The sequence below is a fragment of the Lucilia sericata genome, unplaced genomic scaffold, assembly GCF_015586225.1.
Source record: "Lucilia sericata isolate MDLA Ls3-8-SP2 unplaced genomic scaffold, ASM1558622v1 Contig000405F_arrow, whole genome shotgun sequence".
In the NCBI taxonomy this organism is placed as follows: Eukaryota; Metazoa; Arthropoda; class Insecta; order Diptera; family Calliphoridae; genus Lucilia; species Lucilia sericata.
In genome coordinates this window covers 262-144,440 of record NW_023994423.1, presented here as the reverse complement: position 1 = coordinate 144,440, position 144,179 = coordinate 262, and the positions used below count along the sequence as shown (strand labels likewise).

The 144,179-nt window shown below is 31.3% G+C and overlaps 5 protein-coding genes across 5 annotated transcripts; 3 read left to right on the top strand and 2 right to left on the bottom strand.

The window, feature by feature from the left end:
- Positions 1-55,023: 55,023 nt before the first annotated feature.
- On the top strand, positions 55,024-61,320 carry LOC119604571. Its single transcript, XM_037957267.1, has 6 exons — positions 55,024-55,196; positions 60,276-60,486; positions 60,546-60,734; positions 60,798-60,998; positions 61,053-61,115; positions 61,186-61,320. The coding sequence occupies exons 1-6, from the start codon at positions 55,024-55,026 to the stop codon at positions 61,318-61,320; spliced, it is 972 nt and encodes a 323-aa protein (XP_037813195.1).
- Positions 61,321-76,942: 15,622 nt separating this feature from the next.
- On the bottom strand, positions 76,943-92,404 carry LOC119604574 (proline-, glutamic acid- and leucine-rich protein 1). Its single transcript, XM_037957269.1, has 8 exons — positions 92,191-92,404; positions 91,913-92,123; positions 91,326-91,851; positions 91,070-91,252; positions 90,906-91,013; positions 89,241-89,385; positions 88,108-88,329; positions 76,943-77,960 (listed from the first exon to the last, which is right to left on the bottom strand). Exons 1-8 carry the CDS (start codon positions 92,293-92,295, stop codon positions 77,025-77,027), a joined length of 2,436 nt encoding a protein of 811 aa, XP_037813197.1. The 5' UTR covers positions 92,296-92,404; the 3' UTR covers positions 76,943-77,024.
- A 21,845-nt stretch (positions 92,405-114,249) lies between these two features.
- LOC119604576 (V-type proton ATPase subunit F 1) lies at positions 114,250-115,167 on the top strand. The gene is made up of 4 exons (XM_037957272.1): positions 114,250-114,491; positions 114,544-114,625; positions 114,687-114,892; positions 114,955-115,167. The coding sequence occupies exons 1-4, from the start codon at positions 114,438-114,440 to the stop codon at positions 114,985-114,987; spliced, it is 375 nt and encodes a 124-aa protein (XP_037813200.1). The 5' UTR covers positions 114,250-114,437; the 3' UTR covers positions 114,988-115,167.
- A 9,930-nt stretch (positions 115,168-125,097) lies between these two features.
- LOC119604570 (putative nuclease HARBI1) lies at positions 125,098-126,206 on the top strand. Its single transcript, XM_037957266.1, has 2 exons — positions 125,098-125,309; positions 125,360-126,206. Exons 1-2 carry the CDS (start codon positions 125,098-125,100, stop codon positions 126,204-126,206), a joined length of 1,059 nt encoding a protein of 352 aa, XP_037813194.1.
- Positions 126,207-126,331: 125 nt separating this feature from the next.
- LOC119604569 lies at positions 126,332-133,447 on the bottom strand. The gene is made up of 3 exons (XM_037957265.1): positions 133,273-133,447; positions 126,705-126,802; positions 126,332-126,652 (listed from the first exon to the last, which is right to left on the bottom strand). Exons 1-3 carry the CDS (start codon positions 133,445-133,447, stop codon positions 126,332-126,334), a joined length of 594 nt encoding a protein of 197 aa, XP_037813193.1.
- Between the last annotated feature and the right edge of the window lie 10,732 nt (positions 133,448-144,179).

The window sequence follows — 144,179 nt, the reverse complement described above, 5'->3', positions numbered from 1 at the left end:
AGATCCTACTTCTTTTCAAAATAGCAGAAAGTTAACTATGTATGTATATCCTACAGCAATATAGTGGTTTAGCTATGTCCGTCCTACTGTCCGTCCATGTAAACCTTGTAATCAAACTACAAGTCGCAATTTTCCAGATAATTTGATGAAAATAGGGTCAAATATTTCATTTTACCAAAGGACGAAGTTGTTTGAAAATGGATTAAATCGGAGCTCTTAATTGTGGCTTGTCGTTATTTCCCTCTTAAACATTACCATTATGATGAAATTCTGCATATTTAATCCTATATGAACACGAATCCCTCCACCAAATTTTGTTAGTATCGGTCTGTAATTGATCCTAGGCTCTTTCCGAAAATCAGTTTTTCATCAATAAATTGCTGAAAAAGTAATGGACAAATTTCAATATAAATACTTTACTTATTATAAAAGAAATCACACTTTAGATATACTCATAACTGGTATCATATAGTAGCATATAGGCGAAAGAGATTGTCAAAGACCTAAGTCCCCTGTCGAAGACCTAACTGGTGAGAATGTATTAGTAGAAGCACAAAATAAACACAGTTGTTCAAAAGGTACTAAATAACAAATGTATTTCTGATACGTTATTTTTTGTATGTTATTACTGGGATTTTATATACTAGTGAATGAAAATAATAGTTAATTAATTTTTTCAGAAGATATTTCATCTTAAAACATATTATAAACACGTCTTTTTGTTATTTTTTTCTGCACTAATGGAAAAAGAAAAAAAGTATGTGAAATACTTTTTTCATTTTCAATACGAAAATTTACAACTTTACTTTTTTCAGTTTTAAATAAAATGAAATGTCAAAGAATAAAAATAATTTTTTTTTTGTTTGTAAAATATAAATTATTTTCGGGTTTTTAAATACATTAAAAGTGTGATAAGAAAAACTATTAAGTGCTAATATCCTCGCAATTTCGCGAAGAGTGTGTTTAGTTCTCTCAAGTGTGTTTTATTCTCTCAGAACTCGTCCGTGTGAAGAGAATAACAAATTTTGTTTGACAACCCCTTCAGTTTCGCCTATATCCCTACTATATGACAGGTATCATATGGTCGGCCATTCCTGACTAATATTTTTTATTAGTTTTTATTTCAAGAACTTCTTTAAAAATATATAACTATTTAAGAAAAGTTAATCTATCATTAAATAAATTTATTACATTTTATAAAAATTAGTATAAACATTTTTGAAAATTGTTAAAAAAAAAACCAAGAAACATGCAAGTAATTGTATGGTAAAAACATGAAATATTTTTATAAAGCATAACGCTTGTATTTATAAACAAGTAAGAAAGTATAGTCGGGCGTGGCCGACCATATGATACCCTACACCAGTTATGAATATTAAATGTGATTTATTTTTCATAATAAAGCATTTATCTTCAATATTCCCTTGTTCCGATACATTTAAGCAATTTATGGATGAAAAACTAATTTTCTGAAAGAGGCTTTATATGGGGGCTAGGGGCAAATATGGACCAAGCCCGATAAAATTTTGTGAATATATTTATTTTTACATAATATTTTATTGTGCTGAATTTTATCGCGATATTTGTGTTTATAAGTTAATTTGGGACATTCAAGTAATTTTCTGAAGGGGACTTTGTATGGGAGCTAGGGTCAAATGGGGCCCGATCTTTATGAAATTTGGCAGGGTCATCAAGACTTCTATAAAACTTAGTTGTGCCGTATTTTATCGATATATCTGTATATTTAACATAATTATGAGCTCAGAAGCCCTTTTCGGGGGGTTCTGTTCTATGGGGGCTAGGTGAAATAATGGACCGATTTTAACCATTTTCAATAGGCTTCGTCCTTGGGTCAAATAAAACGTGCGTGCCAAATTTCATCCAATTATCTTGAAAATTGCGACCTGTACCTTGCGCACAAGGTTTACATGGACAGCCAGCCAGCCAGCCGGCCAGACGGACGGACGGACATAGCTTAATCGACTCAGAAAACGATTCTAAGCCGGTATACTTTAAGGTGGGTCTAGGACGAATATTTTTGTATGTTACAAACATCAGCACAAATCCAATATACCCTCCCCACTAAAGTGGTGTAGGGTATAAAAAATCTTATTTTGCTTTTAATGCACTCAATAGTTAAAGCACACTTTAGCCTTAAAAACCATTAATAAAATTGTGATATTCATAAACAAATAATAAACGTATATTAACTATTGTGCTGATTTATGTTTAAGTTGGCAGCACTGTACAATATGGCTGTCATTTTATGTGTTAGTGTTGCGTACAATTAGGATAGAATATTCGTTGATTAGGTTTTCTTAATTTCATATTTTTGTTTATAATAGATTTTTGACAATAAAAACAAACTTTTAAGAAAAATAAATATATATATATGGCTTTAATAAATGTCTATATAGTTCAGATGTATAAATATAACATATAATTTCTAATTATTAATAATACAAAATATACATCACTATGACACATTTTCTTATTTTTACTTATTTTCCTTGTAATTTTTGATAAATTTTTGCAAATATTGATAAATTTCTTTGATGCGAATATATTTTGCATTAGTATAACACTAATCAATATAATTTACATGGTTAATTACTTTATGGCATTATATTTAACCAACAAACTTTGAAAAAGCCAAATCAAATGATTTTGTCCATCATTTGGTTGACAGACGGGCATTTCCAAATTGCCTAAAAATAGTGCTGGACAATTGGAATATTGTCAAATATTACTGCATTAATCCAATAATGCCTAGATTTGAGTTTTTTCCTCAAAATATAATCGTTTAAAAATTTTCTGGGATTTTATTTACAAATTTGTAAACGTTAAAATTAGAATTTTTAGATTTTATTTTATTTACCGGAAAAATCTTTATCTGAGAAAAAAATTGTTAAAAATCAACTTATTGTTGGCTTAAAGAAGGGTCGAGCCTACAATAAAATTCTTCTAATTGTCAATAGTTTATTGAAGGTGTTTTAAGCTATTTCACGTTTATAAATACGATTTTCCTGAATTTTGCCTAAAATTGTTTAATAAACCTAAAATAAGTTTTTATAAATACAGCCGTATATCTTTAATTTTGTATAGATTTTTATAAAATAAAATGTTTAGTTTTTATGTACCTACGTGATTTTGTTATTAATTAATAAAATAAAATGCTGAATAAAATTATATTTCTTGTGTTAAGATAAGAGCAGAATGAAATTTGTGTATTGTAAATTAATTTGAAAAAATAGTTTTCGACCATATCCCTAGCAAATTAATTGTTTGTAGTTAGAACTATACAGGTATTTTTAAATACCTGTAAAATAGTTGTTTATGCATAAAAGTGAGCATTTGAAAAGCTAAAAGCTCATATAATTAAATATACTCTATTCCAGTATAGCCACAATTTTAGATTTTGGGGAAGGATCCGAGATATCAGAAGTCGCGCATAGAATATGCCGTCGAATTAAAAAATTGTCTAGGAGTGAAATATAGCTACAGTTAAGCCATAAATATTGATATATTATATGTTACGATCGGACTTAAAATTGCGACGTTATATATAAAAAACAAAAAGGGCGGTATTTCTAGACATGGTAAAAAAATATTTTTTACATTTTTGATAATATTATTAACATATCTTTAAACGTAGGTGGTGACTTAACTTTTTTTTTCGAGCCACCCTAGTGTACATACAAACATACTCATTATCACAACGGTCCTAACTAACCCAAAATTCAAAATCGATTTTATTGTTGATTCTAATGTGTTGCATCAAAACAAATGTTCACACCAAAAATTGGACTCCTCAGGCCATAATTATCGATTTTATTGCCAAAAAAACAAAAGGCCCTATCTACATAAACATTTAAATATAAAGGCAAAAAGTCCAATTTATCCATTTTTATATAAGCCATTGTCAACTATCATAAAAAATGATAGGTTTCACTATTAAACAATTTGTTTATTTACTACAAATAAATCGCAATGATATTTTCGTAAATTTTCAACCTATGCAATCTTTAGAGGAAATACTATCAAGATTAACTGCCGTAGATGGATTTTCTATCCACGCGATAACTGAAAGCTGCTTCATAAGACATTCACTTAAACAATTGGGCCCAGATTTGCCAAAAAATCCCACTACAGTCAAGAACTTAATACTAAATTTTATGGAAAAAGTTAAAAAGCAAATTATTTTAGATATAGAATCTATTGTGAAAAAAATGGTAGATTTTCTGTTGTTTTTGATGAGTGGTCTAGTATTAAGCAAAGACGGTATCTAAATGTGTGTTTGTATAGTTCCAATGGCGAAATGTTCAACTTGGGTTTAGTATAGGGTAGAAGGGGGACCATATGCCACTTTTTTTTTGAGGCGGCCTCAAATTAAAACCTCAATACATATTCTTAATTTTTTCTTGGTTCGGATACTTAGATATGTTGGCTTTAGTTTTATTCCTTTCAATCTTTCCTAAGACATCCCCATGTACATATTTTTTTAACTTTTCCGCACTGACCAAAAACGGCGATACCGCCCCATCCATAGGGTAAATACGCCAAGGGGATGGGGCAGATTTGTCATTAGTGAAATAAAAGAAAAAATTACAAAAATAAAAACTTATTTTGCTGTTTTATACTTTAATTCATTAAACAAAGTATAATAAACCAGATATTTATTGGTTATTTCACAAAACTTAACAAACAAATTAAAACAAATTATTACTGATTTTTTCTATATTTTAACCAAATTTTGTTCTACATCACAAGCATTACATATATTTGGCGTAAGTGCCCCACGGGCAGTTCTTGGGTTTAGTTTCAATTTTTTTCGGGCTTCAAATTATATTATCGAAAATATTATTATTTCTTATTGTTCACTATTATTGACGTTCTAATACTGACCAATATATTTTTTCTTTCACAAAAACTAAAAAAGTTAGCACAAAAAGTTCACACAGTGAAATATTTTCACAGCCCTTTGAAAAACTATTAATCATGTCTGCCTCCCATCATATGTAAAGTTAATGTTTTAAATTTTCAGGGATGATAGATAAACGAAAACAAAATTTGATAATGCCCCTATGGCGTATGATCCCCCTTCTACCCTACATTCCAGGCAGATGAGGCGCTATCGAAATAAAAAATATAATTGAAAACCATTTAATGACATTCAATATAGACTTTAAAAAACATATTGTATGTACAATATCATGAAATCATTCCTTAAAATCAGCCCCGTTCCCGGTATTTTCTGTCTTAATCATTCGATCAATCTAGCTGTAATAGACGTACTCTACAAAAAAATTAAAATGAACTATCGGAAGAATCAGATAATTCGGACTATGACGAAGAAGTTGAAGTTCCTTCTTATATTATTGTGCCTAAATATTCTGAAGTGCTAAGAAATGTAAGAAAAATTATAAAAGTTTTTAAAATGAGCCTACTAAAACAGCTTCCTTACAACAATATGCTACATCAGAAATAGGAAAAGAAGTTCATTTGGGCTGCGATATAAGAACGCGTTGGAATTCAATTGTATCTATGGTTGAGAATTTCTTAAAGGCCAAAAATTGTATAAAGAAGTGCTTGATAGATTTCAATTTAATTAACATGTGGAAAGATGAATACATACCGATTTTAAACGACTTATACGAAGTTTTATACCCTATATGACAAATTCAACATTAAATCCAAAGAAAAAAAAGAAGCCTAATAATGTCCTAAAAAAAGAATTTGGTATATTTGAAATAACAGGAAATCGGACGACGAATTTAAAATATTTGTATGATGCACTGCTATCTGTGAGACCAACATCAATAGAGAGTGAACGATTATTTTCTGTAGCAGGCAACATAGCAACAAAAACAAGAAATAGAACATCTGATGAACTTTTGAATGCTTTAATAATATTAAAATTTCATTTTTTGAAAGGAAAATAATTATTATATGTCCTTAAATTTTACTGATCTCATTACTGCCATTTTTTGTTATTATATTTAAAAATATAGGAATTTATTTTTTTATTTTATGTTTGTTATTTTTTCTTTATTTATGTTATTTGTTTTAAAATTGAATAAAATTGTTTATTTTTGTTTAAATGTGGATCTATTTATTAAAAGAAGTGTTTAAATTTTAGTTAATGTTTATTTTTTCAAATTAAAGTGAAATTCCCGGGAATTAGAATTTTAATTTTTCGTTTCCCGGGGAGGCGAAAAAGTCCGGGAAATTAGAAACTCTACCTGTGATTCCTTCGAAAACTTCGGATAGACGGACGTTACACGTTATTAAGATTTAAAAATATCATTGCGATAAAAAAAATAATGCACTATAGCACGAGAACAACTTATGATAAGCAAAAATATATTTCAACTAAAATGTAGGAAATGAAATTCTCTGCAGAAATTATAATAGCATCAAAACACGTGAGCCGCATAAGTGTGGTATTCGTAAAAATCAGATTTTTGTGACCTTTGACTGCCAATAGCTCGCGGTAATGAGATGCTATGTGCCAATTTTCATTTAACTATTTAAAATTCCGCAGCAAAACTCTTATTTTTTATTTTATTAAAAAATAAAATTAATTTTTTTTTAATTTCTAAAAATAAATTTAAATTTTTTTAAAAAAATTAAAAAATAAAGTACTAATAGTTTCTGGGTACTTAAAACTAACTTGTGCGAAATTTCATTACATTTACTGTCAATTAACATTTTCAGGACGATAGATATATCTATCAAAAAATTATTTTTTTACTCAAGACAGTAAATTGGTTAATGCGCGTATATTGGAAATTCTTGGAAGCCAGAATGCTGAACTGGTAGTGGATAAATGGGAGTCTTTCACAGGAAAGAAGAACCTGAGGGAACTTTATTTGTAATGGGTATCGACTAGAACTACATGGCTAGTCTTGTCAAGAACAAAGGTTGGGCTTATTTCGTTTTTAAAGCTGTCATATTTTAAAACGAAATAAAAAACGAAATATGCCGACTGGAAGGGATGTCACAACTGTCCCCGACAAGGACACAAAAATACCTGAGACGGTGCCCACAGCATCATAAGCCGGTTTTGGTAACGATGAGGAATCAAATCCTAAAAGTGAGGTGGAAATCACTCAGTCGCCAGAAGACAGAACAGCGGTGATTTCCAAAATTGGGATGGTGCCAATTATAAAGATTGCTATTCCTAGGCCTGATAAGGTCAAAAACTGCATCAATAGCCACTTCAGGCTTCCCGGTGGAGTCAAATCCAAAGAGCGAGGAGGTGATCACCAAATCTCCTGAAGATAGTTTAATGGATGACCATGATTGAGGTTATCCAAATAAGCCTCCGTCAGAGCGATGGCTAAAATAAACAAAGGTATGTTAATCCAGAATCCTTGAACGAGGTTTATGGATTAAATCACGTTAATTTCCAACTTTTTAATGCTGATACAGGGTCTCGCCCGAGAACAAGTATCTTATGTCACAAGAACTTATGTTTTCTCCTCTCAACAGGATTATCCAGATCGGATGCAACGGTACTGAAGCAAGGTCGTGGCAACATATACCTTGCATATGTTTACCTGCCCTTAGATTCTCTGACAGTACCACAAACGTCGGATCTGATGAAACTGGTTGAGTTGTGATGGAAATTCCTACCATGTAGCTTGGGGTAGTCAGTACAAACACCAATCACAGGGGACATTGAAATTAGGTAATAAAGCTACATTCGTCAATAGAATCAGAGAAGAAGTATTAGATATAACTATAAGTTCAGAAGAGCTTATAAACGAAATTCAGGATTGGAGAGTTTTAGACGAGCACTTAGGCTTGCCAGACGTACTGTTTTCAGCAGTACGCGTACTTCTTTTAGTAATTGTACTTTTAACTGCATAACCCCTAAAGAAATACGCGGATGTACTTATTTTTAGTATTTGTACTTCTTTTTGTACTTTTTTTTTTGAATTATACCATAATTTTATACGATAACGATAGTTTGAATGTGAATTTACAAAGCTCAAAAAGGCAAATTCGACCATAAGAGCTTTCGATGCCTTTGTCATGCATAAAATAGTGCGTTTATTCAAAATGCTTTAATGTTATTCAATTTTGATTAAGATATCACTGTAATGAAAGTTTTAAATGAATTTTCGGCATTAAAAAATGTGAAGGACATGTTTGAGTGTTTAAATGGTCCGTAATGCTCCGTCATTTAGGTACTTATTCGATAGCTTCATCCATACCCTCTGAGGAACGATTTTAAAAAAACTAAACTGCCATTCTTATTTTACGTAGTAGGCTGGTTAATTTTTCGAAAATGTAGTATCTGAGGATGTTGGAAGAATGACAAATTTGAACAGAGTAAAAGTTGTAACGTTTTTGTAACAGCTAGAGATAGAGAACTTTTTTATTTTACGGGATATTACAAAAATTTGGGGAATTTTACGTTTTTTAAAGAAAATATATAAATTAATAACACACTAATATTAAAAAATGATTTGTAATTGGATTAATTTTATTTGTCATAAATTAGTTTTTTATAAGTTTTTTGTTAAAAATCATAACAACCAATGTCAATCTAGCGTTTTTAGAACAATTTAATTTTTTTTTTTAAACACAATTGTTCTTTTTTTTTAATTCAATTGTACTGCTTTTTTAACTACGATTTACGTTTTTCGTTGATTTCTAATCTGGCAAGCCTACGAGCACTCCTTTTCAGACCATCGCACTATAGTTTAAACTACCAGTCCTCCTGTGCGAAATTCAAATTTTGGAACAGTGAATATAATTTATTTTTTGATATCATCTTATTACCAATACACCAATATATTCAAATTCGCAATAAATTTCTGCGAAATGCTAAACACTGTTCTACTGCACGCAGTCAAAGTCATCATTTCAAAATATTTAAAAAATTCTTTTGTAGAGTCTATATTTTATCATTATTTTTAAACGTTAATTCTGGAAAGTGTGTAAATAATTTTCAATAACTGTCAAATGGATAGCACTAAGAGGTGTCAGTAGTTTATATATATTCTTGTAAATGGTTAGAAATAATATTCCTTCACTTCAAAAAGACAATATTTAAGATAGCCTCGAAAAAATTGAATTTGATTTTAAAATTTTAACTTCATGAAAGCTTTTAAGAAAATGTTAACGTTTGTTAAACCTGAAATAAGAAGAAATGAATAATCTGAAATGTTGTGAATTAGTTTCACTTTATCCGAAATTGCTCATTTCTGCGCGTTTTGAGTAATTTAATATTTTCTAGGGTGCTACCTTATAAGCACGGAAACCAAAATATGCAAATGCATGTTTTTTGTGGTGGTTCGTATGGACTCATGGATAAGATATTTACACGTTTCAGACCAATTTAAGAATTTTGGCATCGATTTGTTAGAGCATATTTAAGGCATATTTTCGAGTTTTTAGAGCATATTTTACTCTTTTATTGCATATTTTGAAGTTTTTCGCTTTTTTTCATTTTTGTACATTTTTAATTTTCTTTTCAAAACTTTATTTTAAAAAATTAAATTTAATTTAAAATTTTTTTTTTTTTTTAATTTTTTAGCCTATTTTACAGTTTTGAAAAAAATTATTTTCTTTGTAGAACTTGAAAACTGCAAAAAATACATTAGTCTCATGAAAACCAATGTTATATTTTTTATTCAATAAAGCATTAAATTTTAAATCGGACATAAAACCGATTACTTTGGATTTCTGACACCAATCCATTTTTATCGTTTAAAAAACTAGTATTAATAACACTGTAAGTATGTCAAAAAGACACAGAAAAACGCCGAGACATCTAAACTTAATTTTGGGTCGTAGAATCTAGTGGCTTACTCCGTTTTGAAAATTTAGGTCAAAATCGGGAGATATTGTGTTTTAAAGTATGAACTGTTTATGAGGTGCTTTTTTAAATTTTTGAAAAAAGTTTTCACGCATAGACATACGAACTAATTATAAAAAGCTAAATATATCGAGGGACTATATTCAATAGTCCCTATCTAAAATAATACAAGTTTTCAGGAGAGCAAAAAAACTGTTTATTTCGCTAGTTAGTGAAGATTTTTAAATTTTTTCTTCTACAATATATTTCTACGACCATATACTAAACCCTTATATAAAAAGAATTTTAAATTTTGCATTATTTGCAAAATTATTCACAAATTTATACCAGATAGAGCTTATTTTTCTACGAAAATATTCATTCAACCAACAGATAGAGAGTTTTTCATGGAAATATAAAATTTTTATTTGAATTAAAATCAATAAATATTATATTTTATACAATTTAATGGAGGAAAATAAACCAAATTGTTGAAAAAGCAACAGATTATAATCTTTTGGTCCAAAATCAAAGTTATATGGTTAAACACGACAATAAAATTGATTTAATTAGATCATAATGAGCGATATCTCAAAAACTATTAGACCGATTTTAAATATTTTGACGGATTTGTGTTCAGCATGTCCAAATTATTAAGAATTATTTTGCAATAGAAAATCATCCAAAGGGATAGAGTTTGAAGCAATTTTTGGATAAGATAGAGAGTTTTGCATTCAGAATTTTTCTTTTTTTAAGATAGAGAAATTTAAAAAAAGCTATAAAATTGCCAAAAAATATTTTTTTTCTTTGAAATTTATATCACTGATGCGGGATAGTTTGCTGAATATTTTGCCATCAAAATCTCATTTTCATGAAAATGACAGATAGCGATTATTGAATATAGTCCCTCGATATGTATATGCATAATTAATTCATAATTTTCTATGCGTGAAAGTTTTTTTAATTTGAATAATCAAAAAACACCTCAGAAACAGTGTTAACTTTAAAATTCAATATCTCCCGATTTTGACCTAACTTCTCAAAACGGAGTATGCCACTAGATTCTACGACCGAAAATTAAGTTCCCGTGTTTCGGCGTTTGTCTGTGTCTTTTTGAAAGTTGAAATTTTACTTACAGTGTTATTATTGGATTTTATGACAACACCGATTAAAATGTCAGTTTCGAAGCTATGAATACAATTGGAAGAAATGTGTCAAACTTTGTCGTTTGAAATTGGTTTTTTTGGGCTCCAAATGGTTTCATGTTATTTATTAGTTATCTGAACGTAAAACGGAATTCTATTAAACTAGTTCTTCAAACTATCAGATGAATAAATTATAAAAAATCTAGTAGGATGAAATATGACATTAATATTTATTATTTCATTACAATTTCAGTCTTTTTAAGCTTTTCAATGTTAAAATATAATTTAAAATAATTATTTTTGGAGCATATTTTTTAAATTTTAAGAGCATATTTTGAGTTTTTTACGGCATATTTAAAGCGCTTAAAACACTTTTTTTAGAACATGTTTTCGGTTTCCCTGCTTATAAGCATTTTCAAAATTCATTAATGTCCTTATCAGACATGTGTTTTTGTCATCCTGTCTGTTATCCATGGCGTTTGGAAGGAATTACTGTATTTAAAGGTCCGAATTTTCGTAATTTCTTAGCAACAAAATGGAAAATTGCAGTAGGAAGGAAGAAAACAATTTTGTATTAAAACTGATTTATTATTTCGGGCAGTAGCAACCGCCGCTTGAAAGCAAAGACCTTAACGCTGGAAATTAGTACTAAGTCCGACAAGTCCTTCTAAAATAAAAAAGTTGTGTTTTTATATATCTTAATGGTAGATAATGGGTTAATAACCACCAAAAATTAATTTTTGCTTAAATTTGTTCTAATATACCTATGCATATGCTCCATCTTAGACTATAAAGAGTTTCATTATTTTGTCGATCTTAATTTCGCACTGAAAAAATGATGATTTGAACCAATGTACATCGGTACATAAGATTGAAAATACTTCGGCCACCACCAAAGCCGATAAAGTTTCGGAATAAATCTAAAACTAATTGGGCAATGTTCTGGACCCTACTAAAGAACTGTTTAGGACACTTTTCAATGTCGATATAAAGAGGATATAGACGCCAAAGTAGAAACGTTCGCAAATGCCCTGTTTGAATCGTTCGAGGACAGTAACCACAAAGCTCTTAAAGGAAATGGTCTATGCCAGATAGTATTATATAGGCGAAACTGAAGTGGTTATATTTCAATTAAAAGATGAAACAGAACACGACTGTAACTTCAACCAAAAACGTTGTCAAACGACAAGGCCCATAATTAAAGCTACGGCAGTAAATACAAATCAGTGTACCTTAGTAAGGTAGCCTCATCGCTACAACAATACAAAAACTACAGGCGATTTGTTATTGTGAAATAATCCCATCTGTCAAAATAAACTGCATGCGGAGAATAAAAACGCAACAAATAAACACAATAAAAATATGAGTTTTTAGCAAATAATTTAAATTATAATTATTAATATATTAAATAAAACGTGTAATGCCTGAAAATCTTAACTACGTGCTTTTTGTGAAAAATAATTGGTCGTGCTAAAAATTGTTGAATCTGATTTGGAACGTATGCCAGAGCAAAAGATTTTCCTATTTTATCAAGGGAGGAGGACAACAAAGACATTCAATCACAATTGACTCAGAAAACTTATTTAAAAACATAATTTTCTTCACTTTTTAAAATTTTTTGCGATTTTTTCTTAATGTAAACAAACAGGAAGTTTGACAGATAAAATTGTAAAAGCTGATGATAGCTGTGTGGTCGAGGGTACCTTGTTAATTGAATCATGTTACAAATTATCTCATATTTCTATTTATTTTCTTTTGTTTTTATTTTTGTTGCCTATTTGTTTATAAAATGTAAGTCCTGATTTAGATTGTGACTTTTCAGGCATGTCTCTTTTTAAACATTTTTAGATCTTTTTGTAGTAATTTATTTTTTATTTAAGAAATTATTTAATTTTAATAAAGTAACATTTGAAAAAATCAATTACTTTCGAATTAAATAAAATATAAAAAAATTAATTTATTGGAAGTGGCAACACTTAACATGTATGAAAGTAATCGCACACGATCTTTATGCTGTGAGAGCAGAATAGAAATAAAGCAACTACCAAAATTACGAAAGTGTGACAAAAGCAATGTCGAAAAACCCCTTCAAATTACATTTCGTGTCTGTTTTGCAACACTCTTTTCTTCTTTCTCCCTTTGCCAACAAGCTCGTAAGGCATGACTGGTGTCCCTGACTCAAAAGGCATATTCTGAAACAGGTCTATGAAAATGGTTGTTGAGAAAATGAGTACCTAAAAATGTGAGCATAAAAATAAACACTCTCAAAATAAAATAAAATCTATTTTTACAAGCGCATTCTACGACTTCATAAAATGCCAATTTGTATAGAAAAAAAGCGCTATGGCCCAGTTCAGTCTCATCATTAAAACTGAAAAAAGAAACGTTGAAAATTTTCGTATTGTAAACGAAAAAGGTGTTTCACATACTTTTTTTATTAGTGCAGACAGTGTTTGTATTGCTTGCTTAAAATTAGCAAAAGCACCAAAATATCTGCTTTGCTTAAAGTTTTTCAGCAATTGTATCCAAAGCAAAAGCAAAGCTAAAAAAACGAAAACAAACTCATTAGCTGCAGTGGTGCAGTAAATGTTAATTTCAACCAATCACTACTGCTTGCAGCATTTCAGCACTAAGAAAAACAGAAGGGCTGAAATTAGGGTTGCCAGATTCCGATTCGCAACAAGCTGGACAAAACAAAAAAAGCTGGACATAAAAAAAATACCGAGAAAATGTTAATTTTGGTTTTGTGTAAATAATTTCACAGTGATACACCAAAAAAATGCAGTGGTTCTGATATACCAATTCCGTTTTGTTATAGTCCATATAGTACGAATATACTTTTAGTTTTCCCCGATCACTTCGTTAACTTAGTTTTTAAGAGCAAAAGATGTGAAAAAGCTCCATTTTTGAAGTTTTAAATTTTAAAAATCATAAGTACGTAAGCTGTACGTAAAGAAATTGACTATCGCTCGCAATAATGTCTTTTCGCGTACTTTCCTGTAAGAAATATCCAGTAACTTTATGATAGAGAGCCAATTTTTTTAAAAAATGTGCAAGTTTTTGTTTATAAACAAAGATAAGTAATGCCCTTTTGCTGAAATCTGAAAAAAAACAAATAATTGAAACTTTGATTTTTCTTATAAATAAATGGATATTTAAAGTTAACAAAATATGTAGTATCATTAAAAATATATTATTGTTTTAAAACTTTATGATACAAACATATTATTAAAATAAAAATTTACACAAAATCGCTAAGAGAAAGACAAACTAAATTGTTTTAAAAACGCTAGATTGACAATATTTGTTATGATTTTTCACAACAAATAAAGAAAATATCTAGTAAAATCAAAAAATTCTCTATCAACGAACTGTAATTTTTATCGCTCGAACGCGAACGGAATCCAGTAACAATTGTTGCAAATTGTTACAAATTATCGAGTACGCGAACAGACCTAATATTTATTACGACATCAGCTGTTCAAGTGTTGAGACATGATGATAGAAGAGGGAAATCATAACTTAGTTGTATAATAAATGTACAATCAGTGTTGGTTAACATGATTTGACAAAGATAACATAAAAATTATTGCAGTGTGCTAAAAAAATTCTATTTAGCTGGACATATTAAATTTTAGCTTGAAACTGGACAAGCATCAAAAAAGCTGGACAATCCAGCCAAGTCCAGCCAGGCTGGCAACCCTAGCTGAAATGCTGCAAGCAGTAGTGATTGTTTTCAATTAATCGTTGTGACTACCAGCGTAAGCAGAAAACATTTCACTGCACCACTACAGCAAACCAGTTTATTTTTGTTTTTTTTACTTTGCTTGTTTATGTTCTCATAGTACTACATAGTCTTGTATAATTGAATTTGCAAATGGTTTAGTATAATTTTACAATACACTAACAAAATATACAGAAATACACATGCTACGGTTTATAAAATATACTACTCTTAAATACGTAGTTTTTATTTACTCAACATTTTGCTATACAAACTGACAGCTCAAAAAATAAAAAATTTTATAAAAAAATTTTATAAAAATTTATATAAAAAAAAAATTATAAAAATTTATATAAAAAATAACTAGATCGTGAATTGGGCTAATATGTTTTAACGTAAAATATACCATAGAGCTGAAAATTTGGCCTACTATCCAATAGTACTAACCTTGGTGCAAATTTCATTCAAATCGATTTTTTGATTTGGGTCACATGACACGATATTGCCCATATACTTCATGGGGTTAGCGAGCGATATTTCTATGTGCTATAAACGGAATGACAAAATCAATATATCCGCATCTTTTTTGATACAAACACTGCCAATTTGTTTTATTAGTATTAAGGCTCAGTTAGTTTGAAAGTTCCGTATTGTTTCCGTTCTGTGACGTTCCGTTGACTGTGTAAAACAGAACGTAGCAGCTGTTTTTAAGAATAAGCAAAAAAGCAACTCTGGTTTGTTGTGTCAAAAAACAGAGTTGATTTTCTCTTTTTCCTTTCAAACATTTAGAAGACAAAACTGTTGCGATTGGGCGATTGTCAGACGGGAGCGCACATTTTACAAAAACAAAAGACATTGATTTCAAATTTTCGTCTTCTAGAAATATACTTTTAAATTACTTCCTGATGATATTTAGAAGAGTGCATCCATTTTGAACATGAAACATGACTGTTGATTTTTTTTCATCTGAAAGTATACGTTTTAGTGACTTCTGAATGATAGTTAGGTGAAAACACACATTTTACAATAGTAAATTACATTGTTTCCTAATTTGTATCTTCTTGGTTTGTATGTTTATGTCACTTCTTGAAGATAGTTTGAAGAGTGTTCACATTAATGATGCATTTTAATCATCTGGAAGTGTACATTGTGGTCACTTCTGGACGATTGTCAGACGAGAGCACACATTTTACAAAAACAAATTACATTGGTTTCTAGTTTTCGCCGTCAGGAAGTATACTCTTAAGTTACTTCGGGATGATAGTTAAAAGTGTGCATCCATTTTGCTTTAAAAAAACCAAGACTATTGCATTTTTTCATCTGGAAGTATACATTTTAGTGGCTTCTGAATGATACATTTTACAATAACAAAATACATTGTTTCAGAATTTTTAACTTCATGGTATGTATGTTTAAGCCACTTCTGGAATATAGTTTGAAGAGTGTGCACATTAATTTAGCATTTTTATCACCTGGAAGTATACATTGTAGTTACTTCTGAATGATTGTCAGATATAAGAATATAAATACACCATTTTTTAGCGTAAACGCGAAAAAAATAAATAATGCAGAAATTTTGCTAAGTTCAGTGATGTTTTGTTTTCAGTTTTAATTATTCATTGTAAAACTTAAATTTGTCATTGAATTTAATATTTATAGAAAAATAGTGTAATTAATATATTGTGAATCTTAAGTAGTAAAAAACAATATGACAGTATTGTGTTAAAAATCAACTGTTAATAAACATTTAAGAAGCTTTTGTTAACTGGTGAAATTTATTAAATAAATACCAAAAATTAATTATCTTCAAGGATTATATAAATAAAATAAATAAAAAGTAAGTTGCCATATTTTGCATTAAAATTCTATTTTAGAAATAAGTTAACAACCCTCAACGGCTCCCATTTCCATAATTTTTAACCCAAGTCTTGTATGTTTAATTAAATTTTTTTTTTATAAAATTTTGTCTCTCTTCTAATTGGTTTAGGAGTTATAGATATTTAAAGATTTTTTCAAGTTATATGTTTTATATACCATTTCGAAAAGCTTTTAAATGGTGTATTTTAATTCTGACTCTATTTACAAAGAAGTGATTTTTTTATAATTTCCCAAATAAACATAAGAAATTCGAATAGAAAGCAAAATTTGATGATCATTGCATTTTTAACACATTTAGATTTATTTAAGTTAAATCTTAACTTTCAATTTTTTTTAAACTATTTGCACGCTTAGGTCCTGAGGTACTATTTTATTTGTATTTTATTATCGCAACGGAAACAAATTTACATGTTTACTTAAAGTAAGTATTCACACGCTATCTGGAATCATTATATTCAAATGAATAATATACTATTAGAAGTAAATATTTTAGTGATTAAATAATATATAAAAGAGCTCTCTGCTGCTCTGCTTTGCTTTTATAAACAAGTACAATATTTATCGTATGGTTATGTGTTTTGTTTTTGTTTGTTTGCAATTTTTGTCTGAGCATGAATAAAAAATCTCAATTTTTGATGAAATTTTCAGAGGTTGTCTGGGATTTTTGCTCATATCTCCGTTATTTGTGGACAGATTTTGCTTTTTTCATTTTCAATACGAAAATTTACAACTTCTCTTTTTACAGTTTTAATTAAAATTAAATGTTAAAGAATAAAAAAATTAAAGAAAAACTATTAAGTACTAATATCCTGGCAATTGCGCGAAGAAAATTTTAAGTTTTGTGGGTGCGTTCTCTCAAGCGTGTTTTATTCTCTCAGAACAAATTTTGTTTGACAACCCCTTCAGTTTCGCCCATATACGTGCCTATTTTAGGGGTTGTGAATTCTTATTATTTGTAACTTTTTATAATTATTTTCTAAAATTCTCTTAAAAGTTTATCAATAACATAATTTTCCCCGTTGTTATGAACATTATCTCTCGAAATATTCTCACTTTTGTAATTTTTTTTACTTTTTGCAATTGTGATGTTATTTAATTTTCTATATTTTAATATTTGGTCGGATTTTTGCACATTTATTTTTACAAAAAACGCTAAAGATTTTTTGTTGCAAATTTAAGTTTTTAAACAAAATATTGAACAAAATTAAAATTTAGGTGCATATTTATATTAGGTTTCGCCCGAAAATGTACCTTTTCATTTTCGTGGGATTATTGGTAAATAATTTTGAGTTTGATGTTGATTTTTTTCCACACTTTTTAGACCACTGGCTATATCTTTTTGTTTTATAAAAAGATTGTTATTATGGTAAAAAATCACTGGTTTGTATTTAAGCTTTTCTTATTTTGCCTAGTTTTTGATTTTCTTCTGTTTTTTAGCTTCACAGACTTTAGTAAAATTCACACATTTCTTCTCATCGATTGTGAGGTTAAGATTTCTGGGCAATCTGGCTCTGGCGAAGATAATCCTTCAAACTCCAAAGGATTATAGGGATTTTAAATTTCGACTAACAAAAAAAAAAATACCGTAATTCTCACTAACATTAGTTTGTTTTGCTTAGGATTCTTGCCATATAAATCGATTCACTAGAATAAAAAACAGTATGACTGTGTTGTGTTAAAAATCAATTGTTAATAAACATTAAAGAAGGTTTTGTTAATTGTTGAAATTTATTAAATAAATACCAAAACATAATTATCTTCAAGAATTACATAAATACAATTAAAAAGTAAGTTGCCATATTTTACATATAAATACTATTTTAGGAATAAGTTAACAACCATAAACGGCTTCCATTTCCATAATTTTTAAACCAAGTCTAATATGTTCCATTAAAAAATTTTTGGTTTTAAATATTGTCTCTCTGGTTTAGGAGTTATAGACATTTAAAGATTTTTTTCAAGTTGTACGTTTGATATACCATTTCGAAAGCTTTCAAACTGTGAATATTAATTCCTATATAAACATGGCAAACAATTGTTTATTTTTTAATGTTCCTTCTTTTCTGCTCAAACGAAAGCTTATACAATTTCCTTTAAGATCTTTATTATCGCTTAATGGGATGCGAGTGGGATACTATCAAAAAAAATAATTTTTTAACTTAAATCTGGTTTGGACAAGTTTTGCTAGGACCAATAGGTGAAAAGTTACACTCATTTAAAATAAACATGTATTACCTCTAACTCCCGCGGTTCTTAACCGACAGAGCTGGCGTACTATCTAATAATACTATAACAAATTTCATCCAAATCGATTTTTTAACTTAGGTAACTTGACACAATATAAGGTATTTAATATATAAATATTTTTAAAACCACATTTTTTAAATACAATTTTATTATACCCACCATCAAAAAAGATGGGGGGTATATTGATTTTGTCATTCCGTTTGTAACACATCGAAATATTGGACATAGACCCACAAAAGTATATATGTCTGTCTGTTGAAAGCACGATAGAGTCCGAATGGAAAGAGCTAGAGGGTTGAAATTTCACATAAATATTTTTTATAGGTAAGGTTTGTTTGGTATTGAAAATGGGCAATATCGGTCCACGTTTTCGGATAGCCCCCATACAAGTGGCCCCTCTAAAAGCAGCTTTAACAGTAACATAAGTAAGTTTCTTATGATCCAAATCCAAACATAAGTAAGTTCCTTATGATCCAAAATCACTATGCAAAATTTTATGAGGATCGGTCCATAATTGACCCTACTCCCCATATAAGGTCCCCTTCAAAATACTAGTATATAGATGAAATTCAACATAAGTAAGTTTCATACGAGTCAAAATCTATCTAAAAAATTTTATGAGGATCGGTCCATGATTAACCCTACCCCCCATATAAGGTCCCCTTCAGAAAATTACTGCAACGCTCATTAATGGTTTAAAAATACGAGTGTAGCGGTGAAATACGACACAAATAAATTTAATACGAACCAAATTCTGTCTACCAAATTCCTTCTGAAAATTACTGCAACACTCATTAATGGTTTAAAAATACGAGTGTAGCGGTGAAATACGACACAAATAAATTTAATACGAACCAAATTCTGTCTACCAACCTTTATGAGGATCGACCCATAATTGACCTTCCCCCTATATAAGGTCCCCTTCAGAAAATTACTTTAACGCTTATAAATGGCCTAAATGTACGAGTATATAGATGAAATTCGACATAAGTAAGTTTCATTCGAGTCAAACGAGGTGTGATGGTGGGTATATAAGATTCGGCATAGCCGAATATAACACTCTTACTTGTTAATTTTCATATAGCTTTGGATCTAATTATTCTAATTATAGGTACTTTTTTAGTTATTAGCACCAGGTCTTTTTATGACCTATCATATGATACTAATATTCTTAAAATTGAGCATGCCGTTCCCAATATATTGACCCGTTCCCAATTTTTTGAACGTGTATAACTGCTTAATACAAAAAATAGTATTGTAGTATTAGTCTCAAAAGCAATATCCCGTTTAGGGTCGTTAAGGTGTTCCTATCGTTAGTCATTGTAAATAATTTTAAAAATAATCCATGACATAATAATTTCAGATCTTTATAGACGGTTTAATTCCAAGTTATATTAATGTTTTAAAAATGTTTCATAAAAGGAAATGTTTTTATTTATCCAAAACTATAAATAAATTAATTCATTTTTAATTATTCGATTTTTTTTTAGAAAACAGTAGCAAATATTGTACCCCCTATTAAAATACTTCAAGCCGAATTTAAATATGTATGTATAATAAAAAGGGATCTGGTAAGTTATATAAGTCTTACTTCATTACATAGGCGGTTCCATTAAAAATTTCGATTATTTGCAGAAAATGTAAAAAATGGATCTGACCGTTTAAACTTTGGTGTGAAATGTATTGGCCATAAGAGAATTCTATTTTTATTGCTCCCTAAAGTATAACAGGTAATTTCAATAAATACAAAAGTATGTAAATTCAATATTAATTATAATATTATTTTTGTTTATTTCGTTGAAGGATTAATACGTTCCAAAATATAACTCTTACAATTAGAGGATTGATCATAAATTTTATGAAGAACTACAAAATAATTCAAATTTTTTCATACATACAGTGGCGAGCAAAACTGGATACATATCAATCAAGTGTATGTTAAAAACCCAATAAAATCCAGAAAATATTAAACAAAAATTTTATATTGGTTTTAAAATAAGCAATAGAAGAATAAGAAAATAAAACAATAGAAAATTCGCGAATATTGAAACTTTATCTCAAGTTTTAGCTAATTTTATTAAAAAAGTCTATGTATCCACTTTTGCACGTTTAAATTTAATTAATCTAGCAACACAAGTAAATTTAAAAATAACAATGAATTTGAGTACTGCTACTTGATTTACCTTTGAAGAAAGCATCAAAACAAACAGTTACCATTTTTGAGTCATATTTGTAATTTTTTTGCAAATATTTTAATTTTCTAGTTTTAATTAGAAAAATATCAAGTTTATTGGGAAACCAAATGGTCGAAATGACAAAAAATAATTACTGTGCTCGTCAAATTGCCAAGAAGTTAGGAATTTGCCACCGAAGAGTGCTACAAGTGCGAAAAAGAAAAATATGAGCACACCAGAAGTTAAGAAATGTCGATCGTGTTTGCTTTCGGAGAGAGATGCCAGAACTATGGAGCGTTTATTGACATCCAAAAAGGTAAAAATACAAAAAACAGGCTATAGTCGCCATAAATAAGTTCTTAAGTGAATGGGCAGTCCGGGGAGCTCTTCGTATAATTGGCCTTATATCAGCCGTAAAGCAGAAAACACCAGCGTTATCAGAAAAAAGTGTGAAGGATCGTCTTAAATTTAGCAAGAACCACAAAAATTGGAGTGTTGATGACTGGAAAAGGGTTATATGGTCCGATGAAACGAAAACTAATCGTTTTCAGTCTGATGACAAGGAATATTACTGGCACCGCCCTTATGAAAGCTTAAAAAAGCACCAAGTAAAACAAAAGGGTGAAACAAGCGGGTGGTAGTCTGATTGTGTGGGCTTGTTTCACTTGGTAGAATCTCGCTCCTTTAGTAAAATTAGATGCTATAATGAAAAAGGAGGATTATTTGAGTATTTTCATTCCAATATTCCAGATTTTGTGGAAGAATGTGCATATCCAGAGTCAGAGGTTATACTCCAACAGGATGGGGATCCGAAGCATACGGCAAAAATCGTAAAGAATTGGCTTTCAGCGCAGAATTTTCAAACGATGCAATAGCCAACTCAATGCCCGGAAATCAATCCAATTGAAAATTTATCGGCTTTGTTAAAAAAACGTCTTGCGCAATTCGATAATGCACCAAGAAATCTTAAAGAACTTTGGTCGAGAGTACAAACGGAGTGGTCTAGTATTCCGCACCGGACCATTGAGACCTTGGTCAAAAGTACGCCTAAACGTATAAAAAGTGTCATAAAAGCAAAAGAACTTTGCACAAAATATTAAAAATCAAATTTTTTTTAAAACGTGCAAAACTGGATACTTCGACTTTATTTATAAATATGTTTTAATTTTTAGATTAATATTTAATTATCATGAATTTAATTTTGTTTTCTTTTTATATTGCTTTACTGAATATTTAAAATTGAAAACTTTATTATTTTTCCTTTATTTTATGGGTTTTATAGCATTTTTAAGTCTTATTAGCTAAACATGTATCCAGTTTTGCTCGCCACTGTATGTATGTATATTACTTTTTTTAAATTAGTTGTTAAATTATTTTTTTTTTCGATTATTTCAATAAAAACTATAAAATTTAATTTTATTTAGATTTACATATTTTTATATATTTTATGTTGGTGAGTATACAAATAGAAGACGAGAATTCTCATCTTCTAGAAGAAGAGAAAACTCATCTTCTAGAAGATAAGATAGGAACACTTCTGGAAGATGCGATAAGAACGCTTCTAGATGATACTAGGAAGTCACTCCAAGAAGTGACTTCCTAGTCCCATCTAGAAGAGTCTTTGGCAATACCTTACTTCCAAGATTCATCTCGAAGTTTTTTCTGCGGATCTTCCAGAAGTATCTTCCACGTTACGCTTAGACGTTCCCCAGCTCGGCAGCAGTACTTCCCGACTGGTGGTAAGAATTCGCAATATCGCTGGCGAGCCTTTAGCACGTTTGGAAGTTTCACACGGGTAACTTCCGCAATAGAAAATGTTTATAGGGTCCCTACAAACATTTTCTATTACGGAAGTTACCCGTGTGAAACTTACAAACGTGCTAAAAGCTCGCCAGCGATGTTGCGGAAGTATAAGAATTCTTGTCACCAGTCGGGAAGAACTGATGCCGAGCTGGGGAACGTCTAAGGGTAACGTGGAAGATACTTCTGGAAGACTCGCAGAAGAAACTTCTAGATAACTCTTGGAAGTAAGGTATTGCCAAAGACTCTTCTAGATTGAAATAATTGAAATTAAAATAGTAGAAAAAATAATTGATTTAACAACTAATCTAAAAAAAGTAATATATGTACATTAGACCGACTCACAAAAAATGGTGCTTGAGTTACCCCCCTCATAATATTCGCTGTTATGTAATATGATGTTACCCAAAATATTTTCGGTTAAGTGTTGTTCATTCGTGAGGTGGACAGTTTTAAAGAAAATATCGTATGGGAACACGATTCTTCATGTTAAATTCAATATTTTACCCAGCTTCAAAAAATCTTTGTTATGTTTTATAATGGTTCCCAAAATATTTCTAGTCTATCGATGGCCGTTCGTGAGCTGAACCGGTTACAAAAAAGTCCCTTTTTAGTTATTTTGTTTTAAATTATACAGCATTTCTTAAACAATATATATAGTATGTGGTATCATTTGAAAGGTTTTTTGAAGCCAAGTATAGTGGTGCGTAAAATTTGCAAAATTGTGCATACATTTTATTTTTCTTAGTGAAAACCTAACAATTTTAAACATTTTGGAATATGACAATTATAAGCAGACGGTTATTTATGATTAATACATCATTGGACGCGGCTTTAAAATACCTTTAAAACGATACCCCGTATTGGATATTTTGTCTCAAAACAAACAAAAATTAAAAAAAAATAATTCCAAAATACTTTTTTTAATTTGGTCCAGCTCACGAACGGTCATCCCCAGACTTAAAATATTTTGGGAATCATCATAAAACAAAGCAAGGTAAATTTTGAGAGGGGTAACAAAACACGTTTTTGCTTTCCATACAGAGTGAGTCGGTCTAATGTACATATGTATCAAAAATTTAGAATTATTAGCTTATAATAAAAAATCTGCATTAATATCCCAACTGCTGACTGGTGACCAAAAATTGTAAAACGTTGGACTCTAAAATATTTTTGTAGTTCTTCATCAATTTTATGATCAATCCATCAAATTGTAGGAGTTATATTTTGGAACGCATTAATCATTCAACGAAATAAACCAAAATAATGTTATAATTAATATTGAATATACATAAATACTTTTGTACTTATTGAAATTACCTGTTATACTTTAGGAAGCAATAAAAATAGGATTATCTTATGTCCAATACATTTACCATCAAAGTTTAAACTGTCACATCCATTTTTTACATTTTCTCCAAATAATCGACATTTTTAGTGGAACCGCGTGATGAAATAAGACATATATAACTTACCAGATCCCTTTTTTATACCCACCATCAAAAAAGATGGGGGTATATTGATTTCGTCATTTCGTTTATAACACATCGAAATATTGGTCATAGAGCCACAAAAGTATATATATTCTGGGTCCTCATTAAATTCTAAGACGATCTAGCCATGTCTGTCCGTCCGTCCGTCTGTCTGTCTGTTGAAAGCACGATAGAGTCCGGTTGAAATTTCACATAAATACTTTTTAAAGGTAAGGTTTGTTTGGTATTGAAAATGGGCAATATCGGTCCACGTTTTCGGATAGCCCCCGTACAAGTGGCCCCTCTAAAAGCAGCTTTAACAGCCATATCTTGCTTAAAAATACATATATAGCGAAGAAATTCGACATAAGTAAGTTCCTTATGATCCAAAATCACTATGCAAAATTTTATGAGGATCGGTCCATAATTGACCCTACCCCCCATATAAGGTCCCCTTCAAAATACTAGTATATAGATGAAATTCAACATAAGTAAGTTTCATACGAGTCAAAATCTATCTAAAAAATTTTGTGAGGATCGGTCCATGATTGACCCTACCCCCCATATAAGGTCCCCTTCAGAAAATTACTGCAACGCTCATTAATGGTTTAAAAATACGAGTGTAGCGGTGAAATACGACACAAATAAATTTAATACGAACCAAATTCTGTCTACCAAATTTTATGAGGATCGACCCATAATTGACCTTCCCCCTATATAAGGTCCCCTTCAGAAAATAACTTTAACACTTATAAATGGCCTAAATGTACGAGTATATAGATGAAATTCGACAGAAGTAAGTTCATTCGAGTCAAACGAGGTGTGATGGTGGGTATATAAGATTCGGCATAGCCGAATATAACACTCTTACTTGTTATATTTTAATTCGGTTAGAAGTATTTTAATAGGGGTACAATATTAGCTACTGCTTTCTAAAAAAATAATTAAAAATTAATTAATTTATTTATTTATTGTTTTGAATCAATAAAAACATTACCTTCCATGAACATTTTTTAAATAACTTGGAATTAAATCGTCTATAAAGATCTGAAATTACTAAGTCATGGATTATTTTTAAAATTATTTACAGTCACTAACGATAGAAACACCTTAACGACCCTAAACGGGATATTGCTTTTGACACTAATATTGCAATACTATTTTTTGTTTGATCTCTTCTAATTAAGGAGTTATACACGTCCAAAGACCATCTACTTAAGTTCAATATCTTGGGAACGGCATGCTCAATATTAAGAATATTAGTATCATATGATAGGTCATAGAAAGACCTGGTGTTAATAACTAAAAAAGTACCTATAATTAGAATAATTAAATCCAAAGCTATAAGAAAATTAATAAAATTGTATTTATTTAAAAAAGGTGGGTTTAAAAAATCTGATTTCAATATTAAATATCTTATATTTTGTGTCGAGTGACCCAAGTCAAAAAATAATTTATGTATAAAACAGTAGTATTAATTTCAATATAATGATTCCAGATAGCGTTTGAATACTTTAAGTAAAAATTTTAATGTATTTTGTTACGATAATGAAATACAAATAAAATTTTAGCTCAAAGTGATCATACGTAATCTAGAAACAGGACCTAAACGCGCAAATAGTTTAAAAAATATTGAAAGTTACGTTTTAACTCAAATAAATCTAAATAGGTTAAAAATGCAATGTTCATCAAATGAAAGCCGAAACGTACAACTTGAAAAAGTCTTTAAATGCTTATAACTCCTAAACCAATTAAGAGAGAGACGAAATTTAATATAAAAATATTTTTAATTAAACATATTAGACTTTGTTTAAAATTAATGGAAATGGAAGCCGTTTAGAGTGGTTAACATATTCCTAAAATAGTATTTTAATGTAAAATATGACAACTTACTTTTTAATTTTATTTATATAATCCTTGAAGATAATTTCTTTTTGATATATATTTAATAAACTTCGTCAATTAACAAAACATTCTTAAATGTTTATAAACAGTTGACTTTTAACACAACACTGTCATATTGTTTTTTATTACTTAAGATTCACAATATATTAATTACACTATTTTTCTATAAACATTAAATTCAATAACTCATTTAAGTTTTACAATGAATAATTAAAACTGAACATGACTGGACAAAACATAAAACATTACTGAACTTAGCAAAATTTCTGCATTATTTATTTTTAATTTTTTTTTCGTTCACGCTAAAAAATGGAGTATTTATATTTTTTTGTTTTTGTACTCTTTTTACTATCATCCGGAAGTAACCTAAAAGTATACTTCCAGACGGCGAAAACTAGAAATCAATGTATTTTGTTTTTGTAAAATGTGTGCTCTCGTCTGACAATCGTCCAGAAGTGACTACAATCCACACTTTCAGATGAATCAACAGTCATGGTTTTTTGTTTAAGCAAAATGGATGCACTCTTCTAACTATCATCCGGAAGTAACTTAAAAGTATATTTCTAGAAGACGAAAATTCGAGATCAATGTATTTTGTTTTTGTAAAATGTGCGTTCTCGTCTGACAATCGTCCAGAAGTGTTTCTGACGTGGCGTCGGGGGTGATGCGCAATAGTTTTGCTATCCATTTTCAGAATTGTGTTCGGTAGATTGTGTACAGGATATTTATGGATGGACGAACGGATAGATGGAAGGACGGACAAAAGGAAAGACGTACGAACAGATGGAAAGACGGACGGACAAATGAAAGATAAACGGACAAAAGGAAAGACGTACGGACAGACGGAAATACGCACAAAAGGTTGATACAATTGAAGGACAAAAATATAAGTTCATTATTGAAATTAGATGCTGGCAAAATCTATGGTACAAGCGCCCTACAATTAAGGCAGCAAATTCATCGCAAAAAAAAAGAATGTTGAAGCCCAAAATGTGAATGAAAAGAATACTAATAACACCTACAGTTCTAAGCAAACTTTGGGGAAAGCATTGATTCTGGAAAAAGAGAACAAATTCTTAATATATTGTATTAAATATATTGTACTTAAAAAAAAACAAATGGAAGAAGTAAGTAATTTTTACGGAAGTGACGATATTAGTGTCCAATGTGCAGGGCTGAAGGATACTCTTGTAGTTTATGGTGAAGTTATAAGTAATTAAATCTGACTGTGTCGGTACGTCCAAATTTTATAAATTGCGGCCAAAGCACATCCAATTGTCTACCAAAATGTCACATAACACTATGCATCAAAAATAAATACCTGGGAAGTGATACTATTTTTCTGAAAGGTGGACCCGAGTAGAACAAGAATCTGTTTCTGAAATTTCCCAAACACCTCCAAAATCTTGAGATAGGGTAAAAACCCGGTTTTTCATATCTTTAAGCACTTAAATGTCAGTAACTTAGTTGCATCTAAACCGATTTTAAGTTTCTGAACGGATTTAGGAAGCAGAAGCTGAGACCTTTATAAACATGTTTTTGATTTTAGCATTGCACCGTTTTTAAAGTTTGGAAATGTTTTTTCAAAGTGTTTTATAAAGGAACCGTACTATTTATTAATATTATAAGCCCATGTTTATTTAAGAGTAAAATGCAACTTTGTTTTTAAAAATCCGTTAGTAAATGACGACATTATTGATATTTTTCTTAATACAAAATTGTTCAAAAACTGATTTTCTAAAGGATGCTTTATATGGGGGATAGGGTTAAATAGAGTCCGATCCTGATTAAATTTGGTGGAATTTTTTATGTTTATATAAAAGTTATTTGTGCTGAATTACATCGTGATATTAACATAATTAAGATAAATACAATACAAAAATCGGCATAAATGAGTTTGATATAATCCTTAGTAATATTGTGACAAATTTATTGAACAGACTAACTGAAAATTACGTAGACTATTTTTCAAATTATATAAAATACAAAAACTACTCAGAATACAAAATACAAATGTTTACAAGTAGCAATATATGAATGCAGGAGTAAATTAATGATATTATTGAATTACATTCTTCTTCCCAACACTCTCCCTGTATGTAAATTTACTAAAGAAATATCTAAATTTTCTCATGCATTCTTACATAATAATAAAAAAAAAACAAAATATTACAATACACTTCATGAATAGAAATATTTGAACAAACAAATTAATTAAGACCAAATTTATCTCGAAAATATTCCAATTTTTGTGGAGTAACGGCTTTGGTAAAAATGTCTGCTACCATCTCATTTGTAGAAATATATTTCAATATAACTTCTCTAAATTCAGCTTCTGTTGACGACAAGGCCACCGTTTTTTGTTTTTTAGTATTCCATGATATAGCACCAGATTGATATATAAAAATGTACCCACTGGTTGATTGGCGATCATCTATATTACCAGCCCAATCAGCATCACAGTATCCTTTCATGTTATCATCAGTGTCCTTCTTGTATACGATACCTTTATTAATTGTACCTTTCAAATATCTCATTATCTTTTTAACAGCTTCCCAATGAGGTTTTCCAGGATTTGAACTAAAACGACTTAACATGTTTACAGCATAACATATGTCGGGACGTGTAAGTTGAGCAGCATACAAAAGGCATCCTATAGCTTGCAAGTATGGAACCTTAGACATTTGTTCCTTAGTTACGTCATCTGTTGGACACATACATTTTGTTAACTTTTGATTGTAATCAATCGGGGTTGATGTTGAATTGCAATCACTCATTCCAAAACGGGCTAAAACATCAGAAATGTATTTCGATTGATCAATTTTAATTGAATCTTTATATCGTGTTATTTTTATTCCCAGAATTGATGAGACATTGCCCATATCTTTCATTTTAAATTGATTGTTAAGTTTATTCTTTACTGACTTAATCAAATTTAGATTATTTGAAAATATTAAAATATCATCTACGTAAATGGCGACATATAGCATTTCCTTATCCATAACTTTATAGTAAATACATTGATCAACATCACTTCTAGACAAAGTATATTAATAAAGTAGCATCACTTGAACAACTGACTATTTTTTTTAAACTAGATAAATGAAGCAAGTTGTCAAAGTTTGTTTTGAAAATTGTTAACATTGTTTACGTCGCCATTTTTAAATTGTGTTTTGCTATTTGTTAAAATTTGTGAAGAGTTGAAAAAGTGAATTAAAAGTGGTTTTAAATTAGTTTAAAAGTGTAATAAATTGTATAATATATAATAATATAATTAAATTGTTAATATTTTTAACTTAAAAGTAATATTTTTTATTTATGTTTTGTTCACATTGTTGTTCAAGGAAATTTTATTTTGACACAATCTTAAATTATTCCAAAAACAAAATACATGTGGTTGTTGTAGATGTTGTTGTACAACAAGAGATGTCGCTACTTTATTAATATACTTTGACTTCTAGATAGTCCAATATTTATTAATTCTTTATTAAGGGTTTCATTCCAAACTCTACCAGATTGTTTTAATCCATAGAGTGATCTTTGAAGTTTGCAAACTTTATTCGTACCGTCTTCAAACATTTCTGGCTGTTGCATATAAACTATCTCTTTTAGTGAACCATTTAAATATACACATACCGCATCCATTTGATGTATATGTATGTTGTGTTTCACAGCTAATGCTAGCAAATATCGTATAGAGACATACCTGACTACTGGAGAAAATGTTTCGTTGAAATCGATACCTTCACGTTGCGTGAATCCTTTTGCAACTAGCCTAGCTTTCCAACGCAAAGGATTTCCATTTTCATCACGTTTTGTTTTAAAAACCCATTTTGATTTCACAGCCTTTTGACCAGGGGGAAGATTTGTTAGTACCCACGTATTATTTTCATTTAAAGACATCATTTCTTCTTGCATTGCTTGTTTCCAATTATTAGCATTTTTGGATGACATTGCATCTTTAACTGTTAGCGGATCATTAGAAATGTACTCCATCGCACAAAAGTTTTGAGAATATTGCTCTTTATTTGCTAAGCGTTCTGATCTCCGAACATTAATTGCCAATGGAATATTTCTACCTTGATGAGCCTTTGGTATCCAATCTTCATCCTCTATTTCGTTTGGCACTTGTATAGGCGAAGACCATTTTACCGAATCGTCGTATACACTATCATCAGATTCTTCATTATTACTTTCATTTATTGGTGAAACGTTAATTTCACATCCGGAATTTGCAGTATCATCAATATTATTAATTTCATCTGATTCTGGAATACTACCATCAACAAGAACGTCAGATGTCAATTCAATCTTACTGCTGATTCTTTAAATAATACGGACTTATTTGACCCTAGTCCCCATACAAACCTTCTTTCAGAGAATGACTTGAATTCCATAGTTATCCATTTAATATCAATATTACCATGAAATTCAGCATAAATAATTTTTATATAAACATAAATCCTCCCACCAAATTTTATCAGGATCGGCCCACATTTAGCCCTAAAAAGCATCCTTCAGAAAATCAGTTTTTGAACAATTTTGTATAAAGAAAAAGATTAATAATCTCGTCAATTGTTAACGGATTTTAAGAACAAAACTGCGTTTTTCTCATGAACAGACATAGTTTTCTAATACATTAATAAATAGTACGGTTCTTATATAAAATCCTTTGAAAAAATATCTCCAAACTTTAAAAACGGTGCAAAACTAAAATCAAAAAAAGGAAGAAATCAAGGCTTGTATAAAACTTAGTTGTGCGAACTTTCATCGAGATACATTTATATACATAATTATGGGCTCAAAAGCCCTTTTGGGGGGGTTCAGTTGTATGGGGGCTAGGTGAAATAATTGACCGATTTTAACCATTTTCAATAGGCATCGTTCTTGGGTCAAGACAAACGTGTATTCCAAATTTCGACTAAAAAGTGGTTCTGAGTCGATCGGTATACTTTAAGGTGGGTATAGTACTAATATTTTAATACGTTACAAACATCAGCACAAACACATAATACCCTTCCCACTATAGTGGTGTAAGGTATAATCATGTTTGCCTATGAAATGCACATATATTTTTGAAGGTAACTTAAACATCATATATGTCATTATAAAGGCCTCAGCTTCTGCTTTTTAAATCCGTGGAGAAAATCGGCTGAGATTCAACTAAGTTATTGACTTATAACTGCTTAAAGGTACGAAAAACCGGTTTTTTACCCGTAACTCAAGATTTTGGAGGTGTTTGGCAAATTTCTAAAATATATTCTTGTTCTACTCGGATCCACCTTTCAGAAAAATAGCCTATTTTTATCACTCGTCATACTAAAAATATTTAAACTTGTTCAGATTTAAATAACATTGCTACTAAATATTGCCGTTCTGTTTTTATGTTTAACTAAAAAAATTGCGACGTTACACTGCAATCTCTAGCAGCACGAATGAACAGTATTAATCTCTTGGTTGTTGTACAAGAAAAAAAATATATTTTTGTGCTGTAGCAGCGCACACTCAAATCTGTTAAACTAATATGGCTAGTATTGATGATATTTTTATTTGCGCTGAGTTTTTCATAGCAGCAATTAAATTTTATTTTGCAACTGCTAACTGCAAATTTATTTATTGTTTTTTTTTTTATATTTTATTTTATGAATAAACAGTTATACCACAATCTTGTTACCACAATCTTTAATTAAGGATAATTATTTTTCGCAACATAAAAAATAGTTTGTAAAATATACATAGTGACACCTCCCATATGAATTAAATACAGAAATCGCTTTTCTCGGAAACTATTAGAGTCAAAATCTTCTTATTTTGACGAAAAACTTTAACTTCATTATGAACATTGGGAAAAAATGGGCAGACTTTTATTAGGGGGCTTGGAACCTCCATATGAATTAAATAAATATGTATGTCATTGAAAATATGGCTACTCCATAAAACACAACTAAAATTAAAAGCATTCTTTAGATGTTTTTATTATTTTGTTCTAATGAATAAACATTTTTGGGCAATGTAGTTGTAAGATAATATGCTTATACTTATAACAATTTTATAACCAAATGATAGTTTTAAATATTTTTTGTTGTAGAAATTAATAAATTTATAATCACCTTGTATAAAACAGGGTGAACACACATAATTAAAATATTTTTCGTTGAATAATGAGCTTACTTTACAAATTATTCAAATCACACTGTTAAAATGTGGAAGATTATTATATAATTTTTTTTTGAAGAAGTGTAGTTAATATTATTTTGTAATACATTAAGAAAAAAAAGCAAACAAATATCAAGGTAGTATTTTCTGTATTATATCATACAGAAACTATGAGAATATTTAAACTATATTTTAATAATTAATATGTCAATCAGTACAGGATATTATAGGTCGAATATCATCGATATATGGATGATAATAAATATACATATTAATATCGACATACATACATATGTACATACATATGTACATACATACATACATACATACATACATACATACATACATACATACATACATACATACATACATACATACATACATACATACATACATACATACATACATACATACATACATACATACATACATACATACATACATACATACATACATACATACATACATACATACATACATACGTACATACATACATACATACATACATACATACATACATACATACATACATACATACATACATACATACATACATACATACATACATACATACATACATACATACATAGTACATACATACATACATACATACATACATACATACATACATACATACAAATGTGAAGTGTAATACTGAATTTAAGCTCATAAAACTGTCAGTGTACTTACATACATACATACCTACATATGTTTATTTACAAATTGCAGCATCAAAGTTAACACAATCAAGTATACATGAGCGGGAAAAATCTACACAAGGTTGTGCTGACGGTGCACACGCGCAAGCTAGTATGCAGGATCATATTTCGTCTGGAAGATTTCACAACGTGGGAATGGAATAAGTTGGATCAGCAGAATTATTTAGATTTAAGCATTTAAAAAATATTGTTAGAGTTAGTCTTACTTGGGAGGTTGACCAAAGCGGTCGTTGAATAAAATTGTAAACCAAAAATTAACGTGTTTCATTTATAGTGGACAAGTCGGTGTCCACTTAAAAATCATTTTTTTTAATTTCACATAACAAAGGAAGTTAACTGGCGCCCGAGCAGGGACGCGCCAAGAGAAAGCGGAGTCCTTATAAAATTAAATAAAAAATTAAATATATAAAATTAATAAATTAAATAAGTTTCTGCGATTCCCACGGGACCCTCCAGAAACTAAATAATAAAAACTGGAAAAGATAAAAAAGAAATAGTGAACCTTAAAATTTGTTTTGTGGAAAGAGGATCCACCTAAAGAAAGAACAGTGACAATTAAGTGAAATTTCGACCCCGAAATTGTGAAATTAAATAAGTTTTTGCGATTCCTACGGGACCCTCCAGAAACTAAATAATAAAAACTGGAAAAAATAAAAAAGAAACAGTGAAATTTTAAATTTTGTTTTGTGGAAAAGAGGATCCACCTAAAGAAAGAACAGTGACAATTAAGTGAAATTTCGATCCTGTGACTACCAGTGAATTAATTTGAAGAGAAGAGGGAGAATTATTGGAAGGCATATCCTGTAAGGGTGACTGTAAAAATATAGAGGGAAAAACCTGCAAAATATAGAGGGAAGAACCTGCAAATTCCTATGTATATGTGTATGTAAGTATGGAACATTTGCAAAGTAAGGTAACAGAGTTAACTGGCGCCCTAAACGCCATTCTCTGGAAACTCTAAAAACTCTGGATCAGAGAACGCAGAATTTGGAACGTAGGCCCAGTAATCCTCCGGTTGTTGAGGGCGAAAGTCCTCCTCCCCCCCTGCGTGCTCCAACCACAGAAACCGAATTGAACGAAATAGGAAAACTTTCCGACTGTGTAAGGGACTTGCAGTCTTTTGAGGGTGACCCCACGCAGTATGTATCCTGGATACATAGCGTGGAGAGTATCCTGAAGGACTATGAGATCGTCCGGCAGAAGCCGATATATAGGGCTATTGTTCAGGCTATACGCCGAAAATGTAGGGGAAAGGCTGATGCCGCCCTTACCTCCTACAACATATTCGATGAAGACTGGGCATCGATAAAGAACTGTCTTTCTCTGCATTATGCAGACAAAAGAGATGTTCGCACACTAGAACATCAGTTGACCCAACTAGCTCAGAAGAGTATGAGCGTAGACGAGTTCTACGCTACAGTAAATCACCAGTTCTCCTTGATCATAAACAAATTGAAGACGGAAACTTATTCTGAAGAAACGACGAACGTTTTAATAGAGACTTATAGGAATAGGACACTGGAAGTTTTCATAAGGGGTCTTAATGGCGAGCTGTCAAAGATGATAATGCTCATGAAGCCAAACACACTTCCCGAGGCATATTCGCAATGTTTGGAATTGAGAAATGCCAATTACAGGAGTCAGGTCTCCCTACATTCGGTTAATGGTCAGAATAGGGTCCAGGTTCCAATGGGATTTAATAACTTTCCGAATCACCACCCAAGTAAGACTCGAAACCAAGCTTCCTTCCAAAAATTTGTACCGAAAAACCGGTATCAACCTCAAGCGAACCCTTTTGTTAACCGACAATTTGAGCCACGGCGTGTTGCGCAACAGCCTGCTCCCCACAGACCAGAACCAATGGACATAGATCAGAGTACGCAATCTAGGGGGACCGGAAACCGACCATGGAATAACCACAAAAGGCGGGCCTTTTCGGAACAGGTTCGTCCCGGGTCGACACAACACCCGTTTAAACAACAGAGAATTTTTAACATGACACAAGAGGACAATGAGGGCGAACCGGCCGACGACGAAATAAATTTTCGGACTCGTGCCTTTCCGGCTTACCATACGTAAGCAATGAATTAAAGGATGGCTCAATAATAAAATTTTTAATAGACACAGGGGCTACAAAAAACTTTGTTGAGCCAGCCTTATGCCCCAGTTCAAAGAAATTAGATAAACCATTTTATGTTCGTACTGCCTCAGGGAGAATACAAATTAGTGAGAAGGTAAAGGGGAAATTCTTTGCCCCATTTGGTAACGATACGACAATTACATTCTATGTACTACCGGGATTCACATCTTTCAATGGTATAATCGGCGACGATACTCTACGTGAGCTTCAAGCTATAATAGACCACAAAAATAATACACTGACAATCTCGCCAGGGATCAGTATACCACTTAGAATTCAGACATTGAACGAAATTAACGTACTTCCATCATGCACTACATTGAGTGACCTTATAGCCGAGTTTAGTGACATATTTGGACCAATAAATAACGAATTGGCAGCAACATCTATTAGGGCAGAGATACGGTGTACCACTGATGAGCCAATATACTCAAAGAGTTATCCTTATCCAGCTTGTATGCGTGCTGAAGTAGACAGACAAATAGAAGAACTTCTGAATAATAATGTAATACGGCCGTCAAGAAGTCCTTATAATTCTCCCATTTGGGTGGTCCCAAAGAAACCTAAACCAAATGGAGAGAAACAATATCGGATGGTGGTGGATTTCAAAAGACTGAATGCCGTCACCATACCTGACACATATCCAATTCCCGACATAAATTCAACTTTGGCGAGCCTTGGCAAGGCGAAATATTTTACAACCCTTGACCTCACTTCGGGGTTTCATCAGATTTCAATGAATCCAAGGGATATTCCAAAGACAGCCTTTTCAACAATGAATGGGAAGTATGAGTTTTTGAGGCTACCGTTCGGCCTACGGAATGCGCCTGCTATATTTCAGCGTATGGTCGATGACGTCCTGCGAGGTTGTATAGGGAAAATATGTTATGTCTATATAGACGACATAATAGTATACGGGGGTAATATTGAGGAACACCTGGGGAACCTTAGGAAAGTATTTCAGCGTCTAAGAGACGCTCACCTTAGGGTTAATTTAGAGAAAACTGCTTTTATGAAAACCGAGGTCGAATTCCTTGGTTACGTGGTTACTAAGGATGGTATACTGCCTGATAGGAAGAAGGTGAGGGCAATCCTTGACATTGTACCACCCCAGACCCTGAAAGAGCTCAAGAGTTTTCTGGGATTAACATCCTATTATAGGAGGTTCATTAAATACTTTGCCAAAGTAGCTAAACCTTTAACCACTCTCACTCGTGGCGAGATGGCACAAGTCAAGGCTAATCAATCGAAGAAAGTTAGAATTATTCTCGGGGAGGAAGAGCTACAATCATTTAACGAGCTTAAGGAGTTGCTCACGTCGTCGGAAGTATTAGCCTTCCCGGACTTTGACAAACCATTTAATCTTACGACAGACGCTTCTAACAGTGCTTTAGGTGCAGTACTGTCTCAAGGGGAAATGGGAAAGGACAAACCAATAACCTTTATTTCTCGCTCTTTGAACAAGACAGAAGAGGCATATGCCACGAACGAGAAAGAGATGCTCGCCATAGTTTGGGCATTGGACAATCTTCGCTCCTACCTGTATGGAGCTAAGAAAATACGCATTTTTACCGATCACCAACCTCTGACGTTTGCCATGAGCAACAGGAATTATAATGCGAAATTGAAAAGGTGGAAGGCTAGGATAGAGGAATATAACTTCGAACTTGTATATAAACCAGGGAAATCCAATGTAGTAGCCGACGCCTTATCTCGCTTAAAAGCAGACTCAACCGACTCAGTGAAAGCTGAGCAGACTTCGAGAACTGCATCTACAGATTTATGTGTCCATCTTGCGGATGAGTCCTCCACTGACACTGCAAGTGAAGGTAGGGTAGGAAGTGAGGACTCAGATACCATAACAGCTAGTGAGGGTACGATAGGGAACGGAGACTCAGCTACTATAACAGCTAGCGAGGGAACCGTACACAGTGCCGAACAGGATGGCACAGATTTGATTCCACATGTCGAAGCTCCTATTAACGTTTTTCGTAATCAGATTATAATACGACAATTCCAATCAGATATGATTACACATATTAATCCTCATCCTGGCTACAACCGACACATCATATCTTTGGAGGAAATTAGCAGGGAAAATCTTACACGAATCCTGAGAGAAAAACTTAGACCTGATGTCTTAAATGGGATTAAAATTCCTGAACAGTATTTGTGGCTATTACAGGAGGTTTATTTGGAACACTTTTCACATTATAAGCTACGGATCACTCAGAGACTTGTAGAAGATGTAACTTGTCCAAATAGGGTCTGTTCCTTGATAGAAGAGGAGCACAGAAGGGCACATAGGAATAAGGACGAGAATAAACTACAGCTCTTGGAAAAATACTATTTCCCTAGGATGAACAGTCTTGTAGGAAGGTATAAGAGGAATTGTGAAATATGCAAGGCTAACAAATATGATCGGAATCCGCCGGTACCTAAGCTTCAGGCAACTCCGATTCCTTCTTATCCCTGTGAAATATTGCACATGGATATTTTTGTACTCCAAAATGAGTATTTTATTAGTGTCTTGGATAAATTTTCAAAATTTGGGAAACTTTTTCCTCTTAGGAATCGTTCAGCCTTGCAAATGAGGGAGAGAATTATAGAAATCCTTAATTACTTCTCGACACCACGTATTTTAGTGACTGACAATGAGCGAGGTTTTATCAGCCCAATAGTGATGAACGTGATTCGACAATTTGGTGTCAAGGTATATTTGACTCCAGTGAGGTGAACGGACAAGTGGAACGATTCCATTCGACCTTACTGGAAATTTATCGATGTTTAAAGGTCGAACATAGGGATTTAGGTATTAGGGAACTTATAATGCTCGCTACCGATCGATACAATAACACCATCCACTCTGTAACGAATAGGAAACCGGTTGATATTTTTTTTAATAGAGCTGAGAGAATTAATTACCAAAGGTTGCAGAACTTTAGGCGAAAGTTGAACAGGGAGGTGAAAAAATCGATAAAGAAAAAGCAAGAGGCAACCTTGGAGAGACATAATTCTAGGCATCGTGTCTTATCGAAGGATTATAAGGCGGGTGATACCGTTCATGTTAGGAATAAGCAGATCAGGGCAAAGCATCGACCGCTTTATGAGAAAGCGGTTGTTGATAGGAACAATCGGGTCACAGTGCAAACGAGCACTGGAAAAAGGATTCACAAGACCCACATTAAATCTTAAAGGATACCTATGGGGTCCTTAAATTTTAGTGGTATGCATATTTACGCAGGGGTTCAAATCCCCATAGACATGTGAATGATGAAAGGAGGGAAATGGAGATAAAGCTTCTACCTTTTTTAAGGAGAAGTGGAGGAAATGGGAAATTGGGTACAATACCCATTTTTTGAACTTAATGGTATCTCTTAATGCGATTTTCTTTTTTTGGGACAACGATTTGTGATAGTGATGTCTTCACTGTCAGAAGTCGTGGTAGATCTCCGTACCACGAGTAAGTTTCTTGCAATTAAACCATTAACGCTTGATGCTAAAAGGGATAACCCGGAATCTACGGTCCACACAAAAAATATAAGTAAATGGTCCCAAAACCTATAGTGGAAACTGCATGGGTGCCATAAGAGTAAGGAAATCGTACTACTGAGAAAACCTTGAACTGAATTGGGGCAAAAGATGAATATGAGATGAGATATTTTTTTATGGAAGCTTAACCGAAAGTATATTGAAAGTAATTAAAATAACTTGAATGAGGATCATTGCAATGGTGAAAATTTATTTTAGAGCAAGGGTGATCAATGCCAATTGCATAATGCAAAGGAAGTCCATGGCTTAAGAGATTATCATTTGCACTTCTTGCATATGGCGGATAATCACACCTAGTTCAAAAAAGAAAAAAGAGGGAATGTGGCCTTCAGTCTTAGAGATGAATACGATAAAATTTATGAAATGAAAACGGAAATGAAAGATAAAATTAGTTAAGATAAAGAGAAAACTAACTTAGAATAAGAATCTACTAACGAGAATGTGGCCTTCAGCCTTAAAGATGAATATAATAAAATTTATGAGATGGAAACGGAAATGAAAGATGAAATTAATTAAGATAAAGGGAAAACTAACATAGAATAAGAATCTATTAACGTTAAAACTTTATATAAGTGAAAATGTGAAGTAGGAATTTAATTAAATGTGAAGTAGAAATTTAATTGTACTAATCGTACTAACACTTTAACAATACAATCATACTAACACTCTAACAAACTAATCGTAGAGCTAGACAAAACGACATTTATCATTCCAGTCTCACATGGTTCACGGCCGTGAACAGTCTACAAATCTTCGAATACCACTCGCAGTTGGTTACATTCAAATACGGCAAAGGTTGGCTGGTTGATGGAAGGTTTAACCTAGTTCATGTTATCAACTTAGAGGAATACGAGCGCCTATTAGGCCAAACCGTGGCAATGCTGGAAAAAATTGCTGTGGATGAGAAAGAACGGATGGTAATTGATTTCCATGTTAATACAATTTTTTCCCAGTTAGATACGCTTAGGGGTAAATACAAGAAGCAGAAACGCTCTATCAACTGGATCGGTTCAGCTTGGAAGTGGTTGGCTGGCAATCCGGATGCAGCAGATTGGGATAATGTGTTGAGGTCTGAACAAAGCATCATTGAAAATAATAATCACCAATACGTGATCAACGATCGACTCTTTAAAGTGTCACAGGAAACAATATCTAAGGTTAATGCAATGGTGGCACGATTTCACAACGAGGTCAATGCAACGAACGTCGAAAAATTCATTAATCAAATCCTACGCCAAATAATGGTCATCAAAGAAGAGGTAAACGAGGTTATGAGAGCCGCGCAAATGGCCAAAGGTGGCATAGTCAACTCTAATGTACTCGACAGAGAAGAAATTCACCGCATAATTGACGAAATTGCAACACTCCCTTATTCTAATGAATTGGAGGCCATCGAGTACGCCGATCCAAGGGTATGCCCAAACGGTTCAATGATTCTCTATGTCCTTTCACTGCCCAAGGTAAGAGAAGTTGAGTACAACTACCTTATTGTCAAACCATCCATTCAGGAAGGAAAGGTTATAGACTTACCGTTTAACACGTTGCTGGTTAATGAGAAAGAGACATATGGCATCACCAAACCATGCATGCGAATCAACAACAATACCGTGTGCGAGGAAACGAGCTTGAGAAAACTCCCTGAAGATGATTGTGTTTCAATTCTCATCAAAGGAGTTGAAGCAAAATGTTCCTACAGATCCTGTGAAGAAGAGGTTGTCGAACTTGTTATGGAAGACACCATATTCATTACCAATTTTAGAGGTAATCTCCAGAGTGGTAACATTACTAAATTCCTTTCGGGAACCTACGCAGTGCGACTTAACAACGAAGAAGTGAAAATAAAAAACGTTACGTACACCAGCCGAAGCGAGACATCTATACAAATCCTACCCCAGATCGTCACAACCATCCTAGAAGAAAGGCGGCAGCTTGACATAGGATATCTTCACAATATGAGTTTACAAAACATAAAAAATTTAGAAAATCTAGACATAAAATACCACTACTCTATAGTAGCGGATTGCACTATTTTTTTGCTCCTATCATTCCTAGGCTACCTATGCTGGAAAGCTTTATACTCTCAAGTGCGTCTCCCTCCGCTGCAGAGCACAAGCAATGTGGCATGCAAACCCCAATCTGCGGGACGCAGATTTTTGGCAAGGGAGGAGTTAACACAATCAAGTATACATGAGCGGGAAAAATCTACACAAGGTTGTGCTGACGGTGCACACGCGCAAGCTAGTATGCAGGATCATATTTCGTCTGGAAGATTTCACAACGTGGGAATGGAATAAGTTGGATCAGCAGAATTATTTAGATTTAAGCATTTAAAAAATATTGTTAGAGTTAGTCTTACTTGGGAGGTTGACCAAAGCGGTCGTTGAATAAAATTGTAAACCAAAAATTAACGTGTTTCATTTATAGTGGACAAGTCGGTGTCCACTTAAAAATCATTTTTTTTAATTTCACATAACAAAGGAAGTTAACTTCAATATTACCAAAAAATAATAAATAAAACTACAACTGGCAGTAGCAAAACCAAAATAAAGTTACATTGCTACTAGGAAAAACTAAACGTAAACAAAAATAACATTAATACTCGCCATATTAGTTTAACAAATTTGAGTGTGCGCTGCTAAAGCACAAAAATATATTTGTGTTGGCCTGCAATTATGTCTGCCTGCTACTAGAAATTGCAAACACGAGTTGCAATTTTTATATTAATACGAATATATATGACTGCAATTTTTAGTAGCAAAGTGATACAAAAATGATAAATTTTCATATTTATTTTATAGTCATATACAAGAGAAGTGGTGCTAGTGCTGCATATTTAAACGCTGAAATAGGTATTTCGATTTTCGTTTATTTTGTCTCACTGTGTAATATGTGCGTATGTATGTATCATGCCAACTTTGGATTTCTTTTAGAAGGCTGCGAAAAATTACTATCATTTTCCAGTAATTTTCAAACATTTTTACAATCCGCCTGTTGTAATATAGAAATTTTGAACTTAAAAAAAGTCTTAGATCAGGAGACTTAGTACTACAAGTAGATTTCGCGGAGAATTATCGATTAATATACCAAAATGAAGCTTAGAGTGCGCACTTCAGCTATCGTCAAGTTACTATTTTTACATGCGTTGCCTGGTTATCTGACGGAACAAAATATTTAGTAAATTTGTCTGTGCCCTTGATCGAAAAATGGAAGCTGAATTGCCCTAATATACCGGGAATATAAAAAATACATTTCTGTTCGTGTGATGAACAATTACATATAATGAAAACTTTAACTGCATTCTCCTCTAGAATAAATATTTAATAAAAACCATTGTGTTCATTTAGTTTAGTTACGTTAAATATCAGTTTGTACGCATTATTGTTGTCTTGTGCAGGCCTTTAGTTTGTCCATATGTATATGCATAATTAAAATTAAAACCACAGAATTTTTAAAATTAAAGAAATCTAAAAATATTAAAATGTTTTTTTATTTTATTAATTAAAAAATCCGTAGAAAATTTTTGTCACATCATTTCATGTCACGTCACACAAAAAGGCCTGTACAAAAACATCCAAAAAGATATTTTCGATTCTGAAAAGCAATCTAGAATTATTATTATTAAGAATTATTCATTATTATTGTAAAAAAAGAAAAAAGGAACTTCTATTTTTGTCACATCACTTAAACTACTTGTATCTTATGACTATTTAGTTTGATTCGTTACTTTTTTTCCAAAGTATTAAGCTACTTAAGCTTTACATAAAAATATATGTAAACGATAAAAAAATATATTTTTTCGCAGTTTTTCACTTCATCAATGTGTACGAAGATCACGTTCGTCACTGAATGGAAATGCACATATGGGCATTTCCATCGTGACGAACGAGACGGTCGTACGTTTTAAAGAGATGAAAAATATATATATACATATATATTTTTTAAAAATTCTTGTATTTTTATATAGGGCTTCAATAGCAATATTATTGAAAATTAATTAGTCCATAGATTTATTTTGGACGGACATTGTTGAAAGTTTTTGGAATCGGAGAAATATTTCGACTATTTAATAACATTTTAGTTGAAAATAGCTCCCGTATAAGAATAATATAAGAATTAACATTAATTAACATAAAACTTTTAAAAATGCTTATATCACCATAAAATTCAACACAAATAATTTTGACATACACAAAAATCGTTCATCCTAATTTTTTTAAAAATTGGTCCATGATTAGGCATAGCTTCCATACAAAGCCCACATTTGATATACCCATAAACTTGGATATATAACTAAAATTTCGCCATCCTAATAATACAAACACACAAAATACTTTAAAATGTACAACTACTGACCCTTCTGATGATAATGCAATAATCGGTCATAACGCCCATATAAAGCCGATATCCGAAAATAACTTTTTTTTTCCATACATTTCTTAAAAATATCATTTGTTGAATTTCTGTGCTTTTTCTTCCACTTATCAACTAAAAAAATCATAACTATCACCTAATTGAATAAATTGCATAAATATCACATCTTTTTAAATAACAATATTTCACAATTCGAAGGTTGCACTTGAGAAAATTTATGTAATGTGACGTGACGTGACAGACTTTGAAATTCTATAAAAAATAACCCCGCTTAGAATTATTTTTTTGTTTCTTTTAAATTGAGTTCTATATACTAAACTTGATTTATATTCAAAGTTTTGAATACTTCTGAATGCCAACTAAAAAGTTATCGGGATAAATCCTGTTTCAACGTGACGAACGTGACATTTAAAAGTCTATGAAAGAAAACCGAAAATTTGCCTTTTAAGGATCTTTATCTTTTTATATTTGTATGTTTTAAGATAACTATTATTCCAACAGTGGCCTCCGGTAGGTTAGTGGTTAGTGTTCTAGACTGGTAGACCGGAGGTGGTGGGTTCGATTCCCACCTGAGGCACTGGTTAAGGAGCGCACAACAGGCCCGATAGAGGCCTAGGTGTATTTCTTCGGATTTGATGTATATACATCCTCCTTTCAAACTAACTAACTAACTATTATTCCAACAAATATTTTCCGATAAAAGTCCATTTAAATATTAGCCTTTAAAATAATAAAAACTATTAAAAGCAAATGCTGCTAAAGGTGCAAAAATATGCCTGAAATATTATTGTAACTTTTAATTCCGATTTCTCATCATAGTGGTTAAGTAAAGCTTTGGGGTCTTTAATTTAATAAAATTTGAATCTTTTTCTATAATAATAGAAGTTGAAATTTTATTTTTGATGACTTTTAGTTTTTGAGCCATGGTGTACTTTTCGGTGGAAATGCCCATATACATATGTATGTATATTATAATAAATTTGATTATATGATTTACTAATACCATCATTTGATAGAAAACACTCATAGCTTTCATTTATTTATATCATGAATTCCAGGAAAGAACACAAAAAAACTGTAAATTTTTGACCTCATGTTTTCCAATTTTCTTCATATTATCAGAAGAAAATCTGATGTAGACAAAAAAAATTTCAAAAAAAGCGATTTTTGTGGCGGTTTTAATTTGTTAGAAAATAAAAAAGGTATAAAACTTTGAAAATTCCAAAAAAACGCGAGTACGTGAAATGTTAAAAAAAAATCAAAAAGATATACAAATTTCCATATCTTTGAGAGTTTATACCGGATTTTGTTGATTTAAAACATTATAATATAAATTTTATATTAAAAAGTTTAAGATAGTGCATTTTTTATGGCAATGCACTTTTTGGATGAATTTTTGAAATCGTTCTCCCTGTTGAAAAAAGATATGAATCTTCAAAGTTTTTGATTTTTTGTACTTTTCGCGTACTTTGCAATTTTTAAGAATTTAATGTACATAGATATGTCTAATAGAGTATGTGTTTACAAAAAATTAAAGAAATCTGAAGACCATCGGTCAATTCTTAATGAGCTTTTTTTTTTTGCTCAAAAGAAAGCTTATACAATTTCCTTTAAGAACTTTATAATCGCTTAATAGGATGCGAGTTAATGGCACCAGGTCTTTCTATGACCTATCGTATGATACTAATATTCTTAAAATTGAGCATGCCGTTCCCAAGGTATTGAACTTACATAAGTATATAGTTTTTGAACGTGTATAACTCCTTAATTAGAAGAGAGCAAACAAAAAATTTTATTAATTTGTGCAAAATGTTTAAAAAGAAGTAAGAAGTCTATATTCGGCTTTGCCGAATCTTATATACCCTGCAATGAAACTAACAGACATCCAAACATACGAAAATAAATACACAAAAAAAAAAAACAAAATACACAACGCAATGAAACCAACAGCATCCACAAATACCAAACATAAATCTTTTTCTAATAAGCAGTTTATACCCTTCTCACGAATTAAAGGATTGGACGTAAGCGAATTTGGTACGTTCGTCCAATTAACAAGAATTGGTCATCAACCGTGTATTTTAAAAAGGTTTTTAAAAAATAAAAAGTGAGCATACAAGAATGACAAAAAATGTGTATGAGCTTTTGTTGTCTCTTATTAAAACATCGCACAGTTATTCGTTTTCATACATTCATTGGACAAAAATCGAAGGATTTATTGTAGGTGTTTCTATATGAACTTTTCATAAAAAAACACGGTTCAGAAGATTTTTGTTTTATAATGTTTATTTTTACTTTTAATTCACTTTTTGTTTGTTTTTATTTTACAATGTTTAATTTTATGTTTTTGTTAATACACTTTTGGTTCCTTTGTATTATTAATTCAATTTATGGATTAATTTTACTTCAATGTTTTTTCTTAGTTTTGCTTATTTTAATAGTGATCTAGCCTTATTGAAGGTATAAGATGCAATGAATACAAAACGAAATGACTTAACTTAAAGTAGCAAAAAAAAATTCAATAAGAAAAAGAGTAAAAGAAAAATATAACTAACGCTATTACAGTGTGTAACAAAAGAGGTCATTTATGGACATTTCGGCCCCCATTAATCGGTGTAAATTAACGTTGAGCTAAATAATTAGTCGGTCCGACAAAGGTATAACCCAATACGGTTTTTTGGACAACAACTTGACCCATTTGTAGGTTTATGGCACCATCTCTACGTATGAATGGATATACAGTAGTTTTCCGATTTAACGAACCCATATGTTGTCAGGCCTGTTCGTAAAATTGAAAAGTTCGTTATATGCAGTACTAACTAAAACGTGGGTTTTTGGTAGGAAAATAATTAAAAATAGGTACATAAAATATTTTTTAAATGTATTTTATAAAAATTAATTCTTTTTTTATAAAAATAGCACAAAACACAAAATTCCGAATCTTATATACCCACCTTCAAACCATATTTGTGTCGAATTTAATCGCTGTATTTTTAATTCAGTCATGAGCTTTAATGTTATTTCTCGAAGTTCATCGCTATACTCGTATTTTTAAGCGAGTAATGAAATGAAAATGAAGCTTAGAGTGCGCACTTCAGCTATCGTCAAGTTACTATTTTTACATGCGTTGCCTGGTTATCTGACGGAACAAAATATTTAGTAAATTTGTCTGTGCCCTTGATCGAAAAATGGAAGCTGAATTGCCCTAATATACCGGGAATATAAAAAATACATTTCTGTTCGTGTGATGAACAATTACATATAATGAAAACTTTAACTGCATTCTCCTCTAGAATAAATATTTAATAAAAACCATTGTGTTCATTTAGTTTAGTTACGTTAAATATCAGTTTGTACGCATTATTGTTGTCTTGTGCAGGCCTTTAGTTTGTCCATATGTATATGCATAATTAAAATTAAAACCACAGAATTTTTAAAATTAAAGAAATCTAAAAATATTAAAATGTTTTTTTATTTTATTAATTAAAAAATCCGTAGAAAATTTTTGTCACATCATTTCATGTCACGTCACACAAAAAGGCCTGTACAAAAACATCCAAAAAGATATTTTCGATTCTGAAAAGCAATCTAGAATTATTATTATTAAGAATTATTCATTATTATTGTAAAAAAAGAAAAAAGGAACTTCTATTTTTGTCACATCACTTAAACTACTTGTATCTTATGACTATTTAGTTTGATTCGTTACTTTTTTTCCAAAGTATTAAGCTACTTAAGCTTTACATAAAAATATATGTAAACGATAAAAAAATATATTTTTTCGCAGTTTTTCACTTCATCAATGTGTACGAAGATCACGTTCGTCACTGAATGGAAATGCACATATGGGCATTTCCATCGTGACGAACGAGACGGTCGTACGTTTTAAAGAGATGAAAAATATATATATACATATATATTTTTTAAAAATTCTTGTATTTTTATATAGGGCTTCAATAGCAATATTATTGAAAATTAATTAGTCCATAGATTTATTTTGGACGGACATTGTTGAAAGTTTTTGGAATCGGAGAAATATTTCGACTATTTAATAACATTTTAGTTGAAAATAGCTCCCGTATAAGAATAATATAAGAATTAACATTAATTAACATAAAACTTTTAAAAATGCTTATATCACCATAAAATTCAACACAAATAATTTTGACATACACAAAAATCGTTCATCCTAATTTTTTTAAAAATTGGTCCATGATTAGGCATAGCTTCCATACAAAGCCCACATTTGATATACCCATAAACTTGGATATATAACTAAAATTTCGCCATCCTAATAATACAAACACACAAAATACTTTAAAATGTACAACTACTGACCCTTCTGATGATAATGCAATAATCGGTCATAACGCCCATATAAAGCCGATATCCGAAAATAACTTTTTTTTCCATACATTTCTTAAAAATATCATTTGTTGAATTTCTGTGCTTTTTCTTCCACTTATCAACTAAAAAAATCATAACTATCACCTAATTGAATAAATTGCATAAATATCACATCTTTTTAAATAACAATATTTCACAATTCGAAGGTTGCACTTGAGAAAATTTATGTAATGTGACGTGACGTGACGTGACAGACTTTGAAATTCTATAAAAAATAACCCCGCTTAGAATTATTTTTTTGTTTCTTTTAAATTGAGTTCTATATACTAAACTTGATTTATATTCAAAGTTTTGAATACTTCTGAATGCCAACTAAAAAGTTATCGGGATAAATCCTGTTTCAACGTGACGAACGTGACATTTAAAAGTCTATGAAAGAAAACCGAAAATTTGCCTTTTAAGGATCTTTATCTTTTTATATTTGTATGTTTTAAGATAACTATTATTCCAACAGTGGCCTCCGGTAGGTTAGTGGTTAGTGTTCTAGACTGGTAGACCGGAGGTGGTGGGTTCGATTCCCACCTGAGGCACTGGTTAAGGAGCGCACAACAGGCCCGATAGAGGCCTAGGTGTATTTCTTCGGATTTGATGTATATACATCCTCCTTTCAAACTAACTAACTAACTATTATTCCAACAAATATTTTCCGATAAAAGTCCATTTAAATATTAGCCTTTAAAATAATAAAAACTATTAAAAGCAAATGCTGCTAAAGGTGCAAAAATATGCCTGAAATATTATTGTAACTTTTAATTCCGATTTCTCATCATAGTGGTTAAGTAAAGCTTTGGGGTCTTTAATTTAATAAAATTTGAATCTTTTTCTATAATAATAGAAGTTGAAATTTTATTTTTGATGACTTTTAGTTTTTGAGCCATGGTGTACTTTTCGGTGGAAATGCCCATATACATATGTATGTATATTATAATAAATTTGATTATATGATTTACTAATACCATCATTTGATAGAAAACACTCATAGCTTTCATTTATTTATATCATGAATTCCAGGAAAGAACACAAAAAAACTGTAAATTTTTGACCTCATGTTTTCCAATTTTCTTCATATTATCAGAAGAAAATCTGATGTAGACAAAAAAAATTTCAAAAAAAGCGATTTTTGTGGCGGTTTTAATTTGTTAGAAAATAAAAAAGGTATAAAACTTTGAAAATTCCAAAAAAACGCGAGTACGTGAAATGTTAAAAAAAAAATCAAAAAGATATACAAATTTCCATATCTTTGAGAGTTTATACCGGATTTTGTTGATTTAAAACATTATAATATAAATTTTATATTAAAAAGTTTAAGATAGTGCATTTTTTATGGCAATGCACTTTTTGGATGAATTTTTGAAATCGTTCTCCCTGTTGAAAAAAGATATGAATCTTCAAAGTTTTTGATTTTTTGTACTTTTCGCGTACTTTGCAATTTTTAAGAATTTAATGTACATAGATATGTCTAATAGAGTATGTGTTTACAAAAAATTAAAGAAATCTGAAGACCATCGGTCAATTCTTAATGAGCTTTTTTTTTTTGCTCAAAAGAAAGCTTATACAATTTCCTTTAAGAACTTTATAATCGCTTAATAGGATGCGAGTTAATGGCACCAGGTCTTTCTATGACCTATCGTATGATACTAATATTCTTAAAATTGAGCATGCCGTTCCCAAGGTATTGAACTTACATAAGTATATAGTTTTTGAACGTGTATAACTCCTTAATTAGAAGAGAGCAAACAAAAAATTTTATTAATTTGTGCAAAATGTTTAAAAAGAAGTAAGAAGTCTATATTCGGCTTTGCCGAATCTTATATACCCTGCAATGAAACTAACAGACATCCAAACATACGAAAATAAATACACAAAAAAAAAAAAACAAAATACACAACGCAATGAAACCAACAGCATCCACAAATACCAAACATAAATCTTTTTCTAATAAGCAGTTTATACCCTTCTCACGAATTAAAGGATTGGACGTAAGCGAATTTGGTACGTTCGTCCAATTAACAAGAATTGGTCATCAACCGTGTATTTTAAAAAGGTTTTTAAAAAATAAAAAGTGAGCATACAAGAATGACAAAAAATGTGTATGAGCTTTTGTTGTCTCTTATTAAAACATCGCACAGTTATTCGTTTTCATACATTCATTGGACAAAAATCGAAGGATTTATTGTAGGTGTTTCTATATGAACTTTTCATAAAAAAACACGGTTCAGAAGATTTTTGTTTTATAATGTTTATTTTTACTTTTAATTCACTTTTTGTTTGTTTTTATTTTACAATGTTTAATTTTATGTTTTTGTTAATACACTTTTGGTTCCTTTGTATTATTAATTCAATTTATGGATTAATTTTACTTCAATGTTTTTTCTTAGTTTTGCTTATTTTAATAGTGATCTAGCCTTATTGAAGGTATAAGATGCAATGAATACAAAACGAAATGACTTAACTTAAAGTAGCAAAAAAAAATTCAATAAGAAAAAGAGTAAAAGAAAAATATAACTAACGCTATTACAGTGTGTAACAAAAGAGGTCATTTATGGACATTTCGGCCCCCATTAATCGGTGTAAATTAACGTTGAGCTAAATAATTAGTCGGTCCGACAAAGGTATAACCCAATACGGTTTTTTGGACAACAACTTGACCCATTTGTAGGTTTATGGCACCATCTCTACGTATGAATGGATATACAGTAGTTTTCCGATTTAACGAACCCATATGTTGTCAGGCCTGTTCGTAAAATTGAAAAGTTCGTTATATGCAGTACTAACTAAAACGTGGGTTTTTGGTAGGAAAATAATTAAAAATAGGTACATAAAATATTTTTTAAATGTATTTTATAAAAATTAATTCTTTTTTTATAAAAATAGCACAAAACACAAAATTCCGAATCTTATATACCCACCTTCAAACCATATTTGTGTCGAATTTAATCGCTGTATTTTTAATTCAGTCATGAGCTTTAATGTTATTTCTCGAAGTTCATCGCTATACTCGTATTTTTAAGCGAGTAATGAGCGTTGAAGTAATTTTCTTAAGGGGGCCTGATATGGAGGGTAAGGTCAATTATGGACCGATTCCCATAAAATTTGTTAGAGATTTCGGTTAGTATAGAACATGTTTGTATCGAATTTCATCGGCGTACTCGTATTGTTAAGCGAGTATTGAGCGTTAAAGTCATTATCTGAAGGACGGACGGACATAGCTACATCGAACTAAAATTTAATAAGAACCCAGAATGTGTTACAGTTTTGGTTATAAAAGTACCGCTTAAAACAACGGTATAGTTTTTTGCTACAACTTAGGTTATTTGTTATTTTTGATAAATGTCATTTTATCTTCATTTAAATAATAATATTTTTATTAGTTCGTTAAACAGAGTACAAAAAACAAGTTTTGTTCGTTATTTAAGGTAGTCAATAGAAAAAATTAGCTTGTTCGTTAAATGCGATGTTCGTAGAATTGAATGGTCGTTAAATCGGAAAACTACTGTATATCACTTCCCAATTCGAGTTCGATTAAGGTATTCGAACGTGTGACGATGGGGTAAATCCCGCAAAGTGGCGATTTTTGTGTTTTTGAAAAATGATTTTTTTGTATAAAATTGGGTACCGAATAAAACAAAATTATGTATCACTAACATTAAAAATATTTTTTTTAAACCTTACTGATTTTTTGTACTGCGCTTTCAAAGTTGAACTTTTTTTTAATTTTTTGAAAAACCAAAAAAATTTAAATTTAAGAATTTTTCAGATTTAATTTGAACAAGAAAAAATTTCAAAAATAAATATTTCAAAATGGAACCATCAACTTCAGGTACTTGGCAATATATTTTGATAAATTTTATTAAACTCTTTGTTTTCTTAATATTTTTTGCATTTTTTTAAATAGTCTAAAATTAACCTGTTTTTGAACTTTAATGGAATGCATCTTAAAATGTTATAATTTGTTAGCTCTGAAAAAATAGGTAAAAATTACTACATATAGTCTTCTTTAATATTCCGAAAAAAACTGCACAAGATTGCTCCATTTTAAGAAATTATGATTTTAATAAACGTACCCAGCTCCTCTAATCATAATACAGGAGAACGAATTAGTTATGTTTTCGTGTTTATTGTCAGTATTTACATCGTTATTGTTTTAAATGTAGCCATAAAATATTTACATTAACATTGGTTTTCTTAGTTTTTTATTTATTTATTTTATTATTATAATTAAAATTGTTGTTTTTTTAATTTTAAGATATATAATGGGGTGCAATTTGTTGTACTAAAAAAATGAGAATTTCAGAAACTACGCGAATAATACAGCTAGATATTATGTTGAGAAGTATCCATGGTATTACATGTCCCCCACTCTGCATAATTTTTTTATTGCCAATTGGCCAACTTTCTGAAGAAGCTCAAGAGGCAAGAAACAAGGATTTCAAAAACTACAGTAGAGAAAAGACTACTACTAGTAGAGAAAAGACTACTACTAGTAGAGAAAAGAAACCAATGAAGACATATTTAATAGACTTTTGTTAAGCTCCGATCCTATAGTTTCAAGTATGAGCAAAAAATAGGAAAAGAAAAAAACTGTTCAACCATTGGATCTCCTTATTCTTTCAAATGACTCGAATAATAAGAATAACTCTGCAGAAAGTAGTGATGATAGTTTCGATGATGATAGTGAGAATGAAAATTACACTGAATAAGAAAATAACAGAAATAATTTACTACCCATTTTCAATTAATAAAAAATAAATTTTAGTTAAAATAATCTAAATAAATATAAAAATAGCTTAATACCTTATTTACACATACAAGAAATCTAGTAGATTTCATTTAAAATCCTTTTGCAAATCTAAACCGTTTACACTTACTCTTCTTAACATTTCGGAAGATTTAATTTTTTCTAATATTTCTGGAAAAAGTGTGTGATATGAAAAATTTATATTCAATTTATAAAATTTTGTCGACATTTTAATTTTTTTTTGTTTGTTTTGTTTTTCTCTTTTTTCTTGTGTAGCGTTATTATTTAGTATTATTTAGGGAAAACAGAGTTGCATTACTAAAAACTATTAGATTTTGAGTAGATTTTAACGAAATCTAGTTACGAAGTAGATTTTGTTTTGTATGGGAAATCTAGTTAAAATCAACTAGATTTGGCTCGAAATCTCATAAGTACTAGATTTCGTGTATGTGTAAATGGGGTATAAGAGATTTTATATCTTTGGTTAAATATTGGTATATTTTTTAAGTTATTAATGTTGTGGGTCTATTTCGGTTGTAATTTCTATGTGAACTAGGAGAAATAATGGACCAATTCAAACTAAACAATGCACGACACATACTTTATATAGGAACTATGATGAAATATGGACATACCATTTTGAATAGAAAAAAACATATTTAGTATAAGCTCTAAACCCATATCCGGAAGGTCCATTTGTATGGGAGCTATGCGAAATAACAGAGAGGTTCTCACCAAATTGAAGTTCCGCCTTTTTTGACCAATATAAACCTATGTGCCAAAGTTTATTATGATATCTTCAAAATTGTGACTTGCACTCATACAAACATATTTAAAACAAGTAAGAAAGTATAGTCGGGCGTGGCCGACCATATGTTACCCTACACCAGTTATGAATATTAAATGTGATTTATTTTTCATAATAAAGCATTTATCTTCAATATTCCCTTGTTCCGATACATTTAAGCAATTTATGGGTGAAAAACTAATTTTCTGAAAGAGGCTTTATATGGGGGCTAGGGGCAAATATGGACCAAGCCCGATAAAATTTTGTGAATATATTTATATTTATATTTACATAATATTTTATTGTGCTGAATTTCATCATTTGTGTTTAAGCTGCCTACACACTATGAGAGAAGTCGTTAGATTTTTATTTCATACTGCCAAAACAAAATAAAATTAAAATTGGTATGATTATCAAAAAAATCAAATAGAAAATATATTTTGTTTTTACACTATCAGATTTGAAATATAATGAAACTTCAAATTGAAAAAATTCAAAGAAAAAACGTAAATTTTCATTTTGTTTCTGTTTTTCTTTGAAATTTGTTTCGGTTTTTATGTCTTTCTTTGTTTAAATAAATATAAAACTGAATTGAAACGAAAAAATCCAATCGTTGTGAAATTTTTCAAAAAATTTTAAAAAATCATACGATTTTCAATTTTCCATCCGTATTTTCAGTAAGTTTTATTACATTTTGAAAATTTTGACATGTCGTTTTACTGAATAAATGGTGTGTAGCCAGCTTTATAAGTTAATTTGGGACATTCAAGTAATTTTCTGAAGGGGACTTTGTATGGGAGCTAGGGTCAAATGGGGCCCGATCTTTATGAAATTTGGCAGGGTCATCAAGACTTCTATAAAATTTAGTTGTGCCGTATTTTATCGATATATCTGTATATTTAACATAATCATGAGCTCAGAAGCCCTTTTCGAAGGGTTATGTTCTATGGGGGCTAGGTGAAATAATGGACCGATTTGAACCATTTTCTATAGACATCGTCCTTCAAATAAGTCGCGGGAAGACGGACAGACTCTAGAATAGCCTTAAAACAATTTTTAATTCCAAAATTTATTTTTTTACATGAAAATAAATAAAAAAAATACGACAATAACAATAAAAAATTAATTTTACCCTCCCCTGAATTAAGAGCCATTTTCGACGCTTTTACCCCAATGTGCGTGGGTCCAAGTCAGCTAAGGTGTCATCTGAAAATTCTTCAAAGGGGTCGACGAGGCAATTCATCAGTTATTAAGGCCAGAAATTGGTTATAAAATTTGGTTCTATTGTTTTTTGCTCTCAGATGCAAAATTGCAAATTGCCTTCCATTTTTTCAGTTACCAAGAACCCAATTTTTTTGCTAAGACTGCAGAGCTCTTATAGATGACCAGTTTTCAGTCTTCTCCTTTGAGGCAACCAGCACTGTAGCTGTTGGTATAAAAACATTAGTCCAGATAAATGGGTCAATATGGGTCGTTTGGGTCATTTGTGATCTTGTTGAGACCGTATTTCCAGCTGCAGCCCGTTGGTTAGTAGTTGGTTTTACACTCGTTGATGACATATTATCAGATTGAAGATATAGTTGATGATGGCTGGCGCTTGTTGAAGGTGTTGTTGGCGTGGAGTCTTGTGATCTTTTAAGCTGTGGAGCGTCATGTAAAAGAGTGTTGTGGCGTTTAGTGCAAACTCGGCATCCGAACTCGTTTGGACAGTTATTTACTAAATGGGATCTAGCCAAACAGTTGATACAATATCGTTGGATCACGGCCACATCATATCGTTCATCTGCACGGGCGCTTAGAAATCTTTTGCAAGTTTTGATGGCCTGATCCTTTTTGCACAAACCACACGGCCAATTACAATCATCGGGTCGGAATCGTTGATATTTTGATGCCATAACTATAAATACATACAAGAGTTTTATAAATAAGGATTTTAATTTTGAATCAGTACGACTATTTTTGTAATGGGTCGAGTACAATTTCCGCTAGCAGTACGAATGTCCACAACTCTAATATTTTTGTCCGATCCCAGATACGTTTTGGTAATACGACCTAATTTCTATTCGTTGGGTGGCAAGTTGTCATCTTTGAGTACTACCAAGTCGTTGACTTTAACATTTTCTCGCCGAGCTACATCGCAGATACAAATGGAAGCATTTGTATCTGCGATGTAGCTCGGCGAGATATTCAGTCTCCCATCTTTAGCAAAATGATTGGTAGATGATTTTAATGCGTTTCCAGCGGTTTGATAGAGCTCGGCTGGAGTCAAGAGTGGAGCACCGACAAGAAAGTGTCCTGGGGTCAATGGGTTCAAATCATTTGGGTCATCGCTAGCAGGACTTAAGGGTCTAGAGTTTAGGCAAGATTCGATGCGGGTCAAGATCGTAGCAAATAAAAAATGTAAATTTCATATTAGGGATCATCTTTCGTAGGTGGGTTTTGAACGATTTTACACCTGCCTCCCATAGTCCGCCCATATGTGGGTCACCAGGCGGTATGAATTTCCATTTGATGTTTTGATGACTATAATGATGAGTTACTTGATCTTGAAGGGTTTTTATGAATTCTAGACGGTCTTTTTTGATGAGTTCTGATGCGCCGACAAAATTTGTTCCATTGTCCGAGTATATGAGTGCTGGACAGCCACGTCTTTCTATGAAGCGAGAAAATGCAGCTAAAAATGCTTGGGTCGATAGGTCACTTACAGCTTCCAAATGTATGGCTTTAGTAGCGAAGAACACGAATATGCAAACATAACCTTTTGTAATGAGGCATGCTCAACCGGTGAAGTTTTTTATATTGAAGGTTCCTGCATAATCTACTCCAGTTACGGTAAAGGGTATGGATAATGTTGTGCGTTCTGGTGGTAGAGATGCAGTAATTTGACTTTGGGTGTGTTTTTTGTAGAGGACACACGTTTTACAATTGTTAATAACGGCCTTTACTAAGGGTTTTAGACGAAAAATCCAAAATTCTGATCTAATAATTCGGATCATTGGTTGATTTCCTCCATGCAACGTAATTTTATAAGTAAATTCTGTTATTAATTTGGCCAATTTAGAATTGTAGGGTAGCAGGATCGGACAACGTTCATGGTGATTGTGCCAGGCCACCATTTGCTCGTATGCTTCCCATTCGATCCATAAATGGTGTTAAGGTCAACAGTTTGCTTTTGGGGGAAAGACGATTTTTGTGAAGCAAAACGTTATACTCGTCGGGAAAAAGATTTTTCTGAGTCCAAATTATTAAACGAATTTTTGCTGTTTGGATTTCTTCTTTGGAAATTTCTAGAGTCGAAACTCGGAGGTCTTCTGTTTTTACCGGTATTTCTCCAAAAATGTAATGTATAAGCGATGAATCGATAAGCACGAGGTAGTGATGAAAATCGACTTAGTGGGTCAAGTGTGGTTCAAGTGAATTAGAAGTGTCTTTACCGTTTTTGATTCCAAATTTGTATCTTGAGTAACGATTTGTACAGGCCATTGTTGTTTTGGTAGTTTTAGCCATGGGGGTCCAATCCACCATAACTTATGTGATTCTAATTCACTGGGTAAGCAGCCACGACTTGCAACGTCTGCAGGATTATCTTTGGAGTCTACATGTTTTCAATTTGTTGTACCGACTTTTCGGAGGATTTCTGAAACTCGATTACCAACAAAAGTGTCCAGGTTGTTTCTTTAGCCAAGATAACACAATTGTAGAGTCAGTCCAGAAATGAGTCTTTAAGTTTGGAACTTGTAGGTTTGGCAACAATTCTGAGGCTAAGTTTGTTAGTAGTACAGCTCCACAAAGATCTAATCGGGGTAGCGACACGTTTTTGAGAGGGGCAACTCGAGTCTTCGATGCAAGGAGTGAAGTGTTTACGTTATTTTCATCGTTCTGTATTCTTATGTACAATACTGCGGAATACGCTTTTTCCGAGGCATCACAAAATCCGTGGATCTCGACTAGGCTTAAGTTATTGTAATGGATCCATCGTGGAATTTTTATTGTGTTGATGGTGGGACAATGTTTTATGAACTTTTTCCATTGTTGTTCGGTAATGGGTTTTAAAAGGTCATCCCGGTCAATTTTATCCAACCAGATCTGCTGCATAATGATCTTGACATCTACGAGGATTGGAGCAAGCCATCCACATAGGTCAAAAAGCTTCTCAATCGTATATTTAATCTCTATGTCTGGAGCGTTAAAGTTGAATGAGTCTGATGAAATGTTCCATTTTATGCCGAGAGTCTTTGTGCCAGAATTTTCGGTTAAGTTTAGCCAGTCTAGAGGTAAAAGTTCTCGTTTGGCAAGTCCTGGGTACACGTGGGTCATTAGAGGTCCATTTCATTAGTTTGAAGCCTGCGGATTTTAATATTGATATGTGTGATGCTAGTGGATGCGTCGATTTGGCATCTTCGGCTAGCTGAAAAAGTGTTCTGATGGCCAAGTATGGTGCGCTATTAACTCTAAAGGTAACTGTGAGGAGTTCAAAATCTTCTATGAGGTCATTTTTGATTCTCTGAACAGAATTCTTTGGTATTTTGTTTGAGTAGGGATCCAATTGACCGCATCGGTGTTTCCATGCAATATATTGATGGGGCTAAGTCGAGGCCTATAAGCAGGTCGATGGGTCGACTTTGAGTAAATTGAGGGTCTGCTAGTTCTAATTCAGCAGTCTCGCTAAGATGCTGCAAATTTAACGTTTGGGGCGGTAAATTAGATGGAAGGGTCTTTAAGACGGGGGCCCATACTTCTAACTTAAATGTTGAGTTTACCCTTGAGCAAAGGTTAAATATACAGGCTTTTGTAGATGTTTCCGAAACGGTTTGACTTAAACCAGTAACATGAACCAAGTTCTTCTTTGTGGGGAGTTTCAATCGGTTCTTCAATTCGTCGAAAATGAAGGTTGATTGCGAGCCAGGGTCGATGATAGCTCTCGCCTGGTATCTTTGACCTCAAACCTCAATTTGTACTACTGCGGTGAATAACAGGGTTTCTCTATCTGTTCAGTTTGGTGAGGATTGATTGTCATCTCGTAGGGTCAAGGAAGTAACGTTGGGAATACCTGTCGAGGGAGTGGACTGTATGATGGATGCTCGAGCTGCGGCACTTGTACTAGGGTGTCCGTCAGAATTATTTTGAGCTGAGCTAATAGACTGGGTCATAGTTGCCTTGTGCAACAGTGTGTTGTGTCTCTGTTTACACAGTCAACAGCTATATTTACTTTGGCAAATCCTTGACACTGGAGAGGCAATTGTAACAAGAATTAGTGACTCTTACTACTTATGTGGATTCGATCATTAACATTCTTTTCTAAAAATGCAATTTGGCACGTAATTGTTTCATTGCGAAAACTGTTGTTTGATTTTGTGGCAATTTTATTTTTCTGATTTTCAGATTTTGATAAGTTGGTCTGAAAAGAGTGAACACTTTTTCCTTTCGGGACATTTTTTACTGAGTCTGATTTGCCGTGTGTATACTTGTCCTTTGATGGTTTAATATTTCCCACTGACTCTGAGGTAATTTGTTTATATATTTTAGGAAGAGGTGACGAGATTTTAAATTTAATTTGGGCAAAAAAAAAAAAAAAGAAAAAAATGCCTGCTAGCGATTAAATGAGTCATGTCGTAAAAAACTGAGTCTAATATGTTGAATTAATTTTCCCCGAAAAATGTTTAAAATATGTTGAGATGACAACTCTATTTTCAATGGTTTAAATAGCAACAATATGTAAAGGGTCTATGTATATGCACAATTAGAAGATCAATAATTATCTTTAATATTTCTCTTTGGCTGTTAGAGTTGTTTGTTTCTTCTTGTGTTGTTAGTAGGTAATATTTGTTGTGTACTTACTTGCTGAGTGCATGTACAAACCAAAGCTGAAGCTACTGATTACTGCTACTGCGCTGCTTGTAGCAGGAAATAACTTGGACTGAATGTAAGACTTTCGCCTATTTATAAGTCTGTTGACTTATAACTTTCCATTTATGTATAAGGCCTCAACTAACATTAATTTTTTTGTAACAGTTCCGCGGTTTGTAAAAAAAACACTTATTTGATAAAAAAAAACGTACTTCTATACTTGGTGCCTCCTCCAAATAATCAAAGAACATTTATATTCCTTCTGTTCGCCCCTTTTTGTTTTGTTTTTCACTTTTTAATTTATTTGGAATAATTTTTGCCTCTATTGTTTTAGTTTCATTTATTTTGTTGTTTACAATTGACAGCTGTTTTAATGAGAGAATTGCAAACGCAATAACGCACCAAAAAAACTATACCATTTAAGTATTGCATGAGTGCAATGGTGTGACAATTGCAACAGTGTGTGTTTTGTTGTTGGATTACAATAAAAAGCTATGAAATTTTGCATTTGCTCTTTTACAAGACCATTTGCACTAAACACTGAACTCCGCTGTTGTAAAATGTAAACACCAAAATAAGTTTAACAAAAAGCGCACACAACAACAAAATCTTACAAATCAAACAACTCATCAAGTCTTTTCAGCCATACTATCCAGTCAAATTACGTCTTACTATCCAGTCAAATTACGCTACTATCCAGTTTTTATTACGTGCATAGTAAGAAAACGAAACCAAGAACTAAACTATACTCAAGCAGCTTACTCAAAAATGTTTGCACTGTTCAGTCGACGTGTTCAGTTCGGTTGAGTTGAAAAAACTTAACATGGCCGCTGCTTGTTTGTGTGGCTGCTGAAGAAAAACAAAATCACTTGCTAGTTATTGCAGCAGCATGTGCGCACAGTTGACTGATTTCAGTTAGCTTCTAAGGGAAAAATAAATACTTGAACATTTTTCAGTTTAGTCGGCAATTTAGAAAATAAAACTAAAAACTAAACATTAAACCCTGTATATAACCCAAAAAACACAAACTCTATCGTTTAATAATATTTTATGAAATAATGGTTTGAATAAGCCATTTTTATTCAATATCAGTAGTGGAATTCAGTAACTTTTAACGATTCGAGAATTGTTAAATATATCAATAATATTTCTTGTTTGCAATAACGACTAAGTGATTCACAAACTACGCTTTAACGATTGTTGATAAATTATTTTTTTATTAAAATCAAGTGGCAACTCTGCGTAAAGAAATATCAAAAAAGAGAAAAGCACAAAGAAAAATGAAAAAAATAAATAAATTACAAACAAAAAATTTAAAATTTTTCTCGATTTCCGTTATTTTGCTTTCTAAGGTAAGTAATTTAATATGAGTTTGTTATTTTCATTAACCACTTCTTTTCAGAATGATGTCCAATATTGCTTCCAAAAGAAGTCGTGCCACAGCAGAGCAACTAAGCCAAATGGTTGATTTTATGCTGGAGAACCCGGGATTGGCAGGAGGAAAATTTCAGAAGCTCCACGGGAAAGTAGAATGTGACAGAAAGTGGAGCGAACTATCTGGAATTTTAAACAGTCTTGGCGAAGCAGTAAAGACAGTTGAACAATGGCACACGGTATGTATAGTATACACTTTTTTGCAGTATAAATAATTTTTTTATTTACAATTATGTAGGTATGGAGGGACTTAAAAAGTCGTACTACTATAAAGATACGTGAAAAGAAAAAGCAGCAGGCAATGACCGGAAACCGACCGATCAATCAAGAGCCTATTACTGAGTTGGAGAAACGCGTAATTACCATTATTGGGAACGACTACATAGAGGGTCACGAGTCTGTTGCTGAAAATTTGCCCATGGAAGAGGTAAGCTGTCGTAAAGTGATATTATCCATTAATTACATTTCATACATTTTCCTCCGAAATAAGGAACTTCAACTGCGTCTTGAAAATGGTGAAGAAGACGTTATTGAACTGGCATTTGGTTCAAGTTCTCCCGAGTTAAGAAGTGATACTCCCAAATCGAATAAAAAGACACCACGAAAAAGTTTGAAGAGAAAGCGAATGGGTGATGTTGACGAAAAAGAAAAATTTTTGGAAATCGCTAGTAAACAAGCAGATGCTCTAAAAGTAAGTTTATCTAACCATTGTATAATGTTTCTTTAATTATGATTTTTCCATAAGATGCTGGCGGAATCAAGTGCAGCACATGTCGAAGTTGCAAAACAACAAGCAGATGCTTTGAAGGTAATGTTATCATTTCAAAAAATTAGAAAACTTGTTATCATTATTTTCTAACATACACATTTCTTTACAGATGCTAGCTGAAGTCCGCGCAGCAAGTGTGGAAGCCAACAAAGTGATGGCAGATGCTATAAAAGCTATGGGAGAAGGATTAAAGGTAACCGCGGAAGCATTTACTAATCTTACAAATGCTATTTACCGCATATGAATAATGTACAAAAATAGTTTAAGTGGATATTTATTATTATTTGATTTAGTTAACTTTTATTAATTTTTAATTTATTTTGTTTGTTATAATGCATTTATTTAATTTTAATTTCTTTTTATAAAATTGGATTGTTTTTTGTTTTGTTTGTTTCTAACTTTATACTTTTAGTAAATTTTAACTTAAAACACTGAATTGCTTTATTTTACTTTTTATTTATAATATACATACATATGTATTTAGTTATTTTATGCAACATATTTTAAATAAAAGACTGAAGAAAAACATTTTTATAATATTTTAGTGATAAAAAATTACAATAAAAACAAAACTATTTAACGTTACTAATTTTGTGTTTCAATGTTTGTTGTTTCTATTTAAGTAAAAAAATTTGCAATTAGCCTATCTTGGACACGTTTTGCTATTGAAGATGGTGTACAAGTTAATACTTGAATCAGGCTCTAAGACCTCATTGTTAGTCTCTAATCTTTGTTCATCCAAATTGATGTTATGCAAAACAATACAAAAATTATTGTCGTTTAGTTTACGACAACAGCTGATAAATCGATTTCGAATATCGTTTAAAAATTGTACTGAATACCAAAATCGACAATTTTGTTGTTTAGTAGTTTAAACAATTCGATAATCGTTAAAAAAATTACTGAATTCCACTACAGTTGACCAATGGAAGAAAGATCTTCATTCAAAATTATTCTTAATTTTAAACAAACTCTTTGTGTTTGCTGGGTTGGACCATCGGAAGTAATATTTCTGTATATAAGAGAAATACTTGTACCAATTTCTATATGGATATCTTAATTTAGTAATGAGTTATGCGCGTGTAAGTGATTTTCGGGAGATGACCTTGTATGGGAACTATGACCAATTATTGACATTTCTGTATATAAGAGCAATACTTATACCAAATTTTATATGGATATTTTAATTAAGTAATGATTTATGTGCGTTTAAGTGATTTTTAGGAGAGGACGTTGTATGGGAGCTATGTCCAATTATGGACCGATCTATAAAAATTTTTCTCTATATGAATTCTATTGACATAGAATTTTAATTTGTAAAATTTTGTTAAGATATCAACATTCTGAGGGAAGTTATTAACAATAAACTCATTTTCCGGGAATATGTACTTTCGTATGGGAGGTATAAGAAATTGTGGACCGATTCCGGCAATTTTCAACATGAATAAAGTTCTCATGTAAAAACAAATGTATGATGATTTTTATGGAATTATATTGCATAGTTTTAGTGAAAATTACACCAGAATGTGTAAAAAATGCTAATTTTTTTCGGAGTTGTTTTAAATTTTGATTCATAACTTTTCCCGATATAAACCGATTTTGCTCATTTTCAATACCAAACTGCCTAGGACAATAGGGAATATTCTGGCCAAATTTCAATTTATTTCATTTCGTTTTTACGTGAGCGTGTTTTACACAGACAGACATAGATAAATCGACTCAGAATTTCATAAGGACCAAGAATATATACTTTGTTGGGTGTTTAGACGGGTTAGGGGGTATGTGTAATAAAGGGAAAAATAAAACTTGTAATAAATAACAACACTTGGGTAATTTATTTTAAAACGTTATTTATAAATTTAGGGTAAGGATTCCAGTTTTAGGGTTTAATTCACAGTTTGGATATTTCAATTTATAGTAGGTTTTATTTTAGTCTTTTAACTATTTATTTTAGCCTTAAGTTTTAAATAGATTTTATTCTTTTAACTATTTATTTTAACTTTATGTTTTAAATAGTATTAAGTTTTAATTAGGTTTAGGTTTTAAATAGTTTTTTAGATTTTTAAGTAAGTTTTATGATTATCTGTTTTAGATTTGTTAACTTATTTATTAACATTTAGTTTTAAGTTTAGGTTTAAGGGTTGATATTGGTGCTTTTGGGTTTTTGCTTTCACACTGTATATAGGTTGTTTGTTTAACTTCTTCTCCTCTTTTTTTCTATCAATCGCAGTTGAAGTTGGCTGCAGTTCAATTCACCAGTGATGGGATGCTGAGGGTAAAGTGTTGGGTAAAATGGGTACTATTTGTTCACCGTGTGAACATTGGGTCTAAGATGAATATTTCTTGGTGTTACACACGGAATGACAAAGTTATATATACCTACCCTCAATCACTACTGCTGATGGTGGAGGGTATAATAATTAATTAAAAAAATTGTTTTACTCTTTTTTTTTCATGTCATTTCAAAATCTGGTCACCATATTTAAAATAGATGATTGTTCTCTAAAAAGAGGATGTATGGTCAGCTTACTTATACGCACAATATGAGACGCATGATTTCAGTTATTATCGTCATGTAAGAAGAACGAGGCTTGTAAATGACTCTATTCGCGACTTTGTGTGAGGTTCTCTTTTAGCATATTTCAGTGTTTGTATTGCTTGCTTAAAATTAGCAAAAGCACCAAAATATCTGCTTTGCTTACGGTGACCAAATGTTCTGTATTATACAGAACAGTATAGTATTTTGGAGCCATGTTCTGTGTAAATTTTTCTTTACTAAAAAACGTGAAAATGTTCTGAATTTTATTTAGTGTTCTGTATTTGTTAAATATTTCGTTATTTTTTCGGTTTTACATAAAAACGCATAAGAAATACAAAAATATTAAAAAATTGTGACACAAATGTAGGTAATACAGTTTTTTCTAACACAAAAAAAAAAATTAATACATAACTGGAATGAATTTGGTAATAAATTGTATGAATCGAACATGACTCTTTTCCCAAGCAATTTTTATTCAGAATATTAAACGTTCATAAAATGTATAACCTTGTACATGACGGTAATTTTTTGAATTTGTACTTTTTTCAACGATATTCATGAAATAATTGCATAAAAGTCCATTATTTACTATTCTGTTTACATAGTAACAGAATACTAATCCTATATTAGCGAATTTTGTATAATACAAAATATAAATTTAAATGTTGAAAAACAAAATCAAAAACAGGAAATCATCAGCAAACATAGCTAACATCCATTCTTCAACAAAGCCCGCAAATTACGCTCAAATTTCATCGATTTTAATTTAAAAATCATAAAGAAATAACAAATTTTACAATAATGTTTAAAACTTTATTGACAATTGAAATTTTGACAGTTAAAAATAACCTGATTTAGAAAATGGTGATTAGTTTATTATATTTTCTCCTGTTCTATATTTTGCTAAAAAAAATATGGTCACCGTACCTTTGCTTAAAGTTTTTCCGCAATTGTATCCAAAGCAAAGGCAGAAAGTAAAGCCAAAAAAGCTGCAGTGGCGCAGTGAAATGTTTTCTGCTAACGCAGTCAGTCACATCGATTAATTTCAAACAATCACTACTGCTTGAAGCATTTCAGCACTTCTATTTTTATACGGGGGGTATATTGATTATTGGTCATAGAACCACAAAAGTATATACATATATTCTGGGCCCTTATTAAATTCTAAGACGATCTAGCTATGTCTCTCCGTCCGTCTGTCTGTCTGTTAAAAGCACGATAGAGTCCGAACGGAACGAGATAGAGGATTGAAATTTTCCACAAATATTTATTATAAATAAGTTTCATATGATCCATAATTGACCGTACCCCCCATATAATGTCTACTTCAGAAAATGACTTAAGCACTCATTACTGGCTTTAAATTACGAGTATAGTGATGAAATTCGTATGTATGTATGTATGTATGTATGTATGTATGTATGTATGTATGTATGTATGTATGTATGTATGTATGTATGTATGTATGTATGTATGTATGTATGTATGTATGTATGTATGTATGTATGTATGTATGTATGTATGTATGTATGTATGTATGTATGTATGTATGTATGTATGTATGTATGTATGTATGTATGTATGTATGTATGTATGTATGTATGTATGTATGTATGTATGTATGTATGTATGTATGTATGTATGTATGTATGTATGTATGTATGTATGTATGTATGTATGTATGTATGTATGTATGTATGTATGTATGTATGTATGTATGTATGTATGTATCTTTAGTTTAAAAAAATGAAATATAAATTATTTCATTCGCTTCTGTATATTGTATGTATATAAGATTTTAGCTTTGTACCATTTTCCATAGGTAGTGGCCGTTTTAAAATGTTACTTAAGATCATCAAATACGAATTTTTAAACATATTTTTGCAGAAGAACAATTAAAATTGACATAAACAAAATATGCCAAAAAAATATTTGAAAAATGCAAAAAGGTGCTAGATGCTATGAGTTAAAAAAGTACTAAGTCTAGCACTAAAAGTGCTTAATTGGCGTCGTTCCAGGGAACAGGGATACTTTTTACCAAGTTCCTCAGGGTGCTAACACATTCGTGAGATGCCAATCTCATCAACATTACTCGCAGCTAAAGCTCTCTATTGGTTGTTTCGCCTTTGAAGCGATTGCGTGGTCCACTATCTTATTATTGTCCAGATCTTCTACCTTACTCTGCTGGTCTATTGGAATTTTGTCTGTCGGATTACCCCCTTGTCTGATAGCGTTTGTTTTCCCTATGGGGCGGCTATCAGGAGCATTCCATGAACATTTTCCCCTCAGTATGTCCGACTTTCCCTTGGAGAGCATGTCCGACTGGCAAAATCTGTAGCCATACACTTAACTGTGTAAGTCCGTCCGTTTACACCAGCGTCTGTTTCCCCAGTGGGGACGGCAGTTTAACCTCACCTGGCAGTAGGATGAAAATGCAACCCGTCCACAAGGACAAACATGGAAGGAAAGAAAGATATATGCCCCGCGTACAGGGGCGGTCAGGGGCTTCATAATCCCTGGGAGCCCTACTCAACGAGTCAAATTCGACTGTTACCCAGACTGTTACCTGAGGCCGTACCACCCACTGCCAAGTTCGGCAACCAAGCAACAATGACTCTGCATAAAAAACCATCCAAGCGGACTGCAACTACTAGGCGATCCGCCTTGAGAATCATTGAGTTACTCGGGTCTAAAATACCTGAGGAACTCACCAAGGAGCAAAATGCTTCATTCCAATGGGCTAAGGACCAAATCGAAGGCACAGGCAATGCTCCTCCTCCGGCTGAAGTTAAAACCCAATCTGGGACAAAACGTCCCAAAAAATCGATGACGCGCTGGTACGATATTTCTCCGAGTCTATAGCAGTGACTCCAAAGGCGATCCCTCTCCGAAGGTGGAGTGAGATGATGTAGATATCATGCAGTCTGAAGAAGGCACGGAAGGCAACCAATTTGCTGATCCTTCTGACAAAGAGGACGCTCGCTCAATCACCGAGATTATGAGCTCCCTCTTTACTCAGAAGGATGAGATATCGTGCAGTCTGAAGAAGGCACGGAAGGTAACCAATTCGCTAATCCTTCTGGCAAAGAGGACGCTCGCTCAGTCACCGAGATGATGAGCTCCCTCTTTACTCAGAACGATGAGGTGGTTGTTTTGACGAACTCCTGGGATTATCTGAGGATATCGTCAACGTCAAAGTTGAAGCAAAGGATGATGAGCATGACACAAATCAATCTTGACCACTCTAAAGCAGCATCAGCTGCATTGCTCATCCGAATGGTTAAAAAAGGGGAGGAGCTAATAAGACTCTAGAATGGGCTATTGATGTTCATTTGAGATTAACTACTCCAACGGAACGAATCTCTAATTCGCAACATGCATACACCAAAGGCAAATCTGTTGAAACAGCTCTTCACTCATTAGTTGGACACATTGAAGGTTCGCTACTGCATAAGGAGTATTCTCTTCTTAGATTGAAAACTTCGGATCACGCAAAATATATTGGCGTAATCTTGGATAGTAAACTATCCTGGAATCTGAATATTCAGAACAGGGTTAATAAGGCCAATGTGGCTATCTATTCATGCAAGAAGGCAGTTGGTACAACCTGGGGAATAAACCCGAAAGGTTTAACTGGATTTTCAAGGCAGTAGTAAAACCCATATTGTTTTATGGAGTTATAGTATGGTGGCAAGCAATGGAGCATAATTCACATTGAGTGCACTATGAGAAATATTGCTATACTTGTTACAGGAGCAATGAAGACAACGCCAACCAAAGCACTGCTAACCATGTTAAACTGGTTACCAGCTGACTTAATGGCCGTTCACCTTGCCCTCAACTCTGCGATCAGATTAAATGCCTGTAGCTCGTGGTTTGATTAGAATTATAAAACACTTCGAATCACTACATTTAAATGTTGACTATTGCATTACGAAGCCCTAGCCGGTGTCTCTACAACAAATAATGCCGGGTATCTCTAAATGACATAGCGAGGCATTCTAGGATAACGCTAATATGGGTCCTTGGTCACGATAAATGTCAGGGTAACTGTATAGTTAATGAATTAGCCATAAATGGCGCGATGTTAGATGAGGAAGAAATCGACGCCTTTACTGATATCTCTCTTTCGAACTGTAAGAAACTTGTTCTTAATGAACTGTATGAGAAAGCCAAAATCAGGTGGTTTAGTGAAACCACTTGTCATATCTCGAGGCCTATTTGACCTCTATATATGCTCTCAGATCAAGACTGCTTATAGGCTTTTGAAGAGAGCAGATAACGCTTGTAACAGGAATTACAGGACACTGTGTCCTAAGCACTCATGCCTGGAGACTAGGCCTTGTATATAATGACTACTGTAGAAGTTGTCATAAAGAGGAAGAAGATGAGACGATATCGCATCTACATTGCTATTGCCCTGCGTTCACTGAAAGCAGGGAACATCACTTTGGTGCTCTCTTCTTATCAGGCGCGGAGGTGCTTTCTGGGATAGGTTTGAAGAATATCATATGGTTCATAAATTAAACCGGTTGATTTAGTTCTGGAACAGAAAGTGATATTAGAACACACTCCTGCGACCACTAAGGTAACACAACAAGATCTATTTAAATGGACCCAAGTGAGCTACTTTTTATAGCAGCTGCCCTCGATACCTAACCTACCGCAATCGTAAACTACATAGCAGAGATCGTCCCAGAGTCTTCTTTTTTCAACTTTAGTGTAAGATATAGGCTCTTTAACTTTTTCAACGTCTAGCTTCTCCTTCCTCGTTTTTCGGGACTTCTTTTGAGATACCCTTACCTCTGAGGATGATTTCGCCAACGTGTTCGTCTTCTGAATATCTGGCTTGGCGTTGTCACCCTTACTCGTAGTATTGTGAATTTGAGTGAGGAATAGCTTGGCTTCGACTGTATATTATTCTTCTTAGGTTTATTCTAAGTTGTCAACTCCTTGGGAGACCTGATCCCCTTTACCTTACATATTGAGAGAGAATCCCATTTTTCCTTTGGAGTGTCGTGGGATTGACTAAATATGATTTCCTGAAATGTCTTTTTCAACGTCCTCCTCTGTGCTCCAGAAAGTCTTTCCTTAGTAATAGGTAGTATAGCTATGCTATCACTCACCTCTTCCACCATTTTGCACACCCAGTACAAAAGTGACACAACTCAAATTTTTTCAGTAAAGGGAACAAATTTTTTACAAATTCTTGAACAATTAACAACAGCAAAATACACCATAGACATATGTATATAATTACACATACTGAAAATTTTAGTATGCTTTGAAATAAAGCAAAATTATGGTACTTCAAACATAATTTTCAAGAAAAAAACCTTCATGAATACAATCCTTAAAGAGTACAGATCACGTAAGTTTAAAAAAAAAATTATAAAAAGTTCGATGAATCTGGATTAAAATCCCAAAAGAAGTAATTAACTTAAGTCCTCAAAATTATTTACACAATTTTTTTGTCTTTCAAAAGTATATACACATTTTTAAAAGTCGCTGAAAATCTTTTAAAAATTGTACAATTATTTTGGTAGTTTTCGAAAGAAAAACTTAAAAAACTGATAAAGTGGTAAAAATAATGGAAAATCCAGTCGAGACTGCATTTTGGGTTACGACGAAATTTTAAATTGGAACTTCACCATTATATTTAAAAGAGAGTATGGATTATGTTAAAATCAGTTCAAAATTAAATAAAAGAAAAAAATATTTACAAAAACCGATATTGATATTGATGGAAAATACTGTCGAGACTGCATTTTGGGTTACGACGAAATTTTAAATGGGAACTTCACCATTATATTTAAAAGAGAGTATGGATTATGTTAAAATCAGTTCAATATTAAATAAAAGAAAAAATATTTACAAAAACCGCCAATATCGGGTTCGATTCGGTCGATAATATGTGACAAGAAAAATGCACATAGATTAAATCTTTAAAATCCATTTAAGAATGATACCGAGATACAGGCCTAATTAAAAACTTTTTTGTTACAATTTTTCTTTCAGCTTCCATTTCTTTTTTAATCCTGATGAATTGAAATAAACAATATTATTTTGTAGCAGAGATTCTCAGCTTCATTTGATATTAATATTTATACCAAATTTTTTATATAAATTTAGAATTCCATCTTTTGAAATCGTATGTCCTTTAAACTTTAAGGTCCCTTTACAGAGGCGTAAGAGCTGATTATGAAAAACTGAGTACACAGAGTTAATACATAGGGTCCACAGTTTCCTGTACACACAGATTTTTTCATGTGTGAAAATGACTGTTGCACGGTGTAATAAGCATACATGATTTAGAATTATTTTGGAAATTTGTCTCATACAACGGATTTAGAGATCTGGTTTGAATTTTTTAGAACTGCAGATGCACGTACATGATTTTTAATGATGTTTTCTTTCTCGGTATCAACTAGGGTATTCAATTATTCGGGTTTTTCACCTATTCGGTTTATTTGACAAATAATTATTTGAGGTTTTATGTTAGCCGGTTAATAATCGGATAATTCAAAATTATTCGGGTAATCGAATAAAAGAAAAATGGATGTTTTTTATTAATTCTGTTGCTTTTTTACATTATTTTTCTTCCTATAACAAACAAAGTTATAATTTTCCACTTCTTTGAGTTCAAATCTATGTATATTTTTTAATTAAGTTCGTTCTCAAATATTCGAAATTATTTCTTTTCATGTGAATTTCTTTCCTATATAAAGAAATTAAGTTAATTAATTTTATGTTTTTGAGATTTTTCAACGAGTTCCAAAATTCATACGTTCCATTGAATTAGTGTATAATAGAGTGTGTCGGTCTCTATGGACAAAAAAAAAGTTGTGTCAGTCACCCCCTAGGATTAAAGATATGTTAATAACATTTCCAAAAATATAAAAAATATTTTTTTGCCACGCCTAGAAATACCGCCCTTTTTGTTTTTTATATATAACGTCGCCATTTTAAGTCCGATCGTAACATATGATATATCAATATTTATGGCTTGACTGTAGCTATATTTCACTCTTAAAAAATTTTTTAATTCGACGTCATATTCTATGCGTGACTTCTGATATCTCGGATCCTTCCCCAAAATCGAAAATTGTGGCTATACTGGAATAAAGTACATTGAATTATATGAACTATTAACTTTTAAAATGCTCACTTTTATGCATAAACACCTATTTTATAGATATTTAAAAATGTTCAAGTATTTATCAACCGTTCCCATAACAAACAATTAATTTGCCAGGAAAAACAGTCGAAATTTTTTTTAAATGAACTATATATAACAGAAATCCGTTTTATTTTTTCAGTTACAAACCATTTCAGATCCTACTTCCTTTCAAAATAGCAGAAAGTTAACTATGTATGTACTATATATCAATACAGCAATATAGTGGTTTTGCTATGTCCGTCCGGCTGTCCATCCATTTAAATCTTGTAATCAAACTACAAGTCGCAATTTTCCAGGCTTGTCGTTATTTCCCTCTTAAACATTTCCATTATGATGAAATTCTGCATATCTAACTCCTATATGAACATAAATCCATCCACCAAATTTTGATAGGATCGGTCTATAATTGATCCTAGCTCCCATATATAGGCTCTTTCAGAAAATTTGTTTTTCATCAATAAATTGCTTAAAAAGTAATGGACAAATTTTAATATAAATGCTTTATTAAAAAAGAAATCATGTTTTAGATATACTCATAACTGGTATCATATGGTCGGCCATTCCCGACTAATAATTTTTTATTAGTTTTTATTTCAAGAACTTCTTTAAAAATATATAACTATTTAAGAAAAGTTAATCTATCATTAAATAAATTTATTACATTTTATAAAAATTAGTATAAACATTTTTGAAAATTGTTTAAAAAAGAAGCAAGAGACATGCAAGTAATTGTATGGTAAAAACAAGAAATATTTTTATAAAATAAAATGTTTAGTTTTTATGTACCTACGTGATTTTGTTATTAATTAATAAAATTAAATGCCAAATAAAATTATATTCCTTGTGTTAAGATAAGGGCAGAATGAAATTTGTGTATTGTAAATTAATTTGAAAAAATAGTTTTCGACCATATCCCTAGCAAATTAATTGTTTGTAGTTAGAACTATACAGGTATTTTTAAATACCTGTTAAATAGGTGTTTATGCATAAAAGTGAGCATTTTAAAAGCTAATAGTTCAAATAATTCAATGTACTTTATTCCAGTATAGCCACAATTTTCGATTTTGGGGAAGGATCCGAGATATCAGAAGTCGCGCATAGAATATGACGTCGAATTAAAAAATTTTCTAAGAGTGAAATATATCTACAGTCAAGCCATAAATATTGATATATCATATGTTACGATCGGACTTAAAATGGCGACGTTATATATAAAAAACAAAAAGGGCGGTATTTCTAGGCGTGGCAAAAAAATATTTTTTATATTTTTGGAAATGTTATTAACATATCTTTAATCGTAGGGGGTGACTGACTCAACTTTTTTTTTCGACCCACCCTAGTGTATAACTATTGCTGAAGAACTTATTAGAAATTCTTAAAAAACACAACAATGTTCTTCAAAACTGGTTTCAAGAATCTAAAGTGTTTCTTTACGAATACATTCTAGAAGTAGGTAAATTAGAACAAATTCCTAAAATGTTTCTGAAGTATTGTTATTGAAATCATCAAATAAATTTTCTTCGTTATTGAAAATAATTAAAGAATTAATAAAGGAAGAAAATTTATTATAAAAATATTGAATTTTCTATAAAATATATAGCAATTTTACTGTTACAAGTAATTTTTCCTTAATCGGTTATTTGATAGAAAATATTAGGTTTATTTGTTATTTGAAATTTGGCAATTTTAATTTATTCGAACGATTAATCGTCAAAAATTGATCGATTAACCGATCGACGATTAATCGTTTGAATACCCTAGTATCAACCTTAAATGGACTTAGGTCTGCTCCGATATTTTAAAGATTTAAACTATATGCATTTTTCTTGTCACATTTTTTTAATCTAACGTGATCTGTACTCTTTAAGGATTGTCTTCATAAAGGTTTTTTTCTTGAAAATTATGTTTGAAGTAACATAATTTCACTTTATTTCAAAGCATACTAAAATTTTCAGTATGTGTAATTATGTACATATATAATTACTAGGCTTCGTTTCAAAAAACAAAATGTTTCCCGTTTTTGTGATATCACAACTTTTTAGAAGGTTTTTGTATCAGTGATTACTATGCTGTAATAATTTTTTCAAAATTCCAACTCCTTCCTCTGCATATCTGAGGCGGAAACCACTTATTTTGAGCGACATTTTTTACAGAGCAGAAACTGTAGAATTTATAGGAAATCATGCTCAAATAATTGATTTTATAGGAAAAATCAATAAGAATGAGCTTAATTTCACACTTTTATAATGCTTCAAAAGTGCATTTAGTATCATCCAAAGATGCACTTTTTTCAAAAAATATCTCAAACAATTTTTTTCTTTATGCATAATCAAAGTATGCTTTTTGCTGAGACAAATGGTGCAAAAACAAAAATTTTATCATTAAGTCTTTAGATGTGATGAGACTTTAAATTTTCAGATTTTAAACTTTACAACGCTATATATCGAAAACCACGAAAGTTATAAGCACCAAAATTTGTCATTATACAAGTTATTAATGAAACATTAATTGGATGGAGTTTTATTAAATTCGGAGATGATGATGAAAAACACCATTGTTTGATGGGAAATTATTAAACCACAAGCCAACATTATAACCATCATAACTCCTAAAGGGATTACAATAAATTAAAAATTTTAACACTATTTTTTTAAGGGCATTGAATATTATATTTACGAATGATAAAATCAGGTTTTGATTTTTTTTTAAATTGCATTTTTTCTTTTGCTCTTATACATTTATAGTGCATCTAAATTCTGTCAAATTAAGTTTATATATCTTAAATTTTCCTGTAGAATAGCATACTAAATTCAGATTTGAAATATGTACAGCAGTTTTCGGTCTATAAAAAAATGTCGCCCAAAATCGGTATTTTGGCCGCAGATATGCAGATGAAGGAGTTGAAATTTTAACAAAATAATTACGCCAATATTAGCGCTGTTCCAAAAACTTTCATAAAAGGTATGATATCACAATTTCAAAAATATTGCGTGAAGCCTAATATGCTTTGAAATAAAGCTAAATTATGGCACAAAATTATGTATATATATATGTAATATATTTTTTACACTAATATTTTTTAGAGATAAACAAGTATCTAGTTTAAGACTTAAACATAAAGCTTAAATAATATAAAAACGCAAACAAATTTTGAGTTGAGTCACTTTAGTACTGGGTGTGCGATTTGCTCTACTTCATCATTTTTGGGATATGCTGTAATGGTGTTGTTATTATCATCTGAGGATTCATAGTCGGAACCCTCACCTATATTTAAAAAAGCTTAGAGGTCTGTCCGAGTACATCCTTCTCTTTCACCTCTGTGTTTTTGCCAATGGTATGCTGTACACTTGACGCATTGTCCGCCACGGAGGTCAATGTATCCAGGATGACGACGACACGCAAGCAGATCAATATTTACCGCCGGTACTGGATTATTTATACCCTGCACCGTAACTTTTACTTTTTTATTTTCCGTTTTTGGTCCCGGAAAATACAATATTCCCAGGTGGTAGACAATAGTTACTATATAGCTATAGCTGGGAGGAAAAAACTGATAAACTTCCCCTAGAAAATAATGAGTTACTTTTCAATTCAATCATTCAGACCTTCACAAATTTACTTTAAGGCTTATTACTGAACTAAAAATATGAGTACAATGATGAAATTCGAAACAAACAAGTGTTATACGAACCGAAATCTATCTACCAAATTTTACGACAATCGGTCTATAATTGACAATACCGCCCTATTGTCCATGGTTTAAAAATTGGACAAAAATTTGGAAGTTATTTGGAAGTGAAATTCCAGTATTATAGAATACAACTAATTTGACACATTTAATACATAATCTAAAAAATAACATTTTTTAAGTCATAAAAATTTAAGACAATAAAAATATATCTTCAGCACTGAGAAAATAGAATTATTTTCACTTCTTTGGAAGTCATTAAATATCACTTCTGCAGGAGGTAAAAAAATTCACAGAGTGCTACTTTTGAAGTTGATAAATGTTATTAAAATGAATAATTAAATGTTTATTTTATGCAGGATAATTAATTATGTAATGATTTTCCATTTCATTTCTTATTTTTTTATTTTATTTAAAGAAGTAAAATTTACTCCATGGAAGTATTGAAAAATACCAGGGACTGTAAATAACAGTTATTCTGAAATTTTTAACTCAAAAAATCTCTATATTCGAGTCAACGTAGACCTATACTATTATATACCAATATAATCGTATTGAAGTGCTTTTTCAGAATATATATATCTACAAATAACAGTTATTTTTTAACGCAAAAATAAAAGTCTGATTGAAACAGTTAAAAAATGAGTTTTATTTTTCCGTCATAAAATAACAACTCCTCAAAGTTTTATTTTTTCCATCAGAAAATAACACTCATTTGGGGAGTTTTGTTTTCCCAGTCAAAAAATTAAACAATGTTTTTATATATTTTTTCAGTCTCTTATTTTATTGAGTATATCTGACCAAGTCCATTAAATAGTTGATTTGTACTGTCGTTGAAAACATCTGAATCAAAAACGGCAAATGGTAATTTTTCTTTTATGTATGAACACAAGCTTTTTTAATTTCTTCGGAAGGCATTATTATTGAAGATGAAATAATTAAAATTAAATTAAATAATTTTTATTTTATGACGGAAAAATAAAACTCTTTTTTTAAAAGTTTCATTTGAATTTTTATTTTTAGGTTGAAAAATAACTTTTTCAGATGAATTTTTAATTTTAAAGTCACAAAATAACTGTTATAAATTAACTTTTTTGGTATAACTTATAACTGTTACGGTCCATGAAAAATACCTTTTTTATGTCCTTTTTTGGAAGTAAAATTTTAGTACATATTACACAACTAATTTGACTTAAATAGTACATATTAACATTAATAAGAGAAATAAACACATTTAATACAAAATCTCAAAAATACGATTTTTAACTCATAAAAATGTAAGAAAAAAATCACAGCAAATAATAGTTGATGTCATCCTTTACAAACGACATCTTAATCACATCCAAAAATGCGATTACATATTTTTCACTTTTATAAACCAAATATTTCCTTACAAATGAAACCCCAGTTAAAAGTGAGGATAGAGATGTAGAAAACCCACTACAAATAATATATTCGAAGTAAATCACACTACAGTACATCAAACCAGAGAATTTACATAAGCATGCCAATGAAAGAATGTGGTTTATTTTTGACATCCAAATATCGAATTTTTACTGCTTCTAAAAATAAGATTAGATATAGTTCAAAGTTGTCAAAATTGAAGAACATCCCTCCAATGACACGCTAATGTAAAATTCATAGGGTTTTCAGCAAAATTGGAAGTACTTCAAGTATGTTATTTGTGGTTAAAATTCTACTTCTTTTTCCTCACTTTTTTTGCTGGGATATCTTCATAATTAAAAAATATAATTATTTTCGATTCTTCGGCTTTAAATTTTTGAATGTACCATTCTTTAAAATCATTCTTTGAATTTAAATTCTAAAGCTGAATTTCTTGGCTTTATATTCCATTGAATTAATTCCTAAGAGAATTCATTCTTTATAGGAATGAATTCAATTGAATGATCATTCATATTTGTTTAATTCCTTCTATTACAAATTGAATGAAAGGAAAAAATTGTAATTCAATTTTTAATATACAGAATGCTTTTGAATTATAAAACAAAACTTTCATTCAATCTATTTCAAATTAAATGGTTGAAAAATTTTTAAATTCAATTTGTAATAGATTGAATTCAAACAAAATTTATATCATTCAGAGGGAATTTAAAAATCAATAGGAATTGTTGAAATTTATTTTAATTCAATTTGTAACAGATTGAATGCAAACAAAATTAATTTATTCAGAAGGAATTTAACATTCTATAGGAATTAATTCATTAGAGAATTAATTCAACTACATCGAAAGCTTTAAGAATTAATTCTAGGAATTAAATCAAAGGGAATGCGTTTGAAGAATTGTTAATTCTTTAAAATATAACTCAATTTCAAAAAAATAATTAGGGAATGAATTCTTTTAGAGCTTTGCTTCCACAGAAAGCAAAAAAAATGCACTTAGTGCTACCTTTGAAATGGTGATAAATGATAAATGTTATAAAAATTAATAATTAAATATATATTTTATGCATTATTATTTTATTATTTATTAAAAATTTTTTATTTTAATAAAAATAGTTTTTCCTTTTAATTCAAAAATTATTAATTTAATTCATCCACAAACTGCGATGCAATATCAGCTAGTAAGTCATCTTCATTATCCATTATGCTAACATTGTTGCTGATAATTTCAGTTTGAACAGTTTGTAATTCATTTTTTTCCTCATTTTCATTATCAAGTTTTTGCTTTTTCGAAGTTGGTTCATCACTAATAAGATCGCAGTTTGACTCTTCGACACACAGTGTGGCAATATTAGTATCGTCATTAATGGTTAGTTCATCTTGAGATTTACTTATATTTTCGACAATATTTGAATTATTAATTGCTCTGGGCAAAGAATCATTACTATTCACTTGATCCATAGTAACTTCCAATTCATAATCTTCATTAGGTTGATCCTTAAGTGGATCTTCTTCATTCACGTTATGATTTTGAAGTGTTTGAGTGTTTGTAGAAATTATGTCGACATTTGTCTGACTTTTGTTTTTATACTCTAAATCATCTTGTGCATTATCATCATGTACATGATTATTTACTGATGTATTTATAAATTCCGAACTTGTAGTTTCGTTTAATTCTAAAACATCACTATTATTATTAGATGAGTTGTTGAAATCATATCTAAATTCTTGTAGTAAACTCTCTTGGCCCATTTTGATGAATGTATTGCGTATATCTCTCGCTTCGATTGTAAAAAGTAAACTTTCTTTTTGTGGATGAATTATTTTTTCTACATTTTGTAATATAAAACAACATCGGTTTCGAACTTTAAGACTATCATCTCGTGCGTAAGCTGTCTGAATAATTGTTAAAGCCATATCAGTTGGTGGTGGACATAAGTAATGTGGAGTCATAAGTATAGCATAAAGTGTATTATAGATTTCTATACGACAATCCTTATTATTATACAAGCACGTAGTTTTAGGGGGAAGTTCATAAAGTATAGCACAGATTTGTGATATACTTGTATGCATCATCTGTAATAAGAAAATATATGTATGTTTTATTAGGAAATTTGTGTAATATGTATAAATCAATGGAATAATATTAATAACATTACACATTACATATGTAGCTTCCAACATAGTTAAAGGCAATTTAAATTGTATGTCAGATGTAAAATACTAATTAAAAAAATATTTTTTTATTCTATTAACTCGTATTTTACAAACCTATTGTAAAGTGGCCGCGACCAAACTCACAGGACAAATGAAACTGTTGCATGTAATTGACACAGCACACCCACATTTTTTTTAAGCCATGTCCGTCTGTCTTTCTCTTTGTCGTCTGCCTGTCTCTCTGTTGAAATCAATTTTCAGAAGACCCCCCAGATATCTTTGAGATCTAAATCTTCAATATTCTATCACTCATACTTTCGAGAAGTTTCCTATTTAAAATCGGACAGGTATTCCTTCAAAAAGTTGCCCGCGGGCGCTTCAATACAGACATACTCATATGTATGTATTTAAAAAAAATAATAATAAAGTATTTTATTTACTTTATTTAAATAAAGCTTATCTATCGTTTCCTCGGCTCTACTACCGTTATCTCTAAAATATCGTTACCGAATCACCGTTATTTTATATCATGTTTAAATAATTTTTTCTTTTTTTTTCTTTAAATACCCTTTTCTTTTTTCCTTTAAAATACCTTTTTATCTCACTTCTATTACCGCTAAAATAACGTTACCGAAGTAATCCAAAAACCGATACCCTTATCTTTTCACTGCTTCAAAACTATTGCCAACCCTGATTTTATATAAGAGCTTTGTGGTCAATTAGTGGGATGCAAGGGGCATATGTAAAAAAAAAAAAATAATATTTTAACTTAAAAACATAGCTTTTTGAAAAAATAGGGGAAAATTAAGAGCCATATATTGAAAAAATCTTATTCTTAAGATAAAAAAAAAATAATTTTTTTTTTAAAGATATCCCACTCGCATCCCAATTTGGACTATAAAGCTCTTAAAGGAAATTGTCTAAGGTTTCTTCTGAGCAAAAACAAATGGGAGTTTTTTGAAAAAATGCTAGTTTAAAAAAAAAAATATAAAAAAATAATATTTAAAAAAAAATATTTTATTATCTGTTCGTCTAAAAATATACATTTGCACAAAATAGGAAGAAAAGAAAAAGTAACTGTTTTATTTTTTGTTTGTTTCTTTGTTTTGATTTTTTTTACTTTACCTACAAAATAATACCCCATTTACACTACAGCGAAATCTAGTACTTATGAGATTTCAAGCAAGTCTAGTTAATTTTAACTAGATTTCAAATACAAAACAAAATCTACTTCATTAGTAGCCTTTGCCAAAATCGACTCAAAATCTAGTAAAAATAAAAAGAAAACTCTGTTTTTTCCTAAATACATAATACTAAAAAATACGACGCTGCACAAGAAAAAAGAGAAAAATAAAACAAACAAAGAAAAATCAAACAAGAAAAATCAAATTTGAATAAATTGGAAAACATAATGAAAAGTTAATTTTAAATAGAAGATAATGTAATATTTAAATATCTATTTTTTATTCTAAATGAAATTCAAGTAAATTTTCCATATTTCCTTCGAATTTTTCATATCAAACACAACTTGGAGAAATATTAGAAAAAATAAAATCTTCCTAAATGTCAAAAATACGTGTAAACGGTCTAGATTTAAAGAAAGCTTTCGATTGAAATCTTCTGAATTTCGGTGTAGTGTAAATTGGGTATAAGTCATTAATAAAGAACTTAATGGTAATCATTGTAAGCAAAGATTTTGCTGGGATATTTCTAAGTTGCCTGATATGTTAAAAATAAAATTCAATAAAACATCGCGTAAACCATTTTTAAATTATTTTTTATTTTATCGGGAATTCCCGAGATCCCGGAAATGTGAATATTTTTCTCCCGATTTCCGGGAATCAAAAAACGTCGATAATTTGGAAACCCTAGGCGTGATGCAATTTATAAAATGCGTATTTTTTTTAATTAAAAAAAGTAAATGTTAAAAAAACTTTAAAGAATTAAAAATGCCATAATGTATAAGATTCACATATCGTCAGTATATTATTGGTTTGACCCATCGACCATTTTTACAAAAATTGAGTTAGGAGTGGATTGTATATAATTTGGACATCCTCTTTCCAATATTTGATACGATTTCCGAGATATCGGGTGTTAACTTTTTAGACACTAAATAAATATTGTTTTGCTCCATATGCCACTGTTTGGCGTATAGACCACAATTTTCATACAAAAATTAAAAACAAATTAATCACTATTGTTTTGCTTCACTGCCATAACAAAAACGTAGATAAAAGCACACATAACAAGGTGTTTTTAAAACTCTTGTTTACATTATTTGTATATGGATTTTGACAGATCTATTACACTGATTGTTATTTTTCAGCATACATAATTTGACAGTTTTTGTATACATATAAAATATGTGCTGGTCTGGTAACCCCATCTTACAAATTTAGTGAAAATTTTGCACATAAACAACAACAATTCATAAATAATTTGAGTGCCGAATAAAAAAATGCAATTTTCATCACCAGCTCCGTTTTTTTCCGAAGAAATTATTAATTAAGTAGTATTTAATTATTTGTCTGATATTTTGTTATAGTTCCATGCCATTAGGATGTTTGATGAAGATTTACTATCTATAAAAACACCATCAGAATGTTCATCCAACATAGCAGATTTCGAATGTATTATGGGATATAGAAATAGGTAACTAATATTTTTAGGTTTTTGGAATACTTATCGAAGGAGATTATCATTTTAGTTTGCGGTGCCATCAATTTCTAAAAAAGAACTTAATTTTCTATGGAAATAACTATTTACTGTAGCTGTGAACTCAAAATTACGCTCTGCATCAAGAAAAATTAAAAAAAATCTTGGGACACCGGTGTCCCATATAGGTACATACGGGAAAGAGATATAGACCAATATTCAAACCATTTGGTTGAAACATTTTGGTTACTATAGAACGTTCTTATTTCGATTTTCATCATTATAATGACATTTTTAAGCCTATAGTTAAAGTCATTTTTGATGGAGACTATATATGAGGGGTAGGGTCACTTATGGGCCAATCCTCATAAAATTTGGTAGTGTTTGTGCTTTCTATAAAACTAGTTTTTGTTGAATTTCATCGCTATACTGGTATTTCTAAGCCAGGTTTGACTATTTAAACTGTATTCTGGGCGGACACTTATGTATGTATATGGGGCTATGGGTGAAATTGTTGTCCGATACTGTCCATTTTCAATACCAAGCAACCTACATCAATAAAAAATATTTGTGAAAAATTTCAGCCTTCTAGCTGTTTTCGTTCGGATCTTTTTCGATGGTGGTCATAAAAAAATAATCATTTTGTATGGATATAGACTCTAAAAAGGGAAAACAAAAATAAAATCTTAATAACTTTTTTCAATTTTACATAACGGTGTGTAAATCTATAATTTTGTTCAAAACATATGTCAAAATCAAGTGTGAAAATTAAAAAAAAATCTATCACGTAAATTTTGAGAAAAGTTTATCTAAACCTTCTTATTCGTTTTTTTCAATAACAAGTGTTTGGCGTATGGGTCAAACCAATAATATACTGACGATATAGCACTCTTACTTGCTAATAATAAAAAGTTACTTTTCAAGTGAAACGCCACACCCACTAAACTGAAAATAATCCATGCCTAAAAATGTCGTACATTGTACGAAATGCTTAGTGGTTTCGCACCACGAAATTCTTTCGTAATATATACGAAATTGTACGAAATATTTTAGTATAATGCAAAATAATTATATGTATATTACTAACTAATTTTGTTACGAAAAAATTCGACTTTCGTTAAATATCGCATGCCTTAACGAAATTATTGTTTTAAAATAAAACAAAGTTTCCTTAATACATACGAGAAAAGATAATACGATAGGTTTTCGTACTTTCGTAAAATTAGAATAGGGGTTGAGTAAATAATATTTCGTATTGTACACGAAATTTTCGTATATATTACGAAAAAGCATGGATTAGTTTCAGTGTATATATTGCGCTAATATTTAGGAAGTGCCACTCTCACTATTTTAATTCCGCTAATTTTTATATAAATTACGTAAAATGAAAATGAAATTACTCGAGTACAATTTTGGGACAAGATTTATTCTAGATATTAATTAACCCTTTCAGGGTCAAAAATAATTTATGTCTAGAAAAAAACTTGAAAACTTATACATATTTAAGATAATTTGAGTATGCTGAATCCGGGAAAATTTTTTGAATTTCAGTTTTCCCTAGTGAGTTATAGAAGGTCAAAGTTAAATATCGAATATATTCGACATTCGAAAAACAGTCTCCAAAAAGTACCACCAATATTTTTTATGATTTTTTTGTAGAATGTCTTATTAAACTTATTTCAATACAATACAATTTAAATCTGTATAGTCCGATCTACTAAAATACATTTTTTTTGTCATTAAATGAAGCTGTTTTTTAAACGTTGTTAAAAAGCACTTTTTAAAAAGTAGTCATAAGTGACAATTTCTTAAAATCTAATTTTTAAATACTTTTAAAATACGGAAGATCTTTCAAAATCTCAATTATAAATATAATAAAGTCTTCATTTTCATCTAAAAGAAAAAAATTAAAACTAAAGTTAAATATTATACCCAAAAAATGCTAAAAAAAAACAGAGTCTATTGTAATGTCGAATATATTCGACAAAACCACGGAAAGGGTTAAAAGTACTAATTTTAATAGAAGATACACACTATTCCGATTCCACCCATATTTATTTCTAATTAATTAAAAAATAGTCAATAATAAGAACTGCCATTCCCACTTTATGACCCCGTCCATTTTTATTCCAAATACACATAATTGCAATACATAGTATAATAATTACAAAAGTTTCATATTTTGATTACTTTGGATGTTAAATTGTATATTCTGGAGTGTGTATCTTTAAAGTTCAAAAATTCAAGATCATGCGCGCTTTTATCTAAAAGTTACAAGCACTCAATATTGAAAATATAGAAAATTAAAAAAAAATTAAAAAGAAAGTTTATATTTTTTGATTGCAAGCAATCCGCATAGGAACTAGCTTCCCCACCATCAATACATTACAGTGAATTTATTTAAAAATTGGGGTTGAAAGCACGATAAGAAACTCTTTAACTTATTTGAAAAAATAATAAAAATCCCAAAATCAATTTTTAAATTAAATTTGCAAGTGCCCGTGCATTTAAAACTGAATACCCTATTCTGTTGTTTTTATAAACAACAAAATGGAAGTTGTTTATTTTGTTTTTATTTTTTTCCCTTACAACTGCATTTAGAGTTGGAAAACAACCATCCAAGTGTAGAAAGGAATGTAAGAAAAAATAAACTCACTGTTATTGTTGGTGTTTTGTCAAAACTTTAATGTTTTGTGAAAGATGCGTTTTGAATTCTTATTGAGTTTAAAATAATTCTTTCATAAGACATTTCTAGTTTTCCTAAAATATTGGGAAAGGTTTCCTGATGAGCTGGCTTAAGCAACCGGCGAAATGCGCATAGGAACTAGCTTCCCCACCATCAATACATTACAGTGAATTTATTTAAAAATTGGGGTTAGCACGATAAGAAACTCTTTAACTTATTTGAAAAAAATATATAGTTTTATTTTAATCGCTCATTTACTGCGAACATAATAAGCACGATAAGAAACTCTTTAACTTATTTGAAAAAAATATATAGTTTTATTTTAATCGCTCATTTACTGCGAACATAATATGCAAGAAGCATATTTTGGCAAATTTAAACAGTTCAGAGCGGTTTTTATTTGGAAATAATACTGAAGCTGAGGTGTTTTCGAGTTAAATTAAAAATTTTTTTTTTTAATTTTATTTATTTTTCATTGAATCTTTCTTATGTAGAAATTTACAATAAGTATTAAAATCTTAACCTAAATTATAACTAACGTTGTTATTGCCAATGCAATTTCAACCAAAGTTCTCGCTAATTTGATTATCTGGCAAAATCCAATGTTTCCGTTCTTCTCAGTCGTCTATGACCCTCAAATGACAGCAACTCCCTGGCAAGGGGATTTGGGTGATCCATTAGTTTCGACAAGTAGGTTAAACAAGAGAATTTGATCTCCTCGCGTATTATGGGGACATTGAGATCCCTATGAATATTACTATTGCGAATGTACCACGGAGCACCTGTTATTGACTTTAACAGTGCTGACTGCTTTCTTTGTAATTTTTCAACATTAGATGTGGAGGCTATTCCCCACAGTTGAATGCCGTATAGCCATATCGGTTTTATAACTGTTTTGTACAAAAGCACTTTGTATTCCAAGTCTAGAGCTGACCGTGGTCCAATTAGCCAGCACATTTGAGCTGACTTTAATTTTATTTGTGTAACCTTGGCTTCAATGTGGTGAGTCCATGTTAAGCTGCGATCAAGGTGGATACCAAGATATCTCACATGGCTTTGTTCAGGAATTTTTATATTGTTTATCTGTACGGGAGGACAATTTTCTCGTCTTAAAGTAAATGTAACGTGAGTACATTTTGTTGCATTGACCTTTATTTTCCATTTGTCCAGCCACTTTTCCAATTCGCCGATGTGAAGCTGGAGTTGTTCAGAAGCTACTGAAGGGTTATCATGTATGCTTACAAAAGCGGTATCATCCACAAATGCAGATGTGTGAGTCAGTGCGCTCGTTGGCATATCTGCAGTATATAAAATATATAGGAACGGACCTAGAATACTCCCCTGGGGTACTCCTGCAGATATTTTTCGATGTGAAGAGATCACATCTTTAGATCTGATTTGAAAAGATCTTTCATATATATAATTTTTAAGCAGTTTGTGATCATTCGCAGGTAGTAATGTGATAATTTTGTGTATTAGTCCATCGTGCCAGACTTTATCGAAAGCTTGAGAAATATCTATGAATAATGCTGAGCAATATTGCTTGCTCTCGAAGGCCTTCCGAATAAGAGTAGTTATTCGATGAACCTGTTCGATACTGCTGTGCTTTCTTCTGAAACCAAACTGATGGTCGGGAATAATGCAATTATCGTTAAGGTGTGGTATAAGGCTTTCAAGCAATAACTTTTCAAAAAGTTTTGAGAATATAGACAACAGGCTAATGGGACGGAATGATGTCACTTGAGTGACATCTTTTCCCGGTTTTGGTATCATAACAATTTCGAATACTTTCCATGAGGTAGGGAAATATCCAATACGTAGCATCGAGTTAAAGATGAACAAAATAATTCTCAGCGCTGAATTGGGCAGGTTACTTATCATCTTGGTAGTAATTTTATCTATACCAGGTGATTTTCCTGCCTTTAGACCTTTGATTGTCGTCTTCACGGTAGAGAATCGGAATTTTATTGGGCGTGGAACCACATTATTTATAATGTTAGCACTAATAGAAGAATCTGTATCATTTTCAGTAAACACATTCTCCAAGTGATTGGCGAATGCTTCAAGTTTTTCTGACGTATTTTTTGCCCATTGACCATTCTGGAGGCGTATGGGTGACTCATATGCAATAGGGCATTGCATATGTTTAACAGCTTTCCAGAGACTATATTCTGTTTTCTTAGTAGGGTCTAAGTTTTTGAGATAATTGTTCAGATTAGATTCCTTATTATTTTTTAAGGCGATGTGAAGTCTTCTTTGTCACTGATTATGTTTAACCTTTATGTTTGGAGATCGCGATTGTTGCCATTGACGCCTGAGTGTTCTCTTTTCTTTAATTAGAGACTCAATGTTCCTAGGACATTTCGAATTTTTGTAGTATCCCAAGGTGACTGGGGGTGTAGAAACTTTGACAGCATCTTGTAAGATATCCGTAAATATATCGACAGCGGATTGTATTTCATGGTCATTTTTCAATGAAATGTTTTGTGGCAAGTGTGAGCTGACATACATTTTATACTTTAACCAGTTCGTCATCTTGTTAGGGAAACAAGAACAATAGTTTTCCCAATTTATTTGGGGTTTCTAATAACGTTGAAACTGTAGTGGTCTGAGTGGTCTGACGAGAGGTCCATGAAGGGATCACTGAAATAAATCCGTTAATTCTGAAACAATTCTTTAGGGTAAAGTGTGTTTCAGAGACGAGTAGTACGTCAATTTCCTGAAGTAGCAGGAAATGTTCAACTTCATTCTTGTGTTGGCTAAGGCCGTTAGCATTCCAAAAACAAATTCTTAGGGAATTCATTTCTTATTTAGCAGGATCTGCATGAGCATGCTTCGATTCTGCATTAATTGTTGTTCATGGTTTGAATTAAATTCTCAATAGAGCTTTGAGAATTTGTTTCGGGTGCGGGTACACCCTCTTTTAATGCATGTGCATATGAAAATAACGTGGTATTATTTTCATTATTTGTTTGCAGATTTTCATTATTTTTATTTGTAAGACTTCTATATTGGGCACTAGAAGTTTGTTTTGCATTACTTTGGGTAACGGAACCCTCGATTTATTCTGATTGCTTTTATTTGTGATGCTTCTATATTGAGCACTAGAAGTATTAGGAAGACTTGGGAAGTTAGAAGCTTTATATTGAGCATATAAAGGTCTTCTGGCCTTATTTAATTGTTGCATGTGTATATATACTGGACATCCGCGATAGTTAGCAGTGTGATTTTGACCACAGTTACTGCATTTTCTTTTATTGTTATCTGTTATTGGGTGGGGACAATCTTGGCTTTTATGGATGTCTCCGCATCTCACACAAACAGATGGTAATTTGCAGAAAGTTCTGGTGTGACCGAACTCTTGGCAATTTAGGCATTGAGGAGGACCTCTGCATTTAATGGGTTCCTCTACAGTTATTTTGCGATTAAGAAGATATCTTAAACTATATATGGGATGAGTATCACCCTTCTTCTTCTGCATAAAGAACATATATTGATAATATGAAGGAAATTGAAGAAATTGTCAGTTTTTCTGTGTTCTTTTCTGGAATTCTTGATATATATTATTTATATTATGTTTCAGTAAAAATTCTAAAAACGCAAAGCACTAGAAAACTGATAGCGGTGGCCTTTTAAATTTATTTCAATCTATCTAAACCCAAAAATTTGTTCCGATTTTAAAAAATATGCATATTATGGTTTTTAAAATTTTTCGTAAATGGTGTTTACACAATAGGTCTAATATATTATTTATATACTAAGGATTAATCCCCAAGTCCTATGTTTTTATTAATACTAAATACTTGTATACAAATTCTTTTCCTGCTCGTCATTCGTACTATCGAATAGAAACATTGTGCTTCTATTCGTACTATAGAATAGACAATGCAAATATTTTGCCTTTTTTTATGTGGAAGCGAAAATTTTAAATAATTTTAATGATCTTTGAATGATCTTATTTTGAATAACGTTTAAAGTACTTTTTACTAGACTTTGGACTAATCTAATGACTTTTCTATTATGTAGTCTATAAATAGGGATGTTGCGAATGCGAGTTTAGCGGATGAAAATGCGAAAACGAATAATTAATTTTATTTTTTGCGTATTCAAATGCGAAAGCGAATACAAATGGTATAGTTACTGTTAATTAGTCTAGGGGCTAGTCTCTGAATTATTTACCGACTATATTTATTATCTAGTCTTTAGAGTCTAGTCTATAGACTATTCTATTATCTAGTTTATAGATTACTCGAATATGTCATTGGACTAATATTCATACATTCTATTCTATAAACTAGTTAATACACTACTCTGATATCTAACCTATAGTAGTATATAGTATATAGAGTAGTCTATTGTCTAGTTTTAGAATACTCTATTGTCTACTTAATATATTAGTCTATTAGCAATAGACTGTCTAGTCCATTGACCAATCTGGGACCAAACGGACTATTTGACTAGACAAATCTATGGGCTAATACAAATGAATGTTAATTTTGAATTGTATTTGGTACAATTGGAATCAAAAAAGCACAATTTTTAATGCAGATTTGTACACTCATTTGTTTTAAATAGTTCCATGTACTGAATTACTAAATTGGTTCATATGGCTCGTTTTATGCGATTGTATTCATAATCGAAAAAATAAGCAATGAAACCGTTTTCTATTACCAAATTCATCAAACTTGGAGAATCGTGGAGATTTAAATAAAGATTACTTACCTTTAATATAGTAGGTTTTATAAAATTCGAAACTGATAAAAGAATTTGTTGAAGACAGCGTAATGCAGCAATGCATAATTCCTTATTTCTCTCTTCTGAAAAATGTCCTTTACGACTGCTGTCATTAGAATGGGTGTGAGCCATATTGGATTTCTCATTTTGGGCATTGTGAAGCTGACGCCTTGCTTTTTTAGACATATGTTTTCGAGCACCACTTAAAACCTAAAAATACATATGTTACAAAAATTTAATTCATATTATATACATATATGTATTATATTTCAGGAATTTACTAAATCTCTTTATGCTCCCCATACAAGTGAACCGTGAATGGTCCACTGCATCAAAATACATGTTGTAGTAAATTTTTAGAACTCTATTGTCAAAAACACCGACTTTATTAACATGAAATTCAAAAGGGCGTAACAACAAATTAGTCATTGGCACTCGTCAGAAAATCCTAAAAAGCAACATAACAATAGATAATGGTTGGCGGTACTATTGTATTATAATGTGTTTATTGATGTTATAATACACGTAAGAAAATGTAATTTTCATAACAGTAATATTTTCATTTTATTTAGTTTATTGTCTCTCCTGGAAAGTTTTTAAAAGTGTTGATATGCTCTTCTGCATTTCAGGTGACGATATGTATGTAAACAAATGCTATTATTTGGACCAAGATATTTGTAACTATAATGTATACATAGGCTGCCTAAGGTAATATTATAACCGAACAGAAAAGACTGACAAATGCTTAAGGAAATCCGAAAGGCTTTTAGGTGGCTATACTAAACTTACGTGACTGAAACTATATAGCAACATTTGCCTATTTAAAATTTTAAAATGCCTTATTTATTATTTTATCAAAATAAAAAATCTTCTTCATGTAATCATGTAATCTGTAATTTGTTTGCGGTGTATTTATAAACCCTCAAAATGCCAGGTTATCCCACATTGGTTCGGAGAGAGCCCTCCAATCGACCTATACCTTTATATATGAAGTTGGAGTCTCACTCGTCTCTGTCGAAAGCTTGGGAACAAACACAAGCCTGATCGTCCTTAAGAAATAATGGCGATTGAATTGAATTGAATAACAATTTTATTCAGAATAGGGCTTATATTTAACATACCTTTAATGTAAATTCACTTTGTGTGGGAGTAATATCACTAAGAATCTCTTGAAAAAGGTATTCAGCAACAGTTTCACAGCGATTTCCACTATTAAATATTTCACACCACAATGAAACGGTTTCATAAACTTGTTTACGTAAAACCCTTAAATAAAAAGAAAAATATTAATTATTGATTTCGCCATCATCACTTTTAAAAACAAATATACATACATACAAATAAACTTACTTTTCACAATGAAAACGAGCTACTAACTAACTTGCTGTTACCTTATTCATTAAAAAACTAACTTATTTGGGACGAGGCAACAATGGCACTCAATTTCACACTTAATACTGTTGATACATTATAAAAAAACTAATATTGCACCACTTTGCACCACTATTGCACCACTCATAATTATGAATATAATTTGAAAAAATATTGCGGACATAAACTTTGAAGTAAGGGAACTATTTCCACAACCGGCTTATTTTTTTTTTTTCGATATTAAACAATGTACCCCATAATGATTTTACTCCTTTAAAAATTTAAAAATGGCTACAAAATATTTAAAGGTGAAGTTTGATCTTAATTGAATTTGGTGGAAATATTACTCTAAATATGTAGATTGTGATTTTATTTTTCCCGCCTCTACCATTACTTTAGCAATAACAAAACAATAGCCAAACGAAGCAAAACACCAAAAAATAAAACCACAAAACACAAAGCTCAAACCACAAAATACACAAAGCATTTTCGGATTTTCGCCCATATCTCCGTTATTTATGGACTTTTTTTCTGATTTTAAATGGGGAACTTCTCGAAAGCTTGCCTGACATAATTATCCGCCATCTATAAGGATCCAGAATATATATACTTTATAGGGACGGAAAATTATATTATAGAAATTACAAACGAACTGACACTTATATATGAATGTATACTAGGGAGGAATACCTCTCAACCGATGAGTTTTAATGTTCTTAATTCGAGAAAATTAAAAAACAATTTTTTTGAATTTTTTTGCCTAACTGCGATTGAAAATCTTGATCTCACTACAATATGTTAAAAAAAAATCTGTAATCTTTTCGAAATGGGTCTCAAAAATTGCGTAATTTTGAGCCTATCACGTGAAAAATAATTAAAGTTTTTGTTAGTGTATTTCTGGTCCGAAAAACGACTTTTACTTTATTATAAGGGGCATATAAATTTCAAAAAATTCTAAAAAATTCTAAAAAATTCTGAAATGGACCAAACAAAATGCTAAACTATTTTTTAAATATCTTTCTGTAGAAACTAAAAATTTCGACAGTTTTGACAGCTATTTCTATAAAAAAACGAAAATAATATGGCTCTCCAACCCACTAAAAATAATTTTGTGGGTTGGATTTTAAGATTTTTTACCCTAATAAGCTTAAAATTTCGGAATTTTTGAGACCCATTTCGACCCATTTTTAAAAAATTATACTGATGTCAGGATTTTCAATCGCTGGTAGGAAACTGAAACTACTATGATTTTAATATATTATTAGTACCAATATATCTAAAATTTGTATTTTAAGAAAAAATATTGCATACTATTTCCAATTAATATTAACATGATGAAAATTTTTTAACGATTTGCAGTACAAAGTGCTTTCGTAATTTGCAATGAAAAAGTAATTAAATATTAATATACGTACAATAAAGTTTTTTGATCGCCATGTGCATTTTTAGACGACGTCCATTTAATTGCGTCAATTATGAGACCTAATATGAGTTCGGAATAAGGACGCAGATGACCACGTAATCTGAAAGAAAGGTGAAATTTAATTAAAGTGATAAAAAATATATTTTTTAAATTTACATTAACACTGCGACCTTAAGAAGTTCAAACAAATCAACATGTAGCTTCGGCAAAAGAATGCTAAGAGCAATATTATCGGCAATGGGATTTTGCTCTAGCATTAGGCAGTTCACACCTAAGCCTCTGATAACCACGTTTAATATTTTCTTTACCAGTATGGGTTTTTCCACAGGGAAGGGTTCTCTATAAAAGATTTCATCATACATATTACACAATATAGATACAACAGTACATTTATATAAAATCTAGAAGTTACCTTAATGCTATAAGAAGATATCTTATCATGTTATGGCATCGTGTATACATTTGCGCAGCCTTTTTTACTGGTTCAGTGTCAAAGTTATGCTGTTCTCCTTCCCACGGCAATTTCATTTGTTCTATTTTCTCTTCATACATTTCTACACAGTTGGAAAACATTTCATTATATACGGAGTGAATACCACCCATAAGTTGAAGTTGATAGTTTTTCCACTGTGTTTTATGATTAACTCCTTGCACTCCTCCACCTTTTACTTGTTGAAGTAGGTGTAAACACTTGCCGCAATTTTGTACGACTTCGCCATCAAGATGATCCACATTTTTCCACAAAAAACGCTCTATAACACCCTTTGATGGACCACTCGACCCAGGATATGTGCGCAAACATGTCTCAATGCAACTCAAGGCATATTTTACTTGAAACTGTGAAACTTTTGTAAGATTTTCATAAACCTTACTTATATGAGTACTAGCAAAAGATTTTGCCAAATCGGGAGAATGGAGAGATCTTTTAATGATCTTACCTAAACGGTTTTATAAGATTTGTAAGATAATAAAAATATATGCACTTAAAGCTATAATTACCCAATACTTCAAATATAAGAGCATCACAATTCAATTCTTGACTGTTGCACGCTTTTAAAACCAATGTTATCCACAGATTACCTTTCTTTTCAAACACCTCAATAGGACAGTGGTCGATGTACTTAGTAAGTAAACGTAATCCAAGCGAACGAGTTGTTGATTTAGTCAATAAGGAACTAATATTTTGCACAATTTCAGCTCCTTCATTAGACTAAAATAAATAATCTTTATCTTATTCAATGGTACATATTTATGTATTGTAATTATACCAATTTTACCTGTATACCAAATTTGCTATGATGATCCAAACCATCCAGATAAATATCTAAAAAGGTGCCTTCTGTAGATAATATTCCTTGAAAAATTGATAAATAACTTTCCATTTTTACAACTAAGCTTATTCAAGTATAAAATAAACAATATTTACAAAACATGTGCACTCATTTTTATTTACCAGATATATTTCAACTGAAATATGAAACAGTTGAAAAGATATGGTAGCTCTTTCCGACTATATTATCATAGTAAATCATAGAGTTCTGTAGTAGATACAAAAAGTCGACATTTAAACATTTTGCCATTTTTCAAAAATCGATTTTTCGACTTATAATTTTGAAATTGTCGACTATACAAAATACGGTTCTATAAAACGACATTCAAATAATCAATAAATCGACTTTTTGTAGGAAAAGTTGATAAAAGTTTTATAAAATTGAAGCTGGTCGACCATCTGTTATATGTAACATCTTTTTCTCCTCGTATAGGAATCCTCACTTTGTTCCCCACAGGATATTTAGATTTTTTTAGTAGGGCTTTTGTCACAGGATCACAAGTTATTGGAAGAATTGCTGGCAGCTAAGACTATATTGGCCCGAATCACAACGCCAACTCCAATTTATTTGGTTTTCCACCATAGAGCGTGTGCCAAATAATAACAAAGTTCTATGGTGGATTGTAATTTTCCTATGGTGGGAACATTTTTACATTTTGCTGTTCCAAACGATATCTTTTTTGATTACATTAAATTTATACAATTGTCACTAATTTCACAAGAAAATCTGCATTTATTTTAATAAATGAAACACTTTTATTGATTTTTTTATTATTAAAATAAATTTCTACAATCACAAATGTATTATAAACTAAAATTATAAAATATTTCATTTTTTGTATTTTCAAATTTTTCTTTTCATTTGTCAAAAATTTATATAGCCCTATGAGCTAGTAAAATTTTATTCATCTCATATCTATCAAAAATTTACACTTTCAAGTAAATTGTTACCGATTGGCACACACTCATAATCAAAATTAAAAACTTAAGGACCAAATAGACTACACAAGCGGCTTGACAAACATACCAATATTTTACGTTTGAGCAAGACTGTTGTGTAGTGTATGAGGGTGTTTCGTGTTTGTGCAAATGCTTGCTGTTTGTTTGTATAAAAATTAAAAAAATGATTTTTACACAAACATATTGAATTTTTTTCAAACCGTTTGTATTGTTTATATTCATTAATAACAAATTTTTCACCAAATTTAGATTTCTAAGAAAAATTGACATCTATATCTTTGCAAGCCCACAAAAACGTGAAAAAATCGGAGTTTGTACGAGCAATGTTTGTGTAGTGTGTGTGCGAATGAAAAAAGTATGTTTGATAAGCCGCTTGCGTAGTCTATTTGGGCACTTCGAAAAACCATAACTATATACAGCTATTTGATGTCACACATTTGTCCAATGCGGTTTTAAACGTAAAACTCTCGAAGGCAGAGCAAAAAGCGATAATGGCAATGACGCACGAAGGTTTTCCTCCACCCAGAGCAAAATTACGAACCCGTTGTTCTGGTTATCATTATCCTTACCTGAATTTATTTAATTTGTCTATTTTTTTAATTTTGACTTACTTATTTTCCTTTTACGGCTGGGAAGCCCATTTGATAGTATTTTAATATTTAAACCGTGTTTTTACAATTAGGTTTATTGTATTACTATGTAATATTATTTTGGCTAAAATGGCTTATTAATTTACTGTATACATATGTATAAATAAATAAATGTTGAACTCGACTTTTTGTTCCAACTAAGTCGACAAATCGACTATCTTGTAAGAAAGAGTAGAAAAAGAGAAACTCTAAAAGGATTGAAAATTCGATAAATCAAAATAAATCGACAAGTCGTAAAAAATCGAAAAATACCAAAAATTTTTAAAATTAACTAACTAATAAAAATTTAATTATAATAAAAAATAAGTACTAAGTTTGGTACTATTACTATGTATTTTTTTTTTTTAATTTTTAGAGAAAATTGTTTGTATTGTTATGGTATTAATAAAATCTCCTAAAAATCGTTATTAATTCATTTTCAATATCGTTTCCTAAAGCAAGGCATACACGTTACAACCAAAGTATATTAATAAAGTAGCGACATCTCTTGTTGTACAACAACATCTACAACAACCACATGTATTTTGTTTTTGGAAAATTTAAGATTGTGTCAAAATAAAATTTCCTTGAAAAACAATGTGAACAAAACATAAATAAAAAATATTACTTTTGTCAAGACGGCTTTTGTAAACAATAAAAAAAATAATACGAGGATTTATTTAACTCAAAGAAAATATATTTATTAATTTAAAATAAACAATACGAATATTAATAAAACAAATACGGTCGCGCACGCGTCTATTCTCTTGCGAATTCAGTTCTATATTAATTTCCTGACTAACTCAGAAACAAAATATATTAAATATAGAGTCGTATTCTCAACACAGGGTGACAGCTCGGCCTATCCTGCTACCAAATCGTCCTCGATTTCGTTGTCGTCATCTTCGGAAGGTTCATCCAAGGTGGGACAGCTATTACACCATGGTTTCATCTTATCTGCTGAATACACAGAAGAAAACTTTCGGTTGGTGACCTGAATTCCCGGCACGTCCTCTATTAGATACCGGTCATTTCCAAGGACTTTAGCCACAATATATGGGCCTCGAAATTTCGGCTCAAGTTTACGTGAGTCTCCTGTGGCGGGTGCTTCGTTTTCCAATACAATGATGTCGTTTTCGGCATACTGCTTCGGGGCGGCGTGTTTCGCATTAAAACGCTTCTCCCACTTTTCGCGCTCTTGTTGAATATTCTTAGCAGCAATGTTTCGCTTCTCGGTTATTGGCAACGAATCTTCATCAATGTCGTCATGTATGGCTGCGACCAGATAATTTTGCACTACATCCCGCAGCTTGAAGTCGAAAACTAATTCATTAGGTGAGAATCCAGTTGTTAAATTTATTTGCGAATTTACAGTCCACTGGAGCTCTCGTAGTGTTAAGTCCCAGTCCTTCGGGTTTTCAACGGTTGTTCGGATATAGTTGAGTATTGATTGGTTGGCACGCTCAACCTGTCCATTCGCTCTCGGTGTTCGTACGGCTGTCTTTACATGTTTGATAGAGTTGTGAGCACAAAATTCCTCAAAAACCTTTGAGGTAAATGCCGTACCACGATCGCTAATGATACGTTTTGGAAGGCCAAAATACGACGTCACTTCATTTAAGGTGTTGATAACGGGTAACGATTTTGTACTACGGACGGCTTTGACTACCAGATATTTACTGAATGCATCAGATATGGCAATTATGTAGCATTGGCCCCGTTTACTTTTAGTAAATGGACCCAAATGGTCAATGTGTATTGTCTGGAAGGGAACTGGTTCGACTTCATCATAGTGTAAACGGGCTTCTGACTTCCCAGCGTGAGCCTTATTATAGCAACAATTTATACAACTGGCGATGTAGTCTTTGGTGTATTTTCTTATTTTAGGAAACCAGAACTTCTGTCGTATCCTTTGAATTGTCTTCTCCAAGCCGAAATGCCCCATATCGTCGTGCGAAAACTTTACGATTCTCCAACGGATGCTCTTAGGCACTACCAACTTTGGACCATCTTCTTCTTTGTGATAAAGTCTACCGTTGCGCATGCAGAATTCCATCTTAATCTGTTTATCCTGGTCGGTTTTCCGATCTCCACGTAAAACGGAAATAATCATCTGTAGTTTTTCATCACCCAATTGCATAGTGACTATCCAGTCATCCAAGTCGGCAGTAATTTTCATTATATAGTCTGGCTCTATTTCCACTGGTGGCATATCGGGAGCTCGGCTTAGGGCGTCTACATGTAACATGCGCCGGCCCTCACGGTGTATTAGAGTGAAATCGTACTCTTGTAGTCTTAACCACCACCTAGCTTTTTTGGGTTTAAGTTCTTTGTCATTCTTCACCTTCGCGACAGCAGAACAATCAGTCACGAGACGGAATGGCTTGCCAAGCAGATAAATACGAAAGCGATCAAGTGATTCCACCACAGCCAGGACTTCAAGTTCGTAACTATGATAGCGGCTTTCAGCATCGGTACAGTGTCGGCTAAAATAGAAAACGGGTTTCCAGTTGACATTATCATCGGACTGCAATAAAATACCGGCGAGACCCAAACTGCTTGCATCGGTGTGAACTTCGTGTTGGGATTTGGTATTATATAACGCTAGTACGGGTTGACTCGTAAGTATTCCGATGAGTTTATCAAATGCCATTTGTTGATCTGGTGAATCAGGTGAAAACAGTTTCGGTTTTCCGTAATAGTTTCGTGATCGGCTTAGTTATTAACGAGTAGTCTTGGACAAACTTTCTGAAAAACCCAGTTAAGCCCAGGAATCTTCTAACTTCCGTGATATTGTTCGGTACGGGAAAATTTCGGATGGCACTTGTTTTAACGTCGCCTGGTTGGATACCATTTTCATCGATTGAGTGTCCCAGGTATGAAATTTTCGTCGCCAGAAAAATGCACTTATCAAACCGAAGCGTAAGACCAGCTTCCACTAGAATTTCAAAGAATCGTTCAAGGCGAGAAAGACCCTCTTCTACGGTTTTGCTTGGAATGACCACGTCGTCCAGGTACGCTAATATCTCTCCATTGCCCATCTTCGAAATAAGTTTGTCCATAATAGACTGGAAAACAGCCGGGGCATTGACGAGCCCGAACGGCATGCGGTTATACTCAAAATGTCCGTCGTGCGTAACGAACGCTGTGAATTTTTTTGAGTCCTCGTGAACTTCAATTTGATGATACCCCATTCTTAAATCCAAAGTTGTAAAATATTTGTTGTCGGCCAGCTGGGCGAATTGTTCATCCATGATAGGCATAGGGTATGGCATCTTATTCGTGATTGAGTTGAGTTGGCGGTAATCGACACACATGCGATGCTCGCCATTACTTTTGGCCACTAAAACAACAGGTGAAGCGTAAGTTGATTCCGACGGTCGTATTATATCGTGTCGTAGAAGGTCATTCGTTATACCTGTTAAAATGGCACGTTTAGCAAATGGAACACGATATGGTTTCATTTGAATTGGTGAATCAGATTTCAGGTTAATTTCCAACTTGGCCACGTTACACCTACCAATCTCGGAGGTATTACCAGCAAAACATTCATGATATCTCAAAAGCACGAGTTTGAGTTTTTCCACCTCAGTCGGTATTAGTGTAGGAGAGTGGTTGACGTTATCTACTTTCTCCAATCGACAAGCATCGTCCTCTATAATCAACCGTTTACCCTTTCCACACAATATGTCACAGCCCAACAGCACGTTCTCATTCATAAAATTGTCGTCTACAACAAGTAGATTACTTACAACACTATTCCCATCAATTTCAACGGATGCCTCAATTTGTCCGGTACATACATATTGACCACCAGCAAAACCTTCCAGCAAAATGTGGGTATCCTCAATATTACCCACTATGGCGGCATAAGATTCCCCAACTAACGATCGGTTACTACCAGGATCAACAAAAGCATTTGTCGTGTTTCCATTGATCTTCACTCTCTTAATAATCACGTTACTTTTACCACCCACAAGTTCTGGTGTAACATCATCAATCTTATTCACCGTTCCCTTTGGTCCAGCTTTTTCAGGGCACTTATCGGTTGCATGTGTCGTTCGTTTGCAATTGTCACAGCGGGGCTTACGTTGCGGTTCAGGGCACTTTACGGAGTAGTGGCCTAATTTAAAACAGTTGAAACATTTCACATGTTGTTCGCCCTTAGCATCGATATTCTTCTTATTGGTTGGTGTAGCCACCACAGGTAAAATCCTCCTTGGCACATTGGTTGCATGTTTAATCTCATTATAATTGCAATAAATAATTATATCCTTCAATAAATCGTTGCACGTCTGATAGTTGTTGGATATTTTTCTCTTAAGATCGGGATCATTTATTCCGTTTATGATATGACGTATTATTGCAGATTCGGGAAGATATGCCTTAGACCCTATAGCAACCATTTTATAAAAGTAGTCCTGCGGAGATTCATTATTCCCGCGTTTGGTGTTTGCCATTTCGATATGGACATCGGCCACATTTGAAGTAACTGGAAAATCTCTCAAAAATTTCGCACAAAAATCGGCCCACGTAACAAATATTTCCACTGTGGAATCAATCCAGTATTTTGCAGGACCACTTAACTTCTGTTGCACTGCAAACAATAATATTTCGTCATCCCAATTATAGGCTCGCTTAAGACTATCAATTCGTCTAATAAACTGTTGAGAGTTCAAAGATATTTCAACAGATGGGTTGAAATCCGGTAACAGACCAATTATCCCGTGTACATTGTTATACGGGTTATACGACGAGTACCGGATCGGTTGTGTTGGCGGTGGTGCGGTAAACGGTGAATTACATGTAGGTGCCATAAACGCAGCATTAGTCGGTGGGTTATACGTTTGTGTTGTAGTCGGAGTATACGGCTGTGTTGTAAAAACTCGAGTAGTCGGGTGATACGTTTGTGTTGTAGTTGAATTATACGGCTGTGTTGTAAAAACACTTGCGATCGGGTTATAAGGTTGTGCTGAAGGTGCACACGTAGTCGGGTTATACGCTTGTGTTGTAGAAACACACGAAATCGGGTTATACGGCTGTGTTGTTGCAACATTCGTGAGTGGGTTATACGGCTGCACTCTAGAAGCACACGTAGTCGAGTTACTCGTTTGTGTTGCAGAAACACACGAAATCGGGTTATACGGCTGTCCACTAGTAGAATATACGAGAGTAGTTGGTGATTCCAATGAACATGGCAAGGAAAAAGTAACAGTCGGGTGCACATTATCATTAACCTGTGGTTGAGTAACATGTGTAATGCTGCTTATTGGTGAAAAAACATTTGTACACGTTGCTTGTACATCAATATTCTTAGTCGTTGTTGCCTTTGGCGATGACACGATGGCAGGATAAAAACCTTTATCACGTAGTTCGACTAAACTCTTTTCCAAAGCATGTACCCTATCCAATAATTGCGATCCATTGGTAAAACTGGAAAAATGTTCTTCTGAGTAATACTCCTCCAGACGTTCGATTAGCTGTTGTTTATTACCAGACGTTGGTAAGCCAATTTGTTTGCACCGTTTCTTCAATTCATCGACTTTCATTTCTTCAATATTACGACCAGGTGCCATGAACTGTACTTATTCAATAAATTCGTTTTCCTTTTTTCCAACGAAATTTAAAACTGCTTCTCTCTAATTTATTGTCCGTTACAGTTTTTCCACGAAACGACGTCTACTGCGGCAGAACAAAATGAAAACGTAGAGACAAAACAATACATACAAACAGCGACATGCATATACAAAATTCAACGGAAATTTTGCAAACACCCAACAACAGCAACAATGAAGCAATTAAAGTTCTCCTTCACACGTTTATAAATCGCGAAATTAATTGTTCATCCCACTTCTGAAAATTGTCAAGACGGCTTTTGTAAACAATAAAAAAAATAATACGAGGATTTATTTAACTCAAAGAAAATATATTTATTAATTTAAAATAAACAATACGAATATTAATAAAACAAATACGGTCGCGCACGCGTCTATTCTCTTGCGAATTCAGTTCTATATTAATTTCCTGACTAACTCAGAAACAAAATATATTAAATACAGAGTCGTATTCTCAACACAGGGTGACACTTTTAAGATAAAGATATTAACGATTTAATTATATTATTATATATTATACAATTTATTACACTTTTAAACTACTTTAAAACCACTTTTAATTCACTTTTTAAACTTTTCACAAATTTTAACAAATAGCAAAACACAATTTAAAAATGGCGACGTAAACAATGTTAACAATTTTCAAAACAAACTTTGACAATTTGCTTCATTTATCTAGTTTAAAAAAAATAGTCAGCTGTTCAAGTGATGCTACTTTATTAATTTACTTTGGTTACAACCGCTGATCCAATGTGAGAAGGTTGTTTACAAAATTGCAGTGTGTAGAGTTGCTATATGAAGTTTTGAGTTGGTTGTACGAAAGATCAAAATGTTTTGAAATTTTTGCAAGTTCTACAAACATTCTATTTTACTCTTCATTTTGTGGTGACCGCAAAGGAAGTAACATCGTGTGTGTATAAAAAACAATCAAAAAAATGTAAAGAAAGGAAAAACTCAGCTTAAAAGCGCAGTTTTACTGCGCATTTTATTTATTATAAAAAATAAGAAAAAATCGTGTATGCCTTGCATATAGACTATGTAAAATAGCCCATTCAAAAATTTCGAAAAAAGTCGAAGAAAGTGGAACCGTCTGAAATCTGAAAAGAATCGAAAAAATTCAGGAATATTCGAGAAAAAGAGAAATCTTTAGACAGTGCTATAGAGTCTATCAAAAAAATAAATAAACAAAACAAACTAAAATACATAACACTTAAAACGAGATAACAACAATGAGATAACAACAAAAACATTCGATAAATGTAGATTACAGAGTTATAATGTATAAAATATCGTATAAGAATGATAGTTAACTTACGTTTTATGTACTTATGTATGTATATTAGGGCGGGTTTTTCAGATAAAGATAATCTACATTCTTTGTTTAAACCTAGTTTAATATATCGAGGGACTATATTCAATAGTATCTATCCGTCATTTTCATGAAATAAGATTTTGATGGCAAAATATCCAGCAAACTATCCCGCATCAGTTACATAAATTTCAAATGAAAAAAATATTTATTGGCAATTTTATAGCAATTTTTAAATTTCTCTATCTTATAAAAAGTAAAATTCAGAATGCAAAGCTCTCTATCTTATCCAAAAATTGCTTCAAACTCTACTATTTTGGATAATTTTCTGTTGCAAAACAAGTATTTTTACTAATTTAGACATGCTGAACACAAATCTGCAAATTGAAATCGGTTTAATAGTTTTCGAGATATCGCTCATTATGATACTAAATTGATTAATTTTATTGCCGTATTTATCCATATAACATCGATTTTGGACCAAAACCTTATAATCTGTTGCTTTTTCAACAATTTGGTTTATATTACTTCATTAAATTGCATAAAATATAATATTTATATTTACCAAATAAAAAAATATATCGTAGAAAAAAAGCTCTATCTGATATAAATTTGTGAATAATTCTGCAAATAATGCAAAATTTTAAATTCTTTTTATATAACGATTTAGAATATGGTCTTAAATTGTAAATATTGTAGAAGAAAACATTCAAAAATCTACACGAACTTGCTAAATAAACCGTTTTTTGCTCTCCTATTGAATATAGTCCCTCGATATGTTTTTTCAGTAAAGCCCCCTTCACACGAGCACACAAGTAATATGATCTGTCAGAATTTTGTGTAGAAGAGAACGGATGGGATCGTCTAAACGCAATATGTAACGAAATCATCACCCATTGAGAGAAAATACGGATGCAAAATTTGACAGTCGTATGGCTCTTTTTATTTTTTGAAATGATTCAAAAAACAAGCAAGTCGCATTAGATCAGGGATGTATTTTTATGTAAACACATACAAAAAAAAAAGTGAAACAGCTGTTTCCATTTTACTTTGTTATTGTTTTATACTAATCGTGTAAACACAAAAAATATAAATCATACGACTTTTATTCTCTTTTTTGTCATACGGATGGAATTTCATTTTACTTTTTCATCAGACTTGTCGTACGTGAAGTGTGATCGTCTGAAGGGCCCTTAAACAGTAACGTTACTTATTATCTTAGTTTAACTGAGTATTATTGGCCAATTTAACTTAAGTTATAAGTGAGAACAAAAACAATAAAACAATGATTCCGGAAGAACAAAAACTTAATATTTTAAGTAAATTGCAATTTTCTGATTTGTTTTGTTTTATTTATTATTGTTTTAAATGTTTATTTAACATTTTTCCAAAATTTTTCATTTTACAAAAGTATTATATGCAAAAAACAGCTGTTCATTGTTTATGTTTTTCAGTGAAAAGTTGGCAATACTAACAAAGTTTACTGAACTTAAATCCATAACTGAAAAACACAATCATCGGTTAAAGTCCTCCTAAATTTGTTCCGAATTTAATCTAACTGCAAGTTAAGCCCAGTTTAACTGAGTAGTAAGAAACCCGCCCTTATACCCCATTTACACATACACGAAATCTAGTAGATTTCATTTAAAATCTTTTTCAAAATCTAGTCCGTTTACACTTACTATTCTTGACATTTAAGATTTCATTTTTTCTAATATTTCTTGAAAAAGTGTGTGATATGAAAAATAAGAAGGAAAAATGGGATATTTATCAAAATATATATAAAATAAAAAAGTAGATATTTAAATATAACATTACCTTTTATTTTAGATTAACTTTTCATTCATGTTTTTCAATTTATAAAAATGTTGTCGACATTTTAATTTTTTTTGTTTGTTTTGTTTTCCTCTTTTTTCTTGTGTAGTGTCGTATTTTTTAGTATTATTTAGGAAAAAACATAGTTGCATCACTAAAAACTATTAGATTTTGAGTAGATTTTAACGAAATCTAGTTACGAAGTAGATTTTGTTTTGTATGGGAAATCTAGTTAAAATCAAGTAGATTTGGCTCGAAATCTCATAAGTACTAGATTTCGTGTATGTGTAAATGGGGTATTAGTCAATTCCATTTACGAATACAAAACGGGATGAGTTAAGGTCCAAACACATACAATACTTTGCGACGAACTGCGACTGATAGCTACGCCACGTAAAAAAAGAGATGCCCAATCGTCGCGCCGATAAAGTATGAAAAAATAATTAAATATATTTTAATAATAATGTTAAGAATTTATTTAAGAAAAACAAGTAAGAAAGTATAGTCGGGCGCATTAATTGTGATTTATTTTTCTAAATAAAGCATTTTCTTTAATATTACATTGTTCCGATACATTTAAGCAATTTATGGATGAAAAACTAATTTTCTAAAAGAGGCTTTATATGAGGGCTATAGCCAAATATGCACCAAGCCCGATAAAATTTTGTGAATATATTTATATTTATATAATATTTATTTGTGCTGAATTTCATCGCGATTTTTGTGTTTATAAGTTAATTTGGGACATTCAAGTAATTTTCTGAAGGGGACTTTGTATGTTAGCTAGGGTCAAATGAGGCTTGTATAAAACGTACAGACGTACTGTTTTCAGCAGTACGCGTACTTTTTTATTAATTGTACTTTTAACTGCATAACCCAGTGTACACTTAATAAGGTAGCCTCGTCCACACAGCTGATCATCAGCTGTTACAATCTTATCTGTCAAAATTCCTGTTTGTTTTTAAATAAGAAAAAATCGCAAAAGTTGTAAAAATTTTTAAAAAGTGAAGAAAAACATGCTTTTAAATTAGTTTTCTGGGTCAATTGTGATTAAATGTCTTTGTTGTCCTCCTCCCTTGATAAAATAAGAAAATCTTTTGCTCCGGCATACGTTCCAAATCAGATTCAACAATTTGTAGCACAACCAATTACTTTTCACAAAAAGCACGTTTTATTTGCAAATTTTATCTTCCCAATAGTTATAGTTATGATTTTCAGGCATTCCACGTTTAATTAATTTAATATATTAATATTAATAGTTAAAATTTTAAATATTTGCTAAAAACTCGTATTTTTATTGTGTTTATTTGTTGCTTTTTCACTCTCCGCATACAGTTTATTTTGACAGAAGGGATTATTTCACAATAACAAATCGCCTGTTGTTTTTGTATTGTTGTATTTGTTTTAGCGACGAGGCTACCTTATTAAGTGTACACAGGCATAACCTATAAAGAAGTACGCAAATGTACTTCTTTTTGTACCTTTTTTTGAATTTTACCATATTTTTATAGGTGTATTCATGATCATAGACAAATATTCTATGGAATCGCTATTTAAGGACTTCAAAGAAAGTTTAAAAGTGGATTCACTAAGCTCAAAAAGGCAAATTCTATTATAAGATGTTTCGATGAATTTGTCATGCCTAAAATAGTGCGTTTATTCAAAATACTTTAAAGTCATTAAATTTTGACTAAGATATCACTGTAATGAAAGTTTTTGATGAATTTTCGGCATAAAAAAGACTGCAAATGTGAAGGACATGTTTAAATGTTAAAATGGTCCATAATGCTCCGTCGTGTAGGTACCTATTCGAAAGCTTTATCCAGTCCCGCTGTGGAACGATTTTTAAAAAACAATACTGCCATTCTTATTTTTCGTAGCAGGGTGGCTAATTTTTTGAAAATGAAGTGTCTGAGGATGTTTGAAGAATGACAAATTTGAACAGAGTAAAAGTTGTAACGTTTTTGTAACAGTTAGAGATAGAGAATTTTTTTTACTGGATATTTTTTCTCCATAAAAAGATATCAAACATACATATGTTCACAACAAATGGTTGATATTTAAAAATGTAAACAAACCAAACGAAACAAGAAATTGAGGGAACTTTACATTTTTTAAAGAAAATATATAAATTAATAGCACACTAATATTAAAAAATGATTTGTAAATGGATTAATTTTATTTGTAATAGATTTGTTTTATATAAGTTTTTTGTGAAAAATCATAGCAACCAATGCCAATCTAGCATTTTTAAAACAATTTCCAACATTAGCACCAACGTCGGATCTGATGGAACTGGTTAAAGAGGCACAAAGGAAAATAAGAAAATTGTAATAGGTTGTGATGCAAATTCCCACCATGTAGCTTGGGGTAGTACAAACACCAATCGCAGGGGATTGGAAAGTTTCGGACGAGCACTCCTTTTCTGTCCATCGGTACATAAGATTCAAAATACTACGGCCGCCACCAAAGCCGATACAGTTTCGGAATAAGTCTAAAACTAATTGGACAATGTTCGGTTCCTTACTAAAGAAACGTTTATGTCAGGACACTTTTCAATGTCGAAATAAAGAGGACATAGACGCCAAAGTAGAGACGCCCACCAGTGCCAGGGGAGGCTAACACGGAAATTGTAATTACATCTGATATGGTTAAAGGGGCAATCAAGAGCTTCGCTCCCTATAAAGCTGCAATATTTATACCTAATAATATTTATACCTACACCAGGGAAACCTAGCTATTCGACACCTAAGTCTTATCGACCGATAAGTATTACGTCCTTCCTACTTAAAACCTTGGAACGGATAGTCGATAGTATGGTTAATAGCAGAATACCCGACAAAGACCTAAAATTTAAGCAGCATGCTATTATGTAAAGGGACGATCGGTGGAAACCGCTTTAAACGAAGTTGTCCACTACATAGGTGAATCCTTCGATAGCAAACTGTATACACTGGCGGTATGTATTGACATCTAAGGCGCCTTCAATAACGTGCACACTGATACTCTTATTCAATCCCTAGACCAGTTTTATGTTGACCGGGTGCTCCGTAACTGGATCAACCACATGCTAAGGAACAGATGGATAAGCTGCGAGGTGTACGATATAACTATCAGGAAAAAGGTATTTCGCGTTAATCCTCGACCGGAAATTAAAATGGAGACACCACAAAGAGGATAGGATCAACAAGGCACATCGGTGCTGGGCGATATGTAGGAGAACTATAGGCATGAAATGGGGTCTTAGTCCTACTATGACAAATTGGCTTTATAAAAGTGTAATTAGACCAATTCTAGCTTATGCTTCAATAATCTGGTGGACTGCTTTGGACAAAAAGTGAAATATCAAACTACTACAGGGAGTTCAGCGTACATGCTGCTTGGCTATAAGTGGTGCCATGTGTACTACTTCAACCAAAGCTCTGGAAACGTTGCTAGATATTCCACCCATTGAAACATATTTAAGATATGAGGCGGCGCTTACAGCCGATCGGCTCTTTACTTTAGGCGAACTGGCCAAAAGCGGTTATAGGACACGTCATCAATGTATACTGGACACATTGGAAGGTTATACACAATCATCGGACGTGCCTGATCGTATACTAGACACAGAATATGTCGGAAACTTTGAAACGCTGGTCCCAGATAGAATGTCTTGGTCAAGCGGAACATTGGAGCAAATACCAGTAGGAATCCGTTGTTATACGGATGGCTCTAAATTGGGGGACAAAGTGGGGCTGGGGTTCTATATTGAAGACCCAGAAACAGAAATATACCACCGTTTACCAAATCATAACACAAGCTTCCAGGCAGAAGTACGAGCAATAACGGAATGCGTAAATTGGATTAGAATAAATATGGCGCCCACAGCGCTTAATATATTCACCGATAGCCAGGAGGCAATTAGGGCGATATCAGGCGATAGAACTAAATCTAAGACCGTATTGGATTGTAAGAATGTTTTAACTGAATACTCTCCCAGAGGTAAGGTTCACATCAATGGGTAAGAGCACACTCGGGAGTAGTAGGTAACGAAAGGGCGAATGTAACAGCTTTAAAGGGTAGGGAGCTCGAGGCAGTTAACCTGACAAACGCGAAACCATTCGACGCAACAAACGCTGAACTAAAAATCTGGGTGAGAGAATCCCATAAGGCCTCTTGGAATAATGAAACGGTGGGTAGAACCACGAAGATCCTATGGGGTGACCCTGATGAGAGCAAGACGAAAAATCTCCTCAAAATGAGCAAGTCTGAAGTTAGTATGATGGTACGTATTCTGAGTGGACACACAGGATTACGAGCACAAAATTGGACGTGCGGATTCAGACGAATGTAGAGCATGTGGAGGGGACAGTGAAACTCTGGAGCACTTTCTTTGCAACTGCCAGGCATTCGTCGAAGTTAGATCCAAGTATCTTGGAAGTGATGTTATTCCGGAAATAACATTCCTGACTAACACTGATTGGAAGATTCCTAGGAATTACATTCAGGAAACTGAGTTTATGAACACTGAAAAATAATTCATTCAGTTCCCTTTTTTATGATAAGGAACGCACAACAGGCCCGATAATGGCATAGGTGTATTTCTTCGGATTTGATGTAGTATACATCCTCCTATCAACCTACCTACCTCCTTAATATAACAAATTCTATTCTTTCAGAGTCATTTATGTGTATTAATGAATTCCAAAGTTTAAAAGTCCGATTTTACTGAAGATACAAATGAGCAGCAATATTTATTTAATCTAGAAATAAAAGTATTTTTTTAAAAGTGTGTTTTTTATTTTTCATAAGTTTTTAGAGTTATACTTCGACGGACCGGTTATTTAACCCTACTGCAATACCAGTCCAATGGACAAGCTACTTGGGGACACTTGATTTTTCCCTAGGACACGCCAATGGCTAGTAAAGTAACTAGTAAAAGAGCTAGTAATATGACTGACTCCCAAGAACCCATTTGGCGATTACCATCCATTGACTACTTTTGACTACCTTTTGACAGTCTCGTTGTAGACTGTAGAATGACGATTGACTTGCTCGTAGGAAAAGCCAATGTTAAAATGGTTGGTCACTGGGTATTCGGGTGGCTAGGGGCCACCATAAGTGGTATATCAATTGGTTAGTTCGGGACTGTAAGCCAAACTGCTGCGTAATCTTTATTCTACACAAATGAGATAGAAATGAGCAGTAATATTTATTTAATCTAGAAATAAAAGTATTTTTTTAAAAGTGTGTTTATTATTTTTCATAAGTTTTTAGACTTATACTTCGACGGACCGGTTATTTAACCCTACTGCAATACCAGTCCATTGGACAAGCAACTTGGGGACACTTGCTTTTTCCCTAGGACACGCCAATGGCTAGTAAAGTAACTAGTAAAAGAGCTAGTAATATGACTGACTCCCAAGAACTCATTTGGAGATTAGCATCCATTGACTACTTTTGACTACCTCCTGACAGTCTCATTGTAGACTATAGAATGACGATTAACTTGCTCGTAGGACAAACCAATGTTAAAATGGTTGCTCACCTGGGTAGTCGGGTGGGTAGGGGCCACCATAAGTGGTATGTCAAGTGGTTAGTTCGGGAATATCCCGCCAAACTGCTGGGTAATCTTTATTCTACACAAAACAAAATATAACCCTGATTAACTGTCAAAGCGTCAAAAGTTGAAAGGAACTTTTCTCATAATCCCGTGTCTATATTAGACAAATATTTATCATGCTAAACGTTAAATTGTTATCATGATAAAAAATTAGCAGGTACAGACGGCATTTATTAGCGTTATGACTTGTTGTGTTGTCTTGATAACAAACGTCATTTTATTGTAAAATTTGTTTAGAATTTTGTTTTTGTGCAATTAAAATTTATTTTTAACATAAGTTTTAGTGAAATTAGTGTTTATTTACAAAATTTGCATATAAATTTAATTGTTTTTATAAAATATAGCATTATTTCAATAAAATTATCTGTGAGTTGTCGTGATAAAATCAGCATTAATATAAACAAAAAACTGACAATTTTTCAGCCGATTCGTCAAACTGTGATTTCGTCAAATTTCTATAAATTAAAGTGCCTTTAGATATGAGACTTGCGTACGACTTTACGTTTCAAATCAAATCAAACGAAATTCCATACGTATTTTATACCAAGTTCAAACGAGCAGTTGAATTACTTAACTCGGCCTCTGAATGACGATTAACCCTTTTCTACTACACATTCGTAATTCGTTTTGACAGTTCATCGCCATGTTTTTTTACATTCATTATTTTGTAATTTGTTTGGAATATTAGTGTGTGTGTATGATACAAAAATAAGTTTGTTACATTATTTTAACAAATTAAGTTATATATTTTAAATTTACTTGAATTTTTTTGTGATTTTATTTTTTATTTGTCTCCAGTCAATGAAAACAAACAGCTGATTATGATAAATACCCGATAAGAATTAGAGATGACACTCATTTTCGTAATTCATAGGTAATACAAACTGAATTACGTACAGGTTGTGTAATTCGCAGTTGAAATTTTGTATGGCCAATCATGTCATTCAGTATGTAATTGGGGGTTGAATGATGAATGAGAGCGTGAATTACGAATAATTGCATCATGTGAACGGGGTATTAGTATAGAGAATAAAAGTCGTTTGATACGCACATAAAGAAAACAACCCGACGAAAAAGAAAACAATCCGTAACAGCTGTTTTATCAAAATAAAATTTTTTTGGTGTGGTGAGTTATTTTTGTATACAAATTTGTGTTTCTGCACGTGGAAAAGATTCAAACAAGTTGATTTTCATGATTTACATTACAAAAATTAATTTTTTATCAATTAAAATATGTATATAAATGTGAAACGGAACAAATCTTGTAAAATATAAATATATTTGGGATTATATCGTTACAGAATGCCTTTTAATAAAAAGCATTAAAAAAATGTTACAATGTCAGTATATAGAAGATTATATATAACTGCTATCGGACGATCTTGTGCACGATAAAAACCTATATAGAACTTTAAGTTGGTAGTGTGGAAATCGGATGGCATAATTTTTTTTTGTAGATTTCATCGTTATATGGTGTGTACTACAACAAAATTTTTTTTACAAAAAATGTTTCTATGACCGTATATAGAAAATGATATATAACTACCAAAGTATATTAATAAAGTAGCGACATCTCTTGTTGTACAACAACATCTACAACAACCACATGTATTTTGTTTTTGGAATAATTTAAGATTGTGTCAAAATAAAATTTCCTAGAACAACAATGTGAACAAAACATAAATAAAAAATATTACTTTTAAGTTAAAAATATTAAAGATTTAATTATATTATTATATATTATACAATTTATACACTTTTAAACTACTTTAAAACCATTTTTAATTCACTTTTTTAACTTTTCACAAATTTTAACAAATAGCAAAACACAATTTAAAAATGGCGACGTAAACAATGTTAACAATTTTCAAAACAAACTTTGACAATTTGCTTCATTTATCTAGTTTAAAAAAAATAGTCAGCTGTTCAAGTGATGCTACTTTATTAATTTACTTTGATAACTACTATCGGACGATATTGTGCACGATAAAAAACTATATAGAACTTTAAGTTGGAAATATAAAAATCGGATGGCATAATTTTTTGTGGATTTCATCGTTCTAAGGTGTGTACTACAGCAACAAAATTATTTTACAAAAAATATTACTATGGCAATTTATTAAAAATGATATATAACTGCTATCGGACGATCTTGTGCACGATAAAAACCTATATAGAACTTTAAGTTGGTAGTGTGGAAATCGGATGGCATAATTTTTTTTTTGTAGATTTCATCGTTATATGGTGTGTACTACAACAAAATTTTTTTTACAAAAAATGTTTCTATGACCGTATATAGAAAATGATATATAACTACTATCAGACGATATTGTGCACGATAAAAAACTATATAGAACTTTAAGTTGGAAATATAAAAATCGGATGGCATAATTTTTTGTGGATTTCATCGTTCTAAGGTGTGTACTACAGCAACAAAATTATTTTTCAAAAAATATTACTATGGCAATTTATTAAAAATGATATATAACTGCTATCGGACGATCTTGTGCACGATAAAAACTTATATAGAACTTTAAGTTGGAAATATAGAAATCGGATGGCATAATCTGTTTGCGATTCTAGGTAGGGTCAACTGTGGACCGACCCTTACAAAATTCAACAGATAGATTTTGTTTCATATAAAACTTGTTATTGTCGAATTTTATCGCTATACATATTTTAAGTCAGTTATGAGCGTTAGACATTTCCCGAGGTCGGCCTTATATCATGGATAGGTTAAATTATGGACCGATCCTCATAAAATTTGACAAAACGGTTTTGTCTCCTTGTTTACGTTTGCTATATTGACATTTTTATTACAATTATTGTTTTTTATATCTTTTTCTGAAAGGGGACTTATATGGGGTAGGGTCAATTGTGGACCAACACAGAACCCAAATAAATCTTTTAAAATAATTTTCTGAGAGAGACATTATATGAGGACAGTGTCAAATATGAAGCGATCCTCATAAAATTTAGCAAAAAGATTTTAGTTCATATAAAACTTGTTTTTGTCGTTTTTCGGTGCTATACTGGAATATTGAAGCATGGTCTGAGTGTTAAAGTCATTTTCTGAAGGGGACTTTATGTGGGTAGGGTCAATTATGGACCGATCCTCATAAAATTTTAGTTTTTATAAAACTTGTTTATGTCAAATTTCATAGCTGTTCAAGCTAGTTATGAATGTTAAAATCATTTTCTGTGGGGGACCTTATATGGGGCCAAAACGATTTTTGCTCCTATAATTATATGAAATTTTGTTACTATACGGGCATTTTGAATCATATTATTAGAGTTTCAATCATTGTGTGAAAAGGACGTTATATGAGGGGTGGTGAAATCAACGATATAGTCAATTTTCAGTAACAAACTCCATCTACTAAAATTATTTTGGCAAATATTGGCCAGATCGTCTTAGACTGTAATAAGAACTCAGCATATTCTTTTATGTGTCCTAAACTAATATTTCAATGTTATAAACGCAATAAAAAGTACCTTGACTCCCTGATGAGTGTAGTGTCTTCCAAGCGGTGATCCAAGCGATCTAGATAGCGACGGAATCACATTATTCGCCGGACTCTGGTAACACTTTAGGTGGATAGTCACTTAAGGTTGATGGCCACACCTCAACATTTGATCAAAACTTGTTTATGTGTTAGTAATTTATTCCAGCAATCATTGAGGAAGAAGATGCATAAATTTCATTTTTATTTAGATTTTGCGACGGTAACATCATTTTTTTTACCGCATAGTGATAAAAAATGTATGAAAACATTTTATGCGTCTATACTGTTACATATAAAATTTTTACCATTATTATAAATGTAATTTTTGTTATAAAAACAATTATTTATTTTTTGAAATTATTTTTTTATTAATGAAAAATTGTTTTATTAAAAAACTGGATATTTTTCTTTGTAAAATCAAGTAAAATTTGGTACTGTGCCTGTAAATAAATTCGAATATGATTTTTTTTCATCCATATTTCATTTACCTTCAATGTATGCTTCTTCTGCTTCAATTTCTGTTGAAAATCGAAAGTGTTTTGATTTTCATCAAACCAGTGCGTGTGAGTTTTTTTCACTAACACAATCAAAAAAATCCTGTGTGTGTAAATATGTTTGATCATTGCCATCACCCTTTACCCCATGTCTATATTAGACAAATATTTATCACGGCACTTGACAAAACGTCGGCAGAAAAATTTTCAGTTTTTTTGTTTATGTTAATACATAGGGGTAACAAAACGCTGATTTTATCACGACAACTCACAGATAAATTTATTGAAATAATGCTATATTTTATAAAAACAATTAAAATTAAATGCAAATTTTGTGAATAAACACTAATTTCACTAATACTAATGTTAAAAATCAATTTTATTTGCACAAAAACAAAATTCTAAACAAATTTTACAATAAAATTACGTTTGTTATCAAGACAACGTTGTCTAACCCCGTGTCTATATTAGACAAATATTTATCACGGCACTTGACAAAACGTCGGCAGAAAAATTGTCAGCTTTTTATTTATGTTAATACATAGGGTTAACAAAACGCTGATTTTATCACGACAACTAACAGATAATTTTATTTAAATAATGCTATATTTTATAAAAACAACTAAAATTAAATGCACATTTTGTAAATAAACACTAATTTCACTAAAACTAATGTTAAAAATCAATTTTAATTGCACAAAAACAAAATTCTAAACAAATTTTACAATAAAATGACGTTTGTTATCAAGACAACGTTGTCTAAACAATTGTTTAAACATCACTGTCATAACGGCGTTATAACGCTAATAAATGCCGTCTGTACCTGCTAATTTTTTATTATGATAACAATTTGACGTTTAGCATAATAAATATTTGTCTAATATAGACACGGAGAAAACAATTGTTTAGACAACACTGTCATAACGGCGTTATAACGCTAATAAATGCCGTCTGTACCTGCTAATTTTTTATTATGATAACAATTTGACGTTTAGCATAATAAATATTTGTCTAATATAGACAAGGGGTTAAAGCATTAATATGTCATAGATCTTTTCTTGCCTAGTAGTAGAAAGAAAAAAATATCAATGTAAGTGTTGGGTACCAGGACCCTGCAATGTACACAAATGATGCATCTGGAAAACCGACAAGATGAGGCTCTATGCTTGACCCACATGAAAGGCGTTAAAGCCACCACATTGTCATTATTATAGGTTGGCCTCCGATAGATTCCGTGGCACTAACAATCAGTCTTGGAATAGTATAATGACAAGGCTTAATGCGAATGCAAATGGGATTATTATTGGGGTAGATGGAGTACTCCTAGACCACTGACTATAAAAATTTTATGTATTAAAATACATATATTTTTTTAGCACAAAATAAATTTGTCTAGTAAATTGTTTTTGTTTCATTTTTTTATGATTTACAGAGACTCACCACACAACAATAAAAAACAATTGTTAGGGTTTGCTGTTTTATTAAAAGGTTGTTTTGTTAACGGATATTCGTATGAATTATATTTTGTGCGTTTACACTTTTGGTATAATACAATAACAAAGTAGAATGGAAACACCTGTTTCTTTTTTTGTTTGCGTTGGTATTAAAATACATCCCTGGTCTGTTACATTTCTATTTTTACTAGATTTTGAGTAGATTTTGGTGAAATCTACTAATGAAGTAGATTTTGTTTTGTATGGGAATTCTAGTAAAAATCAACTGGATTTGCTTGAAATCTCATAAGTACTAAATTTAACTGCAGTGTAAATGGGGTACAAAAACAGTATTTAAAGATGTACATTATTATAATAAGTAAAAATATGTTTTTCCCCTATCTTTTGAATTCGAAGTTGTAGGACTTGTAATTGTAATTTTTACATATAAAACGAAAACCCTTAACAAAAATTTGTATATGCGAAAAACGATTTTTAGCGAAGCCTATGTTGGGAGAAGTACTCTGTTGGGAGAAGTACTCTGGGAAAAGTACACTGCGAATGGCTCTAAAAAGCTTTTATACAATAAAAAAAATTAGTTTGAGAAATGCAACATTGCGCTTTACATTGAATTAATCTATGCGCTTTTCAGCAAACATTTTATTTTGTAATTTAAAAACGCTGAATTAGCACGTCGACATATAATATGAACTTGGCATTACTTTTTCTCGTGACTGTTTAAATTGACGTACGTCAGCTGACCTAGTGAAAAATAGTCCGTGTTTGTAATTTTTTCAATAAAAACTTCTAAAAATTATAACGTAAAAAATGGCTTTACACTCTGCAGTTAAAGGAAAATTAATTTCTGTTATTGGTGATGAGGTATACATAAAATTTTTGTGTTAAAATGAAATACGAATAAATTTTTTTATAGGATACTTGTGTTGGCTTCTTACTCGGAGGAGTAGGTGAGATCAATAAAAATCGTCACCCTAATTTTATGGTTGTAGATAAAAGTAAGTAGTATACATTTTTGCACATTTATTATTACTTGTTAATGGCGTTAAATATTTACAGATACTGCTGTAAGCGAAATTGAAGACTGCTTCAAACGATTCCTTAAGCGAGATGATATTGACATTATTTTAATTAATCAAAACTATGCTGAACTTATTCGTCATGTGATTGATGCCCACACCTCCCCAGTTCCAGCGGTACTGGAAATTCCCTCAAAAGATCATCCATATGATGCTAGCAAGGACTCGATTTTGAGACGTGCTAGGGTAAGTTGTGTATGAAATTGAATAACTAACGTAATACCAAAAAAACGTATTTTTCATTCCAGGGCATGTTCAATCCTGAAGATTTAGTTCGCTAAACAGTTTTCAGTATTTTCGTTAAACAAATTATAAAAACCAAATGTTGTTGTTGTGTATAATTTGTGTGTATATATTTGTTTTCATTCCTAATGCTGCAAACATAATTTATAAACCGGCATTCAAATATTTAAACCATAATTAGAAAAAATAAAGTGTGTTAATGTCTTAAAGCTTTTGAATTACTTTACTTTTTAGTAAACAAGTAGTAATATAGTGTGAATGTTGTTTTCATGGCCAGGGAAACCAAAAATCTCTAAAAAAGTGTTTTAAGCGAATTAAATAAAAATATGCTGTTAAAATGTATAAAATGCTCTAAAAATACAAATTTTCAAAATTTAACATTGAAAACTTCAAAAGAGCTGATTATTACGTTCTAAAATAAACAATAAAATGTCTCATCCCTGCAGAAAATGGAATTAGTACCAAACTAATATTTTACTAGTACAAAATCACCAGTACTAGCTCCCAATTGTAAATTTTCACTATTTATACTCTGATTTTAAAGTGAATGTTTGTAAATGTCGCGAAATGTGTTAAAATTATATTTTAATAATTTTTTCCAAAAATTCAAATAAAAATCTACTACTAGTACTAGTATTTTTTCATAAAAACTCTAACCCCGTTTGTTTGGTGTTCTAGTAAAAGTACTACTGGCTTTTAGACATCGCTTCAATTGCCGCAGGGATTGTTGGAAGAAGTAAATTTTTAAATAAATATAGTCTAAATTAATTTCTTAAAATTTAGTATGGTTCCATTTTACGTTCAGATAACCCATAAAAACATGAATATTGGCAACATTTGTTCCCTAACAAAACAAATTCCAAACTTAAGCTTAAGCTACTATAAAATTTTGAAATAAAAAATTAACAAAAATAACATATTGAAAAAATTTATATTTTTAAAATAAAGCATTTTATATTTAAGCTTTATTTTTTTTTTAATTTATAAATATATTATAAATAAATATGCTATTAAAATTATATCATGCAAATTTATGTTTAAAACAAAAATGCATACATAGAGTATACTTTGGTTTCCCTGTTCATTAAATTACAAATGGGAAGAGATGGGGAGATGAAAATGTTTACAAATGCTTTTCAATTTTTCTTTGCATCTACTGTTTCAATTTTATATATCAAGAAATTTTTTTTTCAAAAATTTTTAGTTGTTCTTTTGAAAAATAATCTCTAGACTTAATTTTTTGTCTTGTTTAATTGAAAAATATATCAAATTAAATAAGTTTGAGATGGCCTGCAGCCTACATTATAGAAGCATTTTTAAATGTATTTTTACAATCAGTATGTGTGAAAAACTTGGTGTAATTGCTGAGTAAAGCAACATGTAAACAAATGTAGACAAAACAAAGAATTTGCAAATTTGACAATTTTTGAAAGAAAAAATATAAAAACAAATAAAAAACATGCGAAAAACCAATAACACAGTGGTACGCCGAAAAAATATGCAGGGGTTCTCATATACCAATGCCATTTCGATGTAGTACATATAGTATGAATATACTAGGGAGATCGACTCGGTTTTTATCGGTTTTTTGAACATTGGTGAACTCGGTTTTTTGAAAATTGACAATTTCCGAATATCGAATAATCCGGGTTTTTAATGACAAAAAACCGGTTTTTATATATTTTTCTCTTTTTTGTACATTACATACAATAATAGACATTTTCAAATATGTTTATAATATTAAGGTTTTTATTTTATATAAATATTTGGCAAACATACGCATAAGCCGGATTTTTAAACTTTTTTTCAAAATTAAACAAGTAAGAGTGCTATATTCGGCTATGACGAATCTTATATACCCATCATCAAATCATGTGCCATAAATTTCAAGTAAATTATGAGCTTTATAGTAATTTTCTGAGGGGGGCCTTATATGAAGGGTAGGGGCAATTATGGCCCGATCCGCATAAAATTTGACAAAGAGTTTTATGTTCCAATAAAATTTGTTAATGTCGAATTTCGCAGCTATATAGTAATATTATAGTCATTTTCTGCAGGGGGCCCTATATGGGTCGTAGGGTCAATTGTAGACCGATCCTCACAAAATTTGGCAAACAGATTTTGGTTGCTCTAAAACCTGTTTATGTCAAATTTCATCGCTATATACATATGCTTTTTTAACTCAGTTATAAGCTTTACAGTTGGGCAGGTGAAAAAACAAACTGCATCAACTAAAAATATTTGTCCAAAATTTCCGCTCTCTAGCTCGTTCCGTTTGGACTCTACCGTGTTTTCAACAGACAGACAGACGGACGGACTGACATGGCTTCTTAGAAATTTGAAACAGAATATATACCTTTATGGGTCTTAGTCCAATATTTCGATGTATTACAAACGGAATAATGGTGGGTAAAAAAATAGTTTATGTGAAAGGGATTTTAACTATTTTTTATATATTTTTAAAGATCTATTATTGAAAATTTTTAAAATTTATTAATATTTTTTTTTTTTTGCATTTTAAATAATTTAAATAAGCTTAAAGTACATTATTAATTATAATTGAAATTCGATGTACACCTTCATATTTCTTAGACTAAATGAATTTTAGGTGCATTTAAATATTTGCATCTCAATTCTGATCAGTTTGTTATAAATTATGTTAAATGCATAAAATATTAATAAATTTTAAATTTTTTTTTTAATTTAGAACGTTTAAAAAATTCGAAAAAATAGATGTAATGCCCGTGACAAAATGTATTTTTAATATTATGCATAAAAAGGTTCGAAGGTTCAATCGACTTGTGCACTTTAAAAAAATTAAAACGGGTAGAACAATTTTTCTATGAAGGTAATTAAGCGACGTGACCTCAAAAATTTTAGTTTTTCTGTGTTCCTGGAACGCATATTCTATTGTTTTTATTTCTTTTGAATAAAACCGGTTAACCGGTTTTAAGAAAAATGATAAACCGAAAACCGGTTTTTTGAAAATGCCATTTTCCGGTAATACCCTAAACCGGTTTTTGAAAAAAGTCGAATAATCGATGTCCCTAGAATATACTTTTGATTTTCCCCGTTCATTTCGTTTAGTTACTTTTTAAGAGCAAAATATTTGAAAAAGTGCTATTTTAAAATTAAATTTAACTTGAAAACAAGTAAGAAAGTATAGTCGGGCGTGACCGACCATATGAAACCCTACACCAGTTATGAATATTAAATGTGATTTATTTTTCATAATAATGCATTTATTTTCTATTTCCTTGTTCCGATACATTTAAGCAATTTATGGATGAAAAACTAATTTTCAGAAAGAGGCTTTATATGGGGGTTAGGGGCAAATATGGATTTTGTGAATATATTTATATTTACATAATATTTTATTGTGCTTAATTTCATCGCGATATTTGTGTCTATAAGTTAATTTTGGACATTCAAGTAATTTTCTGAAGGGGACTTTGTATGGGAGCTAGGGTCAAATGAGGCCCGAACTATATGAAATTTGGCAAGGTCATCAAGGCTTGTATAAAACTTAGTTGTGCCGCTTTTTATCAATATACAGGTATATTTAACATAATTATGAGTTCAGAAGCCCTTTTCGGGGGGTTCTGTTGTAGGGGGGCTAGGTGAAATAATGGACCGATTTTCAATAGGCTTTGTCCTTGGGCCGAAAAAGGAGTGTGTGCCAAATTTCATCCAGACGGACGGACAGACGGACATAGCTTAATCGACACAGAAAACGATTCTAAACCGATTGGTATACTTTAAGGTGGGTATAGAATGAATATGTTACAAACATCAGCACAAACCCAATATACCGTCCCCACTGAAGTGGTGTAGGGTATAAATATACCTATAAGTTTGGGGGTTTGCAACTGATTTTCAAACTTGATGTTTTGTTTTAATTTTTATCCAAATTTATGGTCAAATGTCTGAATTACGGCTAATTAAGTAAAATAAACTCACACTTTTTACACAATCTTTAATTTTCATAATGTTCTACGTTGGCCATGAAGCAGTAAAATCAGCTTTTTTATAAAGAAGTACATTAAGTTGGGTTTAAATGCTGGTCAATTTATAAAAATCGATGAAAAAAGTAATGAGTTGTGTTAAGTTTTAAAAAAATACTATCTAAAACCCGGCGTGATTTGCTACTCCTGTCGATATAAAATAAAAAAATATTCAAAATATATTGAAATACATTTTTTGTTTATATCCCATTTACACATACACGAAATCTAGTACTTATGTGATTTCGAGCCAAATCTAGTTGATTTTAACTAGATTTCCCATACAAAACAAAATCTACTTCGTAACTAGATTTCGATAAAATCTATTCAAAATCTAATAATTTTTAGTGATGCAACTCTGTTATTTTCCTAAATAATACTAAAAAATACGACGCTACATAAGAAAAACGAGAAAAACAAAACAAACAAAAAAATTAAAATGTCAACAAAATTTTAATAAATTGAAAAACATGAATGAAAAGTTTATTCAAAATAGAAGGTAATGTTATATTTAAATATCTAATTTTTTATTATAAATGAAATGTTAATAAATATTCCATTTTTCCTTCTTATTTTTCATATCAAACATAATCTCAAGAAATACTAGAAAAAATTAAATCTTCATAAATGCCAAAAATGGTAAGTGTAAACGGTCTAGATTTTTAAAAAGATTTTAAATGAAATCTACTAGATTTCGTGTATGTGTAAATGGGGTATTAGGAACATTTTATTAATATTTGTTTGCCACGATCCAAAACCATAAAGTAATAAGACAAAAAAAGTTTAATATTTAAAGTATTTTATTGATTAAATGACATAAATATCATTATTATTGCATAATAATTATTTCTTATTTCTAAAAATAAAATTTACAGAATATTACAAAATTACTACAATATAATTGACTTAATACTTACAATTGAAATTTTTCTTAATAATTATTTCATATTCTAAAGCCTCGTGATATAAAATATTTTTCGTTTTCCCCTCAGGCGCGTAGATATACAAATCTGAAGGTTTCTCAAATCGCAAGCATGCAACATAAAGCTGACCATGTGAGAAGCATGAATTTTCGAGATTTATCCCACACACTTGCAGGGATTGACCCTGAGATTTGTTTATTGTCATCGCGAATGCCAAATGTATAGGAAATTGCAACCGTTTAAAGTCGAATGTTATTTCCGATGTTGTCATTGTGATCCGAGGTAGTAAGACATCCGTTCCTTTATATTGGCCAGTTATAATCGTTGCTTCGATTAAGTTGTTCATTAATTTTTTAACTTTTGATTGAGTACTATTTTAAAGACACTGTAGGTCAATAAAATAATTGGAACGCCAATTTTCAACTTCAGTTCGTGGAGTGGAAAGCCTGGTAAATCAAGTGTATTCAAAAATTCTACAGGATAATTGACGACATCATCATTATTTGTAACAGTATCGATGGATTTATATGTTTTTAAAATACCATCGATTTTATTCAAAATAATATTATTGATACAATTAACGTCAATGTTTTTGGGTACCTGTAAAGCACGCTTACATAACCACTGCCTTTTTTTGAAATTACGTTGAAGATTTGGAAAAACACAATTTATTAACTCTTCCTTTGATTGTGTGATCCTGCAAAAGTTTTTATTCAAAATAATATTATTGATACAATTAACGCCAATGTTCTTGGGTGCCCGTAAAGCACGCTCACATAACTACTGCCTATTTTTCGTAACATTAATTGCATAATCTTTAGAAAATTGAGTTTTCAATGGTAATTTGAGTGCAGAATACGCAGTTCTGCCTCCATCTAAAAGTGTTGCTGCAATACCTGATGACGCAATGGCTAAGGCAATATTCTTTTGCGATCGAACTTTAGCTAAAATCAATGAGATGAGAAAGGGTTTTCCGGTTCCTCCTGGCGCATCAATGAAATAAAATTTTTTGGTTTGTAATTGTTGACGTTATTGTATTGTATGCCATTCTCTGCTCTGGTTGTAGATGCGGTAAATTTTCTGCCACCAAATTCTCTAAATCTTGTGGATTGTAACCCATTTCACGTTGCAGATCATGGTCATTTGCTCTAAATAATAATATGAATACTTATTACAGTGACTTTCACAAAATTTGAGACTCCAGCTGTTTTAGTTTCCAAGATACATTAATTTAAGTATTTTCTTTATCTTCATATCTCTAATCTATACCAAGTGTGTTTTGCTATCCTAAAGTTACAATAATTAAAAAACTTCCTTTACGATTTTTGAAGATTCTAGCTCTTACAGTTTCCCAGATATAGGAATTTTTGCATTTAATTTATATTAAAGGTGCCAAGCCCCTATTGAATGTCAGAGTTCTTCGTGCAAAATTGAGGATTCTAGCTCTAAAAGCTTTTCAGATACACGAATTTTTGTACTTAATTTGATACTAAAGTTCCTCCGAAAAAAATGAGAACGCTGTTATATTTTCTCAGATATACTAATTTAAGATTTTCTTTATATGGGAGGTGTCACGCCCACTGTAGCTAGGCTGCTAATTTCATTTCCATGTATTCATATGGATGTTAAAGTTGTCCATACAGAATTTGAGGACTCTAGCTCTTACAGTTTCTGAGATAAGCGACTCTTAATACTTATTTTGTAAATGGGCGTGGCACGTCGCCCACTTGAAATTTTGAAGTAAAAAGTAGCATATAGTTCCTTCCAGACGTACAGGAAAACACTATGAAAATTTCAGAAAAATCGCTCCAGCAGTTTAGCTGTCTATAAAGTCCAAACAAACAAAAAAATAAATAAACGTACAAACATACAATCATTTTTATACATATAGATCCGTATAGGAGGTACCAAAACCCACTTATGAAAGTCCACCCATTTTTCTCATAAATATTGACGTGGATCAGGGATGGAAAATGAGATTTTGTTTCAGTATCAAAAAATATTTCAGAGGGTACTTTTTGGATCTTAGAGTACTAAAATATATATTTTTTTTTGCTGAAAGTTGTTAATTTTTTAAATACACCTTCACATATTTAGACATTTTTAAATAATCAACAACAGAAGTAGAAAAGGTATTATATATACCGTAGGGTGATCGATTATTCGACATTTTCCAGAAACCGGTTTTCGAGTAGTTCGAAGTGTTGCCATTTTAAAATGTAAATAAAAACATCTAGTTTAATTTGAAAAAAAATTATGACCCGAACTGATTTTTTAAATAAACATTATTTCTTTAATGTAAAAAATTGGGAAGAATCATAATCCTAGTTTATTCTAAAGTCCCTGTTTAGTAAATTTTCATAGGCATTCCAACACTGCTATAATATTTCAGCGGCAAATTAATTATTGTAATTGGAATATAATCTTAAGATTGATAAAATTTTATCCAACAGTTATTCCAATCAAAAAAGTTTAACCAAAGGTGCTTTAGAAAAATATACTCTAGTTTCTTGACTCGAATATTTTAAAATATAGGCAGGCTGTATTATTATTTATTTCAAAATTTAATTGAAGTAATCTATGAATACAAAGCAAATAAAAGTATTCGAAACCGGCTTTTAAAAAGATAAAAAACCGGGTTATTCGATATTCGAAAAAAATCAACATTTAGAAAAAACCGACTCTGGTAAATCAGAAAAAACCGGTTTTAAGACCGAAAAACTGAAAAACTGAATCGATCAATGTTAACCTTTTAGATATAATTTGATGAACTTCAATGTCCATGGTATCATATAGCTACCATACAAATATTACCCAGATATTGTACTTCGTAAATATGTATATTAAAATCAGTCATGATACAATTTGTTATATTTTAATAAATTCTGTCTTAAAGAAATTCAGGCCACATTTGGCCCTACTCAAGGATGAATTTAGAAATTCAACTTATTTATTTATATTTATAATTATTTTATATTTACAAAGCAAGCGTAATAAACAAGTAGATATTTAGGATAAATTGTGTTACTATGTTAGTTAAACTGAAAAATTTGATTGATAATAGAATGAAACCATAAAGTGTTATATACCATTGTAAAGCTAATTACGCGTATGCTGATGTACATATTAAGTATGTTAGATAAATAAAGCTAACAGAATACCTGGGACAAAATAGAGTTTAAAATATTAAGATAAAATACAAAACATAAAGAATTTCGAAAAACAGAAAAGACCATTTCGGTGAAATTTAGGTGAGGTGAGGTTTACAATATAATAATTTCAATTAATTACATTATATATTTCTATGTAAAAATATGAAAAACTTACAATTTTTCTGAAAAATTACGACATTTGTAATCATTCTGGTGTTGTATACAAATTTGTGTATGTCATTGAAATCGTCTCCCAAGGACCTTTCATATGATACTAAATTTGCATATGGTTTACTTGTCAAAAATATGAAAAAATTACATAAAAACCCTAAAAAGGACCTTTTTATCCTTTGATCCAGCTCCCCAAATATTGACGTCAGGACAACAATTTTGAGAAATGGTATCTTAGAATGAACTAAATTTTCATTTTCGGTGGGAACATCAGCAATTTCCATTTTTGGGCCACCCTAATATACATATGTGTTATTAAATTAAAATTCGATGTACATATGTAGGTGTTTATTTGTTAAAAAATCAATAGTCATATCAAATTCTACACATGAGACCATACATAAGACCATCCATGACATGAAACAATAATTTGCTTTAAAGTCCAAATAATTTTCACCAAAAATTTCTCTTATTATCTATGGTTGAATTCTTAATTTCAAAACATATCGTTTTATATTAGATAGAAATTGAGTCCTTCGAGCTTCTATCATTTGGAAATAATTTGTTTTAAAGTCAAATATTTTTTCAAAATTGAAATTTTTGGTAATTTTCTCATATAATATTAACAATGGAATTTAATTAGATTAATATTCATATAATGTCAATGAAGATAAAAATTCGAAATGAGCTGCATTGGTTATTTGCAAAACATACTTCTAAAAAGTGGCTTTTAAAACGAGATTTCAAAACATTCTTAGAATTTCAAATTTGAACTTTTAAAGCTACTTTGACCCCCATTTTCTCATTGTGTGATTATGTTTTATCATAACGATAAATTGACATTTTACATACAAAAATTATTTTAACCGGCAGTATATCCACCTGTTAAACGATAACCGGAGGTTGAGATACTGGCCCTGAGAGTATCAAATAAGACTCGGAAGTATCACGGTACTTTTGAACATCAAATAGTATCAAAAAAAGTACCACCGTACCAAATTTGCCATCCCTGACGTGGATGTTAAAGGTCTGAAAAAATAAGATTAATAGTTTCCCAGATCAACGAATTTTAATATATATCTCATATGGGAGTTGGACCCCTTTAGCTAGTCCGCACATTTTATGTCCTAAACATTTAATTTGATACTAAAGTTCCTCCGAAAAAAATGAGGACTCTAGTTGTTATATTTTCTCAGATATACTAATTTAGGATTACCTTTATATGGGTGGTGCCACGCCCACTATAGCTAGGGTGCTCATTTTATTCTCATGTGTTCATATGGATGTCAAAGTTTTGCATACAAAATTTGAGGACTGTAGCTCTAGCAGATTCTGAGATATGCGACTTTGAATACTTATTTTGTATGTGGGCGTGGCACGTCGCCGACTTAAAATATTGAAGTAAAAAGTAGCCTATAGTTCCTTTGAGACATACAGGAAGAGACTGAAAATTCCAGAAAAATCGGTTTAGCTGGCTATATATATATATATATATATATATATATATATAAATGAATGTGTGTTTGTATGTTTGTTTGTTTATACTTTATAGACAGCTAAACAGCTATATATAGATTATAAATGTAACAAAAAGTGGCGGAAAAATAAAAAAAAATAACACATAAATTTCATTTGATTAAATTGACAATCTGAATTAATTTTAAAAGTTTTAGGCCCATAATCTCAATCTCTGGTTATCGTTTTTCGGAACGATATACTGCCTGTCAGCGCAATTTTGTTTTCTCAATAAAATTTTATTATTTATACTATCGTGAAATGCTAACCGGAACTCATCATACATCATAATAATTTATCGATACAATAAATTGACATAACTGTTACTTTTTTCAGTTTTAAAAAACAAAAAATTTTTTATATCCACAAATAAAAATAAAATAATGAACAGCAGAGTTTTTGAATTAATCTCAATGGAAGAGGAATTTGAAGAGATTCAGCCTCAAGAAAATGCTGAGAGAATCTATAAAAATAGACCAAACTACCTTGAGGATATGGATGAAGATAATTTTAGAAAGAGGTTCCGAATTTCCAAGTCAACATGTAAATATATCCTTAGCAGGATTAGCAAACAACTATTATCTAAAACGGAAAGGTGAGAAATAGCATAATTCAGTGATAATGTGGTTAATATTTTTTTTAAAGAAATTTTGCATTATCACCAGAAACCAAACTTTTGTTAGCTCTGCGTTTTTACGCTAGTGGTAGTTTTTTAATAACTGTGGCCGATTTTTGTGGACTGAGTATATCATCAGCAGGTCGAGCAGTTAAAGATGCTTCACAAGCAATTGCTTCACTATCTAGCGAATTTATTAAATTCGATGCTATGCAAAAAAATATTAATGAGTTTTATAAAACTGCAAAATTTCCGAAAGTAATTGGTGCGATCGATTGTACTCACGTTCGCATACAATCTCCTGGTGGTGATAATGCAGAACTTTTTCGAAATCGAAAAGGATATTTTTCCATTAACGTTCAGGCTGTGTGCAACAATGAACTTATTTTTCAAGACATTGTATCAAGGTGGCCCGGATCTTCCCATGATAGCACAATATTTAATAACAGCCGTTTAAAATTTAGACTTGAGAATAAAGAATTTAAAAACACCTATATTTTGGGTGATAGTGGTTACAAGGTATGTGACTATATGATGACACCACTGCTTAACCCTATAACAAATTGTGAAAAGTTGTATAACGAGTCACAAATAAGAACTCGTAACGTTATTGAAAGATGTTTTGGAGTATGGAAACGTCGATTTCCAAATTTATCAATGGGGATGCGAATAGCTGTTAACACTGCAATGACTGTTATCGTTGCCTGTGCGGTACTTCACAATAGAAGTACTCAACGAAAAGAACCCCTTCCTCTTGAAGAACATCCCGACATTAGTAATGAAATTATTGAAAATGATAACGAAGTTCATGAAAATGCAAATAATAGAAATTCAAATGCCAGAACCGTTTTAATAAACAGTTATTTTGCAAGGTAGTAGTATTTTTTTGATATATTTTGGTCTAATAAAACTTATATTACAAATTTTATTTGAGTTTATAAATCATTTATTGCGAATATTTAATTAACAAATTCACAATGTAAATAAAAATATACAAATGATCAGATGCGTTGTTTTTTCTCTTTTATTTCATTTTGGATAAGTTCATTTTTTAATCTTATTGATGTAATTTCGTTTTGATATTTTTCCATTTCGAGCTTGTGCTTTTCAGCAGCTCTGGCATTTTCATCCCTATAAAAATCCTGCTGTATCTTTATTAGTTTTATTTTTTCATCTTCTAATTTGGTTTTTCGTTGATTAAACTTTTTTGTATTAAGTTTACTTGAAACCTTTTCCTTTAATATTGTAGGGTTCCATTTAGACGATGATGGATACATTTCTTTATCCACCTCCTCGTCGATCTCTATTAAATTTACGAAATCCTAAAAATAATTTAATATTAGCATTGTTAAACTGTAAAATCTTTTATTTTACCTCTTGAATGAAATCATTAATATCATCAGTTTTAGATTGTAATTCTTGTATGGAATCATTAACATCTTCAGTTTTTGATTCAAGTTCAGTATTAAATCCTAAAATTTAATTGAAAACAATTAGAATCGCTTACGTAGCTTACATAAAAAAGAGGCGACAAAACTGACTATAGAATATAATATAGACTAGACTATAGACTAGACTATAGATTAGACTATAGACTAGACTATAGAATATAATATAGACTAGACTATAGACTAAACTATAGACTAGACTATAGATTAGACTATAGATTAGACTATAGACTAGACTATAGAATAGAATATAGACTAGACTATAGACTAGACTAGTCTATAGACTAGACTATAGATTAGACTATAGACTAGACTATAGACTAGACTATAGACTAGACTGTAGACTAGACTATAGACTAGACTATAGACTAGACTATAGACTAGACTATAGACTAGAGTAAAGAATAGAGTATAGACTAGACTATAGACTAGACTATAGACTAGACTATAGACTAGACTATAGACTAGACTATAGACTAGACTATAGACTAGACTATAGACTAGACTATAGACTAGACTATAGACTAGACTATAGACTAGACTATAGACTAGACTATAGATTAGACTATAGACTAGACTATAGACTAGACTATAGACTAGACTATAGACTAGACTATAGATTAGACTATAGACTAGATTAGACTATAGACTAGACTATAGACTAGACTATAGACTAGACTATAGATTAGACTATAGACTAGATTATAGACTAGACTATAGACTAGACTAAAGATTAGACTATAGTCTAGTCTATAGTCTAGTCTATAGTCTAGTCTATAGTCTAGTCTATAGTCTAGTCTATAGTCTAGTCTATAGTCTAGTCTATAGTCTAGTCTATAGTCTAGTCTATAGTCTAGTCTATAGTCTAGTCTATAGTCTAGTCTATAGTCTAGTCTATAGTCTAGTCTATAGTCTAGTCTATAGTCTAGTCTATAGTCTAGTCTATAGTCTAGTCTATAGTCTAGTCTATAGTCTAGTCTATAGAATATAGACTAGACTATAGACTAGACTAGTCTATAGACTAGACTATAGACTAGACTAGTCTATAGACTAGACTATAGATTAGACTATAGACTAGACTATAGACTAGACTATAGACTAGACTGTAGACTAGACTATAGACTAGACTATAGACTAGACTATAGACTAGACTGTAGACTAGACTAAAGACTAGACTATAGACTAGACTATAGAAAGACCATAGACTAGACTATAGACTAGACTATAGACTAGACTATAGACTGGACTATAGACTAGACTATAGACTAGACTATAGACTAGAGTAAAGAATAGACTATAGACTAGACTATAGACTAGAATAAAGAATAGACTATAGACTAGACTATAGACTAGACTATAGACTAGACTATAGACTAAACTATAGACTAGACTATAGACTAGACTATAGACTAGACTATAGACTAGACTATAGACTAGACTATACACTAGACTATAGACTAGACTATAGACTAGACTATAGACTAGACTATAGACTAGACTATAGACTAGACTATAGACTAGACTATAGACTAGACTATAGACTAGACTAGACTAGACTATAGACTAGACTATAGACTAGACTATAGACTAGACTATAGACTAGACTATAGACTAGACTATAGACTAGACTATAGACTAGACTATAGACTAGACTATAGACTAGACTATAGACTAGACTATAGACTAGACTATAGACTAGACTATAGACTAGACTATAGACTAGACTATAGACTAGACTATAGACTAGACTATAGACTAGACTATAGACTAGACTATAGACTAGACTATAGACTAGACTATAGACTAGACTATAGACTAGACTATAGACTAGACTATAGACTAGACTATAGACTAGACTATAGACTAGACTATAGACTAGACTATAGACTAGACTATAGACTAGACTATAGACTAGACTATAGACTAGACTATAGACTAGACTATAGACTAGACTATAGACTAGACTATAGACTAGACTATAGACTAGACTATAGACTAGACTATAGACTAGACTATAGACTAGACTATAGACTAGACTATAGACTAGACTATAGACTAGACTATAGACTAGACTATAGACTAGACTATAGACTAGACTATAGACTAGACTATAGACTAGACTATAGAATAGAATATAGACTAGACTATAGACTAGACTAGTCTATAGACTAGACTATAGACTAGACTATAGACTAGACTGTAGACTAGACTATAGACTAGACTATAGACTAGACTATAGACTAGACTGTAGACTAGACTAAAGACTAGACTATAGACTAGACTATAGACTAGACTAGACTATAGACTAGACTATAGACTAGACTATAGACTAGACTATAGACTAGACTATAGACTAGACTATAGACTAGACTATAGACTGGACTATAGACTAGACTATAGACTAGACTATAGACTAGAGTAAAGAATAGACTATAGACTCGACTATAGACTAGACTATAGACTAGACTATAGACTAGACTATAGACTAGACTATAGACTAGACTATAGACTAGACTATAGACTAGACTATAGACTAGACTATAGACTAGACTATAGACTAGACTATAGACTAGACTATAGACTAGACTATAGACTAGACTATAGACTAGACTAGACTAGACTAGACTAGACTATAGACTCGACTATAGACTAGACTATAGACTAGACTATAGACTAGACTATAGACTAGACTATAGACTAGACTATAGACTAGACTATAGACTAGACTAGACTAGACTATAGACTCGACTATAGACTAGACTATAGACTAGACTAAAGACTAGACTATAGACTAGACTGCAGACTAGATTATACACAACTATACTATGGACAAATTTATGTATTAGTCTATTGATTATTTGACAAAAGATTACAAGTTAGATTAAGTGCTGAAAAGTACTGAAATATAGTACTGCGGTATTTTTCGAAATCATATTGTAAAGTGATGTGACAATTGATCGCTTTTGCCACAGCCTCATACAAGGACCCATTCACAAAATGCTTTAAATGAAATAATTGACTTTAAATGTCAGTATCACATTAAAATTAGTTTGAAAGAAGTTTTACAGGAATACAGATCCATCTAGAAAATTTGATTTGTCATGAAACTTACATTAACTTTGCACCACTGCAAAATTTTTTTGCAGGGTATGTACATACTCATTTATTGATTAATAAAAATTCCAATTAAAAAACTAGCCAAAATTGGCACTCAATTAACCGGGAAAATCGATTATACAGAATGATTCCGGGGGATTAACATCAGATTAAATTTATTTTTAGATTAACTAATCTAATTATTAATTGGCATTTGATTGCCAACTCAAAAACCCGATCTAAGTTCAAAATTGGAAGATGTCGTAAGTTGTCAACAAATGAAAGAAAAATGGCTCTTTTAATGAATCCTTGTTATTTAAAGCTTCTTTTAACAGCTTTATAATTTTTCAAAGAAAAATTCCAATTTTTGAACATCTTTATGAAAATATCTCTGTTTTCATGCAGATGCATAAAAAATGTCGTCCTATTTGAGATACAAAAACTGCTTCAAATTAACGTGCATATATATATATATATATATATATGTATATATATATATATATATATATATATATATATATATATATATATATATATATATATATATATATATATATATATATATATATATATATATATATATATATATATATATATATATATATATATATATATATATATATATATATATATATATATATATATATAAAAAATATATATATAAATTCCTTTAAGGCCCATAATCTCAATATCCGATTATTTCTCCAATTAACTAACCGGCGCATTAATTATTCGTTGCGATATACTGTCGGTTATATATGTTGAATTTCTCATACAAAAATTACATTTAAATTTTAACAGTCACTTATGTAAGGTAACACTATAGAAAATTGAAGTTTTTACAATTTAAAAATAAAAATAATTTTCGAGAAGAAATTAATTTAAAAATATATGAACAATGTCACAAAACAATGAAAAACGACAAAGAGGTAAAAATTTCTCATTGAATGAGGAATATTTGCTAGTTGACCTAGTGGAGATACACAAATCCGTACTGGAAAATAAAAAGTCAGATGCAGTAACTTGGAGACAAAAAAATGAAACTTGGGAGAAACTTGCTTCAGAATTTGCAAGTCAGTCTGGGGTACAAAGAACGTGGAAAGCGCTACGCGACAAGTACGAAAATTTAAAAAGAAAGTCTAAAGTGGAAATAGCTACCGAAAAGCGTGAAACCTATCGAACAGGCGGGGGACCTACTGCTACGTCCATAGTCTAGTCTATAGTCCAGTCTATAGTCTAGTCTATAGTCTAGTCTATAGTCTAGTCTATAGTCTAGACTATAGACTAGACTATAGACTAGACTATAGACTAGACTATAGACTGGACTATAGACTAGACTATAGACTAGAGTAAAGAATAGACTATAGACTAGACTATAGACTAGACTATAGACTAGACTATAGACTAGATTATAGACTAGACTATAGACTAGACTATAGACTCGACTATAGACTAGACTAAAGACTAGACTATAGGCTAGACTGTAGACTAGACTATAGACTAGACTATAGACTAGACTATAGACTAGACTGTAGACTAGACTAAAGACTAGACTATAGACTAGACTATAGAAAGACCATAGACTAGACTATAGACTAGACTATAGACTAGACTATAGACTAGACTATAGACTAGACTATAGACTAGACTATAGACTAGACTATAGACTCGACTATAGACTAGACTATAGACTAGACTATAGACTCGACTATAGACTAGACTATAGACTAGACTATAGACTCGACTATAGACTAGACTAAAGACTAGACTATAGACTAGACTAAAGACTAGACTATAGACTAGACTATAGACTAGACTATAGACTAGACTATAGACTAGACTATAGACTAGACTATAGACTAGACTATAGAATAGAATATAGACTAGACTATAGACTAGTCTATAGACTAGACTATAGATTAGACTATAGACTAGACTATAGACTAGACTATAGACTAGACTGTAGACTAGACTATAGACTAGACTATAGACTAGACTATAGACTAGACTGTAGACTAGACTAAAGACTAGACTATAGACTAGACTATAGAAAGACCATAGACTAGACTATAGACTAGACTATAGACTAGACTATAGACTAGACTATAGACTAGACTATAGACTAGACTATAGACTAGACTATAGACTAGACTATAGACTAGACTATAGACTAGACTATAGACTAGACTATAGACTAGACTATAGACTGGACTATAGACTAGACTATAGACTAGACTATAGACTAGAGTAAAGAATAGACTATAGACTCGACTATAGACTAGACTATAGACTAGACTATAGACTAGACTATAGACTAGACTATAGACTAGACTATAGACTAGACTATAGACTAGACTATAGACTAGACTATAGACTAGACTATAGACTAGACTATAGACTAGACTATAGACTAGACTGTAGACTAGACTATAGACTAGACTATAGACTAGACTATAGACTAGACTATAGACTAGACTATAGACTAAGACTATAGACTAGACTATAGACTAGACTATAGACTAGACTATAGACTAGACTATAGACTAGACTATAGACTAGACTATAGACTAGACTATAGACTAGACTATAGACTAGACTATAGACTAGACTATAGACTAGACTATAGACTAGACTATAGACTAGACTATAGACTAGACTATAGACTCGACTATAGACTAGACTATAGACTAGACTATAGACTCGACTATAGACTAGACTAAAGACTCGACTATAGACTAGACTAAAGACTAGACTATAGACTAGACTAAAGACTAGACTATAGACTAGACTGCAGACTAGATTATACACAACTATACTATGGACAAATTTATGTATTAGTCTATTGATTATTTGACAAAAGATTACAAGTTAGATTAAGTGCTGAAAAGTACTGAAATATAGTACTGCGGTATTTTTCGAAATCATATTGTAAAGTGATGTGACAATTGATCGCTTTGCCACAGCCTCATACAAGGACCCATTCACAAAATGCTTTAAATGAAATAATTGACTTTAAATGTCAGTATCACATTAAAATTAGTTTGAAAGAAGTTTTACAGGAATACAGATCCATCTAGAAAATTATATTTGGATCGGTCGATATCTGACTTTAGCTGGTTTAATTTGTCATTAAAGGAATTAAGATAAAATCACATACATATAATAATCATACCATTACCATCGTTGTCGTATGGATGGATTACACAAGCCAGTAGCAGATTCCCCAATAAGACAAGAAATTTTTTCGGATATATTTGAAACTATGGACGTAGCAGTAGGTCCCCCGCCTGTTCGATAGGTTTCACGCTTTTCGGTAGCTATTTCCACTTTAGACTTTCTTTTTAAATTTTCGTACTTGTCGCGTAGCGCTTTCCACGTTCTTTGTACCCCAGACTGACTTGCAAATTCTGAAGCAAGTTTCTCCCAAGTTTCATTTTTTTGTCTCCAAGTTACTGCATCTGACTTTTTATTTTCCAGTACGGATTTGTGTATCTCCACTAGGTCAACTAGAAAATATTCCTCATTCAATGAGAAATTTTTACCTCTTTGTCGTTTTTCATTGTTTTGTGACATTGTTCATATATTTTTAAATTAATTTCTTCTCGAAAATTATTTTTATTTTTAAATTGTAAAAACTTCAATTTTCTATAGTGTTACCTTACATAAGTGACTGTTAAAATTTAAATGTAATTTTTGTATGAGAAATTCAAAATATATAACCGACAGTATATCGCAACGAATAATTAATGCGCCGGTTAGTTAATTGGAGAAATAATCGGATATTGAGATTATGGGCCTTAAAGGAATTTATATATATATTTTATATATATATATATATATATATATATATATATATATATATATATATATATATATATATATATATATATATAAAATATATATATAAATTCCTTATATATACATATATGTACATATATATATATATAATATATATATGTACGTTAATTTGAAGCAGTTTTTGTATCTCAAATAGGACGACATTTTTTATGCATCTGCATGAAAACAGAGATATTTTCATAAAGATGTTCAAAAATTGGAATTTTTCTTTGAAAAATTCTAAAGCTGTTAAAAGAAGCTTTAAATAACAAGGATTCATTAAAAGAGCCATTTTTCTTTCATTTGTTGACAACTTACGACATCTTCCAATTTTGAACTTAGATCGGGTTTTTGAGTTGGCAATCAAATGCCAATTAATAATTAGATTAGTTAATCTAAAAATAAATTTAATCTGATGTTAATCCCCCGGAATCATTCTGTATAATCGATTTTCCCGGTTAATTGAGTGCCAATTTTGGCTAGTTTTTTAATTGAAATTTTTATTAATCAATAAATGAATATGTACATACCCTGCAAAAAAATTTTGCAGTGGTGCAAAGTTAATGTAAGTTTCATGACTTCTTTAATAACAGTGCTAATCCAACTCATTCTAAATGCCTTTCTAAGTTGAACCTATTCCGCAATTAAAAAAGTTCCTTTTAAACTTTAAAAATTTATTCAGATTGTCAATTTAATCAAATGAAATTTATGTGTTATTAGAAATATTTTTGATTATTAATTTTATTTTATATATGTATATTTCCATATTTGTTATAATATTACAAATATTTAAAATATCTTCCAAAAATACATACAAAACAAATAGCTGGAACCAATGAAACATCGTTTTCGAATCATCGATTGGTTCGATTATTCGAAATTCTCGCATAAACACATGATCTCCAATGACACGCTAATGTTAAAATCATGCAAGTTTCACCTAAATCGAACCACTTAGTCATCACTTGCACCTCTGATTAAACAGCATCTTTGTCATGTAACTTTTGCTGGGTATTTATATAAAAACTAAATAATTCAAGGATTTTATATTCATACATGTTTGTCAGAAAACAGTAAAGAGTGGATAAGAATTTCATGTTAAGTAATTTCTAAAAATAATCATGTAATATTGTTGGTCTCTTATTTTTCAATTTTGTATTTTCGTTTCTATTTGTTCTAATTGTGCATGGTTGTTCAAAAATAATAGAATTTTGCTTATAATCACGGATAACAAAGGTAATCACGGTTAAACGATGCAGAAAAATTTAAGTCAATCCAAAATAAAATTAAGTCGATGGTAAAAAAAATATTTTTCCATTCTGGATAATATGTTGCCGGATAATCGAATCACGGATAATCAAGGTCCTACGTATATACAAAAGTTATAAAAATATAGTGGGATATTTGGTATAGTACTACAGGGTATTTTTTTGAGTGTATTTATTATAGTTCGCTTTTGTTTATTTTGGCCGACTACCCTTATCTCTTTTTGTTTTAAGTTTTGTTATCCTACTAATGCTTCTTGTTTCATTTACTTTGTTATGTTACTCTATATGTTTGTATAGTATGCTTTAAGCTAACGGTTTTCTATTTTTTGTAAATTTGTATTTTTTATATAGACTTTACTCTTATTGAATATATTTGTCTCTTTCACTCTTAAGCTGATAAGGTATATGTATTCGTTTAAAATACGTTAAGTTTTAGTTGTTAAGTGAACATTTTTGTAAATCATGATCATTCTGAATAAAACTTGAAACTTGAAGCAAAACGTTGTGTTTTCCTGACGCTTACAAATCAGAAGTGGGATCGAGAAAAAGGAAAATTTTTGAGGTATGTACCTCAAGGAAAAGCGAATTATTCTAAGTGAAAATAAATATATAGAGACAAAATTTGCACATTGGTTAATTTATAATGGATAGTGTGTGTGGAACAGGATATACAACTTCCCAGTTACGTCATTGGCTGCAACAGCTTGGTCTTCCATCAACCGGTACTAAAAGCACACTGTTGATTCGCTTGAACGAAGTACCGGCTGATAAAAGAGGCGAATGTCCTATGGAAGCAGATGAACCCCCAGGTGATAATGATTGTGTGGAGGTGCAAGATGAGACTCGTCCGGATAATAATGATCGTAATACCAGTGAAAATGAGTGTGGAAAGGAAAATGATAGAATGCAACAAAATGAGGTTAATGATAGAGTAGTTATATAGAGACAAAATTTGCACATTGGTTAATTTATAATGGATAGTGTGTGTGGAACAGGATATACAACTTCCCAGTTGCGTCATTGGCTGCAACAGCTTGGTCTTCCATCAACCGGTACTAAAAGCACACTGTTGATTCGCTTGAACGAAGTACCGGCTGATAAAAGAGGCGAATGTCCTATGGAAGCAGATGAACCCCCAGGTGATAATGATTGTGTGGAGGTGCAAGATGAGAGTCGTCCGGATAATAATGATCGTAATACCAGTGAAAATGAGTGTGGAAAGGAAAATGATAGAATGCAACAAAATGAGGTTAATGATAGAGTAGTTACCGGAAACGTTGAAATGCGTAATTTTGTGAGTGATCTGTTGAGAAAAGAACTGGATTTAATAAAGAGAGAAAAGGAGTTTTGAAATTGATCGTGGAGTCAGAGAAAAAACGTCAAACGGTTGAAAGGGCAGAAGATGCAGAGAAGTACATAGCTGAAGGAGAATTGCCCACAACTAGTAAAGCCATAAAAAATGAGATGAAAGTGTCATTCAATATCTTGAAGGAAATTATTCCAGAATATGATGATGCAATGCTTCCATAAATGTGGATTGATCAATTTGAAAATATTACCAAGGCGTACAATGCGGATGAATGTACGATTAAAACTTTATTGATGTGTAAATTAAAGGGAAAAGCCCAAATATGGTTGCACTTAAAACCAAATTTTGTGAATGAAAGTGCAGAAAATATTCTGGAGCATTTGAAGAAAAATTTCTGTACTAAGGAGAACAAATTAATGATGCGACAAAAATTTGAAGCACGCAAATGGAAATATGAGGAGCACTTTATTGATTATTATAACGAGAAGTTTATACTGTCCGGTAAAATTGGCATTGAGGATGATGAGCTCATTGACCAAATTATTGAGGGTATCCCTGATTATCAATTGAGAATACAAGCTAGTTTGCAATGTTATACGAGTAAGACGCAGCTCCTACAGGCTTTTTCAAAAATCGAGCTGAAACAACCAAAACAATTCCGTCGAAAGGGTGACCAGTCATACGAAGAGTAGGATAATAAGTTTAGATGCTACAATTGCAATTCGATTGGGCATTGTGCTGCAGATTGTCAAAAGCCGAAGCGACAAATGGGAGCTTGTTACGGATGTAACAGTATGAACCACCGTGTTGCTGATTGCACCGAGAGAAAGAAAGCTGTACAACATGTAGCTGAGGATGAATATGTAAGGTATTTGATTCTGATTTGATTCTGATTTTAAATGTAAATTTTCTTTAGAATGCTTAATGGATATTCGGGTAGTGCGGTCAGTTTTGTCAGAAGGTCTAGTATTAAGAAATTTATGAATTTGGATAATCTTTTATGTTCTCGTGGAATTTTTTTGGAATAAATGGATCTAAATTGAATGTTTATGGGGGATTTAAGTGTTATGTAATGGTAGGGAACAGGATTATAGATTTTGAGATGCTTGTGGTGTCTGATGAGACGACATTGTCGAATGTATATTGGGCAGGGATTTCCCGCGAAAAGCCGGTTTTGGACTGGTGACTTATCCCGAGCGTATAGACTCGGACATTGATGAGGATTTTGGGAGGGATATTTTGTCTATTGATATTGGGGTGAATAGTGCTACGGAGTTGATTGTAGGAGATGCTATTGGGATTGATGATGGAATTAAATTGGATCGGTTATTTCCTGATTATTATTTGGAACCTGCACGTCAGTCTGAACCTAGGGTGTATAACGAAATTAAATTGAAGTTGACTAATGAAAATTGTTTTAATTGTGCGCCTAGAAGATTATCTTATACTGAGAAAATGGAGTTACAGGGATTGTTGGATGAGTATTTGGATAAAGGGTACATAAGGCCGAGTGAATCGGAGTATGCTTCACCAATAGATTTAGTGAGAAAGAAGACGGGAGATTTGAGAATGTGCGTGGACTATAGGACTTTGAATAAGGTAACTATGAAGGACAATTACCCAATCCCCCTTATTGATGATTTGTTGGATAGACTTTCAGGATGCAAATTTTTCACTAAGCTGGATTTGAAGAATGGATTCTTTCATGTGTTTGTTCATCCCCATTCGATAAAGTATACTTCATTTGTGACTCCGTTAGGCCAGTTTGAATTTTTGAGAATGCCGTTTGGTTTGAAAAATGTGCCGTTGGTATTTCAAAGATTGGTGAACAAGATTTTTTCCGATATGATTAGGGATGGTAAGGTGGTAATTTATTTGGATGATATTATGATTGCGACGGCTGATAAGGATAAGCATTTCGAAATTTTGAAGGAAGTGTTTATTAGATTGGCTGATATTAATTTGGAATTGCGGACGGACAAGTGCGAATTTTTTCAGACCTCGGTTAAATATTTGGGCTATACTATTGATGGGCATGGTATTAGGGCTGATGATAAAGGGTTGAGGACAATTAGAGATTTTCCGTTACCAGATAATCGACATTCGTTGCAAAGTTTCCTGGGTTTATGTTCCTACTTTCGCAGATTTGTTAAGGATTTTTCTTTGTTGGCTAAACCTTTATATTACTTGATGAAAAAGGATACGAAATTTGTTTTTGGGAAAATGTAATTGGAGGCTTTTGAATTACTGAAGGCAAACTTATTGAATCACCTGCGTTGGCACTTTATGATCCAAGGGACGAAATCGAACTTCATTGTGATGCAAGTTTTATTGGGTTTGGGGCCGTTTTACTACAGAAAAAGGTAAGCTCCACCCTGCATTTTAGTTTTCGAAGAGAACTACGGAGACTGAATCAAAGTATCACAGCTTCGAACTGGAAACATTGGCGATTATTTACGTACTGAAGCGGTTTCGGATATATTTAATGGGAAGGAAGTTTAAAATTGTTACGGACTGTAATTCACTGACGATGACTCTGAACAAGAAGGAATTAAATCCGAGAATTGCGAGGTGGGCTTTGGAACTTCAGAATTTTGAGTATGAACTGGAACATAGAATGGGCAATAGAATGCAACATGTTGGCGCGCTGAGCAGATGTACTAATATACTGGTAATAGAGTCGAATACGTTTGAGGAGAATTTAATTATATGCCAAAATAGGGACCAAAAATTGAGAGAATTGAGACATAAGCTGGAGAAGAGTGAGCATCATTTTTATGAAATGCGTAATGGGGTGTTGTATAGGAAGGACATCAACGGTAATCTATTGTTTTATGTTCCTGGGGAGATGGAGGATCATATTTTATATAAATATCATGATGAAATGGGCCACGTCGGGACTGATAAGATGACTGAACTTATTTTGAGGAGTTACTGGTTTCCGAAAGTAAGGGCAAAGGCTAGGGGACATGTGGATAATTGTATGGACTGCATAGTGTATTCTTCTATGCATGGTAAGGGGGAAGGATTTTTACATAGTATACCGAAGTCTGGAAAACCATTTGATGTAGTACATATTGATCACTATGGACCAGTGGATAATGGTAGGTCAATGAAACGATAGTGGCTCTGAGGGATTATTTCAAATCTTATAGTCGTCCTAGATGCATAATAAGAGATCGCGTGGCCTGTTTTACTTCATAGGAGTTCGCAGATTTCCTGAAGGATTGCAACGTTGAACATGTTTTCATCGCTACGGGATCACCTCAGGCGAACGGTCAAGTAGAGAGAGTAAATAGATCGATTGGACCTATGTTGGCGAAACTAGTGGATCCGGGAAAGGGGATATTTTGGGATACAGTGCTGGAACGTGTTGAGTATACTCTTAATAATACTGTACATAGGTCGATAGGGCAACATCCGAGTGTTATGTTGTTTGGAGTAGGACAACGCGGGAAAGTAGTGGATTTATTAGGTGAATGTTTGGTTGATGTGAGTGACAGCAGAAAACAGGATGATCTTAGTACGATAAGGTTGAGGGCGGCCGAAAGGCAGAAGGAATCACAATTGTATAATGAGACTTATGTCGATAAACGGAGAAAACCTACAACATTGTATAGGGATGGTGATTATGTTATGGTGAAGAACTTCGATTCAACGGCGGGTGTATCGCGTAAATTGATTCCGAATTATAAGGGTCTTTATAGGATATGGAAGGTCTTGAGGAATGATCGTTATCTTCTTGAGGACGCAGAAGAGTTCCAACAATCTCGTACACCACACAAGGGCGTTTGGGCGGTGGCTAATATACGGCCATGGTTTGGAGGACGTGCAGATTCTAATGGATTATGTGAGATCAGGGGATCTCATGGTCAGGATGGCCGAGTTATAGTGGGATATTTGGGTATTTTTTTGAGTGTATTTATTATAGTTTGCTTTTGTTTATTTTGGCCGACTACCCTTATCTCTTTTTGTTTTAAGTTTTGTTATTCTACTAATGCTTCTTGTTTCATTTACTTTGTTATGTTACTCTAGATGTTTGTATTGTATGCTTTAAGCTAACGGTTTTCTATTTTTTGTAAATTTGTATTTGTTTATATATACTTTACTCTTATTGAATATATTTGTCTCTTTCACTCTTAAGCTGATAGAGTATATGTATTCGTTTAAAATACGTTAAGTTTTAGTTGTTAAGTGAACATTTTTGTAAATCATGATCATTCTGAATAAAACTTGAAAGCGAAACGTTGTGTTTTCCTGACGCTTACAAAAATAAAAATAGTTGTAAAGAATATTAATAAAATATATATCGTTGGAAAGCTAAGATATTTGTGCAATTTTAATGATATGACACTATTTGTCATCAAAAAAGGACTCTAAAGTCAATAAATTTTAGTAAGATGAAAAATGTTGATTACAGATAGGTTTAGTAAAAAAAAAATTATTAAAAATCAGAATTTTGGAAAAATGTATTTTTGTTTTGTGTTTCTGATAACCAAGTATATGTCTTAAATTGAAGAAAAATATTTTTGTAAAATACTCTTGCCTAAGATTGTTACATAGCTATGAAATTTCCTTAACAAAATTTAAAAATTTTCTAATTTTGATGGATGATATAACAAAAGTATGTATGTTGAAACCAATATTTAATTGTTTTTTTTATATATATTAATCAATGAATTATTATTAAAATTAGTATTAAGTTATGAATTGTATTTTGAATTTGAATTAAAGCATTATTAGTAGATTAAGTTTAATTGTATTAACTGAATTGTAAAATTGAATTATACAAAATTAAGTACTATTTGAATTTTATATATTAGTAAATTAATGGTTAGTATCTAATATAAAATGAATTGAAAATAAGTACTACCTTAATATAATTAATGTAAAATATAATGATCATTAACTAAAAGATGTTAATAATTAAGTAGATAACAAATAATGTTGCTAACGGTTTTTTTAAGAAGATAAAAGATTTCCAACCAACTGTTCGGGTTTTGGAAAAGAAGTTAGGTGTAATTATAAAAATAGAATTTGTAATCTGTCACTTCTTGCTTGGCAACAGAACTATTCAGTTCATTTCATCCACAACAACCCAATAAACTTGAAACATTTATAACGTTTTTAGAAAAAAATAACTTTTAAACTCTTTTCCTCAAATTGGTAAATACAAAATCACACATACAACAAGGTAAAGTAAAAAGAAAAAAAGGGAACACATACTCCTCTAAACCATAAATATATATTTGTCTAATAACAATATCTCTTATTTCCCTCATAATTAACTCCAATAATTAAAATCACTTTCTGAGTGATTAAAATTGTTCATTTTCTCCCAAAAAACCAAGGGTTCCTCATCCTCAAAAGGAGAAAATTTATTAATAATTTGTTTTATCTTTCATACAAATCATTTCATGGTCCTTCGAAGAAACTGATCTGGTCACCTCAATACACAAGTCAAGAGAGAAGATTAAAAACAACCACCAAAATCAACTCGATCAACATAATGAGGTAATAAAAAAGAATTCTCACACTCAATTAGTTCAAATTACATGTTGATGCTATAAGCATTAAACAAAGAAAAATAAGAAAAAAAGAAAGACAGGAAGAGTAAGTAAAAGTGAAAAAAAGCCGTCGGCATTGAAAAATCAAACAAAAAAAAAAAAAAAAAATGAAAAATTAATAAAAGTAAAAAAGAAAAAAATGAAAAATTAAAAGTGAAAAAGCCGTCGGCATTGTGAAAAAAAAAATGATAAAATATAAAGTTTAAGGTAAAAATTATAATTGAAAATTAAAAAAAAAATAAATTCAAATGAAGAAAAAAGTGCCGCTATAAGAAAAAAAAAAAATCAGAAAATACATATATAAGAAAGATCCGCTATAAAAAAAAAAAAAAAAAAAATCAGAAAAAATAAGAAAATACATAAAAAAAAGTGCCGCTATTTTTAAAGTGTTATATATAAAAGTATATAAAAGGAAAAAAAATGTTAAAATACATAAAATAAAAAAGATCCGCTATAGAAAAAAAATCAGAAAAAATCAGAAAATACATAAAAAAAAAAAGTGCCGCTATAGAAAAAATTAAGAAAAAAGTGCCGCTATTTTTAAAGATTTATATATAGAAAGAAAAAATGTTAAAATACATAAAAAAAAGTGCCGCTATTTTTAAAGTTTTATATATAAAAGTATATAAAAGGAAAAAATGTTAAAATACATAAAAAAAGTGCCGCTATAAAACAAAAAAAAAAATATATATAAGAAAAGTATATATATATATTGAAAATTAATAAGCTTACATGAATATTAAAAGAAAAAAATTATTTTATGAATACCCTAATTGTGTTATTACAAGCAAATAAAGTGTACATACATGCATACATATATACGTACATATTAAATGTGGAAAAAATTAAATGTGAAAAAATTAAGAAAAAATAAAATAAAGCAAAAAGAAAATTACAAATAAAATCAAACGGGAAAAAAAGAGTTCAATTTAAAAACAGAAATAAGAGAATTTCTGTATCTCTCCCACTCATTCATCAAGAGAGCAAACATCACTCATTCATCAAGAGAGCACATCAAGGGCATATCAGTAAGAGAACATCTCAACAACAAGAAGGAAGGAAGAACAAAAGCAAGTACACTCAAACGAAGTAAGAGAAAGCAATTCATCAAATCTAAAGTGAGTAATTTTTACATTATTTTTACACTCGAATATTTACTGTGAGTAATTAATTTGCGAAAAAAAAAGTGTTAATAAAGAAAAATATATTGTAAACTATTCTAAATTGAAAAAGTGGTACAAATAAATAAAATTTTATTAAAAATAAATGTGCTTTAAAATATTTATACGGTTTTTGGAAAAAAAAAGCTAGTGAAAAGTGAAGACTTGAATATAACCAAGAGTTTTTAAAATTTTCATAAAAAAAAAAAAAAAACTACATTTAGTGATGCTAAAAAGTTCTTTCATTATCTCTCTTACATGTTGAACTGATTGTAACACATTTTGAAAAAAAAAAAAATGAAATAATCCCAACAAACAATTAAATTGAAAAAAAAAAAAAAAAACTACATTTAGTGATGCTAAAATTTTATCGTGATTGCATGCAATTTTTATATATTTAAAAAAAAAAAAATTATTTAATGTAAATAAGATAAAAAATCGTTATTTTGAACCATTCATACGATCATTAAAGATTATAAACATAAATCCAATACATTTATATTTCTTTTAATTGTTTGCTGGGTAATGAGAAAATAATAAAAATAAAAAACGGTACCTTTGTTATATTCAAGTCTTGTCAAAGAGAATTAAAGTAAACAAGTATAGGGTTTGCAGTTTCAGTTTACAATTAGGGTTCGCAATTCCGGTTTACAATATCTCTTATTCTCGATTATTTATTAACGAAATTCCCAAAAATAGAAAACAGAATTATAAAAACTTCGAAATTTGAAAAATAATTAAAAGAATAAAAGTGTATGTGTAATAACGTTTGTGGTGTTTATTCTGCCTGATAAGTAGAATAAAATTAAAAAGTATATGTATTTAAAAGTTAAAGTCAAAATTTAACTAAGAATACATACTACAGCCACTAAAAACACAAATAACAAAAGAATACGGAAAACATTTTTGTTAATAAAAATTAATATACTGTTGTAAAATATTAAACGTTTATAACCCTATGATCATTCGTGCGTTTGTGGTGTTTATTCTGCCTAATAAGTAGAACAAAATTAAAAAGTATATGTATTTAATACATATTACAGCCACACAAAACATAAACTTTAATAACTTACAATATTCGCCGGTAAAAACAAAGTGCGTTCTCTTGAGTATTATACAAATAAAAAAAAATTTTAGGAAGTTGTCCCTCTCTTAAATGAAAAC

What these genes read in the sequence shown, in the direction of transcription:
- LOC119604569 (XM_037957265.1), bottom strand. Translation starts at nt 133,447, where the DNA reads ATGTCACAAAACAATGAAAAACGACAAAGAGGTAAAAATTTCTCATTG. An exon ending in ACTTGCTTCAGAATTTGCAA is followed by an intron (nt 126,803 to 133,272) that starts GTCAGTCTGGGG and finishes ATTAAATTTTAG; the next exon opens with GATTTAATACTGAACTTGAA. An exon ending in TTAATGATTTCATTCAAGAG is followed by an intron (nt 126,653 to 126,704) that starts GTAAAATAAAAG and finishes AATTATTTTTAG; the next exon opens with GATTTCGTAAATTTAATAGA.
- LOC119604571 (XM_037957267.1), top strand. Translation starts at nt 55,024, where the DNA reads ATGTCCACAACTCTAATATTTTTGTCCGATCCCAGATACGTTTTGGTA. An exon ending in CAGTTGAACAATGGCACACG is followed by an intron (nt 60,487 to 60,545) that starts GTATGTATAGTA and finishes ACAATTATGTAG; the next exon opens with GTATGGAGGGACTTAAAAAG. An exon ending in AACAAGCAGATGCTTTGAAG is followed by an intron (nt 61,116 to 61,185) that starts GTAATGTTATCA and finishes ATTTCTTTACAG; the next exon opens with ATGCTAGCTGAAGTCCGCGC.
- LOC119604570 (XM_037957266.1), top strand. Translation starts at nt 125,098, where the DNA reads ATGAACAGCAGAGTTTTTGAATTAATCTCAATGGAAGAGGAATTTGAA. An exon ending in CTATTATCTAAAACGGAAAG is followed by an intron (nt 125,310 to 125,359) that starts GTGAGAAATAGC and finishes TTTTTTTTAAAG; the next exon opens with AAATTTTGCATTATCACCAG.
- LOC119604574 (XM_037957269.1), bottom strand. Translation starts at nt 92,295, where the DNA reads ATGGAAAGTTATTTATCAATTTTTCAAGGAATATTATCTACAGAAGGC. An exon ending in TCTTATATTTGAAGTATTGG is followed by an intron (nt 91,852 to 91,912) that starts GTAATTATAGCT and finishes AAAACCGTTTAG; the next exon opens with GTAAGATCATTAAAAGATCT. An exon ending in TAAAACCTACTATATTAAAG is followed by an intron (nt 77,961 to 88,107) that starts GTAAGTAATCTT and finishes TTCTTATTACAG; the next exon opens with ATGATGCATACAAGTATATC.
- LOC119604576 (XM_037957272.1), top strand. Translation starts at nt 114,438, where the DNA reads ATGGCTTTACACTCTGCAGTTAAAGGAAAATTAATTTCTGTTATTGGT. An exon ending in TTTCTGTTATTGGTGATGAG is followed by an intron (nt 114,492 to 114,543) that starts GTATACATAAAA and finishes ATTTTTTTATAG; the next exon opens with GATACTTGTGTTGGCTTCTT. An exon ending in TTTTATGGTTGTAGATAAAA is followed by an intron (nt 114,626 to 114,686) that starts GTAAGTAGTATA and finishes AAATATTTACAG; the next exon opens with ATACTGCTGTAAGCGAAATT.